Consider the following 144179-nt stretch of genomic DNA (forward strand, 5'->3'; position numbering starts at 1 on the left):
TGCCTCTCCTTAAACAGTTTCTTAAAATTTTTGATTAACATCTAATAAACATATTTATTTATGCAGTCACAGTGTGGCATTTCAGTACAGTTCAAACATGTACTGACCAAAGCAGAGTAACTGTTTCCATCTCCGTAATGTTACTTTGTGTTTGGGACCCTCCACTTCCTCTCTTCTAGTATCCATAATATTGATAATAGGTTGAGTTAGGGGGGTAACTCTGTCGTGGAATGCTTGCCTAGCAAACATGAGGCCCTGGGTTTGAACTGCAGCACAGAAAAATATGTGTATAATGGTAGTATTAGTGGTAGTGATAGGTTATTGTGAACTACAGTCATTGCTCATTCATTTCTGTACTTCTTTTGTTCTATTGATCTGCCTAGTCCTGCTTCAGTACTGTACTGTTTTAATTACGTTGACTTTATAATATGTTTTCTTTAAATTTTGTTTTAGATGTTGATGGACCTTTATTTTATTCATTTATTTATATGTGGTGCTGAGAATCGAACCCAGTGCCTCACACATGCTAGGTAAGCACTCTACTTCTGAGTCATAACCCCAGCCCCTGTAATATATTTTGATATCAGATAAGGCAAGACCTTTTTCTTTTCTTTTTTTAAAAATATATTTAGTTAAAAAAAAAATATATATATATATTTAGTTGTCAATGAATCTTTATTTAATTAATTAATTTATATGTGGTGCTGAGAATTGAACCCAGTGCCTCACACGTGTCAGGCAATTGCTCTACCACTGAGCCACAACCCCAGCCCAAAGCAAGACTTTTTTCTTTATTTTTTCTAGGTGTTTTTTGTTGTTGTTGCTTTTGTTTGATACTGGATATTAAACCAGGGTCTTGCACAAGGTAGACAAGTGGCTGTACCACTGAGCTATAAACTAAGCCCTTTTAAATTTTTATTTTGAGACTATGCTTTGCTAAGTTGCCCAAGCTACCTCTAACTTATGGTCTTCCTGACACACCTCCCAAGCAGCTGGGATTGCAGGTATGTGCCATCACACCCAGCTAAGATTTTTTTTTTTATTTCTGCATATTAATTTTTGCATGTACACTTAAGAATCAATCCCCTCTCCATCTAACCCTTCTGAAAGCCCATATGGAACTTTGGAGTCTCTGAAATTATATGAAAAATGTACATTTGAACTCTCTCTTTGGAGAGAAAATCTAAAATTTTCATCAGGTGTGCAAAGGAATCATGATTCTATAGAGAGCACCTGATTTGCATGTCTCTTTGACAGGGGCAAGGTAAAAGCACAAAGGAAGCCTGATTTTCTCTTCTCCCGGTCCTCACAAGCTCTGCTTTTCCTATCTTCACCTCTTCCCTGGCCCTCATCTTGCCTCCCCTAACCTAGTCCCCTTCCTTCCAGAGCAATTGTTCTGCCAGACCGGCACACTCACAAGCCTACATTGCGCTTCACTGCCAGAACCCCCACCCGCCTGGTCCCCCAGCCTGCAGCCCCCTCCCCACGTCCACTCCCAGGCGAGCAAGCCCTAGTTCTAGACTAGGATTGATGTGGATTAGATGATAACATTGAAATTAATAACTAGATAAAATCATGAGTCTCAGCTTCACCTCTGACCAGCTTGGGACCCAGCTTTAGGCTCTTCACTTTGCTGAACCTTGGTTGACCCTTCTCCCAAATCAGATAAGTCTGAGTTTCATCCCAGTCCCCAGGAGGTCCTTTAACTTCAATAATTTCCCTTGTACATCCCACCTCCCACTCCCCATTCACATTTAATTTGTATCCTCAGTAGGATGAATACTTGCTTTACCTGCTCCAACAAATTTTAATAATATTATATTTCTAGGGGAAAAAAGTAGTAGAATTTCATGAAAATAGAAGGGAAAGTAATGGAGTAGAGGAAGGGGATGGGCGAGAGAGGTGGGGAGAGAAGGGAGGTTCTAGGAAGAGATTGACCAAATTATGTTATGTGCATGTCCAAACATGTCACAGTGGATCCCACTGTGCACAATTATTACACATCAATAAAAAGGTTTTTTAAAAATACTGTCCTTCTAGCTGGGCATAGTGGCACACACCTGCAATCCCAGTGGCTTGAGAGCCTGGGGCAGGAGGATGGCAAGTCCAAAGCCAGCCTCAGCAATTTAGCAAGGCCCTAAGCAACTTAGTGAAACCCTGTCTCAAAAAAAAAAAAAAAAAAAAAAGGCAGGATGAGGCCTCTAGGGATGTGGCTCAATGGTTAAGTGCCCCTGGGTTCAATCCCCAGGACCAATAATGATAATAATAATACGGTCCTTCTTAGAATGAGTGAAATTAAAAACACCAAACTGAATTGTTCTAAGCAAGCTCAAACACATGCTCCTCAAGTCCCAAGCTGCTAAGGAACATGGATTCAGGGTATCCACTTTGGAGTTCATTTAGGCAGTTGCCACGCCCTAGAATAGGGTTTCTCAGCCCTGGTACTATTGACATTTTGGACCTGATAGTTCTTTGTTTGGTGGCTGGCCTGTACAGGATGTTTGACTGCATCCAGGGTCTCTTCTGAGAGATTCCCCTAGGTTGTGAAAAACAAAAATGTCTCCAGACAATGTCAAAAGTCCCCTGAGGGGGTGTGAAATGTCTAGTTGAAAATTACAGTCCTAGAAGGAATAGGGAGGGCGGGTGAAGGAGGTTAACTTAGGTCACGGGAAGGATACTCTGTCCTCCCTTACCCTCTGTCAGAAAGGCACATTGTATTCTTTTTCTTCACAGGCACTTGGGCAAGTCTTTCCTTCTCTCTGAGCTTCAGTTTTTTCATCTGTAAAATGGACTTGGTATTTATTTGTAAGTTGTTTCCCCTTCTTTCACCATCTGACATTCCTGGATCCAGTTCAGGGTAGAGCAGGAGCAACTCGGTGCCAGTGAGGTCCTGGGAGTTGCCTCAAAGAGCAAGAAGGATGGGAAAAAAATAGATGGCAGGGGTGGTGGAGGAGAGGAATGGCCGGCAGAAGGTAAGGAGCATCCTAGAGACAGGGAAAAGCCTGAGGCATTCCCAGACCCTGCTGCTTCCAGGTACACCCCTTCAAGGCCTCAACAACCCCCGTGGCCCCCAACCAGACAAATCCAGACCCTCCCTATTCCTTAGGCCCTGCCCACCACCAGCCCCAGCGCACTGGCCCCGCCCCGTCTCTGTGGCCCCTCCCACCAACCAGAGGCTCCGCCCTCAGCAAGCCCCGCCTCCCTCTTCGCCTCCCGCCAGCCCGGGCTCGGGCTTTGCACCCGGCGGCGTCTGAGAACGGTGGCGGGTGCTGAGCCGGCAGCGCAGGCGGGCGGAGCGGAGCTGCCTGGCCCGGTGGCGGGCGATGCCCCCGTGAACCTCTCTCGTCGCCCCTCCCCGCCCCGCGTCCCTACCCTCTCAAAGTCCGCGCCCGCCAGGGGCCGGGCCGCGCCTACCGCCGGGTCCGCGGGGCGGGGTCCCGGGGAACACCTGCCCCGCCTTGCGGAGCTGCCACGGCCTGCGGAGCCCCTTGCCTGTCTGGACTCCGGCCCCACCTCGGGGTAAGTCAGTAGGCCTTGCTCGCCTGGGAGTGGACGTGGGGAGGGGGCTGCAGGCTGGGGGACCACGCGGATGGGGGTTCTGGCGGTGAAGCGCAACGTAGGCTTGTGAGTGTGCCGGTTTGGGGGGCGGGGGCTCAGGGATGAGCACAGCGAGTGTGACGGCTCTGGGGCGGGGGCTGAGGTATAAGAGGGGGACGTGGGGTGATTGAGGAAGCGGGGAAAATGGGGTAGGGGGCCCCAGAGTCTTGAGTTCTTTGCTGATGCTCAGAGCACCTGGGGCCCTAGGTCTTCAACAGCATTGCCTCGCTTGACATTTTTGGAAAGTGCTTAAAATTCCTCTTGGAAAGGGAACTGGAAGGCAGCCTACCTTTCTCCCTCCTGCCTGTGCCCTGGTTGGGAAGCGGCCACTTTTTCTTCCCAACGTGACACCATTATGGTGCTCCTAGGACCCCCCCTCTCCTGCCATCCCATGAAAGAAAGGGTGGTACTCACTCCAGTCTCAAGTGGGAAGAGGGGCTTCTGGGAAGCTCGGAAAGACATTTGGCCAGTAGAACCGTGGGGAGCCAGGGTTCAAGGAGGCTTGACAAGACCCTTGGTGGGCAACTTGTGTACCTCTTGGTCCCAGGAAGGATATCTCCATGCTTGGCTTCCTGACTGCCTGGAACTCATGCCCCCATCACCTTCTCTAGACAACTGAGTCCTGAGGAGTGTTTCTTTCCAGGATTCTGGGCCTGGAAACTCAGGAAGGGCTCATAACTCTTGTGATCCTAGCCTGGGATTGGCAATGCCATACCTAAGGGCAGAGAGCAAGGGACACTGGCTGGCATTGCCACCTGAGGGCTGTTTGAATGTGGCCCTTTGGGGATTTGGAACCTGGTTGAATGTCAGTGTTCAACCCTAGCCCCAGATGCGTTGTCTGGGTGTGGAGAAGAAGGCTGCTACACCTTTGGTCCCATCCTACCCAGGATTTCTCAGGTCTGAGGTTCTTGGGTTTGGGTTCTGAACAATGGGGGGGAAGGTCTCTCTGGGTTGGGCTTGGTCACCAAGGGGTTAACAAGCCATTCCCATAGTTGCTGTCAGCCACCAATTAGTCTGTAATCATACAGCTGCCAACATCCCTAGGGCAAGTGGGCAGCCTAATGGGGCATTCTTTGGTTGGTCAGGGGCCTGCTGGGAAGGGGACCCATACAACCTGTGCTTAAACCAAGCACCAGGTCTTTTGGAATTTGCTTGGGGCCCACACATCCATTCCCTGTCCTCAGCGCGCAGCTACCTGGCTTAAGGGACTTCCTGGGGTTTTACACTTACCTGACCCTGTGCAGAGTATGAAGCCCAGAGTTGGTTAAACTTGGCTTCAAACATAGGCTCTGCCACTTTCTAGCTGTGTGGTATTAAATAAATCACTTCCCCTCTCTGAGCCTCTTTCAATAAAAAAGACCCACCTACTCAGAGGAGTAAATGAAATGGTAGATTTAGGTCTTAGCCCAGTGCCTGGCACTCAGGACAGCTCAGTAGATAACTGCTGAACTCATGAGTAAATCCTTTGCCAAGCACTTGCTGGGGCAGGTGTTCAAGAGCCAGGTGCTGACGACTCAGCAGGGGCCATGCTCCCTTCCCTGAGGACATGTGGTCTCTGTCACTGTCTTAACTGTTTTCACTCCCTCTTGCTCAACAACACTTCTGGTCTCTGGATGGACATTAATTGAATTTACTCTGCAGAGCCCAGGCCTGAGGCTGCTACTCTCTGGGCTCCTCCTCTCCTTGCCCAGGTGCTGGGCTCTTTGGGGTTCTGTCAGGGGTCTGGGTGATGTCTGCAGCAGTAACAGCAGCTGGCCCTTTAAGGAGACAAGAAAACAATTATCCGGTCTGGGCATTGCATCAGCTGGAGCCTGGAGGGTCCCTGGGGAAGGAGGGGCAGGCTGGTGGTTGATTTCATTAGTGCCATGTGAGAACTCTCACCTGAGTCTGCCCCACTCCCCAGCGCAGCCTTCTCCCCCAGGCAACAGTGGGCCCAGGGCCTTTCCCACCCCAGGAGCCCCACCTTAGGGACTCTCTGTGCACACCCACCCAAGTCATGGGCCCTGACAGAGGGGGTGTAGGGAAGTGTCTCTTGCACTGGCCTTTTGCTGACTAGCAGTCTCCCCTGCTCGCGTTCTGCTGACTTGGGGTACACAGTGTATCTTCTGTGCTGGCATTTTGCTGACAGTGGGGTGGGTGCCTCCCCCATTAGTATTTGGCTGACCTGGGGGTGTATTTGACCTCCCACACTGGCATTCTGTTGATGTTGGAGAGGGGCGACTTCAGTGCTGGCCCCTTCCACACTGGTAGACTGCTGTCCTGACAGAGGAGCTCTGTGGGCTGGGATGTGCAGACTGACGGTGTGGGTTAGAAACTGCTCTCTGGGTGGGGGTAAGGTGGCTGGCAGTGGTGAGTCACAGGGGTGTGTGGTCTGGGGCACAGAAGAGACAAAGTACTTGAGCATCAGACAGCCGGGTTCAGATCCTCTGTCCTCCATTTGGAACCTGTTACCACTTCACTCTGTGGCCTCAACTCTTGAGTCTCCATCCCCTCCAGCAAGTAGGAATATTTTGTACCTATACTGGCCCACCCCATCTGGAAAGTGGTGAGGATTCAGTGTAGGAAGTGGTCATACAGGACTGAGCCCAGGCCTGGCCCCTACTCTACGATAGTGATTCCCTTTCCTTTGCAAGTTTGGGCTCTTCACACATTGAGCACAAGATACCCAGACAAGGAAAGGAGGGTCATGGAGGAGGGGTGAGAAGAAACAGTGCAAGGCCCTCCTGCCTGTGTTGCAGGAAGATGCATTCAATTCACCGTGTTCTGAGGATATACCAAGCTCTAAGAGCCAAATAGCCCCTGCCCACCTGGAGCCAACATTCTAGTAGTATCATGACCCCCAGCAGGTAACTATACACATTTGACAAGTGTTGAAAGGAGGGACTCAAGGAGGCTCCAGAACCCATTACTGGAGGTGACAGGTTCTCTTACTTTCTGGGTTCTAGGAAGGGTTCCTGGAGAGGGTGGCATCTTAGTCAAGGCATGAAATATGCCAATGAGTTGAGGGCGTAAAGAAGCAAGAAGCGAGGGAACAGTATGTCTGGGGACCTGGTAATGGTGGCAACAGGCTTGGTGTGGTGGGCAGGGGGAGGTGTAGGCAGGCCCAGGGACAGCCAGGCCAGACCTCCTTGGTCTAGTAGGATACTGGGGACTTGGGGATTTGTCTTGAGGCCAGTGGCAGCCCCTACAGGGTTTTAAGCAGGGTGGGCGGGATCAGATCTCCAGGGTATGGACTGGGCTGTGTGGCCCCGGCTGTGTGGGCCCAGGCAGAGCCTCTCTCAAGAGACAGTTTGCCTTCTGCCTTGGCACCTAGGGAGTGGTTGTTTATGTGGCTTGCCTCAGCAGGGAGAGGGCCAGTCCTAGTCCCTCAAGCTCCCTCTCTCTGGGCTGAGCTGCATCTCAGCCTTGTTGACAAAGTTCAGCCCTTGGGGCCAGGTTTTCCCAACCTCCATGGGGAACTAGAAGGGCAAGAGGCAGGGCTTTGGCACCAGACGGGCCTGTGTTCACATCCTGGCTCTGTAGTCCATGAGGAAGGCACACCCTGTCTCTGTACCTCAGTGTTCTCAACTGTAAGGTGGGGTTGATATCAGTCTGTCTATGGGAAGGATAAAATGAAATTCTAGATGGAAATCACAAAGCCCTATCTCAGTGTCTGCTGGCATTTTTTACTCTATTGCATGGGGGCTGGCACCTACTGTAGACCATGCCCAGAGCTGGTTAGGATTTGGGAGCAGGGTGGGTTTTAAAAGTCCAATTTCTTAAAACAGAAGGGAGATTTTTGGAGTAGAAGAAGGGGATTAGGGAGAAGACATGGGAAAAGGGAGAACTTTGGATGAAACTGACCAAATTAGGCTATATACTTGGATGAATATACCACAGAAAATTCCACCTTTTTATATATCTGTGAACCACCAATTAAAACAACAATAAATAAGTAGAAGGAAGACCAGTAGAAGAGAGGAAGGGGGACAGTCAGAGGGAGGAGAAAGGGAAAGTGGAAGTACTGGGGACTATATTGGAGAAAAATGTATTTCATGCATGTATGAATATATCAAAATGAACACCACTATTATGTGTAACTATAATGCACTAATAAAAACATTAAAAAAGAGTCCATGGTCACACTGGGCTCTGAAGGACCCCATACTTGGTTTAATTTTCTGCTGTCACCATCTTGAATTTCTTAATTTTGAACAGAAGTTCTTGCACTTTGATTTAGCACTGGGCCCTGCATATTATATAGCCCACAAATCGAGGCGGGATAGGAATAGACAGGGAGAAACATAGACCTGCAAATAGTTCCCAAGTAGAGGACAGGAAAGGTGGAGGGCATGACTAACTGCCTGAAGGTGGGTGGGATGTTAATCATAGTAACATTTACTTAGTGCTTACTGTGTGCTGGTGCTTTGGTAGCACTTTGCATACTCATTTTCAAGCAGCCCTATGAGGTGGGTATTATTATCATTTCCATTGTATAGATGAGGAAACTGAAGTTATTTGGCTAAAGGTTGCCACATAGTTGTCAAGTGACAGAGCTGGAATTCAAAGTCAGGTTATTGAGCTGCTGAGGTAATGCCTGGACCAGGGATGTTTTCACCTAGGAGGAGGGACTACAGAGTGAAGCCTGAAGGAGAACTTGGCTTTGCTCAGTGGGAAGAAGGTGCAGAGGAGATGGAGGGTGTTCTCAGATGAGAAGTGTCTGTGCAGGGCAGGGGGTGGTTAGGGATGCTGCTTGGCCAAGAATGGGAGCTAAAGCCAAGACACCAGGTGCTGAGATAGGTAACTTTTGGATTTCATAGTTTTGATTTTCCAAGCTTAGAGCCCTAGTCCCACTGCTACTATGGGCTCTTTAGAGCTGCACCGCCCCCCGCCACTTTTTTTTTTTAACCACATTGTTTTCTCTGCCATCCCCCTCTTTGCCACCCCCCCCCCAGGTCATCTGACTGTAATGATATCTTCTGGTTCAGGACCTGCAGATCTAACTGCTTCCTGGGCACAGACAGTAAGGCTTCAGGTTCCAACCCAGGTCCCCAGCTCTACTGCTTGCACCTGCTTTGCTTCTAGGGTCCCCATCTCATATCTGGCACCATCATCCACCCACTTGCTCAAGCTGGAAGCTAGAAATTCTCCTGGACGCCTCTCTTTCTTCGCCCCCACACCCTACAGCCAAGCCTCAGCAAGTCCTGTTAGTTTTCCTCCGTACCTCCGTCTGGTCTGTGGACCTTCTTCCTACCCGCGGCCCCCTCCAGACCACCATTGTCTTTCATCTGGACATTGGTGACAGCTTCATATTTTGACTTCGTACCTTTCTGTTCCTGCCCCACTTAATTTTATTTTTCATACTGTAGCCAGAGCAATCTTCTAAAGATAAATGTTTGATTGTGTCATTTCCCTGCTTAAGACTTCTAGGACTTCTTAGAATAAAATCCAGACTCAGTGACGCAGTCTCCACATCCCTGTGTGATCTGGTCCTTGCCTGCCTTTTTGTAGCATCTTCTACCATTCTCCCTCTCCCTCAGCTGCTTGACTTGCCCACACGTTGTCCCTGATCCTGGAATGTAGGCCCACTCCCAGGGTCATTCTGACTCCCACTTATTCTTCACAGGGTCACCAGCTCTAGCACTGTTTCTTCAGGGAAGCCTAAAAATCGGGAACTAAACACTGCTCCATCCACAGAAGCTTGTACTTCTTCATGACACTCACCACACTTGAATTTCTCTTTCATCATGTTTCTCTCTCTTGCTAGCCTGTACATTCTATGGGTCAGGAATCCCATGTTGCGTGGCTCTGGCACGTAGTGGGTACTCAATAAGTGGGTTGGTGAATGAAAGCAAAGAGCATCCTAAGTGGCCTTTCTGCCCTCAGGCCTGCCTTTTCTAGTCCTTTCTCCATACAGCCCCAGAGAGTTCTTTCCAAAACAAAGAACTGACCCTGTCACCCTCTGCTACTTAAAATACTTCAATCGCTCCCCATTGCTGACAGGAAAAGGCCTCAGCTTCTTATCATGATATTCAAAGCTCTTTATGATCTGTGCCAGACTCCCTGTCCAGCCGCATCTCCCATGCTTCCGTAGCACACTTTGAACACCTGGCTGTTCCTTTAACATGGCAGTCTGTTTTGTACCTCTGTGCACCTGCACTTGCTGTTCCCTGTGCTCATAGTGCCTCCCCTCCCCTACTTTGTCACTGTGGAGAATGTCCTTCAGTCTTTAATCAGCTCAGCTAACATCTCTGCAGCAAAGCCTGTGTTGGAACCCTTTACCCCTCCTGGAAAGTTAGCCCACCCTCCCTCTGCCACATCTGTGCGGAACCTAAATCTCTTCCTCGCTCTCTCCTGCTAAACTGGACTCCTTCACTGCAGGCAGTTACAGGTTTTTTTTTTCCTCACAATTATTCATGTTTTCATCTATCTCTAGCTCCCAGCTTATCTCTGGTCTTTTTTTTTTTTTTTTTTTTGGTGGTGGTTCTGGGGATTGAACCCACTGGCACTCTACCCCTCTGAGGTATATCCCTCAAAAAATCCTTTTGATTTATCTATTTATATTTTGAGATGGGGTCTTGCTAAGTTGCCTAGGATGACTCCAGATTTGTGATCCTCCTGCCTCAGCCTCACAAGTAGCTGAAATTACATGGAATTGCATGTGCCATACATATCCCTTGTCTTAATTAATTCTCTGGTTATGTACAGTAATCCACTTGAGGGCTGGGGTTGTAGCTCAGTGGTAGAGAGCTTGCCTCTCATGTGTGAGTCACTGGGTTTGATCCTGAGCACCACATAAAAATAAATAAATAAAGTAAAGATTAAAGATGTTGTGTCCATCTACAACTAAAAAGAAAGAAAGAAAGGAAGAAAGAAAGAAAGAAGAAATCCACTTGAGCCAGCCTTGGAATTCCTGGGAATTCAAGGGAAAGAAAAGTTAGATTTGGGGGAAAGTGGAACCCAGAAGACCAGAGGAATGTGAATCTGTGAATCAACTGTTTTCTGTACTGTACACACTGATGGCTGCCTTTGCCTTTCTCTCTCCACACACTATATTTCTCTGCTTTTCCAGGCACCAAGCCACCCATAGTTCCTTTATTGTGGCACTCAGTTCCAGCCATATTCAGAGATAGAACTCAGGGCTCTTCTAGATTCCCAGGAGAGGATCTGATTGGCTTTGAGGGGGTCATGTACCTACCCTGGATCAATCATTTGCCGCCTGCTGGGAAGATCACAAAGTCAGACATGTGAACATGGCTCTTGATGCCCACTTCAGAGAAGGAGGGTTCTTAGCTGGATTAGTACTTTAAAAGACATCTGCTGGAATCCTTAGCATGCTAGGGGGTTCAGGCAGTCCGGCCTGAGCCCCGGGCTTCCTTGTGGGCAGCATTTGGAGAAAAGGGACCTGGAATTATGACTTAGATGGGACTCCTTTTCCTGGGATCAGTGGCCAGGCTCTAAAGAACCTGTGACCTATAAGTCAGAGGCCTGAGCAGAGAGAAAAGGAGATGAGACCATGAATTTCCTCACTTCTCTTTGGAGTAGGGAGAGAGGGAAGGGGATGGTGTGTCCTACCAACATCTTACTCATTCTCTAAGACTTAACTCATTTCCTTTCCTCATTGAATAATCATACCATGCCCAGGCTGGGATTGTGACTCAATGGTAGAGCGCTCACCTAGCACAGGTGGGATCCGGGTTCGAGTCTCAGCACCACATAAAAATAAAGGCATTGTGTTGTGTCCATCTACACCAGAAAGGAAGGAAGGAAGGAAGGGAAAGGAAGGAAAGAAGAATGAATGAATGAATTATACCATGCCCATTCTCCCTCCCCCAGTCAGTCATTCTTTGCCTATCTTGATTCTGTTCTTTGTACCGTCCTAGTAATAACCATTTTTTGAGTATTTACTCTGTGCCAGATACCATGCACATGCATTATTCATCTGATCCTCACTTCCTTTGAGATGGGTACTATTATTTTCCCCATTTTATGGAGAAGGAAACTGAGGTTCTGAAGGTAGAATTTATAGACTAGCAATACACAGCAGGCTAGTCTTGAACTCCTCCAAAGTAAAAGCTCTTAATCCCAACAACTTATTCACTTGCCTGTTTGCCTTTTGGAATTGTGGGGGCCTCACAGGTACCAGGTTACCATCTTCCCGCTTTCTCTACTGCCCAACATAGGACCAGCCCAGAGCCAAGGCCCCTGGCTATAGGCAGGTGGATGGAGGTAGAGTTGAAAGGCATCTGGCTTGGAGGCCAGTCTTCTACTTGCCGATCTACCCTGTTTGGCCATGTGACTGTGGACAAGTCTCTTAACCTTCCTGAGCTTTAGTATTCTCATTCATAAATGAGGATGATAGACTGGCTGTGGTGCAAATACCAGTAATCCAAGCTACTCTGGAGTCTGAGGCAGGAGGAGTTCAAGGCTATCCTGGGCAACTTAGCTAGACCCTGTCTCAAAATAAAAATAAAAAGGGTTGGGTTCAATTCCTAGTAAACACACACATGTACTCACACATGCACACACATGATAGTTCCTGCTGTGAGGCTCACATTAGAAGGGATTTGGTGACAACTTGTGAGCAATTTTTAAAGAGTTGTCATTACCAGAATGGGTGGCAGCAAATGGGGTGCTGGCTGGACACTGTGCCTAGCTCCTGCAAGAGGTGGGCAATGTGGATAAGCTTCCCAGCATGTACACTGCCAATGTGCCATTTGGGGCTCCAGATGACTTCTAGGGGCTCATGGACCTGTCATTACACATAATGTCAGTGCACATAGAAAATTGGTTCCCTCTCAACTGTAGCAAATCTGAAACTGTCTCAAGGAGAAAGTGTGTCATTGCCTATGTGCTTTTACAACTTCCCAACACTTGTGAGCTTCCCTTTTGAACAGAGAAATCTCAGACTAGGCTGAGAACTTTGGTTGGCAACTCGATGTAGCTAAAATTTTATAATATAACTTTTTTTTACTGTCTTTGTTTTGCTGTGTTTTATATTTATTAAAAGTGATATTGGCTTTTTACTTATAGTAGTAACACCAAGTTTCTATTTAAAATTGATGGATTTAGGTTAAAAGTGTAAATTTAAAAATAAATAACATGTAGTACAGTAGTATATGGGTCTGTTGGAAACTGTGAGGTGGTTGGTTTACAGTGGTATGTGAATAATGCAAAATTGAGAAATGACATGGAATTGTCAGATGTGGACCATTGGCCTAACCTTGAAAGATTTCCCTCCACCTACCTGATAAATTTGGTGGTCTGTCCCTGCTATGCTTGCCTGCTCCCCTTTGTTTCCTTTGTGCCCTGGCTTGCATTTCTTTTGCATACTCCTGCAGTGGTCATCCTGCCAAAGGAGAATTTGTGCCACCAACCCTACAACCTGCTTTGAGAGGGAGGCTCTTGTAGCTGGGGTGTCTGGATGGAGTTAGATGCCCTCTCATCTCTGAGGCCAGAACTTGAGACCTCTTGTGACAAGCAAGAGCTACATACCCACAGTTCTGGTCCAAGTACATAACACTGGCCTCTGGGCTTCCTAGAGGCTTGGAATCCCAGAGAATAGAGAGGCTCTGGGAGCTTCAGGTAAAGGTGAGGCAGTCCCTGGAGCTTCATGCCCCAGAGCTTAGGGCTGAAGGATAGCATACCTCAGAGGTCCCTGTTCCTCTGCTTCACCCACCTCTTTGTGCTGCTGACTGCCTGTCCCTGGGGACTAAGCAGCAGATCCCAGGAGGCCTCAGAGGACTCAGTGGATTTCTCCGCAGGGCCCAAGACCAGAGTCAGAGCAGAGAGGGCAGCTAGGAGGTAGGGAGTCCTGTCTACACCTTGTCCATTCCCATGTTCCCTGGGAGTGTGGCCTGGGCGCCCTGGGGGTGGTGGGCCTGAGCAGAGCGCATGTGGGTGCTTGCGCTTCCGTGGGGAATGAGGGTCTCGGTGAAGGTGCATTGAGCGCGTCTGTGGTGAATGGATCCTCGCGTAATATGTCTGAGGTTTTCTCTGAGGGAGTTTTCATGCAGCATGCGAGTTTGTGTGTGTGGCAGGGGATCTCATGTGTCTGTGTGTGATGCGGGTGAGTCTGTGGTCACTGCATCTCCGTGCAATTCATGTCTGTGACGCTTGTGTGTGTGTTTCTGTGTGTTCCGCGCGGGGCATCTGCACGCCCTGACGAGGCTCGCATGCTGGGTGTGGTGTGTGCTCGTCGTTTTGAGTATGTTGTCGTCTTTGTACAGCTGTGTGTCTGGGTGGCCCAGTGAAGATGTGTGGCATGCCTGGAAGGGGCCAGGGGTGGGGGCGGGGGCAGTGTCAGCCCAGCCAGGGCTGCGGCTGTGCTGGGTTCCAGAGGAGGGTCCCCAGGGCAGGCAGCCGGCGCAGCGGCGCCTTCCGGCTTGGCGCGGACCTGGTAACTGGAGCCCCTTCCCCCCATGAAATATTGATCAGCTCTTGAGCAGCCCGGCCAGGGGAGGGGCGGCACTGAGTGAGCACCGGCCGCTGTCCTTGGTGCTGCTGCGTCTGCCCCAGTTGGGGGCGTCAGTGCTCAGAAGAGGGCCGGCCAGGACGAGGGAGACATTGCCCCAGCCACCAGCACTCTCAGTGAAGGGCTCCTACTCTCAGGACGAACTGACTGTCCCTAAGGCTGTTGGTCAATTCCCCCACTCTATCCAGGAAGGGGAGCAGGGTATCTTATTGGGATCCAGTATCCTTCGGGGCTACGGTGACCATATAACTGGGTTTGCCTAGGGTAGCCCAAACACACACATGTACACATTGTCCTGGTGTGATTGTTAGTAGTGTCCCTGCTCACTTGGTCTCAGTTGGATGATAAATTATTGCTCACCAGCAATAGGGCTTTGATCCACAGACCTGTTCTCCAAGATCTCTGCTTGGCCCTGGAGGTTCTGTAGCCAGGAGCCAAATCACAGGATTTGCATGTGTGGGGAGAGTGGAGGAGGGTTGCCTTTCCCGTGCCAGGGCTGAGCTGGAATTAAGTGCTAGAGAGCCCCAGGGCCCTTGGGATCCTTCTGCAGCCTAGGCCTCTCTTAGGGATCCAGCCCCCTTCTCTTCCAGTCTCAATGCTGCTTGCTATTCAAACTGTGCTCTGTGCTTCTTCTCAGGTCTGGAATTCCCCTGCCCCTTAGAATGGGCTTTGGGGTGCATCTTCACATCCTTTCTGGATCTCATCCTTTCAGGCCTTTCTTTGGTCTCAGCATCATGGTTTTGTAGGGTGCCAGACTGGCCATCTATGTACTCATGGCATCTTCTCTGAGTACTACTTTGAACTCTCTCATTTTATTGTTCTATCTCTGACTGTGGGTATCACCTGTCACCCTTCTTCACCTGTATACTCTTCTGGGTATTACCCTTCTTTTCCATACCCCACATTTCCCTCTGGGAACACACCCCACTCCTGCCCACTCATGTAGCTCTCCTGAGCTCAGTGGATCTGCTTACCTGCCCAGCACCTCCACGCAGAAGCTGCAAGATTATCTCAGACTCATCATGACTAAAATGAGGATTTATCTTCTCCTTAACCCAGGTTTGTCCTAGGGGCTCAGCTGATGACTCCTCAAGCCCCAACCTTCCTACAAACCATCTGGGATTACATTTGTTTCCTCTCTCCAACTTCAGGCAGTTCCCTGACCCTACCCACAACTCCTGGTCATGCTTTCCTCTTCACACATGGGATTAGAAGCAGCACATCCCTGCCTGCCTGCCTTGGTGTAGCAGCCCTCCCTGCTGCCAGCTGCTTCTGATTCTGCACCTCAGTGTCAGATTGATCTCTATAAAACATTACATCTGAATTGTGTCATATTTCACTCCTACAGGATTAAGCCACACTTCTTAGAACTTTTAGGGCCCTTTCATTGGCTGCTCCCAGCCTCCTTTTCCAACCCCCTCTTCCACAGTTGTACTTACCTCCTGCTCTAACTGCCCAGCTCCACTCACCAGCCTCTGAGCATACTGTTTCCTCTTGGGATCTTCCTAGTAGTTGCCACTGCTTTCCTTAGAGTCACCTCTGCCTCGCCAAATCCCACCTGTCTTTTGAGGTGCTCTGCGGCGCGCATCTTAATGATGTCTTCCCTGCCTCTCCCAGCCTAAAGAGTTCATTCCTTCTGCAGGATAATCAGAATGTTTTATCTTTACCCCTCAATGCTTTGGGTGGTCCAGCAGCCTGAGCATTGCCTAGAGCTTGTGAGAAATGTAGAATGTTGGGCTCCACCTGTGGCCCATAGTCAGTATCTGTGTTTCAGCAAGATCCCCAGGTGATTCATGTGCACATTTCAGTTTGGAAAGCCCTGACCCGTGTTCTTGGAGTTCAGGATCTCCTTTCTGGGCATGGCCTTTGGTCAGGGTGGATAGTCTTCTCAGGTGCCAAGTTTAGCCCATCAGGAGACAGGTGCCATGTCTGGCCAGATCCCATAAGCCATGGAAGGTGTAAGTGGTAGAGATGGCTGAGAAGGATGTGTACTTTGCCAGGACCCTTCCCACATGGGATCTATAGCCTGAAAGAACTAGTGCCTGAAAGTCAGTTTTAAGTTTGTAAAACTGACTCCAGAAAGCACTCTAACAACATGAGGAGGAATCAAATAATCAATAAGAAGCCGTTATTAAGCATATTTCTCTGTTCTGAAAACACACATTTGTGGAAACGTCTGTTATTTTAGTGTATGTTTCGAAAAGAAAATATTTGTTGTTTTTTCTTTATTATAGCATTAATAGTTTCTAAAGTAGTAACTTTAAAAAACACAATATGTCACATGAAGAAAATAAAAATGACTCACAATTCTACTATGCCGTAAATAGTATTAATTTGATGTTTGTGATTTCCATTTGTTCATTTAACAGTGTTTGCAGTCCTGCTATGCTCCAGACCTCTGCCAGGTACCAGGGATTTGGGGTGAGGAAGGCAATATGGTTCCTATTTTTAAGCAACTCACAGCCAGGGGGTGGGGTGTGGGAGACAGGCACTGAGCAAGTTAGAAACAGCAGTGTCTTCATTTCCTAGGCTCCTGTAACAAAGCACCACAAGCTGGGTGGCTTAAAAGAACAGAAATTTATTCTCTCATAGTTCTGGAGGCAGCATGACTGAAAGCAAGGTGTCAGCAGGTTTGTTTCCACCTGAGGGCTGTGAGGGAGAATCTGTTCCAGGCTTTTCCCCTAATTTCTGGTGACAGCTGGTAATCCTTGGCATTCCTTGGCTTGTTGATGCATCACTCTAATCTCTGCCTCTTGTCACATGGCTTTCTCCCTGTGTCCCTGTCTCTTGGCACTGCTTCCTATAAGGACACTAGTTGGATTAGGGGTAACCTACTCCAATATGACCTCAGTTAATCACATCTGCAGTGACCCTATTTTTAAACAAGGATACATTATAGGTACTGGGGTTTAGGGCCTCAACATTTTGGGGAGTTTGGGACACAATTTAACCCATAAAGTGCAAGGGCAATACAGAATTCTGGAGGAGAATAACTGACCTTTCCTGGGAAAACTCTCCTAGGAAATGACCTTCAAACTGGGAACAAGTGAAGAACAGGGTTTAAGCTAGCAGGGGAAGAGGGCCAGACCAGTATGGGGTCCCCCAAGCACAAGGGTGGTGCCCGGCAGGGAAGAACATTCCAGGCAGACAGAAGACAAAGAGGGCACTTTTGAAGAATGAAAAGGAGCAAGTGTGGCTTGAATATGGGACAGGGGTCAGAGGCCCAGAGGAGGTGGGACCTGGGAGAGGAAATCAGGGTCTGTGTCACAGTGGGCCTTGATAAGGGCTGCCTTCTTTATCCTGAAGGAAATGAGGTGCCATGGCAGGGTGTCAGAGGCAGTGATTCATCCTGCTTTGTAGGCTGTCTCCTCCCAAGACGGAGCACTGGGAAGGCTGTGTTATTCCTCTAAGTTTGTAGTCATGAAGGAGGACATGTAGCCATATCCTTAAGAGCCTCCTGGCTGTGAAGGAGTATGGCCGCTCTGTCCAGGGACGGAGACATGGCCTGCCCCCAGCAGCCCCTGGCCAGGGTGTGGGAGATTCACTAGCCTGCAGGAACCTTGCCCTGAACAAGAGATGGGACTCTTCAGCCCTGGCTCTGCCTTACCATGGGTGTGCTATGTCCTCTGCGTCTGGGGATACAGGGTGAGGCCGGGTCATCCCACTCCAAGCATTGCTGGGAGGACTATGACTGAGATTGTATCCAGGGCCCATGTGCCTCCCTGAGGTCAGAGGCTTGATTGCTGGGAAAAGCCAGGTTCTTGCAAAGGCTGTGTCTTCAGCACCCTGCTCCCCTCAGGGGAAGTGTGGAGCCTGCGTTGCCACCGTACACAGGACTCAGCCTAGCTGGTGCTCAACCCATCCCTTATCACACCTGCAGAGGCCCATCCCTTTCCTGTGCATGATGGGAGAGGGCCCATCCTGCCCCAAGCTGCCATCTCTACCCAGCCTGGGCTGGGTGGGCCAGCCTGGGTAGAGGAGAAGTGGGTCAGCTGGTAGCCATGGTGACAGCAGCTGCTCCCTGCCAGCCTTCTCATCTCCTCACTGCAAACCTCACCGATGAGATCCTTTGTCCGGTCTGGCAGGGATGGGGGCCAGGAGGGTGGGATTGGGGGCTGGAGCATGTATGAGTGTGTTTATGTTCAAGCTCACATTAGCATCTGCTCAGGACCAGTGTGTGTGTCTCAGCCCAGGGAGCCCAAGGCTTGGTGTAAGACACCTCCTGCTTCCCTGCCCACTGAAGTGATAGAGCTCTTCTCACCCCTCTGCCTGGGCAGGGGCCAGGGAAAGGGTGTGTGTATGTGTGTGTGTTATGCATGAGTGTTTGCAGGTGTGTACCCACATGAGTCTGAATGTCTGAGGCTGTTGTGGTGTCTGCTTCTGTGTGACTTTGTGTGGGTGAGCATCTCGATGAGGTGTGTTGTGAATATCTGTGAACACATGTGATTGTATCTTTACATGTGTATCCTCTGTGTGGGTCTGTGTTGTGTGTGATCCCCCATATAAAATTCGGTGCCCTGTGTCTTTGTTTGGTGTGTGTTTGTGTGTGTGTGTGTGTTTTCAAGTGATCTGGGGAAACAGAGTTTGGCACAGCCAGGAGAGGAGTTGGCACAGAGTCTCCCCACTCTGGCAGAGTGTGCTTCCTTGGCTCAGATGCCTTCTCCACCACATACCAACCCCTGTCACCCATTCACTCCTCTCTAAGTGGGCAAGGTTAAGGTTAGAGGCAAGGTCCCCTCATCCCCTTCTGTGCAGGCAGGCACTGGCCTCTGACATGTGTGAAATGTCATGGGTGGTGTGATAGGCAATCCTCCTGCCAGGTCAGGTTGGGGCAGGGGTCTCAAATGCCAGACCCATCATCCAGCAAAGGCTCAGGAGCTGAGACTGGTGCTGCTTTCATGGGCCATCTCCCACTTCAACTGAGAGGTGCCAGGATCTGGCATCCACACTTATTCTGGTGTCCCCAGGGCTGCAGGAGGTAGTGATCCTATTAACCTCTAAGCCTTCCCCTGGAGCAGTTGCACCTGGTGAATTAGAACTAACACCTGGACAATCATTTACCAAGTATAAGGCACCTTATTAGTAATAACCAGGTAATTGCCCTCCTGGGCATTGAGCACGTACCAATCCTTGTTTTGCAAGATCTAACACTTGACACACATCGTCATCCCCATTTTAGTGATGCGTGGTAATGGGCTTGGGCTTGATAGAGAGGCCCTCCACCACTGGCTTGTAAATGGCAGATCAGGTTTTACACCCAAGTCTGCCTGCCTCCAGAGCACTGTGTTTTTATCACTCTGCTCTTCTCATTGGTTCATCTGATTCCCAGTCTAGTTGGAAGGATTGAGTGGGGTTCACGTGGTTATCAGACTCAAAGAAAAGGAAATAGAGGATCAGAGATGCTGAATGACTTGCTAGGTCACCTGGCTGGGGGTAGAGCTAGGAGTGCCTCATTATTCTGACTGTTAGGCATGCCCAGAGAGTCTAGGGAAGAACACAGACACCATCAGAGGGAAGGAAGAGGAAGAAAGAATAGGTCTAAAACTCCTCAGCAATTGGTCCTGGATGAGTCCCTCTGTGTTAAAGTTCTTGTGTTTTGGTTTTGTTTTGTGGGGATGGGGATAGAACTCAGGGCTTTATGCATGCTAGGCAATTGCTTTACCACAGCCCCAGATCTAAAAACCTTAAAGTTGCAGGGCCTCAGCAGTTTGACATTGAAGTGCCTAAAGGCGGATTAGGGAATGCAGGAGTTCAAACAGTTTTATAAAGGAGGAAGCCAAGAATCAGAAAGTTGAAGTAATTTGCTCTAGGCCCCACAGATGTCTCCAAAGTCTATCTTTTTATACCACAAGCTATTTGCTGGAAGCCCTTGAGGACAGATGTCTTCACTAGCCCTTACTCTGAGCTCAACTCTTCCCTTCCAGACCCTTTAATAACATCACCTCTTCTCTGGGAGCTGCCCTGACTGCCTTCATCTCCTTTCCTGAAAATTGGTGTCTCAGCAGAAGTTAAGTGAAGCCTTGTTCAAATGCCCTAGGGGTGTGCTGTTGGGAGGGGCACAGCCCACTGTGATGCAGAACTCCATGCTCACTCGTTCATTCACTCGTATTCATCAATTGGGTGAGTTTGGGTTTTCTTCCAGGTGAGGGGTGGGAAGTAGTACCTGCCAGGTGACATGGCACCTGGGAGTCAGGGGACTTGGATTGGAGTTCTGGTTTTGCCATCAGCTTTCTGTACGGCCCTGGTCTGATGTGTCTCTTCCCCAATCCTGGCCTTGATTTCCTGCTCTGCAAAATGAAAGGTTGGAATGAGAGAGGGCAAGTCAGTTTAGCTCATCAGCTGGTGCTGGCGGAGTGTGTTGAAAGGGAAGTTGAGGTTCAATCTGATGTCTACGGAAGAGATGGCTTAGTGATGGCTGCTGTGAAGAGGATGGGTAGGGGTCATAGGTTAGCCCCTTCCAGCCTAACAATCCAGCTTCCTAAAATGGATTCCTTTGCCTTTCCTGTTGAAAGGGTGGGTAGCTGGGTTCATCTTAAGCTTAGGTACCTCACTGAGTGTCAGAAAGGCTTATTAGCTGGTTAGATACATGATTAAAGGGAACCAAGTGGTCCCCAGGGTTGGGTGGATGCTGTCAGGGCCCTGAGACTTGCTGTTTTTAGGACTGAGGGAAGGTTGGAGAGCCCTCAGTGTGGGGAGATCCCAGGCAGAGGCCTGATGTTGAGAGCTGGAAGAAAACACCACGCTTATTCCTGGGGAGCTTGTGTGATGTCTCCTGAAATTTCAGGGGAAGGGCAGTAGTTCCTCCTCCCTGGAGGACAAATCAGAGCTGAGTTCCCTGGGCTGCAGGAGTGAATGGCAGTGACCAGGGAGAACTTCAGAAGGAGATCTGTGGCTCAGTGAGATCGTGGGAAGGATGTCTTGCCTGAGGTTTGATGAACTAAGCTGGGGCAGGGACAGGCCTGCTCAGAAGCAGAGGAATTGTTGCAGTGACTTTTGTGGAAAGGATGTAGTTCATTTAGTAATCAGTAGAACTGTCTGAATGTGAAATGCTGTATTGTGTCCTGCTGGCCCCTCATCACACTGCCCTCATCTCTGCCTCCTTCCCCTTTCCATCCCTTTGGTCTGATGGCTCTGGGTTTGCTATGGAGTGGATTTCCTTCCTTATAGGGGCCAGGTGTCCATCTCTGTCTTTCTCTGGCGTACCCTTCCTGAGCTAGAGTGACTGCCAGAGAAGCTAGAACTCCGGTTCTGAGCCCTCCACTGCAGCACACATTTATAAATTCAGTTCTCCTAGTCAAAAGGACTTTTCCAGAGCACTTAATCTGACCCTTTATTTAACACAGATGAGTAAGCTAAGGAACAGAGAAGTCCGTACAAGGAATCTCTCCACTTCTTAATCCATGTCATGATTTATAACGGTTGCTAAACAGAGGGTCAGGCCCTAGGACCTTGGTCTAGTGTTTGGATCTGGCTCCTCTGCCCACCTTGGGGAGTGGCCTGCAGGCTGCACACCCCCAGACATTCATCAGCTCTCCAGTTCTCCTGGGTGGTTAAGGATGAGAAAACGGTTCTGTATGGTGCAGAGTCCTGGATGTCAGGCCATCTGTTTGTAGGTTCCATTCATTATTCATAAGGAAACATGAACTCCCATAGTTGGCAGGGTCAGGATTTCTGTCCTTTACCTCTTCCTTTCTCACCCTGGGGTGTGGCTCACCAGGGAAGTGCTTGTTTCTCCAGATATGGTCTGAGGGGTGGGGATGCCCCTTAGCTGCTTATGCCAGCTGAGAGAATATGGGACAGAGAGGGGGTTTTCTTATCATAGGCACTTTTCTTGCAGTTTTCTCAAAGACCTTAGAGACCCAGGGCAGAGCCAGAGCTTGAGGAATGGATGCACATCTTTGGATGAGCTCTGAGTTGAAGGGACAGGGGCTGCTGAGCATGTCGTCTCTTTGTGGAAACAGGAAATGTGCATTTGAGCCCAAGCCTTGCCACTTCCTTTCTGAGTAGGATGGGCAACTCCTTTACTTCTCTGAGACTCAATTTTTTCATCTGTCATGTAGAGATAACTATGCACCTTGCAGAAATGTTAGAATGAGCAAATTAGACTTAGGCCCTGGCAGATTCACAATATCAGATAAGCCCTGTCCCACCTTCCACCAAAAGACCATGCCGATGCCCAAAAAAACACACAAACTGGCACTAGAGCTGGAAACTAGAGATCATCACAGGCCAAAGTCCAGGGGGACTTTCCATTAGCTACAAGGTTGATGGGGGATGGAGTAATACAATCCGGGTCTTTGCACACATCTCTGGGTGAGTGAGAACAGTCCAGACAGCCACAAAGAAGGCAAAACAAGGCGTTGACTCATCCCCTCTGTTGGTCCTAATTCACCAAGCTGGCAGGAGCCATGCTGACTGGGAGACCAGGTGACCGTTCTCCCCTGTCTGGGGACTATCTTTCTCATCAGCCAGAGTGGTGCGTTCATTCTCCCACCCCCATTTTCGTCCCCTTTCTATGTCCTTTTGGAAAGTCAAATTCCCTCAGGGTCACAGGTCTGAGGGCATAAGGGTCATGAAGAATGCCCTGAACCCTGGGATGTGCCTCTGCCCAGGAAGAGAACTGTGGGCTGGGACAGAGCCAGGAAAGTGCTGGGTGCAGAGCTTGGCTTCCCTGTATTCTGCTGGAGCAGAGGAGCAGACTGCAGCGCTAGGCTTTGCAACTGAGTTAGAGGCTGACAGCTGGAGACCCCCTGCTCTGTATGAAATGGGCCGCCAACACACGATGCCCCTCCCTCAGAGTGGCTCTCAGAGCCTTCTGTCCTCTTCTTCTAGCACTTATCGTAACCACCATTAAATATTTAATTGCATAATTAGTTATTTACTGTCTATTTCCCCTCCTGGACTGGAGGCCTTGGGAGGGTAGGACCAAGTTGGCTTGGCTTACTGCTGTACTCTTGGCACTCAGCATTGGCCTTGAAATTTTAGGAAATTAAATATTTGTTGAATACAGCTAATGAGAAGAGTAAATTTCTGTACTTTGGAAAGGAATTTGGCAATATGGTCCAAGAATCCAAAAACCATTTATGCCCTTAGTATCAGGCAGGATGCTTTTGGATGTAGCAGAGCGCTCTGATTCAAACTGGCTTAAGCAATGGAAAATGTATTATTACTTAGAACTGGAAGGCCAGAGAAAGGCAGGCTCCAGTGTGGCCTGTTGACCTTTAGGTCTGTGTGCTGTGTTACCCTCCAGAGTACTGGTTTCAGACTCTGACTGGGCCCACTGTGGGCGGGGGGCAGAGAGAGAGAAAAAGAGACACCAAACCCCCACCTCTCTTGTAAGCATGGAATCCAAATCTCCCTTTAAGTTGAATTGGGCCAACTTAGTCATATGCCCACCTTGGATGAGTGAGAGTCACCAAGGAGTACGCCATTCACTAAAGTCCCGAAACTAATCAGGATCTGCCTCTAAAACAAGGACAGGGTGGGACCTGGATAAAACCACTACTCTGCCAGGATGCAGGAAGTGGGGCAGCACATGGGGGGAAGCTACCAGCCATTCCCACACCCTCCCACCCAGCCCGTCCATTTCTAGGAGTCAATCCCCAGGACATCAGCAGACTAAACCAGTGCAGAAAGATGTTTATTTCAGTGTTTATTTAAAAGAGAGGCAAGAGAAACTTGGACCTGATTCAAGAGGTAGCTGTATTGAAATATTTAAGTCAATTATACTACCTCTATACAACAGACTATTATGGTGGCATTAAAACCTTTATACAAAGTGTTAATGACATTGGGAAATACTTAGGATATAATGTTAGATGAACAATACTAGGATATAAATTGTATTTACAGTATGAGTCCAATTATTTTGGTACGTGCACAGAAAGGACACTGGAAGGAACTGGGTTAAAACACTGGTGGTGGTTGCCTCTCGGAGTGATTTGGGCCTGCTGTTTCATGCTTTTCTGAACCATCCCCTTCACCCAGGAGGACCCCTTCCACTGGCTGTGTGGGCAGAGCCTGGTTTGTTTTCCCTGTGCTTATTATTTGCTATGGAAGTAATCAACCCTAAGCTCATGAGGATTCTCTCTCTGCTGTGACTGTTCCTGGCACTTTACCTGTGCTATCTCATTTAGTTCTTATGGCGGTCCTATAAGGTACAGGCTTCTATTTCTTATTTTGCTAAAGTGTCTTCTGAGATCCCAAGGTATTCGGTCACAGGGTCACACAGCTAGTGCCTGGAGGCCTTTGGAATTCAAGCCCAGGCCATCTGACTCTGTAGCCTTAGTCTTCACTGCAAAACCAGGCCACCTGCCATTTCTTCATAGCCACACACTAACAAGAATAGTCCTGTTTGTTGAGCCAGACCCTGTACACGTCCTTGATATTTATTTGTTAATTTAATACTTACAGCCTCAGAGAGGCTAAGTGACTTGCCCAGGGTCCACAGCTGGGAAGTAGTGGGACTGCTGTAGAGTTACTGGGGTCTGATGTGAAATTTCTTTGTCTCCCTCCCACTTCAGGGTTGCCTGAAGATCTCCTGTGCTTGGGATCATGTTTAACGGGGAGCCAGGTCCAGCCTCGGCTGGAGCCTCCAGGAATGTGGTGCGGAGCTCCAGTATTAGTGGTGAAATCTGTGGATCCCAGCAACCTGGGGGTGGGACCGGGACCACCACTGCCAAGAAGCGGCGGAGCAGCCTTGGTGCCAAGATGGTGGCCATCGTGGGCCTGACCCAGTGGAGCAAGAGCACACTCCAGCTCCCCCAGCCAGGTGAGGGGCCCAGGGCACTGAGGGGCAGGGGTGGGTCACTTTGCCCTGCGTACCCTGGTATTTAACTGTCGCATGTGCTTGACCACACCCCACACTTTGTATGGTACTTCCCACATACTAGGTACTTTTCTGGGCCGAGGAGGTATGCCGATTCCTGTCATCCTCAGCCTCACCAGGCATGCACAGAAGCACAGGAAAGGCTAGGCACCTGTCCCAGATTACACAGTGGGGAAACAGTGGAGCCTGGGTTCAAACATGCGTAGTTGGGCTTCCTACTTCATGCCCTGAATTTTTACAGTGTGCTGGCTCTGCACAGACTTATACATTAATCAGTAATTATTTATGAGATTCTCCTTTGTTCCTGGCACCATGGTCAGGACACCACGATTTTCCAGACATACGCATCCACAAGATTCAGTCTCATCTGTCATCTCTGAGTTTCCTAAGTATAACAGCCACATGAATATAGTTACAAAGAGAAACAAGTAGATGTTACAAAGAGATGTTACATCACACCTAGATATTACAAAGAGAAAGGAGAGAAACAGATTCATGGTTTGTACAATCACATAGAGTGCCCAGGTGTTCAGTTGAGCCAGTCCTATCACCAGGAAAGCATGTCACAATCATTCTCATTCAGACTCTGCATGGCAACGAATAAAACCAACCAGAACCACAGATACACATACTCAGATCACAGAAACATGTCATACTTGGGTACGCACTTGCCTGACAGAGCCACGTTCACACACCTTAACAGTCGCATCCTCATGAAAACGAACGCTTTCTCGGTCTGCACTTATACAATCCCAGATATACTCAGACTGGTAGGAGACCCACCTTGTTGCACACAGCCACACATGGACCCCATGTCACAAAGGAGCGAGCCCTCTCCACCAAGACCCCCTCACTTTGCGGCATCAGCCCAGACACCAGCTGGTTTTGTTTTAAAATCTCTTCCTGCTTATTTTGCTCAGAGTAACAACTTCCCCGAGAAACCTTCAAATAGGCAGCTGGATGGGGGTGGTGGGGGGTGGGGTTGCTGGAGGATCAGGGAGAATGCTCATCAAGACTCCCAGTTGGGGCTGGGGGTGGGGGACTTTTCCAGGCCTTAAAATAGATTCTTACAAGGCCCTTAACAGGAGCATGCGGGATGGTCTTTTCCAGCAATCACGCTGTGATGTGGTTTCTGGCACAGGGAGAGGCTGGATGGGGAAGGGGCTTGAGGTTATTAGTGCCTTAGGGTGAGCAGTGCCGGCCTGAGACTAGGTAGTAAGGGAGGTGGGGATTTGGGGATCCCGAACTTGGGATAGGACAAGGAGGACAGGGATAGTGCCAAGGGGTGGGATTAGGGCCAGGGTATTAAGATTAGGACGTCACAGAGGTGTTAGACCCCAGGGTCTGGCTTTGGCAGACCACGCCCAAGAATCTAGTCTCAGGCCCAAAGGTTTCTCTTGTCCAGAGTGATTGGGAGGGACAGTCTCCCAAGGCCAAGTCAGGGGCCTGAGTCCCTGGGAGATATTGCAGTGATCTGCATAGACTTTACAGACGGCAGGCAGGGATGGGGCAGATGCCAGGAAGACCTTTTGCCTTGGGAGGAGATGAATGGCCATGGGGGCTTCTGGATCCCTGTCTCCTTGGTATGTAAGGGCACTACTAAAGGCCGGGGGCTGGGACCAGGAGAATTGCCCAGATGCCCTTCTAACTGAAGTCCCTATGAGTCATCTAATTGCTGAATGTCAGAGCAGGAAGGGCCCCTCGAGGTCATCTAGTTCATTGTACTCATTTATGACAAACATTCACAGCCTGGGGAGAAGGCATTTTCCTGGAGAATGATCTCAGGTGGCTTCTGAAGCCACACCCTGTCATTTACTAGGTGATCCATCTGGGCAAGTTACTGTTTCTCTCTGAGCCTGCTTCTTGTTTGTAGAATGAGGACAATAATACATGCCTTGCAGAGGTGTCCAGAGTTAAATGAGATAATGAATGGGAAGGTGGCCAGCCTTGTGCTTGCCACATGGGAGACACTCAGTGAAATTGGTGCTGTTATTGTTACACTTGGGCACAGTAGAGTCAAAAGAGAAGTAAGGCCTCTAGCCTCCACACCTTTCCCATCTTTATTCCTTTTCCCAGTTAAAATGTTTCTTTCTTTTTCTCCAAGCCTCAAGGATCCCAGCTTGGGGCCTCCTCCTGGTTGGAAAAGTCTGGCATGAGAGGGCTGTATGGTGCCAGTTCACTGTGGGTGTTGGCCCTGGAATTGTTGTTCTGGGAAAACTTCCCATAGGGGTACCCCTTGCTGCCCCCCACTGCCCCAATATGGGATAGCTCAGTTCCTTGCAGAGCTGGGCTGTGTGAAGTTGGTAGGAATTCCTCGTCTGGACCCAACCTTCTGGGCTCTGGGTCTGCCCTTCCCAGTGGCCCCCTTTATCCTAGTTTATCTGTACCCTGCTTCAGCCAGAGCCCTGCCCATCCCTTTTTGTTTCAAAGCCTCTGCCCTAGTTCAGACCTCATAATATCTAGCTTGAGTGTTGTACCAACCTCCTTCCTGGTTCCCCTGCCACCCCCTACCAGTTTATTCATTATGTTGCCCTAGAGTGGACTTTCAAAAACTCACCCTGGTGCTTTAGAGGGCTAGTCCTGACTCTGTAACTCCCCATGGGACCTTTGGAAAGTCACTTTCCCACTGAGTTTCAGTTTTTTCTTCTGTAAAATGGAGCTAAAAAAATGCTCCCTCCCAATTTCCTTCTAGATCTATAATTCTGTAAGTTGTGGGAGCAATGAGAGAGGTGAGTTCATGGCTTTTGGGTCCCAGGGCACAGGTGGAATCTGGTCTGGTATTAGGCTAGCTCCACACAGGGTCATCCAGGGCTGTTTCAGCCCCTGTCCAAATGGAGCTTCTCTTTTCAGTACCAAGGACAGTGGCTTTTCTCTGCTGGGCTCTCTCTAGGCTCTGGGTCAGAAATCTCAGGATCATTCCAGAAGATGTCCCTAATGGTGTATTGCTGCAGGTTGTTACTGCCCCTCTCTTGTATGTGACAGGACAGATGGAATGGTTCCTGAAGTTTTTCAGTATCTGGGGACTACAGAATTATTGTAAGCAATTTGGCTTGGTGCTCTAGAGAGAAGCTACATGAAGTTATTCCCTGGATTGATGGGGTTGAAACTGCACAGGGATGAAGCCAGTAAAGGACTTTTCCCCTAAGGCTGCAAGACCTTTCTCCTCCCTCTGAAGACATGGAACCTTTCCTCTGATGAGTTACATTACACATAGATGGGACATTGGGAGGGGAGAGAGATGCAACATACCAGCTGACTGGGAGTCTGGGGACCTGGCATTTAGTCCCAGTTCTTTTGACACCTGGACCTCAAGTTCCCTATTTGAGAAATGGTCGAGGGGGCTAGCAAACTATTTCTTAACCTCTTCAGGGTCCTACAACTCCCCCATTCAAGGATTCACATTGGACTGGGCAAGTCTTAGAAGTGAAATTCACATCCAAATGGGTCAGAGCTTTCCCAAGCTCTAAAAGAGTGAATGTTGAGGAGGTGAGGATGTGAGGGGGAGGAAGGGTGACTTGCAGCCCTCAGAGCCCATCTGTCTCCTAACTGGGTTAGAGGGGATGTGGCAGTTAGGAGCCAAGGACAGGGAGAATCCTCCTACACTCCCCATTTTTGCCCAGCCTTCTGTGTGTGTGGCAGGTCACACACCGTGTGTGGATGGGCACTGTTGTGTGTGATATAGTGGACTGGTTCAACTCCAGGTATTTGAGAGTTCACATCAAAACATCATATGTATGTGATCTAACTACATTTGATAGAGCATGTCATGTGTACATATGGCCAAGACCTGGTGGGACCATTTGTGACCATGCGAATTTGTACTAACATAATTGACCTTGTATGTGAGATAACTGTATTCATATATGTAATCGTCAACTTTGTATATGTCTGCTTATGATCGTCTATGTGAAAGAAATAGTGTAAGCTGAGATGTGTATGTGTGTGCGTGAGACAGACACACTTATCAGTGATCTCACTGATCCTAGATGTGCTAGATATTCCCATGTCCTAGATGCTGGCCTGATTTTACAGGAGTCATTCCCCTTTACTTCCCAGCCCTGTTCCCATCACCTCCCCTCCACTACCATCCCATCCACTGGTGATACTAGCCCTCTCAACCTTCCCTCCCACAGTGGAGACTTCTTGAAAGATAAATAGAGCAAAGAAAGAGAAATAAAGTCCTCCTTCTCCCAGGCTGGGGTCGGGAACATTCCTTCCCCAATCCACAACTGGATGGGAGTAGGAGAAAAGACTGCTAGGGTAATCAGATCCCCCATCTCCACTGTTTTCAGGGGCTGTGTCTCCTACCCATGTCTCAGGTCTCCCCCATCTCTGTAGAGAAATCCACTCTTAATTTGCTTAGGCATCTAACCAGTGACAGCAGATATCTCCTTTGATATAGTTCCCATCCAAGCATCACTTCCTCCCTATAAAATTCCTCTGGCCAGCAAGCTTCTGCATGCGAAATTCCTACAAAACCCCAATCTGTCCCCACCTCACTTCCCAAGAGGAGAGTGAATCTGAAGGGACCACACTGAATGCTGAAGAGGTTGCTATGGAAACCCAGGTAGGATGGTACACTGCTAGAAGGAGGAGAGTGCCCCTTTGCCCCGGTCAGGTGGAGAACGGGTGCTGGGCAGGGCATGCCCTGTATAGAATACAGAGGCACAAGGCAGGCTTGCACTGCACAGCTTCATGGGCTCTTCTACAGACCTTTCCTTTAAAGTCAAAGTCAATTCAGGTCAAGTTAGCAGTCCCTCTCAAAGTCTTGCTTCCCCAAGGGCCTTACCAGCTTGCCACCCATGTCCCTCTCCACATTTGGACCTACCTTCAGAAGGGAAGTTTGTTTGAGAGTGGTCATGCTCCCTTTGTTTTTTGTTTTTTTAATAGGGCCTATGAGGGTATCAGAGAAATAGGTTGTGTGGGGTCTGGGTGTGATGGGGTCCCTGGGGGATCTGGAAGAAGGAAAGTAAATCTTGTAAGACATACTTTCCAGAAGAGTCGGGGGAGAAGGAGAGGGGAGAAGAACATGAGTTTGGGGGCAAGGGATGAAGTAGAGTGCGCACTTGGCATCAGGGGAGCCTGGTAGGAGGAGCTCTGCCTCAAGCCCCCTCTCCACCATCTTGACCCTCTAGCCATCTTTCTAGTCCACTTTGTCTGTGTCACTGCCCCTGGCAGGGCAGGTGTCAGGCTGTAGACCAGTTCTGGGGGTAGCTCAGTCATGTCCCCACTCCAGTCAGCTCTGCTTGCGTGCCCCTTCCCAGAGGGGAACTGGCCACACTGTCCAAGAAGCTTTAGGTTGTTTCAAACTGATTTCCTCTCTCTCCTTTGGGGTGGGGTTCTCAGAAGGGGCCACCAAGAAGCTGCGCAGCAACATCCGACGGAGCACAGAGACCGGCATTGCTGTGGAGATGCGAAGTCGCGTCACACGCCAGGGCAGCCGGGAGTCCACTGATGGGAGCACCAATAGCAACAGCTCCGATGGCACGTATGTGCACCCCTGCTCAGCCCATTCTGTCTCCTCCTCCTCAACTTGGGTCACACAACCAGCAGGCAGGGCAGGAAGACCTTCCTGTGTGGTTTCCAGCCAAGATGTCTGGGTTCCTCTATGCCTCCGACTCCCTTGTCCCTTTCTCAGGACATCCATTGTCTGGCCCCTAGGTATTACTATTGCTCCACTGGAGTGCCCTAGAGCCCAGGAGCAGTGAATTCCTTCTGTGTGTTTCAGAAAGGGACCTGTGCCTCCTGCCTCCTACTGCTTCCATGCCTCCCTACTCAGAAGGAGAGGGGTGGAAAGGAAAATGTGATCCTAAATTACCTTTAGCTCTAAAACGATTGTTATGGCTCAGATGAGTGGAGTCCTCTCAAGTACACTTTCTTGGAGCTTAGGAAAAGAGATTGGACTAGATCCGTGTTTTTTTAAATTGTCAGTAGTGACTCATAGGCAAGGCATAAAATCACCACCATGGGTCAGAACCAGCATTAGAAAAAGAAATCGAGAACTCAAGTATATCCTAGTAGTGAGGATGAATTACCTTGGGTCCTTTTGTTTCAGTTTTACACGTATAGATATACTTTGGTCTGTAGCAGATCATGATGGTAAATCCTTTTCTTACATTTGGGTTGCAGTAAAACATTTGAAAGTCACTGGGTTAGATATTCCCTTAGATCTCTTCTAAATCTGTGAAACTATAGTTTATGACTAACACTCTCTGCTTCTGCTTCATTAACGCTATGTAATCTCCAGTCTCAGGATTCTGGGCTCCATTATTAATATTCAGTGATCATATCTCACTACTATACAGTCAACTCTCAGCATTTCTAGGGGATTGGTCCCAGGACCTCCACCGACAAAAAAATCCACGGATGCATAAGGCCCTTACATAAAATGGTGTAGTAGTTGCATATAACCTGCATACATCCTCCTGTTACTTAAATAATCTCTAGATTACTTTTAATACCCATGTATTAAAATGTGAATGCAATGGAAACAGTTGTTAGGCTGTATTGTTTAGAAAATAATGACAAGGAAAAAAGCCTGCACATGTTCAATACAGGCACATTTTTTTTTCAATAACGTTTTCAATCTGTGGTTGGTTGAATCCGTGGATGTGGAACTCATGGACACAGAGGGCCTTCCCTACCTACTTCCATGAATGAGAATAGCTGCTACATTTAACTTCCCATGCGCAGATCACCACTGGGTACCTTAGATCAGTGAGTCCTGCCTTGGAATCTACCTACTGTAATCAGCCCAGGAATGGGGTGATCATTTAACCATCCCAAGGAACATGGGAACTATCATTATCTCTGTCTATGAGTAAGGAAACTGAGGCAAGGAGGAGGGGAGGAACCTTGCTCAAGGTCACGGCTGTTAAGTGGTCATGGCTGTTAAGTATTAAATGGTGTTAATTAGGGCTATTTGACTCTATAACCTTTATTCAAACCTCTACTCTAAGGTAGAGGATAACTTACTCTATAATAAGCTCCCAAAAGTTTGTGACCTTGAGAGGCTACATTTCTTTAATCCCTCAGATCCTGTTGTAATAAGAAGGTGATACTAGGTGATTGCTGATCATGATCAATAAAAAGTGGGTGCCATGAAGCCCCTTCCTGGGGGAGTAGAGGCTCCATGTAGTAGAGGAGACATAGCCTCTCTCTGATGAGCATATACCTCCCTGCCTGTCACTGGCCAGTTGGGACTCTAGGCCAACCTGTCCAGCAGGGATTCTTTGCTGCATAGCCTTTTCTCTCTCTAGCCAAGAGGTCTTATACTTTGGTCCATTGTAGCCCCTGAGCAGGCCTGGGCCAACCCTTCCTTATCTGTCCTTTCTCTGCTGGCCACAACCTGGACATCCAGCTTAAGGACATGAAAAAATAGCACTTTCCCCTTGACAACAGCAGTAGCAGCAGCAACTCTAACTACCATTTGTTGTTTCCTGTTTGTCCTGAACTCTTCCCATACCCTCTGCCCAGCCTGCACTGTAGTCTATGAGTTGAGCATCATCTCTGTTTTGCAGGCAAGGCTTTCTTCTTGGAGCCTCTGTTTTCTCATCTGCAAAATTGGATAGTAGTTCCTATCAACAGATTGTAAGGATTAAAATGACACAGTATGCTGGGTGTGGTGGCCCACACCTATAATCCCAGTGGCTTGGGAGACTGAGGCAGGAGGACAATAAATTCACAGCCAGCCTCAGCAACTTGGTGATACCCTAAGCAACTTAGCAAGACTCTGTCTCAAAGTAAAAAATAACAAGGGCTGGGGATGTGGCTCAGTGGTTAAGTGCTCCTGGGTTCAATCCCTAGTACCAAAAAAAAAAGGAAGACACAGTAGTGCACTTAGAACATTTAGCGCCCCATTGGCACCTGGTCAGCTTTTAATCACCGGCAGTTTTTCTTGTTACTATTTCCAGGCCCCCCACCACCCTGGACCACCCACCATCTCTTGCCATTCATCTCAACCCTGTAATTGTGTTATTTTGGTCTCAGTTGCTGTTCAGGGCACCACCTTGCAGTTATTGACTAGGATTTTAAATTTATGGTCAAATCAAACCTCAGTTCTTAGAACTTGCTCTAGGCATTGAGATTTCTGGCCTGACATCCTTTGGTGAGGAACACAGGTGTCCAGCAGATACTGCATTTTAAGGGTCACCTCAGAAATCCCTGGAACTTGAAGACTGAAAACCATCATTATAAGATTTTAAATGTTGTCTCTTTAGTGACATCAAAGAATTTTTCTTCAATGTGCAGAAATGAACAGTTGTCTGCCTTTCCTGCAGGTTCATCTTCCCCACCACCCGGCTGGGAGCTGAAAGCCAGTTCAGTGACTTCCTGGATGGGCTGGGACCAGCCCAAATTGTGGGGCGACAGACGCTGGCAACACCCCCCATGGGTGAGTCTTCCTGAGGGCTGGGTGAGTGGGGAGTAGGTAATGGCAGAAAAGGCAGGGAGGGTGAGCCAGCAGTGGGGGTGGGGTCATGACAAGGTACAGGCAGCAGAACGGAGCCCTTCCTCTGGCTTTTGTGCCAATGAAGAGTCGGTGGAGCATTCATCAATTCTTCCCTCGTCAAAGACGGGAGGAATGGCAGCCTTTCTCTGCCTGCTGTCCCGCAGCACCTTTTGCAGCACGTCCCCTCCCTCACTTCACTCGCCCGTCACCTGAATGTAGCATTGGCTGTCCTGGAGTTGATTCACCAGTTCTCTGTGTGAACTTGGATGAGTCACTTCCCTTCTTTAAGCCTCAGTTTCCTCATTTGTAAAATGGAGATAATACGACCCACTTGAGTTCTGCAATCTCACACCAGCTGATTGAGCTCCTTTCTATTAGATGCTTTGCAGTGAGATCTTTTAATGTGCTTGTAGGAACTGAGCTGATTTGACTGTTTTCTTAACAGTGCCTGGCACCTAGAAGCTGTCTATTATTTTTCTCATCCCTCTTCCTTGCAGCAAGGAAGGACATTCTGAAGCCTATGCTTGGTCCTCTTAGCTGCAGTCTGGGTCATTTCGTGCACTCTGGGACTACTTCTCCCTCCCTCAGGCTATGTTGCTTTAAGCAGCTTCTCTCCAAACTGGCTTCTACAGAGGTGCTTCCTGCCTTCCCTCGTGTCCCCATCAGTCTGGCCTGATTGAGCATTATCTGACCCAGAAGCCCACGGTCCCTATCCAGATAGTACTCGACCTTTGACCCTCCTAGCAAAAGAGGAAGGCAACTGTGCACAACGGGTCTGGGATTCCATTCCAGGCCCAGGACTCTTGCCACAGCACTACCCTGTCTTCCTTGAAAGGGTCCATACTGAGAGAGAGAGAGAGAGAGAGAGAGAGAGAGAGAGAGAGAGAGAGAGAGAGAGAGAGAGCACGCGCACGTTCATGTATAATGGCAAAAATAAATAATAAGGGGGGCCATAGAGCCCCTTGGAAGAGGGGTCCATGGGGATCCTTAGAGGCAGCTCTCATCTGGCTCTTGCGTTGGATTGAACTAATTCCCACCATTTTCTGGCAGCCTCTTAAGGGCCTGCTTTCCCTCTCTCCTAGACCATAAATTGAGAAGTGGCAAAATGAGCCAACCACTTTCACAAGGCCAGTGTGCCATCACAGCCTTGCACATTTGTGTGTGGTGCCCCCTTGTGTCCAAAACTGGGAAAGCAGGTTTGCATTTCCTCTCCTTCATTTGGGAGTGAGATATAGCTAGGTGTGGAGAAAATGAATTCCCAAGACCCTCCTTTCCCCCATGAAGAGGTCAGGAATCACTGGAGGAAGATGAATTCTAGGATGCCTCCTGAAAGTAGTAAATCCCTGTCCTCTTTCGTATGCAAATATGGATAATTGCATAATGGCTCAGAGAATCTGTAAAGGGTGGCTGAACCAGAAGTCTGGCCCATTTAATTTTTCAGGATCAGGCTTATGATTATCTACTGCTTTGAAGGCTGTTCCACTTGTCTACTGCATAATTCTAAATCCATGGTGAACAAAGCTAAGAGTTCCTAGAAATCACGTAATGCTATGATTCCACACATGGGATCTGATTCTGTTGGACACAGGACCTGACCTTGTGAGCACTCAGCTCTCTGTGCTCCTCTGGCAGAGGGTTGAGCGGCCCCATTTCCAGGTAGTGCCTTGTATCCTGGGCCATCTCAGCTTAGCATTGCTTCCCACTTAACGCTCTTTCAGTATTTGATAAATTAATGGGGAGTGGCTGAGGGCTGCTGCAGGGGAAGATGAAGAAGAGAGCATACAGGCTTCCTGACACAGGAAGCTCTCTGTCCCTAAACTTGCCTATTCTGCTTAGTGAAACAGAAGCCTCCCAGTCAGCTACACGATGGGAATTTGGCAGCCAGTTGTTGTGATCCAAGCATGCCCCTTGAGGATCATGCCCCATCCCATGCCACAGGATCTAGCAAAGTGTTTCTCAGTCACTTGGAAGTGACTCAATTTCAGTTTTTGGTACTGGGGATTGAACCCAGGGTACTTTACCACTGAACTACATCTTTAGTCTTTTTTATATTGAGACAGGGGCTCACTAAGTTGCTGAGGCTGAATTTGCAATCCTCCTGCTTCAGTCTCCTGAATCACTGGAATTACAGGCATGTACCATCTCACCCAGCATTTTAAAGTGATCTCTAACTGCATGCCTGTAATCCCAGTGACTTAGGGATGAGGGAAAGAATGATATAGGCTGAGGCAGGAGGATTGCAAATTCAAGGCCAACCTTGGCAACTTAGTGAGATATAGCTCAGTGGTATAGCACTGGGTTGGATCCTCAGTACCAAAAAATAAAATTTAAAAATATAAAGTGATCTCTGAGAACAAACACTTGCAGCTTGCTCCATCATGTTCCTTTCTGATGCTGCTACAGTATTCCCTGCAGACTGATATGCTCACCAGAAGCTGGCTGCCCCTCAATCCCTGGTCTGACTCTGCCTGGATTGTCCCTCTTTTCCCTTGCAGGAGATGTGCACATTGCCATCATGGACCGGGGTGGCCAGCTGGAGGTGGAAGTGATTGAGGCTCGAGGCCTGACCCCCAAACCAGGCTCCAAATCTCTCCCAGGTGAGGCTGAGCAGCTAGGAGAGGGATTTGGGTAATGGAGGCCCTAGAAGGGAGGGGTATGTAGCTGAACTGTATGTAGTCCATCCTTAGCTCCCACTGGCCTACATCAGTGTTCTTGACTGGAGTCACACCTTCCCTGGAAGGCCAGTGAGTGAGGTGGGGGCAGGAGAGGATGGAGGGGTCAGCCTCTTCCTTTTGCAGTGCACAATCTATTTACCTTGCTCACCTCCAGGGTCCCCTGGAGGTTGGGGATGGGGTGGGCCATAGTTGTCTCTCTTGGACTATATCATTCTTTCCCTCATCCCTCAGCTACCTATATCAAGGCTTATCTGCTTGAGAATGGGGCCTGCTTGGCCAAGAAGAAGACAAAAGTGGCTAAGAAGACCTGTGATCCCCTGTACCAGCAGGCTCTGCTTTTTGATGAGGGGCCCCAGGGCAAGGTGCTGCAGGTGAGTATTAAGGGTGAGTGGGCCAGGGTAAACTCAAAAACTGGAAATCATAACGAGGTTCTTCAGTGATGATTCATCCTATGTCAAGCATTGTACCAGGTGCATTGCTTATATTGTCCATTTATTTTCACAACCCCAGTGAGGTGTCCTTGCCCCCAGTTGAATCAGAAGGAAACCAAGACTTCAAGGTAGATAAGATGCTCCCTAGCTTGCACAGCTGGCAGGGAGAAGCAGGATTCATTTCCATACTGCCTCCTTCTGTTACCTGGTGCTGATGTTCATTGTGCATCAGCTGAGGGCGGGACTTTCCAGATATGATCTCATGTCATCCTCGGGACCACCCCATGAAGTAGATGTGATTTCCTCCATTTTACAAATGAGGAAACAGTCTTGGGTACATGAAGTGACTTGATTGAGGTTTCAGTGAGTGATTAGCAGAGCTGAGGTCAAGTTTAGGTGGCTCTTATCCCAACTCTTTGAGGGTGACAAAGCCCTTTCATGCTCTGTGTGTTATTGGCCTTCACAGCAGTACTGCAAGGGAAGGCTCATCAGGTCCCCTCCATAGACAAAGACACTGAGCTCATGTGGGCCTTCAGCACTGTGGTGGGTCTGTCTCTGAGTGTGGTTCTAGGTTCAAATTCCAGCTGACACTCACTAGCTATGGGTTGTATATCGTGGAGATTGAAAGAAGGCACCTACACAGCCTAACATTGCACCTGGCACCTAGACAGCTACTTGCTAAGTTTTAATGGTGATGGTGGCAGTTGGTCTTGCCTGAGCAAGAGAAGAGGTTAGAGTCAGGCCTGTCTGGGCTATGTGTCTTCTTGTTAGTCAGCTTTCTGTTTGTAGCAAAATACCTGAGATAATCAACTCAAAAAGAGGAAAGGTTTATTTTGGCTCAGTTTTTGATAGTTCAGTCTGTGCTTAGTTTCCCCCACTGCTTCTGGGCCTGTCAAGAGGTAGCATGTGGTGGCAGGAGTGAGCAATGAAAAAAACTGCTTTTCTCCTGCAGCTGGGAAATGACAAGAGAGGAGAAGAGACCTGCACCATACTATCCCCCTCCAGGGTACACCTTCAAAATCTGAAACCATTGTTGCCACCATCTCCCACTAGTGCCAAGCTAGGGGCTAAGCCGATAACACCTGGGCCTTTGGGAACATTTATCCACACCATAGAGGGCTGCTCCTCTGAGCTGGGGTGTTTCTATGACAAGGACCCTTGAGTTGCCAAACTTAAAAACCACAGAACTGTAGGGTTCTGGGGCAGGGGGCATAATATCATGTGTCTGTTTAAAAACACAAGTTTGAATATCACTCAGCTAATCTGTTCCCACTACCAAAGTTACAAATAGAAACACTGAGGTACACGAGGGCCCAGGACAGACACAAGACCCACAGGGAGCCAGCAGCAGAACTGGAGGCACAATGGGGAAATTGTCGATTAGGATGCTTGGAGGCCCTGGAGTCAAACACACCCAGCTTCTAACCCCAGGTCTGCTATAAATGACTATATCTTTAGATTAGTTAAATCAGCTCAGAGCGTGGTTTCCTCTAAGTATAAATACTAATACACGCAGCACTGCTACCCATGTGGGTTGTTATAACAATTAAATGACACATGTAAAGTCCATAGGATCAAGTCTGGCACATCTTAAGTGCTCAGAAAGTTGTTGCCCAAAATCAATCTGGGTTCGGGCGCTCTCTGTCCCATCTGTACCCTGGCAAAACTTAGTTTCCTAGGCCCACTTCCCAGTCCTGGAGCTGAAGAAGAGTGGCTCGGCTCCTGATTCTTTCTCCCCTGCTGGCAGGTGATCGTCTGGGGAGACTATGGCCGCATGGATCACAAGTGCTTCATGGGTATGGCCCAGATCATGCTGGATGAACTGGACCTGAGCGCTGCGGTTACCGGCTGGTACAAACTCTTCCCCACCTCCTCCGTGGCAGATTCCACACTCGGATCCCTCACCAGGCGCCTGTCCCAGTCCTCCTTGGAGAGTGCCACCAGCCCTTCCTGCTCCTAAGAACCTTGCTCAGGACCAGAGGCTGGGTGGTGGTGTGAGAAGGGGGCCTGCTGGCCTCTACCTCCCCTGTACATAGTCTCTGTGTCTTTCTGGACCCCTTGCCCTGCTGCATGCCTGTTGGCTACTGGGCTTGTCCCAGCTGGCAGTGGAGGTGTGTGTGTGTGTGTGTGTGTGTGTGTGTGTCTATTTGTGTGTATGTATGTGTGACTACTTTTTATGTATTCATTTGTCTCGGTACAGTCAGTCCTGGTGACACATGGGCTGGAATCCATGTCTCTTTGTATCTTGTTGAAAAGAAACCCAAAGGAGTATTGTGTGGATGTGACTTGCCCTGAGGAATCTCTAGGGGTGGCCTATCCTGCCTCTCCCTGTCCCTGCGGCAGAGCCTGTGCCCCCCGCCCCTTGGTGGTCTCTGCTTGGTTCTGTCTTGTCTTTTGTTTCACCCTTTGCCTCTCCCAGCATTGCTGCTCTTTTTTGAGGAATGTAGCATCCACTGCAGCGGGCCACACTGGGCTCCTCTGGGAACCCCCCCGCCTCTGTCCCTCTCCCCACCTGAGCTGCTCCAGCAGCTCTCTCCACCAAACGCATCCTGCAGCACGTAGCATGCTCACTTAGTGCCCTGGCCAGAGCCCCAGGGAGGCAGAGGGTGCCTGGGGAATAGAGGGCTTTGAGATTGCTTTCCCCTGAGGCTAGAACCACCTGCTTCCTACCAGCTAGCATGAGGAGGTCTTCGCTCCTGGGTGCTGGCCAGGTCCCCTAGAGGGCAGAGCCAGGTGCTTCCCTCAGCATTTGTTCAAGGCCTTTTCTCCCTCCCAGCCACCTCCAACATGCCAAAGGAGCTCTCCCAGGGGCCCAGGAGGTCAGCCTCAGTGGCATGTCATCTGCCAAAGCAGACAGTCTCCCCACCCCCAGGCCCAGAGATTGGTCCTGTCCCACTCTGGGCTTGTCCTAGTGGGACCTGGCTTGTTAAGAGGTGCTGAGGGCGTGGCTGTTTGCTGGAATCAGGAGGGCTGAGGCGACTTGTTCTGAGCCACTGTTGGGAATACTGTCTGACCTTTGGGGATGAACTACATGAAGCTGACTACCTGGAGCTCTAGTCCTTGCTTATTTCCAGACCAGGGTCCCTGTCACACACACTTGGACTCTAGCCTCCTGGCTCTATGAGTAGCCTGGCTCTGGACTCTAATCTGCACAGTCACCAGCTCTGTACAAGCAATACTTAACCCCTCTTGGCCTCCCTGCTGTCTTGCACAATCCTGCTGCCCTCCAGGAAGTGGCCTGCTCTGGGCACCCCAAATGCCTCTGCTTTATTTCTCATCCTTGTCTAGTTGGGGCTTCTCCCAGCCACTTAGACCCTGACTCGATTTGACGGCTGGAACCTATTTTGTGCGGGAACCACTGCCTGGTCAGCACCCTGTGAGAGGTCTGCTGGGAATCCTGAAGTCTGGCTCGGAAATGTCACACGTATCCCTCTTCCTCCTCAGTCTAGGGTGAAGGGTGTGAGGCTGCCCTGGAGAGGAACAAAGCAGCCCTGGGTTCATGTCTAGGAGGGAGGGAAGAGGTGGCAGGAGGGGTTAGGACATGGGGAAGGCTGTCTGCCTCTTCCCCAGTCCTCATCCTCAAGTGCTAACATCTAGCCCAAGTGCCTGGGGCAGGAAGAACTGCCTGGGGTTGCAGGGCTGAGGTCTCGGGAATGATTGCCTTCATACCAAAGCTGGAGGGGGTATAGGGACCATCTCAGTCCAGAGGACCTCCTTGTCTAGCAAGAATCTTCACTGAGCTGAAGTCAGAGTCCTGTAACCTCCCTCCCAAGAAAACAAGGGGAAACCAGGATCCCCTTCCCACAGACAAAAAGTAAGTAGGTAAGGGTGGGAGAAAAATGAACAAAACTGGCTTCTGTCTCCTCCTGAGTCTCTGTTATTGCATATTCAGAGAAGAGATCCCTGTGTGCAGAGGGTGAGAAGGTGGTTGGACTATTGCCTCTTTAGGCAGAAGCACTCTCCCCAGTCCTGCTTGAACTGGAAATACATGTATTTCCCATGTTCCTAAAAATGGGACAAAGGATTCTGTACTCTTTGACCCCAATGGGGACAGGGTAGGGAGGAAACTCTTGCAAAAGGATATTTTTGCCTCCTGTTTGGGGTGTATTCACCTCTAGAACAGTCACCCTCTGGATGGGGTGAAAATACACCATTGGAGTGGGGGGAAGTATTAGTGACCCATGGATGGCACAGACATTTGCTGATAAGGCACAAAGGCACCCCCCAGGAAATGTCAATATCCTCATGCTTCTAGGTATCCTGGGTGGCACTGGGAGAAGGAGACTGCTGCCAGCAGTGAGGCTGCCCTTGTAGCTCCAGGTCTTGGCTCCCCTTGCCTCTGAAGAGGGTCAGCATAGGGAGAGGAGCCTGATATGCTGGTAACTTAGGCTGACTGCCTACAATTCCTGGCTGTCAATACTGCCCAGGAGTGGGGCCACTCTGCTATTCCACCTCTCTAATGATAGGCTGTTCTCTACAAATTGACCTTGGGGAATTCTTAACACTTCCACAAATAAGTTACTAGCCTCCACCTGGAGTCCCCCCCCCCCCCAACAAGGATGAGGCTGACTTGCAAACATGGTGGAGAGTGGCTGCATTAGGGTCTGTTCCTCAGAGTTCTGGATGCACATTTTGCCTGAGAAACCACTGGAGCTAGCCTGTCCTACAAGAGGAGCATGCACAAGTGTGACTCCTGGCCTACACTGGGCTGGAAGAGACCTACCTTCTGAGGAGGAGATGGTGAGGAAAGAAGGAACATGATCCTTCTGAGGTCTCCCTACCATGGAGCCAACTCAGCTGCTCCCTCACTCCAAATGAAACCTGGCAGTGGTTACAAGAGAGGGCTGTCATTCCATGTCCTCTGGTTGGGTGGGTTCAATTGAGGATGTGGCAAAGACAGGAGTGGCCCTGCAGTGATGCTGGGCTGTGGTTGGGGACAGTGATGGATTATTCAGAGCATCTGTCTTCATATTTCTGCTCTGCTCAGTGTCCTACTTTCTTCATGGACTCCTTCCCTTCAGGAAGTCTGCAATGGGCCTTTGGTATGAAGCAGGCTCCAGTAAGAGGGCCAAGTCCTGGTTCGACAAGGAGGATTTGATCCTTCAGGGAAGAACATCTCCAAAAGTACTCTCCATCCGGTCTCCTCTTCTACCCAGTTCTGCTAGGAAAGGAGCACTTAGGTCTTGGGATTGCAGGTCCCAGTAAATGCCAGCATTCTGTGTGGCTGAGGCAGAACCTAGAAGAGCTTCAGGGAGAGCATCCGAATCACTCCTCTCATGGAATCACTGCTGGTTGGAGCACTGAGGTCAGCCAGCTCTCCCAGAGGCCTGACTCCCACACCAGGGAAGCATGCCTAAGCTCTTCTTCACTGCCAGCCTTGAGGAGAGCAGAAGCCTCCGTTTTTAAAGACAGTAGAGCCCACTAAGGGCACTTCTTTGGAAATGAAATGTAGCACAATCCTAGACTGCGATACCAGGAGCCCTGACATGCATCTTGGGGCTGTACTCCAGGCCCTGCTGCCCAGGAGATGTGGAGCTCCTCTTCCCCGGGACCCTAGGGCTCCTAATACCTCATGTTCCCCTTTGCCCTTGGCCCAGAAAGCAGCAGGGCTTTGGTAAGGCTGCTCTTCTGTGATTCCCTGATTGCTTCTAGCACTGTGCAAACTCTGCAAGAAATTGCTGCCTTTGCCTGAGGTAGATGAACTGCTTTTCTCACCAGGGTGGCAAGAGGTTTGGCCCTTTATTCAGGGCAGAAGGTTGTTGGGTAGTATTTCTTCAGTGGCTGCAGGGAGGTGGAAAAGAAGAGGCCTGCTTCCCTGCCTCCTTTTTCTTCCTCTCCTCAGAGGTGACTTCTCCAATGTCCTGACAGGTAGAGAGATTCTTTAAAATGCTGCTTCCTCTGCTGGACTGTCTTTCACAGGATGATCAGGGAGGAGATGGAAATGCAGACTCATCCCCTGCTTTCTCCCTCCAGTCTGCTTCTCACCCAGGTCAGAAGAGACTGGGACAAAACAAAATAATCATGCTGGAAGAGCAGGGGAGCCACCAATCAGGTGTGCCCTGATGGTAGCTGGATTGGCCTGGTACAGCTTGGAAAGGTTTATTTTGAAAGAGTGCCTGAGCATCTCAGAGCAATGTCAGTGATGCCAAAGAGAGCAACTTGGCCTCCTTGGGCACCAACTCTGTTGGTGGAGCTGCACAGATGCAGCTCAGATGTTGGCATGCCCAAGCATGGGACCTTGTTCTCTGACAAAGGGCTTAATCTTTCCATGTAGCAAAGCAACTCCCCCTCCCCCCAACCCCAAGCTTGGGCTTCTGCAGGCCCAGGATGGCTGTGCCTGTGAAGGAAGCCACATCAGCGAGAGGAACTTGCATTTTCCAGGGTCCTAGAATGGCTTGGGGCAGGTGCTTGTTGAAAAGCATGAATGTTATTGCTTCAGAGAAAACTTTCAGGGCTCTGGCTGGAAACCTAGCCAGCAAGGACAGGGCCTTGGGCCCGGCCCCCCCCCCCACCCCAAGGAGTTTGCATCATACCAGGAAGGGTCCCTGAGGTTGGGTTCCAGACCACTTGGCTAACAGAAACAGGGCCTTGGAATTCTAGAGACAACTGTACTTTTCCTCTATTAGCCAATGACCTGGACAGGGACAGCTGCTCTACACCATTTTGCCAGAAGCTGTGAACCTTGTTTGAGACTCCTCACTTCTCTGGACCTCAGCTTCCTCATCTGCAAAATCAGAGCCTCAGCTAGTTGGAGCTAGCTGTGGAGGGTTGCAAGCCTGGTGCACCTGGTTTCATCCAGCCCCTGGTGCCCAAGCTGGGCACAGTCCTGATCCTGTCCATGCCCAGATGCTGCTTCTGACAAGAACTCTGGGAACCCTAACACACTCTGCTTTCACCTCTTTGTGGTTTGCGCTCCCTCCTTTACTCTTGTATCATGATGAAATATATTTAAGGGTTGTCTACAACGGAGTTTTCAAGGGGCTGGTGTGATGTCACCACTTCAGTTGCATCCTGAATAAGTCAGTGTCCCCATGAGCAGGTGAGGCTGGGTCACCCTCACTTCTGCTTCTAAAAGATATCAGTGGGGAGAGCTGAAGACCTCAGAGTTTTAAAGAAATACTCTTGGATGGGAGGAGAGAAGGAACTTATTTCCCTTCTATTTTGCTTTTTAAAACCACTCCTCCCTCCAAGATGTCTTTTACCAGACATCATCTCAGAAAGCAGAGTGGCTATTTCCTTAGGGAAAGGGCCAAGAGTTCTCTCAACTCCTTTAGCATTTAAACTCACAGAAGGCAGGAACCCCTTTTTTAGAATCTCCAAATGCACCCTGCAAAGAGAGAGAGCTGTTAGGGACTGACAAGCACACTGTTTAGATAAGAAGCAATTTGCCTTTTATATCCGTGCTCTATACATTTTCTATGTGCAGCATCTTTCCAAACGTGTGGTTCCTGGGTGGCAGGTGGACAGCTGGGAGGGACTGCCGGCTGTTTTGTACGATTTTCTTGCCAATTCTCTCGAGGAAAAAAATTCTTCACATGGCTTCTGCATGTACAGTATTTGGGCAGCAAAAAAAAAAAAAAATTATTAAAGTCCATTTGAAATTGGCCTTGTGTTGCATTTTTGGAAGCAATTCTTAATTCTAGGAGGAAGAAAACAGGGTTCCAGGTGACTAAAAAGAGAAGAGGAGTAAGACATTGCTTGAGAGGCAGAAGAGTGCCTCAGTGCATCTCAGAAAAAAGCATGGAAGATATAACCTGGGCTCTGACCCCTGGCTGGGGGGGGGGTCTCTGTTGGGCTATGGAGTTAGACTGGTTCAGACAGCTTCCCAGCTGTCTTCTAGGGTCCCTACTTACTGACCTTCAAAACTTTCTGTTCCACATACTCCACAAGGGATGTCCAAATAGAGGGTAAGATAAAATGGGGCAAAAGATCTGCTCAGGCATGTGGCTGGGTCAGTCTCGCCAACTTCAGCCATACCTGGGACAAGCAGTTAGCCTCTAGTGCTGTGAACTACATCTACAACTGACCCCTGCAGCACCCCTTGCCTTCTTCTCAGAGGGACAGAAAGGTGTGTTAATATTTGGTCACTTCTAGGCAGATCCATTGTTGTCTTAGGGGTGGGACTGGTGAGTACAGAAGAAGGATGAAGGAAGTGTATCACTGTCATAGCTAGTGCTGGCCAGCATCCTTCATCCCCGAAGCCCTCCAGGGTGATCTCAACTGTGTTGTCTCTGGCCTTTGGCCTTGCGGTGTCCATGGGTATCATCTCTTGAGGGACAGCTCAGGAGACCAATATATGAACTCTGGCAATCCCTAGGATTATGGTTTTTACTTCTTACCTCTCAAAGGACAAAGGGGCAGACAATGAAAACTGAGATCCAAAGAATGAAATTCTAAAGGATGTTCTTCAGACAGAAGGAACATAGTACATGCCTTAGGGTTATTGGAGGATTAAGGTGAGGTAGTGTGTTTAACTCACTGTCCTATGCTCAGAGAACATAAGGAACATGGTAAATGTCATATGTCAGCATTAAGGAAGATGATCATGGATGGAAAAGCTAAGAGGCAAGACGGAAGTGAGCAAAGAAATAGATTAAAAACATTACTAGGGCCAGGCGCGGTAATTATACACACCTGTACTTCCAGCAGCTTGGGAGGCTGAGGCAGGAGGATCATGAGTTCAAAGCCAGCCTCAGCACTGGTGAGGCCCTAAGCAACTCAGTGAAACCCTGTCTCTAAATAAAATACAAAATAGGGATGGGGATGTTGCTCTGTGTTTGAGTGCTCCTGAGTTCAATCCCCAGTACCCAAAGAAAAAAAATTACTATGCATTAACATAGATTATAAAATTATAATGTTGAATCTGTAAAATTAAATATAATAGCACATAAACTGGTTCTTTTTAAAACTTTGTTTTAGTTGTAAATAGACACAATACCTTTATTATTTATATTTTATGTGGTGCTGAAGATCAAACCCAGTGCCTCACATGTACTAGGCAAGTGCTCTACCACTGAGCTACAACCTCAGCCCATAAATTGGTTCTTGGAATGTTCTTGAGGAGGGTGAAGATACTGAATAACTTCAATCTTAATTATACATTTTAAAAATCTCTGAAGTAAAAAAAATAGAGTCTAGAAGAATTCAGTCTAGAACTGAATTCTAACAGTGTATTGAAAATACCTCATAATTAAGTATTTGTTTATCTCAGTGATGCAAGGATGGTTATTATCAGATGAGTTTATCATCATAATTCACCACATTAATAGACTGAAGTAGAAAATTTGTTTATCCTAATGCAGAAAAGACGTTTTATAAGGTTTAATTCTTCTCATAATAAAAAATCCTAGTGAACAGGAGCTGAGCTGTGGCTCTGTGGTATAGCACTTGCCTAAGTGAGGCACTGGATTCGATTCTCAGCACCACATACAAATAAATGAACTAAATAAAGACCCATCAACATCCAAAATATATATATGAAAAAAAAAGTGAACAAAAGGTAAATTTCTTAATTTGATAAAAGTCATTCTAAAAAACCTACAGCAAATATTGTGGGAAAACACATTCTCTTTAAGATCAATACAAGGAGGCCCACTATCACTGCTATCATTTCAGATAGTTTTGAAAATCTTTATAATGCCATAAAGAAGAAATAAGAGACATAAGGATTAAAAGAGAAGAGAGAAAATTTACTTGTAGATAATTTATTTACCTATTTTTTTAAAAAAGCATCAATTATTAGAACTAATAAGATCATTCAGCAAGGTTGCTGGATAATAAGATCAACCTACAAAAACCAGCTGCATTTTTCTACAGAAGCTAAAACCAACAAATAATAACAAAATATTATTCACAATAGCAATAAGACTCATTAAATATTTCTGGGTATCATGGCACATGCCTGTAATCCCAGTAATTTGGGAGGCTGAGGTGGAAGGATCCCAAATTCCAGGCTAGACTCAGCAACTTAGTGAGATTCCATCTAAAATAAAAAGGGTTGGGGATGTAGCATAGTGAAAAAGGGCTCCTAGTTCAATCCCCATAACACCCCCCCCCCCCGCCACCAAAAAAAATCCCTAAGTATCTGGGGATTATTTGAGAGTATATAAGACCTTTTGGAGAAAACTTAGAAATGCTAGGAAAACAGCTAATCTGAATAAATTGAGCAACATTCCTATTCTTGGATGAGAAGGTTCAATATAAAGAGAGTAATTTCCCCCAATCTATAAATTCAATGTAATTTAATCAAAATTTCAGTTGGCATTTTAAACAAAACTTACTCTCCAATTTAGATGAAGCAATGCAAGTCCCTGAATTGTTCAATCAACTCTGTTTAAGAGAATGCCCAAATATTAACACATACATATCTGGGAAAACAATAGAAGACAAAGGAGCAACCTTAAAACAATGACAGATTATTTTAAATGTTAAAGAAGCTAGTTCACTATCAGGATTAAAAAAAAAAAGTATCCCTACCTAATCTGAGATACAAAGATAAGCCCTATGTGGTTTAATAGACCTACAATTGGAAGGTAAAATATAAAGTTGATAAAAGAAAATGTAAGAAAAATATTTTTGTGACTTAAGGACAAAGAAGAACTTGTAATGTTAATTATTAATGCGCAAATTAGCGCAATTATGAGACATCACTTTGTACCTATAATAGGCTGGCAAAAAATGAGAAAGTTGAATAATGTTAAATGATGATGGGTCATGATGATACAGAAACCTCAGAGAAGCTATTGAGAATGCAGCTCGAGGCAGTCATTGTGGACCACTCTGGTTCAATTATATGCAGATCTCCTGAGGGGCAGGCAAAGAGTAGCAGGGAAGAGTCAGAGAGGCAGGAACCTGATTGCAGGTGGAGAGGTGTAAGCCCGGAGGCATGGTGTCCATATCTGGAGGGCCACTGGAAACAACCCCACTATGGCAGGGGCAGCGGGGGAGACACTGGTGAATGGAATGGCACAGAGAAAAGTGTCAAGGCCTGCTCAACTGCAGGGTGAGTGCAAGACCTGAGGTGTACGAAGTCCTCACTGGGAGGACTAGGACTGTGTACTCAGGGGTACTGATGGGGACACCCAGCTGGGGCAGAATGATAATGGATGTCCATACACATGCATCTGGCAGCAGAGCAGTAGGAGGGGATAAAACAGGAGCACACTGGAACCAGGATGAGGAGTTCCTTCCACCTGCAATGTCCCCCTGCCACCATCTACTGACAAAGTTCAATGTTGTGCTCACTGAAAGGACAGCTTAAAAGGAGCAAGTTAGGAGTTAAGAGGCAACATATGGATAATCGTCATATCTACCTACGAGTGCAATGGAAAAACAGTTTGTGTCATATTAGTTTATGGGGTACTACTCAGCACTACTGATAATATGCATAGCACAGATGATAAGGGGGTGGTGGGGAGCAACCTGCCTAAGGAAAAGGAACTTGCTGAACATCCCACCAGCTTCTGAAAAGTGGGAGGCACTGTGGATGGATGTGTAATAGCAATACTATAGTAGTAATAAATATAAGAACAAGTTGTAAAGAGGCTGCAGAAGAAGTCTGCCAAGTGGCTCCATTAAAATAACCCTAACATGACCCTGGGCCATTAGCTAATGCTTGCTGTGTCAGTGGTAAAATGGGGAGTCTACAGTCTCAATTTGTGTGTGTGTGCGCTCGCACGTGCACGTGCACATATCAAAACTCCATAGACGGATAAAAGAACACCACAAGGACAGGAGAATCTGCAAAACATAAACTAGTTATAAAAATTTTTGCCTCAACAAAACCAAAATTCCTCTTGTGGGTTTGATAAAATCACTTCCCACACTTGGTCTCAGGCATGTCCATGGCCCAGAGGGATCTTACTGAACTGACCTTATGAATACATATGATGAATGATTTCAATCCCAGGGAGGACACGTATTTGTAAGTGTGGAAGTTTAGATTGGAGCAACCTATTTAACCCAATACTTCCCATACTGGGTACCAATTTGACAGAGCTCTCACATGGTATTAAAAGTGAACATGTGAAAGACAGTCCATGGAGGTGGAGAGTTTGAGGCAGTCTAGGTTCCCTCTGTCCCTGGGGAAATGGATGCATGTAACAGAGGTAAGTACAATATGGAGTACATACAGTGCAAAAGTTAGAAATGCAGATGATGTATACATGCAGAGATGGATCTTAAAAATAGAGAGTAGGGGAACTGGGGCTACAGCTCAATTGGTAGAGTGCTTGCCTTGAATGCACAAGGCCCTGGGTTCAATCCCCAGCACCACACACACACACACACACACAAAAAAAAAGTTGCTAGGGGAAAAGGCTAATAAAGTCTCGAGCATGATATGTACAAAATTTAAAAATATAATCCACAAAATAAGAGCCACATATTTTACAAGAATATCTATGTGCACATAGAAAAATGTGTTCAGAGGTCTTTTTATTTTTCCTTTTTTTTTTTTTTTTGTTAATGAGGATTGAACCCAGAGCTGCTTTACCACATCCTCAGTCCTTTTTATTATTTTTTATTTTGAGATGGGGTCTCATTAAATTGCTTAGCGCCTCAATCAGTTGCTGAGTCTGAACTTGAACTTGCAGTCCTCCTGTCTCTTCAGAGGTGAGGACAAGTGGGAAAAGGGCTAAAAGTGAATAAATAGGGCTGGGGTTGTGGCTCAGTGGTAGAGCACTTGCCTAGTGTGTGTGAAGCTGATTCAATTCTTACACTGCGTATAAATAAATAAAATAAAGGTCCATCGACAACTAAAAAAAATTTTTTTTAAAAAGTGAATAAGTAAATAAAACAAGAGTGAGACCCGGCACAGGCCAATGATAAAATCAGGATATGAACTAAGAATGGTTAGCTTGGACCTTTGTTCCTGAGCTTAATCTTGTTCCAAGATTAAGTGTATGCTATCACCAAATGGAGTTCAACTGATAAATATGAAATAGAACTAAACTGAGAGATCCAAATCAAGTTGTTGGTATTGTATCAAAAGGAAGGGAAAACAAAACATCTTAGGAGCATTGCACTCACACCATCAGGCTAAAGCTGCCTCATATGTCCATGCTGATCTCTCTGCAAGGTTATAGTAACCTGTATGTGCATACACTGTGTCCTATTGTGTCTGTATGTCAGAACATGTGACTTAACAATTGTGATTATTAGAGATAATCAGAATTCACTTGGCATTTTTCCTAAACTTTCCTCCCTAATGGAGTATCTTATGTAAAAATAATCCTGGGGAAGGAGGAAGGAATGCACTGGATTGAGCCAGCCGGAGAATTAACGTCTAGGTACTGGCTGAGAACGCAATCTTGGGAAAGAGACCCTTACCTGAGGGAGGTGCTCCTCCAGGTTGTATTACTGCTAGTCACCATTCAGTGTCCCCCATGTCCACCAGGTCACTAGGATGCTGGATACCACAATCCCAGAAGCTCTGGGAGAAGCCAGGTCCCCTCTTGGTAGGGATCTGGGGCCTCCACATGGAGTATGGGTATCATCAGGCCTGATGAGGGCAGGCTGGGGCAGATGTTCCAGCAGAAGCAAGGGGTATCTATCTGGGTCCAAGGCCCATACATCGGGGGAAGGAAGGGTGAAGAGGAGGGGCAGAGATAAAGGGAGAAGCATGGGAGAAGAGGGGAGCAAGTCAGAAGGGACGGCGAATAGAAGGGAGAGGGAGAGGAGGAAGGTAGGTGACAGGAGGAGGACAGGCCAGGGTAGAGGTGACCCATGCAGGGAGATGGGATGAGGAAAGATTGGTAAGAGGAGGGAGATGGTTTGGGAAGGAGATGGGAAGAGAACTAGTTTGATCTAAGTGACTGCTGATGGAGGAAGTCACAGGGCGATGAGACAGAGAAGTCATAGGGATAAGAGGCAAGAGAGGAGGAAGGGAGGGAGCTGAAGACCCAGCTAGTGCAGGGGTAGATGGGGGATAAAGAGGAGGCTGAGCAGGAACGAGGCAGGGCAGCTTCTTCTGCATGACTTTCAGTTGAGAAATGAAGGTCTATATGGTGGGTTCAGTGTTCTGCATTCTTTCTTTGCTTGATTCCATTGTGACTCAGATTCTGTTAAGAAAGTTTAAGATTCTAGGGCACTTTGGGAAGCAAGACACCTTTGACAACCCCAAATACAGCTTTCTTCATCTTACAAATTAAGAATTAAAAGCGTAACGAGGTGTCCAAAGTCACCTGACAGTTTGTTAGAGGTGCAGTTTGAATGGAACCCAATGTAGAGTACATAAAAACAATCCCAGGCTGACTGGCAGTGGGTCAATGGTACAGAGCTCTCCAGGGGGTGGAGGGGAACCCTCTGACCATCAGGGCCAGTCTAGACAGACAGAGGGGAAGTGGTTACTCTCCTTACATCCTTTAAGGAATCCTGGAAGGCACCTTACATCCCTGGTTAGTCACTAGTCACTGCCACAGCAACTAAACCTGCAGTGAGCCCCTTGTTTCCCCACTGTGAGAAACTCCACTGCACATTTCCTAGGAAAGAGACTGAACATGAAGAAAACCCTAAAAGGTGATTTCATAGGAGTATAGAGTAGAATAATAGTCACCAGAGATTAGAAAGGAGAAGAGAGGCAAAGGAGGGAGGTTGGATAGTGGCTACCAAAAACACAGGAGGAATAAGTTCTAGTATTTTCAGCACAGTGGGGTGACTATAGTTTACAATAATTTAGTATCTTTTATAAAGAACCACAGGAGAGGAGTTTGAAGTTTTCCAACATAAATAAACAATTAGTATTTAGAAAGATGGAAGTGTTAATTATGCTGATTTTATCAGTATACATTATATCAAATTTTCACATAATACGCCATAAACACAATTATTTTATGCCAAATAAAAATATGAAGAAAGAAATAAAGAAAAGAAAAAAAAAAAACTAAACACTAGCATGGAAACCTAGGGAAGGTTTTGGAGCAGGAGAATGGGTCAAGGAGAGTTTAGAATCTCCCTCTATTTGTTGTGTTAGGCTTCCACATTAGAAACTCACAGAGCAGAGGGGCTGGGGTTGTGGCTCAGTGGTAGACTGCTCGCCTCGCATGTGCGATCCTCAGCATCACATAAAAACATAAACAAGTGAAATAAAGGTGTTGTGTCCAATTACAACTAAAAAAATAAATATTAAAAAATACTTTTAAAAAGAAACTCACAGAGCAGAGATGTTTCCTCCATTTTAGGGAGCTCAGTGCTAATAGGGGAAGCCCAGGGTGCCATGGAAAACATGGGAGGGTGCCCATGCTAGACTTGGTGGTGCAGGGAAGAGAGAAAGAGACTTCTTGGGGGACTTCTAAAAGAAGAATGGGAGCTAAAGAGATGGAGTTGTTATGGCGGTGACATCCAGGGAAAAGAAACAACACTGAAGATGACTCAGTGGCAAGTGAGAGCAATGGAGGCTTAACTGAATTTCCAAATTCATTATGAGGGGTGTTTTAGGAAGTTTCTGGCAATAGATATAGCTATCTATAAACCAGTCCTTGGTTTATACCAAAAGGATTTAAAATCAGCATACTACAGTGACACAGCCACAGCTATGTTTTTAGCTGCCCAACTCACAGTAGCTAAAGTATGGAACCAACCTAAGTGTCCTTCAACAGATGAATGGATAAAGAAAATGTGGTATAGGGCTGGAGTTGTGGCTCAGCGATAGAGTACTTGCCTGGCATGTGTGACCCTGGGTTCAATCCTCAGTAACACATATAAATGAATAAATAAAATAAAAGATCCATTGACAATTTAAAAACATTTTATAAAAGAAAATGTGGTGTGTGTGTGTGTGTGTATAATGGAATATTACTTAGCCTTACTAAGAATGATATTATGGCATTTGCCAGTAAATGGATGAAGCTGGAGAATACCAAGCTAAGTGAAATAAGCCAATCCCAAAAAACCAAAGGCCAAATGTTTTCTCTGTTATGCAGATGCTAATTCACAATGGAGCGAAATGGGGTGGCACTAGGGAAGAACAGAGTTACTTTGGAATAGACAGGTAGAGGGGAGTGAAGGGAGGGGAAGTTTAGAGGGTAGGAAAGATAATAGAATGAACCTGACATTATTGCCCTATGTACTGACACGACACAGGACTAAACCAGTCAGGGTCACTCTAGGAGAACTGGGTTGATCCAAAATAATGACACACAGACAGAGAAATACCTTTTTCTTTGGGTTCTGTGATGGCCCCTCTGAGCCAGCTCCCACAACGGAGGCAAGGCAGGCAAGAAAAGAGAGAGAGCATGCCTAGAACCTGGTTTTATTGGAGAGAAGCCATCCAAATGAGGCCAGGAGTCAGGTTTCAGGGGGTTGAATCTAGCTTCAAGGTGTCTAGCAGGTCAGCAGGTTGACTGACATCTTGGAAGGCCATGCCCATCTCATGTGCTGTGTGGGGATCAAAGGCAGGGCAAGCCAAAGGGACACAACGCTCACAGCCCAGACAGAGCAGCACCATCAGTCCAGTCTGCTTTGTGCACTCAAAATGCTCACACACACAGCCCATAGCTGGTTCGCCACACACACAAGCTCCAGTCCAGAGTGGCTCCCGACAATGTACATATGTGACTACATGACTAGTGTGATTCTACATCATGTACAACCAGAAGAATGAGAAATTATATTCCATTTATGTATGATGTCAGAGTGCATTCCACTGTCGTGTATAACTAATTAAAACAAATTTTAAAAATTACAAAAAAAGAAGAAAAACAGGATTTGACTTTATATTTAAAAAAAATAAATTGGAATTCATGTAAAAATTTTTGTGCATCAAAAGGCACTACTATCAATAGGGGCTGGGATTGTGGCTCAGTGGTAGAGCGCTTGCCTAGCATGTGTGAGGGTTCGATTCTCAGCACCACATACAAATAAATAAAATAAAGATCCATGGACAACTAAACAATATTTAAAAAATACTTTTTTTAAAAAAAAAAAAGGCACTATCAATAAAAAGGCAACCCATGGGATAAAAGAATATATTTGCAAGTCATATATCTGATAAGGGATTAATATCCACATTATATAGGGAACTCCTAAAACCCCACAATAACAGTAATCTAATTTAAAAATGGGCAAAATATTTAAATAGGAGCTTCTCTGAAGAAGTTATATAAGTGACTAATAAGCAGATAAAAATGTGCTCAACATCAGTAATATTTAGGAATATGCAAATCAAAACTAGAATGTTCGGGGCATGGTGGTGCATGCCTATAATCCCAGCAGCTTGGAAGGCTGAGACAGGAGGATAGTTGAGTTTAGAGCCAGCCTCTGCAATTTAGCGAGGCTCTAAGCAACTCAGTGAGACCCTGTCTCTAAAATTCAAAAAAGGCCTAGGGATATGGTTCAGTGGTTTAGTGCCCTAGAGTTCAATCCCCGGTACCAAAAAAACAAACCTACAATGAGATAGTAACTCACTCCCATTAGAATGGGTACCATTAAAAATTGGAAAATAAAGCCAGATGCCAAGGTGCAGACCTATAGTGCCAGTTACTCTGGAGGATGAGGCAGGAAGATCACAAGTCTGAGGCCAGACTTGGCAACTTAGCAAGATCCTGTCTCAAAAAAAATTAAAAATGGCTGAGGATATAGTTGAGCAATAAAGCACCCCTGAGTTCAATCCTCAGTACCACAAAAAACAATAATAATAGTACAAGTAACATGCTAATGTATTCGTTTTTTACATTGCATCTGATTATTGCTTAACAGAGATTCTTAGCTAAGAAATTTCTGAGTCAATCAGCATAAATATTTTGAAGACTTTGGATACTTTTTCCAAGCTGTATTCTGGAAAGGATGCTGGCAGAGAATGCAGAGGAAATGTAACTCACTGAAACACATTTATAAGAAAACAAGAGAGACTAAAATAATAAGCTCTAAACACGCAACTCAAGGAGACAGGAAAGTATGACAAATATAAAAGAAGTAGTAAGTTATAATAAAGATCTAAAAATTAAAATAAAAATAACATCTAGAAAGAAGCACAATGTCCTAATTAGGAATAACATAAACAAATTCATAGATACATGGCAGGACACTTTTCTGCTTTTGAGGGTTTTGCAAAATAAAGATAAGAGAATAATCTTTTTTTTTTTTTTGCTTTGTTTTTGTAAGGGATAATCTTAAAACTGGTCATACAGAAAAGACAGACTATTAATAGGGCTAATAACAGACTCTTTTTCATTTTTTTGGTGCTGTACATTAAAACCAGGGCCCCCTCACTTGTTAAGCATGCTTTTTATCACTGAACTATACCCCAACCCCTAGATTTTTCAAAAGCAGCATTTAGAGGCTAAGGAATCACTGAGGAAAAATAAATCTGAATTTAGAATTCTATACCCAGTTATAACACAAGAGTAAAGGAGAGAGACAAGCCTCATGCAGTAGTGCATGCCTGTAACTGTAATCCCAGCGGCTCAGGAGACAGAGGCAGGAGGATTGTGAGTTCAAAGCCAGCCTCCGCAATAGTGAGATGCTAAACAACTCAGTGAGACCCTGTCTCTAAATAAAATACAAATTAGGCCTGGGGATGTGGCTCAGTGGTTCAGGGCCCCAAGTTCAATCCCCAGTACCAAAAAAAAAAAAAAAAAAAGAAGAAGAAAGAAAAGAAAAGAAATACAGAAATAAAGAATTTATTACTCTCAGACTTGTTGAAAAATTTTTAAGTATTTATAAAAAATTTTAAAAAATTTTTTGTTATACATGGACACGATATCTTTATTTTGTTTATTATTTATTTTTATGTGGTGCTGAGGCTCGAACCCAGTGCCTCACATGTACGAGACAAGTGCTCTGCGACTGAGCCACAACCCCAGTCGGGATAATTTATTTTATTTATACGCAAAATACTTTTATAAGGCTTACTGTGTACCAGGCCCTATTTTATATATATTTATTCATTTGATCCTTTTTGTTGCTGTTTGTTTGGGGTTTTGTTTTGTTTTTGTTTGTTTGTTTGATTTTTTTTGATCCATAATAACCTAATGAAGTAAATAATATGATTGTCCCTCTTTCACAAATGGAGAAACCAAGACACAAAGAAATGAATTAATCTGCTCAAGGGCACACATAGAGGGTGACAGAGCTAGATATCACACCAAGGCCATCTGGCTGCAGAATTGGTGCTTTTACCACTACATAAGCTGTCTCTGCTCCAGGAGGCCAAAGACATTAAACTCAGAAGGAAAAAGGAAATGTAAAAACCGGTAGTAAGAAACTGTCAAATGTGTAGATTAATCCAAACTTGCACTGGCTATTTACAACATTAATAATAATGACAAATTTGGGATCACATTAAAAATGTGACAAAATTAAACCCATAACATAGAACATGGGAGAAAGAAAACTAGAGTCTTTGTTAAATTATAGTCTTTTTTAAAAATTTTTTAGTTGTAGATAGACACAATTATCTTTAATTAATTAATTTATTTATTTTACATGGTGCTGAGGATTGAACCTAGTGCCTCACGCATTTGACGAAAGCATTCAACCACTGAACTACAACTCCAGCCCCTATGGTCTTTGTTAAATTATATATGCTAACATAAATCAAAGAGAGAAAATTGACTACTAATTCTGTAGAGGAAATGGAGAATAAATAAAACACAATCCAACAGAAGAAAAGAAAGGAGAGAAAAGGAATCCCCCCACCTAATTCAACATATTTCATTCAAGGAATTTGACAAGCTGATCCTATAGTTTGTCTGAAAGAATAAAAGGCTTTAAGTAGCCACAACAATTTCTACAGAGCTGTAATAGTCAAAAATGTGTCATTATCACAAGTTTATAAGAATCTGTTAAAAATCTCTATGACAGAAGTTAAAATCAATAAACTAATTCTAAAGCTTCAGCACTAAAAATCTAATAATGTGAGCTGAGGTTGTGGCTCAATAGTAGAGCGCTCACCTACCACATGCGAGGCCCTGGGTTCGATCATTAGCACCACATAAAAATAAATAAATAAAATAAACGTATTGTGTTCAACTACAACTATATATCTATATCTATCTATATATATATCTACACATACATATATATATTTTAAAAATCTAATAATGTGATGTTCAATGAAAAAAGGAAATGGTAATCATAATGCAATATAATTGATGTAAACATTTTTAATACTAGGACATCCACATAATCAAAATACAAAACCCACAGGACAATACACAGCAATTCAGGAAATGTGGCTGCCTCCCAGCAGAGCTAGCGGAAGAAACAGGCCATGAGGCTTTAGCAGCATCTGTTGTTTTATTCCTTGACAACAACAAAGATTTGAAATTCACATGGCAAAAAAAAATTGGGGAGAGTCACCAGGGATTGAACTCAGAGGCACTCGACCACTAAGCCACATCCCCAGCCCTGTTTTTAATTTTATTTAGAGACAGGGTCTCACTGAGTTGCTTAGTGCCTTGCTTGCGTTGAGGCTGCCTTTGAACTCTTTTTGAAAAATATATATTTTTAAATTTTTTAGTTATAGATGGACACAATATCTTTGTTTATTTTTATGTGGTGCTAAGGATCAAACCCAGTTCCTCACATGTGCAAGGCAAGTACTCTGCCACTAAGCCACAACCCCAGTCCTGGCTTTGAACTCTAGATCTGTCCTGTCTCAGCCTCCCAAGCCACTGGGATTACAGGCATGCACCACTGTGCCCAGCTTCATATGGCAAAATTTTTAACAATCTCAATAGCGAGGAAAGGGTTGTCTATTGTATTTCCTAATTTTTTCTGTATGTCTAAAATATTTTATGCTATCAAAATAATTTAAATTATTTTTTTAATCTAAAAATGGAGAGAATCAAAGACAAAGAAAGAGATGGAGAAAGAAGAGAGCAGAGTAGAAATCCTCAGAGTCGAGAGAACCTTACTAAGCCCATTCCACAGCATCTGAGTGCCATCCTGCAGACACCAACCCTCTTTCCCAACTTGGCCCAAACATTCCTGGACAGCTCAACTGGCACAGTCCTCCTAAAGAGCCCACTGCATTTTTTTAAAAACAGGTGTCCATTCCCCAGAAATGACAGCTCAGAGGAGATGCCTGTTTTTAGGTGAAAGATGTGGTGGAAATGTTGATGCTTTCTCTCTTCACAGACTTAGTGATGAGACTCCATCACTGATTCCTTCCGAATGTTACCCATTACTCCACTACCCAAGGTTTTCTCTCTTCAGCACTGGGTCCCCAGGCTCTGATCCCTGATTTTTATGCCACCTGAAGTGGGCCAGCCATATTACTGTCTTCATACCTTTATGTCCCACTCAAGGGACAACAGTTCCCCTTGATTAGGGCCACTTGGGAAACACTGGAGCATGAGCTGCCTTCCCAGGCCCTCACAGCAGCTCCTCTATTTCTGGTGCCACTTGGACCTGATGTCAGTGGAGTCCTTCTCTATCAATCTGTTTTAGTCAGCCTTTTTGCTGCTGTGATTAAAAGACCTGGCCAGCACAATTGTGGAGGAGGAAAAGTTTGAGGACTCACAGTTTCAGAGGTCACAATTCATAGAAAGCCAGTTCCATCCCTTGGTACTCCAGATGAGGCAGAACATCATAGAGGAAGGAGAATGTAGTAGAGGGAAGTAGCTCATATGATAATCAGGAAGCAGAGAGAGACTCCACTCACCAGATTCAAATATATACTCCAAAGCCATGCTCCCAATGTTCCACCTCCTCTAGCCACCTCCCAACTGCCTTCAATTACCACTCAATTAATCCCACCAGGTGATCAATTCACTGATTGCATTAAGGCTCTTATAACCCAATCATTTCTCCCCTAAACCTTCTTGCATTGTCTCATACGTGAGCTTTTGGGGGACACCTCACATCCAAACCATAACATCATCACAGACCTCCAAGGGCAGCCCTGTGGGGGGGGGTCTATACATTTGAAGAAGCCTGTAAGCTTTCTTCTCCCTGCCCTGCCACTCAGTTCTCAGAAGCTGATTCTTCTCCCTTTCCTTTTCCTTTCGATTTGCTTTCCTCTTGTCTAATCTCCTTCCTTAGACCCCGCCTTAGACTCTTTCTCTAACTAATTCTTCCGTAGACATTTATCCTAAAGATGCCTTATTTGGTGAAGTTGCCTGGTGACATGACGCACATAAAGACACCAGATTAGGGTCAGTAGGCTTTTAGCCTGAAAGCGCCCCTTTGCTAGGCCCTTTCCAGAAGGAAGACTTTGTTAGTCACTGGTCCTGGATAACCTGTTTGATGAGTCTGACTTGTCTTTTAGGATGCAATGTAAAACAAAATAGCCACACCTGGCTGACTCAAACTATGTCAACGTGGTCAGTACAGACACATAAATTCACTTAGGTTATTCACAGGATCTTTTCTTCTATGGTAATTAGTTATACTTTCTAACTTAGGAGTTTTGACTAACATTTTATAATTTACACAGTTTGAAGGATTGTGTTGAAGATGAGGTATTTTAAAGTTATAACACTGATCAATAATTTGAATATATATCTTTGATTAAGGTCATTGCTCAGTTCTTCAGGTTAACAGGACTTCTGACCTGCAGGGACAAACTCATAATGAAATCCGTGATCGGATGGAATCTTTACTACATAACAGATGTTTTGAGAAGATTTCATCGTGGACTCTGAAGCCCTTGCCACACATACCACATGAACAGGGGTTTTCTCACTCATGGGTTCTCATTGAGCAATGAGAAGTGTCTACTCTGTGCCAGTCACCGTTAGGAGCTGGGGATGCAGGTGAGAAAAGCACACATAGCTTCATTCTTGTGGAATGCACAGGTTTGTGGGAGACACAGACTTTCTGGTAGAGGGGACACTACATGCTCCATGTTCTTACCACAGTCTCCCTACTTGTGGGTTTTCCTCCTGTGTGGAAGTGGGTCGTTGTGAAGACTTGAACTTACTTCTCAGTCCTTCCACCTGTGTGGACTCTCATGGACAAGAAGACTCTTGTATAACTGAAGATTTCATCTCAAGCAGGGTTTGTAAGTGTTTTTCTTGGGTAAAGTCTTTGATAAACTCAGGGATCTGTGCTCTGGCTGAAAGCCTTTCCACACTGTCACGTGGCAGGCCCTCTTCAGTTTCTTCCATGAGACTGTTAGGGTGAGAGCTCTGCTGAAGTCCTTGCCACTCTCCTCCAACCAATGGCTTCACTCAAAGAGCATGAAGGTCTGTGTTTCAGGAGTTCCACTTCAAACAGCCTCCCTCGTGTAGGCTCTTAAACACACACAGAGTTCTGTGTTCTGACAGAAGCCCTGCCACACCCGGCACATTGTGGGTACAGCTTCTCTCCAGCATGGATTCGTTGATGACAGTGGAGAGCTGTGCTCCGGCAGAAGCCCTGACCATCACAGGCACAATCCTAGAGGTTCTTCCCTGTGAGGAGAGGGAAAGCTCAGAGCATGAGAAAGTGATGACTGAAGTGAGAAATACGACTGTCAAATTAAAAGTCTGCATGGAGGCTACAGGCAATAGCGTGTCAGACTGGAGAACACAGAAAATCACATCGGTCACTACAGATCAACCTGAAGAAGCCCACCAGGACTTCAGGGAAAGGGATTTGAAGATGAAATTATGAAAAAACATTAAATCATGAAGAACAAATCTAGAAGAACTTACATACATGTAAAGTATCCTGAAGAACAGAAGTAGTAAAGAAGAAATCATGAAAATGTACTTAATCTGGAAGAGAATTTGATTCTTTAGATTGAAAGTATTAGCCCAGGGTTGGGGTTGTGGCTCAGCGGTAGAGAGCTTTCCTACCATGCATGAGATACTGATTCAATCCTCAGCACCACATAAAAATAAAATAAAGATATTGTGTCCACATATAACTAAAAACAAATATTTTTTAAAAAGAAAAGAAAGTATTAGCCTAGCACCAGAATGTACAAAAAAAAAAAATGAAGTAACATCTCCATGTATCTGGATGAAATTTCTTAATTTTCAAGGATCAAGAAAACAGGTTACTTTCTGGGAAAGAGAATAAGAGTGGAATGATCTCTCTGCCACATCAAAGGAGAGAAGACAATGCTACACTGTCTCCAGAGTCCCAAGGAAAGACTGAATTAAGCATCTTAGTATCTTTGTTCCTTTTATTGTTAATTTTTCCTTTTATTGTTAACTTTCCTTTTATTGCTAATTTTAGGAACCCTAAGAAAATATAATTATGGCAGCTAATGGGTGCTGAGGCCTATGTTAGAGTCTTTCCATGTGTTAGTTACCTCATGCAGTGTGGGAGACCAATCTCGCAAGTGACTGAGTCCACTCCCCTGCTAAGCAGTGTGGCGTCCTGCAGTGGTCACGGTCACGGTCACGGTCACACTGCCAGACAGCCCTGGTCTTCTAGGGTTCCAGTGACTGTGTCTTCATGTAGGGGCGTGTTTCTCCACATCCCCTGGGATCCAATCACCTCACCTTCCTTGCAACCCTGCCCCCCTTGACCTTCATTGGACGAGATTTCCCAAGAATTCTGAGTCCCCTAATAAAAGTCCACTCCAAAGTGTAATTGCTCTCTCTTGCCAGCCTCTCGTGTAGTTCTCGTTCTCCCATTGGAGAGCTTGAGGCCGAGGGCCGAGGGCCGAGGAGCCGTCCCGGAGGTTGGTTTAAAGATAAATTGTGTGTCTGTGTTTTATTTCTAAAGCCTTGAGAATTTCCCCTGAGTGACCAAACAGTTAAGTCTTCTGTGCTGGACATGGATGATAATACAGTCTTTGCAACACCCTAAGGAGGTGATTATTCCCACCATACATTCGAAGAGCTAAAGGAACCAACCCAGATCATAAAACCACTTTTCACCTGAGTCTGAAGGCAGGCAGGTGTGTGTAAGGTCTGTGGCCTGGGACGAACCCCTGCCTGCCATTTTTTGGGGGTGGGACTTGAACCTGCACGCAGCCTTCCTTGTGTCCTAATGCCTGCTGTTAGCCCAGACTGAGTGCACTGAGGTTTTGGAGATCTGTCAGGTTTTTCCAGCTTCTTAAGCAAACTATTCTATACCCACCTGATGATCCTCCTCTTTGAGGGAGCACTATAAAAGCAGGGGTTTTTAAGCAAAAGTCAGACAATCATGCCATACTGAACTAGAGGAGTCATCAGATGAGGAGTTGGACTGGCCCCATTGAACGTAGAACACCGTAGCTGCACAGTAGAGTGCTCTCCTGATGTCTGTGGCCCACACAGCCCCAGCAGTCCAATTGCTCTCTTTGTTAGTACCCTACAGCACGTATTCCTTTCCTGTCTGACAGTTGCAACACATCAGGTGTTAATAGTGGCCTTGCATCTCCTCTGCCACAGTGAGAACCTTGAGGATAGGGATGTCATTTTTCATTTTTGTATTTTGACACATAATGTACTCTAATTTGGGTCAGTACAGAATCTCATTCTCCTATTCTGTTCTTGTCCTCAAGACTTTGGGGTCAGTTTCATGGAAACTGCTCTGCCTGCTTACCCTCTTGTAGGTAGCCAGTGGGCTAGCCCTGGCATTCTCATTGTGCTGCCTTTCAGGGCAGGAGCACAGGTACAGAGTGCTAGCTGGTGTCATTCTGCTTGGCTAGTTAATAAGTGCTCTGCTGGCTGTTAAGTAAGTTTAGAGTCGTGAATATCCACATTGACTGATGCCTCTTATCAGGACAATGAAGGAAGCAATCTAAAAACCTTTGCCAAGAAAGACTCAAGGGCATGACTTTCCACCATGTGCCACAGGCTCAGCAGATGTTTTCAGGAGGGATTTCTTCTAGGCCCCTATTCAGAGCTTGCCTCCTTGCTGGAAGACAGAGGATGGGATGAATTAAGAATCTTAAACCTAAACTAATGATTTCCCTCCAAGGGCAATCAGATTACAAAAAAGAAATAAGAATTTTAGCCAAACCCAAAATGTCAAAATATAAACTCATAAAAAGTACAACAGCTAAGCTATGGAACCAACCCAGGTGCCCTTCAACAGATAAATGGGTAAAGAAAATGTGACTTATATTTGCAATGGAATATTATTCAGCCATAAAGAAAAATGATTATGATATTTGCCAGCAAATGGATGGACCTGGAGACTATCATGCTAAGTGAAATAAGCCAGTCTGAAATAACCAAAGGGCAAATGTTCTCTCTGATATAAAGAAGCTAACACACAATAAGGAGGAGGGAGAGAAGAATAGAAGTTCATTGGATTGAACAAAGGGGAATAAAAAGAAGAGGATGGGAATAGGAAAGACAGTAGAGTGAATCAGACATAACTTTTCTGTGTTCATATGAATACATGACCAGTGTAACTCCACATCATGAACAACCACAAGAATGAGTAGTTATACTCCATGTATGTATAATATGTCAAAATACACTCTACTGTCATGTATACCTAAAAAGAACAAATTTTTTAAAAGAATGGGAGATTAGTTTAAATTTTGATACATCTATGTGCAGGATATGATGTATTTAACTGAACTTGTCTTTCAGCACAGGTTGGAAACTAGAATCAACAGCTGAGTTTCTCTAGTGCCTGCATTATAAGAAGAGCCAAAGATAACTTGGGGCCAGACAACCCCTCCATTTCCAGGATTTATTTGTCTGAACCAAACTGGCCTCCCTATCCTAAGCCATCATCCTAAGCCATCATCCTGCTCTGCCAACCAACTTTCTCATGGAAGTAGAAAATTGTTTGGATGGGAGGGAGGTTGAGGATGGGCATCACCAGAAGATCTTTTGATTCAGGCAGAGCGCTTGTTATCTACTTTGCAATGAAAGTTTGAAAATGCTTCTGGCAGATTTATTTTTTTTAAAAACCACAAGATCAAATGAGAAACATTATGATTATTCTTACGTTTATTGTAGCTAGTGATGTGTACATTGGCACGATCCTGCCACTTTATTTGTTTTCTATTTACCATGCCTTTTTGTGGCATTAGTTTTCCTTTTCTGTTTTCCATTGTATTTACATTTTCTTTATTCCCTTTCTTTCACTCTAGTGATTTGTGATGATCTATTTCTTTCAGTGATTAGCCAACAACTTTTAGCACATATTCTCAACACAGTATAAAATTAATGTCTCCATCCTTTCCCAGGATTAACCCTGATTTATCCCACTTTTTCAAGGTTACTATCTAGTATATTCATGTTATTTCCAGCCTTCTCCCAAATTAATTTATTATTTAAATCACTGGCATTCAATGTATGTTTACAATTCATACATCAATGTTCCTTGCATTCTGTTCTTTTCTCCTCCCCCGCTCCTCCTCTTCTTCCTTTTTTTCTTTTTTTGGTACCAGGGATTGGACCCAGGGGCACTCAACCACTGAGCCACATCCCCATCCTTTTTTCTTATATTTTATTTTGAGACAGGTTCTAAGTTGCTTGCCTCACTAACTTGCTGAGACTGGCTTTGAACTACAGATCCTCCTGCCTCAGCCTCCCAATTCGCTGGGATTATAGGCATGCCCACCTTGCCCACTGCTCTTTTCTTCCTAAACAAAGTTTTCCAATAAAGGTCTGGGAACGGTAAATTGAAGGGATTCAGCAGCTGCCTAAGGGCCACACATAGAGTTTAAGAAAACCAGCCTTGGGGGCTGGGGTGTAGGTCAGTAGAAGAAATTGCCTAGCATGTATGAGGTACTGGGTTCGATCCTCAGCACCAAATAAGCAGATTTTCTTTAAGTGGCTAAACAAAGTTTACAACTTGGAATGGATTTGAGGCAAATTGTGCCATAAGCAGATTTTCTTTAAATGGCTAAACAAACTTTACAACTTGGATCCAAATAAAAATAAATAAAATAAAGGTATTAAAAAAGGAAGAAGAAAGAAACCTAGCCCTAAGCCCAGAAGGAGATTTCTAACACAGCAGCTGCCCCAAGAGTAGGAGAGTGAGGCAGACAGCAACAGAGAGCCCCGGGAAACATTTGGTCCCTGAGGACATGTGTTGCAAGGACCTTCTGGGCATCCTGGCCCCCAACTTTTGGAGTCATCAAACACAAAGGTTTGTTCTTTCTGGGAGAAAGCCAGGCTTGTAGCAGAGAAGTATATCTAATAAAATTCTTTCCTAAAACATCATCCCAAACCCTCCCTACTTATGGAAGAGTATAGACAAAATGGCTGTGTATGGGATAATAAAAGGTGAGTAAAGAAAAATAAAGAGATTGTATTTTAGTGTGTTCCTGATAAATATAACTTGTGTTACATGCTTATGTAAAACCTTATTTTATATAGAGGTATGAAGAGATGAATGATAAAGGGAAACTGAAGTATTAGTAATGGTTTTCTCAGAAAAAATAAGATTTCAGATGATACTTTCTTCATTAAAAAAAAATTTATATACAGTTGCCCCTCAGTATCCATGGAGGATTGGTCCCAGGGACCCCGAAGATATCAAAATCAGCAATGCTCAAGTCACTTTTATAATAAAACGGCATAGTATTTGCATATAGCCCACACACTTCCTCCAGTATACTTTGAATCATTTCTAGGTTATTTATAATACCTAAGACAATATAAATGCTTTGGAAATAGTTGTGTTGTATTACTTAGGGAATAATAAGAAGAAAAACATCTTACACATTCAATACAAACACAACCCATTTTCTTGACTGTTTCTGACCTGGAATTTTGTTTGAATCCGTGGATGCAGAACCCTTTCATATGGAGGTCCAACTGTGCATATCTTTTAATAAGCAGTTCTTTTATAAATATAAAAAAGAAACTTTCATATTGGAAAAATCAATCTGTGAGTATAAATACTTTTTTTAAAAGGAAAGAGTGGCATCTAGAGTGTTTCAGTTAAAAGCGGGGAAAAAATAAAAGTAAAAATATCCCAAATAACATATCATAGAGGGAAGGGGGTATGAAGGAGGATACCCTGCTTAACATTACACATGACTATTTCAGATGTTTTTGACGACTAAACAAAGACACAGACTTCAAATAAAGAAAAATAAGCTTCTGGAGATCTAAGAACATGTTTGAACTGAATGTAAATAACATTTTGGTTTTATTCTTAAAAATCATGTTGTAGATTTGAGGATATGCAAGGAAAGAATGAAATCAATAGTGGAAAGTCCACCATGCGGCCTGCGCAATGGTTTCATTAATGAGGTTCTTGGCATAAAGTTAGCTAGAAGAGATCAAAATAAAACACACAGACTCAGTTACCTTATTTCTATTGCCAGGTCTGAGACGGCTCCCCTCTCTGGCTCCAACCTCTAACCGCCCAGCAGGGCAGCAAGGATTACTCAGGGCTAGCAGGAGAGAGAGAGAGTGAACACGACAGGGAGTAGCCTTTTATTGGGGAACAAGAAATTCAGGGGATAATTCCATCCAATGAAGGTTGAGGGGGGACTGCACTCCAAGGTCAGGGTCAGTGATTGGGCCCCCGGGGTCAGTGGTCAGTCACACCCCCACACTGACGGGTTCTCTCATCAGGAAAGGGCCGGGAAAATTCCGACACAGCCAGAAGCCTCAGACCCTTAACGGGAGCCACCCAGTCACGTGTCAGGATGGCTTCCCACAGGAAAGCTCTCTGCAGAACAATATACATATATGTCCAGTACTAGAATACTAAATGTCAAAGACATCTGGAAATGTGAGAAAACAATTTTATTAAGTAGGTGTGAAGTACATAGATGGGAATTCATTGTACGTTCCTCTTTACCTTTTTTGTATGTTTGAAATTTTCTATAATCTTAAGCAAAAAGAAAAAAAAAGAAAAGAAAGAAAACCAACCCCTAAAACTGAGTAACTGCCTGTTAAATCAGTAACAAATGTTCAAAGAAGCAATTCAAATAACAGTACAGAAAAGACAATTTTGGTCCTGTAGTTTCTTTCCTCACTGCTCCTACATCTCAGAAACTCCACACTGTACTTCAGACCAGAGGAAGAGGGTACCCTTCATAAAGTGACATACTCCATTGTTGCCTGTGTAGTGTCAGATATGTTTGTCAGATATGTTGTGTACCACAGGGTAGCAATGTGTCTGATGATCAACTCTAACCACTGGAAATAAGATGCTTTGAGTCTTATTTATATTATAATTATAAAAAGATTTAAGTGCCTATAAAAAAAGTGTTTATTCATCATAGGGAGTTTAACTCACTTGCAGTTAATAATATTAGTATTACCAATAATACTAACTGGTATACTTTTATTTTTTCTGCCTTTATTTTTACTATTTACCTTGCCTTTTTAAATGCAACTTTCACTTTTCCTGCTGTCAGATTTCATGCTTTGTTTCAAACTTGCAGTTGCACATTTTATTTTTATGTAAATTTTTACATTTTTATTTATAAAGCCTAAACTTTATCTCGATCCTTTTTTAAAAAAATATATTTTTGTTTTTAGTTTTAAGTGGATATAATACCTTTATTTTTATGTGGTGCTGAGGATCAAACCTAGTGCCTCACACACGCTAGGCAAGCACTCTACTGCTGAGCCACAACCCCAGCCTCTATCTCAATCCTATTCCAGAACATTAGGACTCATAAACTCAGATATCTGCTTTCCACTTTTTGTTTCTATTATAGTTTTTGTATTTGATTCTTAAAAATTTGTATGTAATCAGAAAAAATAAAGTTTTATTGGAAAAATGACAATCTATCATCCACATATAAATAAAAGAATATTTTTAGCAATCTTTCTATAGGGTAAAAGAAAAAAGTCTCAAGGTATAACATTTTCTTAGAGGTGGGAAAAACCTAGAACTTGATTAATATGGATGTTTCATCAACAAAGGCAAATAGAGAATTTTGGAAATCCAAGATGATTGGATGGAACTTAGCATAAAGTTTTGATTTTTTTCTGTCTTAAACTTATGCCTTAATGAGTTTTGACTTTATTTTTTCTTGACAAAATCTTGTAGAGATTAAGAGAATGAGATTAGTGACAGAAACTCTTTAGGTGGCAGTTTATATTTGTCTAGAACTGCAAATACATTTTAACTTATTGTACTGTATTTCTTTTTCCACCTGAGAAAGGAGACAAACTAATTTATGAAATGCAGATTACCCTATTACAAATTCCATGACTCTTAATTTGCAGTGAGCTGGAACAGACAGACCATTGCATGATCCTTGCCACCTTGACCTACACAGCTGTCCTTTCACAGGATTCTTACACCAGGCTGGGAACAATGGATTCTCTACCCCTCCTCCTGTTGTCTATGGAGTTTCTCAGATGAGGGACCTGAATAGAGAAGAATAGAATAGATTGGACAGGAATGGTAAGCACTAGGAAGGACGAAATGTGGGCTTCATATAGGACATAAGGGAAAACTGTTGAGCTGAGAAAAGGCAACTCCTTCCTATAACTATAAATATCCTGATTGAGAGGCTGGGGCTGTAGCTCAGCAGTAGCACACTTGCCTGGCATGTTGTGAGGCACTGGATTTGATTCTCAGCACCAAATATAAATAAATAAAATAAAGGTCTAACAACAACTGAAAAAGTACTTAAAAAAAAAAAACCTTGGTTGCCCTGAGTGGTTGACAAATTGATTCTGAAGACAATTCCAAAAAAAGAAGGTTCCAAAAACTTAGAATTATTTCCTAAGTGAAATTAGCACATATATTTCTAAAATAACTTAGAGACAAAATTTAATTTAGAGCTTTTAGTGTGCTTGATCAAAAAAGTACTATAATTCATTTATAGTCATTATATTACCTTTAAAAATGGTTAATGAAAGAAAACCAATGCAGTGAGGTGTAACTGAGCTTAAACTTAAAAGGAAAGGCCTGATTTCTGAATTTAGGTTGAAGTTGAGTTTTTATCATCATTCAATAAAAGGCATAAAAGTTTTCTTGACATTTTCAAGGAATATTGTGGAGAACAGAGTAAGAAGAACTTCAGTTTAAATGAGGGTTAATTTAATCCTTTGAAGGAAATATGTAGAATGTAAAAATGCCATAGTCCAACATGAAACTGAAGCAGAAAAACATATTCTATTCAAACACTTTGATTAATGATGCCTGTGCTGGCCATATGGAAAATTCCTGGCACCTCTAGGAGATAAACCTGTTATTGACTCCTTAAGAAAACAACAAAACCCCCAAAACTCTCACCCCTCAAATTGCAAAATATCATAACATCCTAATTTATTAAAATTAAATATAGGGGGGCTGGAGTTGTAGTTCAGTGGTAGAGCATTTGCCTGGCACGTGTGGGGGACTGGGTTCAATTCTCAGTACCACATTAAAAAAAATAAACAAAAAATAAAGATATTTTTAAAAATTAAATATAAATGAGTGGCTGGGGTTGTAGCTCAGTGGTACAGCACTTGCCTAGTATGTGTGAGGAACTGGGTTCAATCTTCAGTAACACATAAAAATAAATAAAATAAAGGAAGCAGTGTGAAGAAAAGACAAGAAATGACCCACCCCCCAGACCAACCAAAGCCAAGCGCCACTGTATCCACTGCCTGCATCCTGCAGCCTTCACCACTATGCCCAAGAGAAAGGCTGACAAGGATGCTAAAGGAGATAAAGTCAAGGTGGCGGAGGAACCACAGAGAAGATATGCAAGGTTGTCTGCTAAACTTACTCCTCCAAAGCCAAAGCCCAAGCCTAAAAAGGATCCTGCACAGAAGGGAGAGAAGGTACCAAAGGTAAAAAGAAAAAAACTGATGATGGCAAGGATAATAACCCTGCAGAAAATGGAGATGCCAAAACAGACCAAGCACAGAAGCTGAAGGTGCTGGAGGTGCCAAGGAAGTGTGTGCATTTTTTTATAACTGTAGGCTTCTGGTATAGTTTCAAATACTATTTTTTAATCAAATTTTTATAAAAATGCAGAAAATTTTTTTAAAGCTATGTTAGCACACAGAACACTTCATTGTTGTTTTGGTGGGAAGGAGCATACGTCACTAGCAGAATGTCTCCGAAGCTGGACTGCTGTTGGGGGGAACACCTTTCCCTGACAGTTTTGAGAGACTTCCTTTTGGCTCCCACGAGGAGGTGTTCCCTGACATTGGTACACATAGCCACCTTGGCACAAATGCCTTGTGGTGTGAAAAATCTCAAAGTCATCTTTTATGCCCTCCTCTTCCTCTCTGCCATCAGCATAGACTTAATTCCCTAAACTCAGACATGTTGGGACCTGACTCCCAACAATTGGTTTTACCAGTGTGTGGGGCAATCTGGACTTTCCAGTGACATCACTGAGATAGAGAGCAGCAGTTCCTTTTCTAAATTGTGGATCTTCAAATTTTTGCCATTTTCATTTCATTTTCTGAAAGTCAGGGCCAGCTCATGGAACAATTATTAAACAACATGCTAAATGTGAAATGTCAACCCTTTCTCTAAACTCTCCCTATTCAGAGCATCAAAAGAAGACTTCATTGGGTTTTATGCTAGCTTTCTGATTTGGGGAGTCCATCCAAGAAGGGAGTTTGAAAGTTGTTGTATACTGTTAACAATTGTCTGCCCATGTCCTACCTGAAATACCATGATTGTTTATGACAGGAATCTTTCATAAAGCTGGATACAGTTTGGCTTGGGAAAAAAATAGATATATAAAAGTATGTATCCATCTATAACTAAAAAATTTTTAAAATAATTAAATACAGATGATACTCCAAGTTAAAGCTCTTTGAGCTTACAAAATATACCAATGAAAAAGGAGAGAGATTTGAAGTACAAATGTTTTATTTACATACTGAAATATTTCTTTTTCTGAACTGAAAACTTATTATAATACAGACCACAAGTGCTGTTTCTCTCTTCAATTAGTACCATGTTAAATGTTATTTTTTGTTTTGATGTTCACATAAATAGGAAAACATCTTCATAAGAAGTCTTCACTTCTATAATTAACCAAAGGGAAATTCAGTAACACTGCCATGCTCATTAAAAGTGCCAGCAAATGCCAGGTGAAGTAGCACAATCCTGCGATCCCAGCTACTCCTTGAAGCTAAGGGAAGAGGATTGAAAGTTTGAAGCCAGGCTGGGCAACTGAGAAAGACATTGCTTCAAAATAAAAAATTTTTAAAATGACTCAGGATTTAGTTCAGTGGTAGAGTGCCTACTAGTGTTTACAAGGCCCTGGGTTCAGTTTCCAATAATGGAATAAAAAAAAAGTGCCAGTAAATGGATGGAAATATTGCTGAAATTCATACTACATATTATAATACTGTTTCCCAGTTAATTGATTATGCACATGTCATTAGGATTGGAAGAAAAAAAAAATCACGATTTTATTTAAACTTCTTTTTGCGATAGGGTCTCACTGTGTTGCCTTCTCTAGTCCTCCCACCTCAGCCTCCCAAGTGCTGGAATCACAGGTGCCACTGTGCCATTGTTATAGAAAAATTTTTAATGGAAACAAATTAATGTGAAAGTATATATCTTAAACTCCCACTTGCAAAATTATGTTATAAAAATTAAAAATCAGAAATGGTAAATGCAATTTTCATTGATTCCTGGATACTTTTTATTTTTCAAGCTCTGTGCTCTATTATGTGCAATTCAATCCTTTTTGTGATTTTTGTTCTGAAAAAAAAAGTATTATCACTGCCAAAGCATGTGTGGTACTGATTATTTTCTATGGGAACCTACTCTTTAGCATTCATTCAAACTGAGGACTTCTTACCATGAATTCTCTGCTGTTTACTAAGATTTATCTAATATTTAAGTACTCCTCACATTTATAAAGTGAATGTTATGTATGGATTTTCTGATGTACAATAAGATTTGACTTCTGGGAAAATGCTTTCCCACATTTGTTACATTCATAGGGCTTCTCTCCTGTGTGAGTTATTTGGTGTCTAAGGAGATGAGATTTCTTGTTGAAGGCTTTGCCACATTCAACACATCCATAAGGTTTCTCTCCTGTATGAATTCTTCGATGTGTAACAAGCACAGATGTGTTGCCAAAAGCTTTACCACACACAATACATCGGTATGGTTTCTCTCCTGTATGAAATCTAGAATGTTTATGAAGGGATGAGCTATACCTGATAGTTTTCCCACATTCCTTACATTCAAAAGAGTTCTTAAATGTATGTGATTTCACATGTTGATTGAAGGAGGAGCTCCACATAAACATTTTCTCGCACTGACTGCACTCATAAGGTTTCTCTCCGGTGTGAGGTCTCCGGTGGACCATAAGCTGGGCTTTACGTACAAAAGCATTCCCATAGTCACTGCACACAAAGGGTCTCTCTCCATTATGAATTTTCTGATGCGTTGCAAGGTGTGCCTTACTGCTATAGGCTTTCCCACAGGTGTTGCACTCAAAGGGGTTTTTTCTTCTAGGATTTTTTTCATGCCTAATGAAATGAAGTTTCTTTTTGAAGGTTTTTCTACATTCACTGAATTCATAAGAGTTTTCTCTAAGTCTAAATCAGGTTGCAAGCTCTTCTCATACATTTTACTTTTATATGATTTTATTCTTTTAAGATTAAGATTTGTGTTCATATCATAATGGTAGAGTCTCTCCATAGTCAGAATTTTACTGAACGTGAACAAAACTGACTTCAAAAAATTGTCCTTGCTGTCCTGATACTTCTCTGGTTCATCAAATGGGCAGTCAGCTTCTAAAAAGGAGGAGAGTAAAACATTCCTACTTATTTTCTCCCTCCAACATGTTATAGGGAGAGAAGCATCTATAGTTTCAAATCTAGTCTCTCATTCTGCCTTGCTCTTCCTGAGCTTTAAGAACAAAACTGATAATAAAGAAATTGGGAACAGATGGCTTACCTTGTGACCTGTGGAAAGACAGTAAAATGGGCATAAGGAACAAGCAGAGTACAAAGGAAATCAAAAGGCTGTTGGACAAGGGTTCAGGGTTAGGTCACAGAATGGGGAGACTCCACTGGGGAGCTCTGATTAATGGATAGGGTCACAAGGCCACTAGCAGACAAGAGTGTTAAGGGAAAATATCAGAGAACAGACTAGGTTTGGAAGAGGCAGATAAGACAGCAGAGTGCTCTCTACCTAATTCTTCGATTGCTCTGATAGGATAGTTCCCTATTTCTCTTTTACATCTCTTTTTTCTCTTAATCATCTGGCACAAGGTCAATTTCCTTTAGAGATATTCTTCTATCTCAGGCCTCTAGCTCCATCTAAGCCATAGCTGAAGCACTCCTGTAGACAGAGTTTCAAATCTACCTCTGACTGGGACTCATCTTACATGTACCTGTAAGCCTAGGAGTACAAATGTCTAGCAGGCCATCGATAAACAAGTCATCCTTAGCCCAGCCATAGATTCTATTTTCTGTCATTTTTATATATGACAAATATATATATTTGTACTGGACAAGGACTGTTTTCGATCCTCTTTCAATCTGCTTAACCAACTAGTCTTCTGAAAGCACTTTGCTCTCATGAGTCACATTTTCTCACTTCTACCCTTAAAAACCTATAAATCCCAAATCTGATGTTCCATTAAAAAAAAAAAAAAACTGAGAAGAGTGAACTAATTCCCACTCTGGAGTTTCCTTTCAGTGGACTGTTAGTGTAGTACAACACCTCTAACTTCTTGCTCTGTGCCTTAACCTCTGTGTTCATATCATAATGATATGTGGAGCTGGACTAGGTGAAGGGCTACGGCCACTGGTACACACTTCATTGTGGAGTAATGGGGATTTGGTTCCTTTTCTTTTCTTTCTACTTAAACCAATGGGAAACAGCATCCTAGGTTACCTCTATAAAAAATAACCAACTAAAATACTCAGTGTAATCAACCTGGTAAACAATCTTACTATGCAAGATAAGAATTCACTGGTGGGATCTAAGCATGCATTTTACTAGTCCTCAAGGATCTTCTATTCCATTGAGTCTGGACTCCTAAACACAGATACTCTTAAACTTACAATGAGGGGAAGGGGTTATATCCTAATAAAACCATAGTAAATTGAAAATATTATGAAGGTGAAAATGCATTTAACACACCTACCAAACATGCTAACTTAGCAACACAGTACACTGTAGAGTACTGGTCATTTACCCTCGTGATCATGTGGCTAGTTGGGAACTGTGGCTCACTATTGCTGTCCAGCACCTTGACAGAGTACCACACATAACTGGCCCAGGACAAAATTTTAAGTATAGTTTCTACTAAATGTGTATCACTTTGGCACCACTGTAAATTCAAAATTCATTAAGTTGAGTCTATGACTACAGCCTTTTGCTCATGTTCCTTCCTTACCTACTTGCCCTCTCTTCTCTCCTCTCATTATATCTAGAACTTAGATATTCTTCAGGGAGGAACTACTGTTCCATAATCACAAAAGGAGACTTCTCCAGTCTTTGTATATTTTAAACTTTAAGTTCCATTTTCTTTGGATGTCTAAGAGAGTCACTGCTGCACTAATGACCTTAATAATTAACAAGAATAAAACTGCAATGTTAATGTGTACTCCACAAATGTTTCACATTCACTTGTCAAATTTGAAAATGTTTTCATATAACTATGTTTTGCTGTTCCAATTACCATTTATATACTTAGAAAATGGTAATGGATTCTTTGCTTTCTTTGAGTCCTTCTCAAGAAACATTTTAAAAAGTTTGCTGAATGAAACACCAAGAAGAAACATGCCCCACAATGCCTGGCTCTACAACAGTGAATTAATGAAATGTTCATTAAAGGGAAAAAGGAATGTAATAGCTCTTTTTCTTTACAGAATTATCATGAAAAATCATGCCTTAAAAGCCACAAGGGGGGGCTGGCGTTGTGACTCAGAGGTAGAGCACTCACCTAGCAAGTGTGAAGCCCTGGGTTTGATGATCCTCAGCACTACAAAAATAAATAAATAAATAATAAAGGTATTGTGTCCAACTAAACAAACAAACAAAAAAAGCCACAAGGGGTGGCACACACCTGTAATCCCAGCAGCTTGGGAGGCTGAGGCAGGAGGATCATGAGTTCAAAGGCAGCCTCAGCAACTTAGCAAGGCCCTAGCAACTTAGTGAGACCTTGTCTCTAAATTAAATAAAATACAAAAAAAGGCTGGGGATGTGGCTCAGAGGGTAAGCATCCCTGAGTTCAATCCCTGGTACCAAAAAAAAAAAAAAAAAAAAAAAAAAGCCACAAGGATTTTCTTAAAAGTCCAAGATAGCATATGTCAAGTATTCATGACAGACTCATGGCAAAGTTGGACTGAGAGTTCAAAAAGGTAGAAATAGATCTAGGCTTGACTTATGAAAGGGGAGAAAACTGACCTCAAACTTTATACCATGCAGGTCTTAGATATGTAGAGCAAATCAGAATCAAAAGGACTGATACAAAAAGAAAATTGTATGAAGAAGATATAAAAGAGCCCAATTCTCATGAAATAGGGAAGAAAATTAATAATTCTGGATAAGCAAAATGGGACTACACTATAGAGGGCACTAAAAGCCACTTAAATATCACAATACAGGTTATAAAGGACTAAATATTATTGTCAGGAAAGTTATAAGTAAAATGGAGCCAGGTGTGGTGGTTCATGCCTGTAATTCCAGCAGCTCAGGAAGCTGAGGCAGGAGGATTGTGAGTTCAAAGACAGCCTCAGCAAAAGTGAAGCACTAAGCAACTCAGTGAGACCCTGTTTCAAAATAAAATACAAAATAGGGCTGGGGATGTGGCTCAGTGGTCAAGTGCCGCAGAGTTCAATCCCCAGTACCCGAAAAAAATGAAAGAAAAAGAAAAATGAAATAATTTGGATAAATTGTGGAAGAACAACTAAGACACACCAGGAAAGAGAATGGAATTGGCAAAACAGGAATATAAACAGTCCAGACACAATAACAGTAATTAAAATTCACTCGGTTTATGTCAGTAGAAGTTGAGATCCCAGGGAATTTAAAATATAGTTAATTGGTGTCCTAACCATTTGAAACACTTCCCTAATGTTCTCTGTGGAAAGGGGAAACTTTATTTTGAATCAATCTTTGACAAACTAATAGCTGAAACATAAGCCATAAATCTACATAGGCTTTAAGGTTGCCATTGAGAGGAAAAAGCCAAATCACTTGCCACATGATTTCGAGACTGCAAAGCAAGTGGGCCAGTCATGATTCTTTATTGCAATATAAAGGTGAAGGCTGAAGAATTTTAAAAATTAGTTACTATGAAAAGACAAAAAAAGGCAGGTGAGGTACAATCACAGGAATGGGGAGTTGCTGAGGCAAAGATGCTGGAGGTGATGTGGCTTCTGAGGGAGTTAATTGTGGAGAGAGGTGGAGAAGAAGGGCAAGAAGCAAGAGATGAATAAATACTAAAATGGGTGAGGCAGGTCAGCTAGGAAATAAGTAAACTTGAGTGGAAAGTGAATTTCAAAAAGATATTAGTATTACCAAGTGAAGCAAAAAGATGCACTAGAAAATAGATATCCCCACATTATCAGAGAGACCAAAGATGGGTAAGGTGAATGAAATAAATTCTTATAATTTTATGTTGTCTCAGCTTCCATTCTGCATAAAGTTTAACTTTCTTATACCAGAAATAGTGTGGTCAACTGGATTTCCACCTTATACAACTGCTTCCTGGTGACCACTTCTCTGGGGGACAGATAGATACAGTATACCTGATTGGCTGTGCTGACCTTCACACCCTGCGTGGACTGTGCAGCTATGTCATAATAACCACCTCTCAGCAACAATGTGGTCTCTTGGAAATTGTGTCTGCTTGCTTTAAACCTAACAACCAAAACTTCCCCTGGAAAACTTATTTGAATAACATCCTGGCCCCAATGAAAGCACTGGCCCATAGGTCCCTGTCTCTCTCCCTGCCTTCATGCCTGACCAATATGTGTGTGGCCTCTGGTCATGCTGAGCACCTCCCCCCGCCACACACACCAGGACCCATAAGCAATAGAAGATTGCCATCTTATATGTCCTAATTGTTGAAGGGGTACTCTCCATCTCAAGGACCCTGAATTAAAACAGTGGCGTATATGATGGGAGAAAAGAAACTTTTTAAAAAAGGAAAATAATTGAGAGCATAATGTTACCAAAAAAAAAATTTTTTTTTAAACTAACATGTACTGAAGACTTATTATCTGCCAGCCAACCATTTAAAGTGTTTTACAGGTATTAGTTCATACAATCTTTACAGGAATCTGAGCTAAGAATTAATATCATTATTTTATAAATTAAAAAATTATGCTACAAAGTAATTTTCCCAAGATTATACAATGACTGGTCCAGTAAGGTTTCAAACCCATACAAACTGACAACATTCTAAGGACTAACTACACAGAAAGATCTGCAATAATGTTGAGAAGGGAAGAAAAATGAGGGTTTCAGGAATTAAAAGAAAAGAAGCAAGCAAGGATCTGTAAGAACAGGCAGTGTGAGGAACCACAGGAAGGAGAGGGCACCTCCACATGGCGGCAGAGCAAGAGCAGAGACACATGGGCACCCTTTGGAAAGCTGATGATTACAGGAGTACCCACTCACTTCCAACAGTGTGTGACTTTTAAGAGGTGCTTTCTAAAAAGCATTCAAAGGTGCCTGTCCTTCACTGACCAAATGGGATCTCAGTTCCCATCTGATTTTCTCTCACTCACCTGGACGGCTCCAATGTAGGTTCTTTCCTTCTACAAACCATGGCTTTTGTCCTCACTTCACCATGAGGATCACTTTTGTTTGGTACTTATACACGCTCTTCATGGGAAAACAACACACAAGAGGGGACAAAGTACTGGGGACAAACAGCTATCTCAGAACTTAGAACTGCCTCGAGTCTTAGGCATTTAAAGGATGACAAGTAGGTTTTAGAACAAACTGAACTCGGAAGTTCAGGGCCAATTTTATTAATGCTTCAGAATGTTCCCAGCTCTCACATGTCTTAAAGGGAGTGCACTATATTGGTACATTCCAAGTTACACAGTTACCACCCTCTGTCCTTACCCACTGACATGAGGTTTTTATAGTTCTCCAACATCACATCCCAATACAGGGAGGGATCTCTGATCACAATCAAGCAGCTGCCATTCCTCTGAAGTGAAGTCCACAGCCACATCCTGGAATGTCACTGATTCCTGTAATAGCACATTCTTCTTCAAACTAGTGTGTGCATTATTAGGGACTTGCAAGAGAATCATGATAATCTCTTAATATCACCTTGACTCTTGAGTGTGTAGAAAATTATGTACAGTAACTACTATACACTTGATTCAGAAATAAACTTTGCAATAGCAACAAAAATCGTATTAAAAAGTCCAACTAGTGCCAGAAAAATTCAACAAGGGAAAGAAAATGGTGCTGAGACAATTAGATTCCCCCACACAGAAGAATAAAGTTGATCTCCCACCCACCTCATAAAACAAACAAAATATGAACTAAAATGGACTAGGGACCTACATGTCAGGACTAAAACTGTTAAACTCTTAGGAAAAAGACACAGGAGAAAATCTTTGGCAGTGGCTTCTTCTTCTTCTTTTTTTTTTTTTAAGTTGTAGATGGACACAATACCTTTATTTTATTTAATTTTACGTGGTACTGATGATAAAACCCAGTGTCTCAGATGTGCTAGGCAAGTACTCTACCACTGAGTTACAACCCAGCCCCCAGGCAATGGCTTCTTAAATATGACAGAAAAGTATAAGGGACAAATGATAAAATCAATTTGAATTCATCAAAACTAAAAAACTGAGGATATAGCTCAGTTGGTAGAGTGCTTGTCTTGCATGCACAAGGCCCTGGGTTCCATTCCCAGCACCACACACACACACAAACAACCTTAAAAACTTTGTGCTTCATAGAACACAATAAAATAAGTAAACCTGGGTGTGGTGATGCATGCCTGTAATCCCAGCTACTCAGGAGGCTAAGGCAGAAGGATAGAAGGATCACAAGTTCAAGGTTAGCCTCAGCAATTTATTGAGGTCCTAAGCAACTTAGTGAGAGCCTGTCTCAAAGTAAAAAATAAAAAGGTCTGGAATGTACCTTTACTGGTAAAGCACCCTTTGGGTTCAATCCCCAGTACCAAAAAGGAAAAGAAAAGAAAAACTCGCAGACTAAGAGAAAATATTTACAGATCATATATCTGACAAGAGATCTATATCAGAAAAAAGCACTCTTAAAATTCAAGAAAAGACAACTTAAATTAAAAATCAGCAAAGGATTTAAACAGACATTTCTCCAGATTTATTTTTATATATATTAGACTTTACAAAGTAAACAACTGCAATGCCTGAAGTGATATGTGCATGTGTGTATAGATCTTGTACTACAGTACAATATTTTCAAGGTTGATTTCTGTTGTAAATATATCAGTACTTCATTCCTTTTTTTAGTACTGAATAATATTTCATCTTGTGACTATATTACACTTTGTTTATCCATTTGTCAGTTCATGGACACCAGATTGTTATATATATATGAGAAAGGTCAATAAGCACATGAAATAATGATAAATATCATTATTCATTAGTGAAATGCAAATCAAAACCACAATAAGGTACCACAGCACACCCATGATGGTGGCTAAAATAAAAGGCAGACAATTACAAGTGTTAGCAAGCACATTGAGAAAGAGGAACTCATACATTTCTGGTGGGATTGCAAAATAGTGTAGCAACTATGGAAGACAGTTTGGCGGTTTCTCAAAATGTTAAACATATGACTAGGAATTCCACTCCTAAGTATATACCTAATAGAATCAAAACCCTTGTATATGTAAAAATTTATACACAAATGTTTGTGGCAGAATTATTCACAGCAGCCAAAATGTGGAAACAATCTGATGTCCATGACCTGACAAATGGATAAACAAAATGTGATATATCCACAGGATGAAATATTATTCAGTATTAAAAAGGAATGAGGTACTGATATATCTACAATGGGGATGAACCTTGAAAATACTGTACTGGGTAAAAGAAACTAGTTACAAAAAATCACATATTGTATGACTTCATTTATATGAAAAGTTCAGAATAGAAAAGCCATATAAACAGAAAGCAGATTAGGGAGGAATAGGGAGTAATTGCTAATGGGTATCTGGAATTCCTTTTTTCCTGGCATGATGAAATGTTATAAAATTACAGTGGCAATGGCTGTACAATGCTGTGACTATAATAAAAACCACTCAACTGACACCTTAAATTAAGTCACTGTTGTGATATGTGAATTGCATTTCAATAAAACTATTTTAGAATAGCACTTATATATTTCTTAGTAATTCATTCATAGAATATTTTATGAGGATCTACAAGACCCTGTACTAATAATGATTTCAAAAGGAAAAATATGATTGCTCCCCTGAGGGACCTTACAACATATCAGACTCTACAAAGTAAATTCTGGGAGGCCAACCTTACACATGACTGGGTCACACTCCCTGGCTGGGTGCTGAGGCGCTCAGTCACAGAAATGTGGTCGGTGTCTCGTGTATCTTGCTACAGCCCCACGGCTGAAGCTACCCTCACCTGTTCCTTTGTAATATAATCCCTTGCCCTGTTTAGGATAAAATCTTCCATGGAAATGCCCTGTGTGTGTCCCCTTCTCTTACTGTGCCCTTGGATATGGCCTACCCAGGTGTCAGTCAACCTGCTGAAAGTGGACATCATGAAGATACTCAGCCCCCTGAAACCTGACCCCTTGCCTCATTTGAATAGCTTCTCCTCAATAAAAGGGGTCAGAGCCTGCTCTCGCTCTCTCTCTTTCTGCAGACCCTTAAGGTCAGAGGAGCCATCACAGCAATCCCAAAGAAAAAGGTATTTGTGTCTCTTGTGTGGTTATTTCGTGCAGCCCAGTTAGCCCAGTTTATCTGGAGCGACCCCTGAGCCTTTTAGTTTCGAGAACTGAAATCCGGCAGTAAATATCTGCAATGTTACTGAAGTGATAAGGTTTACACACCTGGCTTACATAAGCATTTTAAAAAAATATTTATTTTTTATTTTATTTATTTATATGTGGTGCTGAGGATCAAACCCAGGGCCTCGCTCATGCTAGGCAGGTACTCTACTGCTGAGCTAAAACCCTAACTCCTTACATAAGCATTTTAAAACAGGATCACAAGGTGTTTTTTTTTTTTTTTTCACATGATATAATATATCCTCTTAACTATAAAGCCAAAATAATGTGTGATCCATACTTTTCTATATACGAGAATAGCCAATTTACAGTTAAAGAAGATCTAGCTCAAGGGGGAAAAAACTTATCTGGGGAATTATTTTGTTTTATCTTCACAAACAATGCTAACACTTTAACTAGTTGATAATCCATTTAATATGATTTCCAAGAAGACTGAGTATATACTTTGCAACTCAAATTTATTCCAACTATATGCAGACCCCATGACATGGACATCAACTTACTAATTTTCTAAATTTCCATTTGGACCTGATCTTCTATTCAATCTACATTTTTTGACCATTTTTTTAATCATATGGATTTTGGACTTGAATGATTCAGTGAATATATGGATGTCTTACCTGTAAATTGATCATTTTTCTGCAGCTTTTAGATAGAGGAGACCTATGAAAGTAGAAATGAGAATAGGAAGACATTAGACACAAAGACTGTAATATAGAATCCTCCTTTACCAGATAATAAGTACCTACACTGAAGCCTCAGAAAATGCCACCTATTCAGAAAATGACATTTCTAACAAGTCAACATTTCATAAGCCGTGATTCTATTATGAATATATGGGGCTTAGATAAGGATGTTGTACATCTTTATCCTGATGGTCTAACACCAACGTGTGAAACTTCCAATCAGTGTCTTTTTTTGTTTGCTCCCAGAAATTTATCCCAAGGAAATATAAGTTAAAAAACCAAACAAAGGCCTTGGTTTCTGAAGCTCAGTAGGTCTAGAAATGATTCCTTCCTGTGATTCTCTGATCTCTGCTTTGAAGCTGGGATAAAATAATTTCGGGCTGGGATATAGCTCAGTCTAGTTGGGGATATAGCTCACCTGGTAGAGTGTTTGCCTTGCATACTCAAGGCCCTGGCTTCAATCGCCATCCCCAGCACCCTATACACACACACACACAAAAAAAAAAAAAAAACTCAAATTAGGTTTTCATTCCTTTTTTTTTTTTTTTTTTAAGAGTTGGGGAGTTGTCTATGTTGCCCAGGTTAGTCTCAAATTCCTGGGCTCAAGCTCAGCCTCCCAAATAGCTGGAACAACTAGGATGGGAAAGGTTGAGCTTTCTTGAGAAGGTTTTCTGTCTGCCCACCTATCTATTTTAAAGCTGGTGATTCAGTTTAGAGTTCAAAGCTGTTTCCCTGTGTATGTGCGTTATCTATGGGCAAGGAGAACTCAACTTCATTTACACTGTTTTCATGGGAAGATTTGCAGATACAAGAGACCCAAAAAGATGACCATAAAGTGAAATTCATTCAATATTCATTACTCAAGTATTTCAAAAATAGAATACACTCAATTCTTTGGGTAATGCAGGAGAGCTATGTTGTTAAACAAAAAATGAAATCTGAAGAAAACTTATCCAGGTTTGAATCTCGCTCTTCTACTTGCTAAGCTGTGCGAATAAAGGCAAGGAATTTCACCTCTTTCGTCTTAGGTTACTTCATATGCATACTAGTGACAGCACTTATTCCAGATGACAGCAGTGAGAATATCCTAAGAAAGCATAGCAGTTTCTCTAGAAATTCTTCCTTCTTGGATCTCTTAAAGTGGCTTAAAATTTCCTGTTGGGCTGGGGATGTGGCTCAAGCGGTAGCGCGCTCGCCTGGCATGCGTGCGGCCGGGGTTCGATCCTTAGCACCACATACAAACAAAGATGTTGTGTCCGCTGAAAACTAAAAAATACACATTAAAAAATTCTCTCTCTCTCCTCTCTCTCTCTCTCTCTCAAAAAAAAAAAAAAAATCCTGTCGCTGGCTCTGGTGCACTGAGATGCATAGCCTCCTTTACTATCACCTTATCAATAAGGGCAGGAATGCAAAGAGAGCCTGTCCCAGCCACAACGCGGGTTCTAAGAACTTACCCATGGCCAGTCGGATCCCTATAACAGTGTAAATGAAGTTGAGTTCCCCTTGCCCATAGATAACGCACGTACTCCAGAGTTGGACAGGACGCACACATGCACCCAAACACCAAGTCAAACATCTTCGATACGGTAAACCCACAAGCTGGCTCTCGCCATTCGACCCGTGTCTCCCCCAGAGTCGGGCATAGCCTTACCTGCCACCTTTTCGTCGCCTGTCTCCCATTTCCGTCACTACTACCAGAATGGGGCTACAGCATCCTCCCGCAGAAACGAGGGAGGAAACCCACGCCGCACTGAGTACTGCACAGGTCTGAAAAGGCGAACACCGGGTCCAGCCCCACCGCGCGTGTGCGGAAGTGTGCATCGCTCAGAGACCACATTGCCCACAAGGCCTCCGGGCGCGTTTCCGGAGAAACCTGGAAGGCTTCTTCCGCCTTGGAGGAAAATCAGGGGGTTGGTATCTCTGGGGCTGGCCTGGAAAGCCACGCTCATATTTAAAAGTGTAGATATTATCTTCATTATAAAAAAAAGAAAACAGGCATCAGAAATTTCATATCCTGCAAGGTCGAAATCTGCAGTGTCCTTAAAGAATAATTTCCTTTTGGTGTGGTTTCTTCTAGCGCTGCTCTAGTTTGGGTCATGGAGATGAAGACGATATCACAAAGAAGCCAGGGAATAATACGTGAGATAGATGGGAAAGTAGGAGAGTTTGGATCTGCAAAACCAAGACAAGAAAATATTTCAAGAAAGAGGGAACAGTCCACTGTGATCGATGCTGCTGATAGGTCAAGTAAGATGGAAACTAATGAAGCCAGATTTAAAATTAGGTAGTCAGTGTAGTTAGGTAAATCGGGTCTAATATTGAGTGAAATCTAAAATGGAGGCCGTGCGGAGAATGACTCAGGGAAAACACAGGACAACTCATGGAATGTTAATGAAGTCCCAAAAGGCCCTAGGCCAAAGTCCACCTCAAAGAAATGTTAATGAACAGCCCCCAGCAAAAAGGTGCTGACTCAGAAGTCCTTCCTGACCAGATTACTTCTTTGGCCCACCTGTGTCCCACCCCTCGGTCCTTCCCACCTACATTCCATCACTGAAAGAACTATAAAAAGGGGAGACAACATCCCTTCCACGGATTCCACCTCTTGGGTCCCCTTCTTCCTCTGGGAAAAGTCTTTTCTGCTGTCCTTTAATAAACTTCTAATTTCTACTCTGACTTTGCCTCGGCGTGCTCTCTGGTGTTATTCTTCAACATCAGGGAAGCAAGGACTCGTCACCGGTCAACAGCTGTAACACTAAGAATTGACCACCGAGCAATGTTCGGGTCACTAGTGATGTTGAAACATTCTATTTGGGCAGAGTGGTGGAAATTTAATAAACTCTGATGAAAGTTTGATCAAAGTGGAAGGAAAAAACGGAAGGAAAGAACATAGAGAAAGCAAATACAGCTGGGCTGTGTGGCGCACGCCTGCAATCCCAGCAAATGGGAAGGCTGAGGCAAAAGGATCGCGGGTTCAAAGCCAGCCTCAGCAATTTAGCAAGGCCCTCAGTTCAATCCCTGAACAAACAAACAAACAAACAAGCAAATACACTAGAGACAATATTTAAAGTTTTGCCTGGCACTATTAAGATCCTATGTAATTCAGTAGCCAATCAACTTTACCGGCATTTTCAATGTTATGAGCACATTTTTATATTTCATCTTCTTTTAGTCTTTCTTGACCTATACCCCTCTTGAGCAATAGCTTCATTTTCCACTTTTGAATAGCTGATGCCTGTATTTTCTCACGCCCAGTTCTCTCCTCTAATTGGCTTCTTGACCCCGTCTACTCCCCTGAAACTGCTCTTGTTGAGTTACCAATGAAATTCTATTTGACAAATTAAGTAGATTCTCTCTCTGACCCTGACATTCAACAAAATTGAAATACTTCCTCTTAAGGTTTCTAGAGCATGTCATACAGTGTCATACAGCTAGTTTCACCCATCTCACCGAAAATGCTTCTGTATTTCCTTTTTTGAATACTCTGCCTGTTCCAACTGCAAATGTTGAAATACTCAAGGGTTTGGCCTTGAGCCTTTTTTTTTTTTTTGCTGGGTAGGGGGATACCAAGGATTGAATTCAGGGGCTCTCAACGACTGAGCCACATCCCCAGCTCTATTTTGTATTTTATTTAAAGATGGGATCTTACTGAGTTACTTAGCACCTTGATGTTGCTGAAGCTGGCTTTGAAATCCTTATTCTCCTGCCTCAGGCTCCTAAGCCGCTGGGATTACAGGCGTGGGCCACTGTGCCCAGCAAGCCTTTTCTTTTTGAAGTTGTTCTTTCTCTTTCTCTAAATGATTTCATCAGGGCATATGGTTTTAAATATCATTTATATGATAATGACAAATCTCCTTTATCTCTCCTCTCAATTCAGACTCTACTTCCTTATATCTGATCTGAAATCTCTTCTTGTATATCTAAAATTCATCTTCAACTTGACATGTCCAAAACAAACTCATAATTCCTGCACTTCTCCTAGTTTAATCACCACACCATCATCATACACCTGGTTACACAAGCAGAAACTTAGGAACCATTCTTGATTTCTCCTTTATTTTCCCCTCTCTCATAGTACATGTGACATGTTTTATGAGAGTAAACATTTTTATCTTGTTCATAACTATATTTTGACAACCTGCTATATAAGTACTCAGTAAATATTTGTGAATACAGAATAAAGGTGAATGTGTCTATAGTTTTATCTCCATAAATATATCATGGAGTTTTCTATATCCAAGGTCTTGAATGTATATATCAATTTGAAGAGAACTGACATTTTAATAATATTAATGTTTCAATTCAGGAGCATAGTAGATCTTTCCACTTATTTAGGTTTTTAAATTTATCTCATGAATGTTTTATAGATTCAGTGAAATTCTGTCAGATTTATCCCTAAATATTTCATATTTTATGCTATTATAAATTGTATAAGAGATTTGTATTTGTTGCTAGTATATACAGATACAATTTATATTTGAATATTGGCCTAGTAGCATTTTAAGTGTTTCCACAGTTTGTACACAGATGATTATGTCATCTTCAGATAAAATTACTTCTTCCTTTGCAGTCTGGATGCCTTTACTTGATCCTCCACTACAGCAATGAACAGAAATAATAAGAGAACAGTTTTGCTTTCTTTATTAGATATAGGACTGTTTGGGATATAAACTTCTTGAGAATATTGGTGGTTTGCATTTTTCAAGGAATTTGCCTACTTCACACAAACTCTCAAATTTATTGGCATAAAGTTGAGGTTGTATATCCTTTATATTTCTATGGAATTGGTAGTAATGTCCCTAATTTCTGATTTAAGTAATTTGTGTCTTTTTTTTTCCTTAGTCCACCTACCTAAAAGTTAGTCAAAGAACCAACTGAGTTTCATTCATTCCCAGCTTTTTGGTATTTTTATTATGAACGAATGTTGAATTTTGTCAGATACTTTCTCTGAATCATCTGAAACTATCAGGTGGGTTTCCCCTTCATTTGTTAATATAACATATTATATTGACTGATTTTCAAATGTTGAACCATTCTTGCATTCCAGAAATAAATACCACTTGGTCATCATTATATTTCTAAAATGTGCTGCTGAATTTGGTCAGTTACTTTGAGGATTTTTGCATCAATGTTCACAAGTGATTTTGGCCTCTAGTTTTCTTTCTTGTAGTCTTTATCTGTCTTTGATGCTAGGATAATGCTGGACTCATACAATAAGCTACAAGAAGCTTCCTAATCATCAAATTATTAGAACAGATTGAGAATGATTGGCATTAGCTCTTCTGTAAATGTTCAGTACAATTGTGCAGTGAAGTCATCAGGCTCAGGTTTTTTTTCTCAGAGATTTTTAATTTTCTGATTCAGTCTCATTACTAGTTATATTCAAGGACAGTTCCCTGGGTAACGTTGGAGTGACACTGTTCTCCTTGATTCTTGCTTGAAGTTATCAAGAAAGAGGTGGAAATGCAATATGCTGAGAGAAGGAGAAGCTGGCTGGAACAGCCCAACTCTATTCCTGTCTCCAACCCCCAGATATAGGATGGCCTTTAACACTAGTTGTATCATGTACTGCTTTCCAGAGTCCCTCAGCTGCAATGCAAGTGGATTACACACAGACAAGCCACCATCACTCTGGGAAGCTGACCTGCACTTTAAGGCTGAATTGCCCAAAAGTCTAGGATTTTGTTGTTCCTTTGTGGCCTATCTGTATAAGTAATAAATACATTTTATGTACAACTTGCCTTATGTGTGAGTGTTCTGTCGCGTACATGCAAATAGCCAGTGCACAATAAAGCTGGTTCATATGTAGATCTACTCAGATTTTCTATTCCTCCATGATTTAGTCTTGGTAGGTCTGTGTTCTTAGCAACTTGTCCATTTCATCTGGGTTTATCCAATTTTTGGCATAAACTTGTTCATATCACTCACAATCCTTTATATTTCTGTGGAATTGGTAGTCTTGTCTCCAATTTCTGATTTAAGTAATTTGAGTCTTCTCTTTTTCCCTTAGTCCACTTAGCTAGAAGTTGGTCAAAGAACCATCTCAGAGCGTCATTGACTTTGTTGTGTTTCTATTCATTATTTTGCTTATCCTTTCTCTAATCTTTGTTTCTTTCCTTCTGCAAGCTTTTTTTTTCCAGTTTCTAAGGTTTTAAAGTTAGGTTGTTGATTTGAGATCTTTCTTGGGGGTTTTCTGTGTGTTTTGTTTTTGATATCAGTGATTAAACCTAGGGGTGCTTTACCAGTGAACATCCCCAGCCATATATATTATATATTTTTTTAAAGAGAGAGAGAGGAGAGAGAGAGAATTTTTTAATATTTATTGTTTAGTTTTCGGTGGACACAACATCTTTATTTTATTTTTATGTGTTGTTGAGGATCGAACCCAGTGCCCCACGCACGCCAGGCTAGCGCGTTACAGCTTAAGCCACATCCCCAGCCCTCTTTCTATTTTTTGAGACAGGTTCTAAATTCCTCAGAGCCTTGCAAAGTTGCTGATGCTGCCTTTGAACTTGCAATGCTCCTGCCTCAGCCTCCTGAGTTGCTAGGATTACAAGAGTATACCATTGTGCCTAGCTCTTGTTTTTTAATGTAAGAATTTATAGCTATAGTTTTCCATTACGTTGCTTTCACTATCTTCTGTAAGTTTTGCAATATTATGTTTTGTTCATCCATCTATAAATATTTCCTAATGTGAGATTTTTTTCTTTGATCCATAAATTCATGAATTTTTCCAGTTTATTTTGCTTCTAATTTCTAATTGCTTCCAGTTGTAGTTGGAGAAAATACTCTGTATGGACATATAACAATTTGTGACCTAACATGGTCTATCCTGAAAAATGTTACATATGTACATGGTAAGAGTAGCATTCCATTTTTGGATCATGCTCTAATGTCTATTAGATCTAATTGATATATTGCATGTTTTCGAGTCCTCTATTTCTTTAGTAATGGATTTTATCCATTATTGAGAATGGGATACTGATATCTGCAGTTTTAATTATTTAACTATTTCTCCATTCAATTCTGTCATTTTTGCTTCTCAGATTTGATGCTGTGCAATTGGGTGAGTAAATATTTATATTTTCTTGCTGTATTGGACCTTTTTAAATATATAATGTCCTCTATTTCTTATAAACTTTCTGGATTTAAAAGTTTGTTTGTTCGCCTCCCCTGCTGCATTTTGGTTATTATTTCCATGAAATGCCCTTTTCTATTCTTTTAGTCTATTTGTGTCTTTGGATCTAAAGTGAGTCCCATATAGACAACATATAGTTGGATCATGTGTTTTTATACTTTCTACCAATCTGATTGGATAGTTGAATTAATTGGCACTTACTGACAAGGAAGGACCTATTTCTATTATTTTGCAATTTGTATTCTATATGCCTTGTAGATTTTTGTCCTTAATTTCACAAATTACTATCATGTTTAGTTTGTTTCTTGCAATTTTTTAGTTTATTTCTTTTTGTTTATAGTCTATAGATATCTCTGTGATTACTATAAGAATTACATTTAACATTCTAATGTTACACTTTAATTTGAATTTATACCATTTTAATTTCTATAATATACAAAAACTACTCTTTCATAGCTTTGTCCCCATTTCTTTCAGTTCTTGGTAACAAAAAATTACTTCTTTCTACATGGTGTGCTCTCAAACATAAATAATTCTCTTAAATGCAAGTCTCCTAAATTATGTAGAAATCAAAATATGAAGTTATAAGTCAAAATTACTAGCTTTTAGACTATGACTATTTTTTTAAAGATAGAGGGAGAGAGAGAGAGAAAGAGAGAGAGAGAGAGAGAGAGAGAGAGAATTTTAATATTTATTTTTTAGTTTTCGGTGGACACAGCATCTTTGTTTGTATGTGGTGCTGAGGATCGAACCCGGGCCGCACACGTGCCAGGCCAGCACGCTACCGCTTGAGCCACATCCCCAGCCCCTAGACTATGACTATTTTTTAAAAAAATATTTGTCTCTTAAATCTCAGAGCAAATAAAAATGTAATTAAAACCATTATTATAACAGTGCTAGCTTTTGTGATTGCTTGTCTGTTTGCCTTATTTTCATTGGTTTTTGTATTTTGCTTTTCACCTTAGGACTTCTTGAAACATTATCTTGCAGGGCAGGTATAGCACTAACAATAAACTCTTAAGTTTTTTTTTTTCAAGTTTTGCAAAAAAATATTTTATTTCCAGCTCTCCTGAAAATTCTGGGTTTTAATGAAAAGACATACCTACAAAGACTAGGTTTCAATAGATCTCTAACATCACATCTCCATATAAAGTCTGCTGAGCAGGGTCCAGGCATTTCCATTCCTCTTCAGAGAAATCAATGGCCACATCCCTGAATGTCAATGGTTCCTGGGATGCTGCTAGGGAAAAAAGCCAGTCTGAGAAGGCTACATGCTGTATGGTCCACTTTATATGACATTCTGACAGGTCCTCCTCAATATTGTTAAGGACATCAGAACAAAGAAAGTCAGAGAAACTGTAACCCCGAGAGGATTGTGTGGGGTCCTGGATGGGGTTAATGAGTGATGCCTTATAAGCAGAGGGTTTAAAAGACACCACATTCCTCTCCTCAATGATGCTCTGCAGGAAGTGGTGAAACTTATCCAGCAGTCACGGTTCCTCTGCTAAGCTCTTGTAAGTTGTTTTTTTTTTTTAATTCTTAGAATGTCTTAATTCTCTCTCAGTTTTAAAGTTTTGCTGAATATAGGATTAATAAAATCATTCATTGACAGGGGTCTTTTTTCCTTCTTCTTTTAGTACCTTCAATATTGGTCCACTTCTTTCTGGCCTCCATTTTCTGATGAATAATCTGCTAATAATCTTATTGAGGATTTGTCATGAGCCAGCCATGGGCTGTGTGAGCCAGCTGTGAGCATTTGAGCACTTGAGGGGACTGGACTGACATTACTTCTCTGACTGGGCTGTGCGATGTATATGTCCTTTTCACTTGCTCTGCCTTTGATCCTACACAGCACCTGAGATGAGTGTGGCCTTCCAAGATGTCAGTCAATCTGCTAACCACAAGACATCATGAAGTTAGACTCAACCCCCTGAAACCTGACCCCTGGCCTTATTTGGAAAGAACATTCCATTGAACCTACCTTTGTGTGCCCCCCTATAAAAATAAAGAATCCAGGTACAAGCTCTGTATTTCCAACAGACCTTTAAGGTTGAGAGCCATCACTGATTCCTGCAAGCAAAAGGTATTTCTGTGTGTTACATGTTTCTTTCGCCATTTTCTTAGTTATTGAGGTAGCCAGATTTTGTGAACCCAGCTCAGGTTGTGAGCCTGGCTAGTTGGCGACAAAGGATCCCTTTTATGTGATGATCATTTTATTTGGACAATCATTTTCTTGACTTTCTCCCTTTCTTTAGTTCTTTGAGCATTTTTTATACCTTTATTTATTTATTTTTCTTCTGAGGTGCTGAGGATCAAACCCACGACTTTGCTCATGCTGGGTGAGCGCTCTACTGCTGAGCCACAACCCCAGCCCAGTTCTTTAAGCATTTTTAAGACAATTGTTTTAAAGTCTTTGTCTAATAGTGCTATCAGGCCTTTTTACAGAGACAGTTTCTGTTGGCTTATTTTTTCCCTTCGAATGGGCAAAACTTTCCTATTTCTTTGTGTGCTTGTGGTTTTTATTGAAAACTGCATATCTGAATCTAACAATGTGTTAAGTCTGCAAATTAGATTCTCCCAATTTCTCAGAGTTTGTTGTTGTTTTTGTGCTTAGATTGCTTTAGGTTATGTCTATGCCAATAGTCAACCTATGTTGCAAACTTAACTTTTAAGGCCTTTTGTGATTTCTAGTTTTCCTAATATACTCAGTTACTGTTGAATGCCCATAGTCTTCAATGTCTGGCGTCCAAAAGAGGGAAAATGAAGCCAGCTCTTTAAATTCTCTGTAAGTTACTTCAACCAGAGGGGGAGAAGCTGTAACAAAGAGAGGAGGGGCAGCAACTGTGGCCACCTCCTCTTTCTCTGCAATGCTGTGATAGGAAGCAGCAATCAGGGGATAGATTCTATTTGAACGACAGGTTCTTTTTCCCCACTCTGGCCCCCTGAGTTGTGTGCAAACTGCTCTGTGTATACATACATAGCAGCCTGCCTCAGGAGTGAGGTGTGGAGCATGTTAGCTCTACTGAACTAAAAGTTGAAATTGACCAAATTTAACCACAATTTAGCATCTAAGTCTTCCCCTGGAAGTTGCAAGCCTTCAATGGACTCGAGTTCCAAAATAGTTTCATCAGACATATTCTGCCAATGCAATTGCTTTCTAGGTGAAGAGAAAGATTTCCTTCTGGTGCTTTGGATTCCACTATATTCCTGGAATCCTCTCTCTGTTCTCCCTATTTTTTGCAATCATAGAATCTCTAGGTTTTGGCTGGGTATATGCTTACCCATAATCAATACTCTATATCCCAGCCGTCTTTGCAACTAAGACCAAGTGACCAAATTTTGGCCAGTGGGATGTAAGTGTAAGAAGGGGTACAAATTTAAAGTGTGTTTTTATAGAGATGCCCTTCTCCTATTCCAACTTCATGCTGAATGTATAATGGGTGTATGGAATTTGAGCAGTCATTTTAGACTGAAGACTCATGTTGATGCCAGAGAAACAAGAGAAGAAAACTGGGTTCCTGATACCATGGGTGCACACCAGACATAGAATAACTATATTTAGTATTCTTTTGAACGAGAGAAAAATAAATTTCTGTTTTGTTTAGCCACTATTGTTCTGGTGATTTCTATCATATTATAAACAGTTACATCTAGCCCAAATTAAGGGGTTTAACTAATTTCCTAGTGCAAAGAGCACATTTTTTAAAAAAACATTAATAGACTTGTTGTAATGTCTTTTTTCATTTATCCACTTACTGAACAAACATCCAAGAGGGACTCAATTTGGAGTCTAGAAACCTTAGGCAGAATTCACCAGAAAGAAATTATTAGATTATATAAAGTCTACAACATTTACATACTGTGTGTAGAGAACAGCATCAGTGATTGTCTTAGCTATCAAGGATACTATAACAAAATATCACAAGGTGGGGGACTTATAAAGAAAATTATTTCTGACAGTGCTGGAGGCTGAGAAGTCCAAGATCAAGGTTCTGGAAGAATCATGGTCTTGTGAGAGCCTGTTCTGTTTCACAGGTTGTGACTTGCTATGTCCTCACATAGTCGTAAAGGCAAAAGTGTTCCCTTGGTCCTCTTTTATGAGAGCACCAATTCCATTTAAGAGGGCTCTTCTGCACTGCCTAATAACTTCTCAAAGGTCCACCTCCTACCACCACCTTGGGAGGTTTGAAGTTCAACATATTAATTTTGGGATGGTACAAGCATGCGCACCATAGTACTGATCCTGGGGTAGTCCCAACTACAGATGCCTCAACTTATCCTTATAATACAAAAAGATAACTAAAATGTTAATCTAAAATAAAGATTAGGGATCTCAGAAAATTACTGGATTCTGAGTGTCACTATCTGAAACCGTTTTTTTTTTTTCTGTTCTTGAAATTTCTTATATAACTTAAGATGATGCTGTAGAACCCTGAGCAAGTTTTTTTCTTGAAGACAATTAGCTTAATACTGTTTACTTTAGAAAGTCCAGTTTACTACATCCCTGGTTTAATTCTAAATTTACTAAGTCCCAGAATAATACAAGTCCCATAGTAATACAACATTTCACATTTCTAACCCAAATTTTGAAATGTTCCAAAATCTGAGACTTTGAATGCCAACATGATACAAGCAGAAAATTCCACTCCAAACTCATTATGATGAGTAAAAATGCAGGTGTATAAGCAATTTTGTATAAAATTACCTTCAGTCTATGTGTATAAAGTATATATAAAACGTAAGTGAAGTCCTTGCTTAGACATTGGCCCCACTCCCAAAATATCTCATTGTGTATGTGCAAATATTCCAAAATCTGCGGGGAAAAATCAGAAATCCAAAACACTGTGATCTCAGCAGTTCAGAAAAGGGATGCTCATAGTCCAGGAGACTTAATAACAGCAAGAAAAACTTTACAAATTAATGATTAAGAGCATAAGAACTGCAATCAGACCTATCTCAATTGGAATTTACCACTTCCATACAATGGGAGGTTGGGAGAGTAATTTTTAACATTTTTTAAGCCTCAGTCCCTTCACTGGGGATAACTGATACACAGATTTCACCATATAAAATATTTAGCACAATGCCTGGCACACAACTTGTCAATGAAAAGAAATATATAAGAGTATGTGTAGCTCATAAAAGGTTACCCATTGAATCTTCTATTGATGCCCAGATGTTAACAGCTCATGTATAACACGAAGTCACAATAAGAATATTCACCATGTTCTTCTAACTCTTCACCATCCATTAGTACAGAAACTCCACCCATACCAACTGCCCTCCCCCAATCCAACTATTCCTGCAAATTCTCCAGTAGTATCTTCATGAACAAGTTCTTATACTTCAAATGACATCTATATCATTCCTTCCTCTGATCTCTTTGGTGATGTTTGTAACTAGGGCTCCATTGCCTTTTAAGGTGCATTGAAATTTCTCCCCACTACCTATACATTTTCCTTAAAATGTTTTTATTAGGGGTCAGGGCTGTGGCTCAGCAGTAGCGTACTTGCCTGACTTATGTGAGGCACTGGGTTCAATTCTCAGCACCACATATAAATAAATAAATACCAATGATTTAAAAAAATTTTTTAAAGTTTCTGTTGTTATTTTTCACTTATAAAAAGGGTATGCTGTATGTAATTTTCTGGAACCTACTTTTTTAACCTAATAGGTTGCTAAGATTCTTACATACCGGGGCTGGAGTTGTAGCTCAGTGGTAGAGCACTTGCCTAAAGTGTGGGCACTGGGTTCCATCCTGAGCACCACACACACAAAAATAAACAAAATAAAGATATTGTGTCCATCTACAACTAAAAAAGAAATCTTTTAAAAAAAAAAGATTCAAAGTATTGTTACATGTCATTGTGGTTCATTTGTTTTGACTGCTATACAATATCATTCACTCTTCTGTTGGTTGGTATCTGGGTGGGTTCTAGGCTTGTTGTGGAAGTACTACAAAGTACATTCTTGTTCATATTTACTGCGTGTTTTGGTTTGTTTGTTTCTTTGTTCTGTAGTGCTGGGGATTGAATCCCTGGCCTTGTGTATGTTAGACAAGTGCTCTACCACTAAGCCATATCCTCAGCCCTCTCATACTTACTGTTGTACTCATATAAATTGTAGCATATACCCAGGTGTGTGTGTGTGAATGTTACATATACTTCATATGTATTTCTCGTATCTAGTATTTTCACTTTTTCAATTTCCCTTATCTATTTGAGAATATTTATTATAATTGTTTTAAATTCTTGATCTACTCTAATTCTGCTTCCAAAATATTTATATGTAAATTTACAGACTTATTATAACATATACACAACTATGTACATTGGTCATTTCTGAAGAATCGAGATTGACACCCCCACATACAAAAAAAACCAGTCCAACTGGACAACATTTCATTTATTTTATAATGTAAAATATAGAAACTTTGAGAAAAAAATAAGATTTATTAGAACCTAAAGAGTCTTCTTAGGAAAACAATGCTTGCTGAAGGTATTGCCTTTGCTCCAGCCATGATGAGCATCTTTACTCTTGGCAATCCATGTCAAAGCTCAGAGACAATGTAATTCCAGATCTCTCCTACTCAGCTGTGAACCCTGGTCCTGGACTGATTGTGATTAGAGGTTGTAGAAATATTAAAAAATAAGAACAATATCCATGGAAGCCATGCTCAGAAGTGAGTACTCTTTTCTTTAGGTACATTAGGAGCAGGAAAGACCAACATTTCTTCTATTCATTTGGCTTTTTTGGTTTGAGGTTCCATTGTGGAGCTGAGCACTCCACTGCCCTTCCTCCACTCACAAATGTCTGCATAGTTGCATGTACGGCACTTCCAAGCCTCTTCCACATCAACCCCTTGAGGCTCTCGGTGGCCCATCCAGTAAGCCATATAATGCTGTACCTTGTCTCTCATCTCCTTCTCTTCAAAGGCTACAATCTCTGTACCTAATGCAGTGGCAGTCTCTTGATGGATATATTCAATCTTTAGAATATCAATAACTGGGAGGTCAGATAGTGTTAGAGACAAGAAGACTAGTTCCATGAGGTCACCCAAAGACTTCACAGAAAAGCCTCCCTGCCGGGCATGCCGTAGCACTGAAGGCCCCAGTGGCTTGTCTGGACACAATTTTGTGTGGTGGATTAGGATCTCAGGGGTTACTTTCCCTTGCACCATGGCATCAAAGATAAATTTGTATAGCCTAACTTGAAAACAGTCTTTCTTTTTCTGAGCTTCCAGAGGGAGCATGGGGCGCCTACGTGTCTTGAGTTCAGCCAGTTCCAGTTCCCCTTTGGCTGTATAGTGCAACTCATCAATCACTCCAACAAGAAACACACCCTCCACCTCCCCAAACACTGGAAACTCTCTGATGCACCCCTCTGATTGCAGGGTAGGAATCATTGATAGCATATTCAGAAACTTAACTGCCCAATTATCTTCTTTAGTGGTGATGGGAACAGTCACAAGATCATGAAGTTCTAATTCTCTAGCTAGGTGGATGCTGGCACCAGTGTCCAAAACAGCTGCTTTCTCAGGTGTCAAAAAATCAGGAAGCTCCTTTTCAAATGCCATTTGTAATTCACACCAGTTCTGAGTAGATAGGTCCGTGACATACAGATATTTTAAGTGGAATCTTTCCATGGGTGAAGAGACATCCAATCCTCGTTTCCAGTTTTGTAAGCTTACAGACTTGCCATCCTTTTCAGGGAGTTCAGAAGGGCCAGGCTTGCTAACTGAAGCACTTGACTCATCATCCAGATCCAGAAACTCTAGGAACTCTGAATCACTCAAGTCTGAGAACCCTGAGGCTTCTGGAGATGCTGTCTCCTCCTCCCCAGTCTCTGCCATGGCACAGATCTGGACTGAGCAAAGAGGTCCCTGCATAACATGTTAAAAGACATGCATTATCCAAATAAAAAACTTTTCAAAATCACTTTCAAAATCCTATGAGATAAAAAAGACTCATGACAAATTATTCATTGACATTTTAGAAAAATTTCTTAATGACCAAGTAGTGATGCCAAACAGTTGCGTACAGGTACACTTAAAAAAAAAAAAATCACTCCTTGTATCATTTATATATGTCTGTTTGGCAGATTTTTTTTTTTTTCTTTTGAGCTGCTTGGAATTGAACCCAGGGCCTCATTCATGGTGGGTAAGCACCCTACCACTAAGCTACATCCTCACTTTGGCAGAAAAGTTTAAGTGGAAAAATAGTTTTATTCTTGGATCTGCAACTTATATACTGTGTATGGCTTTAAGCAAATCACTTTTCTTGGCCACAGTTTCTTCAGATTTAAAAGGAGATTTGAGGTTTGCCTTTTGGGCTTCAAATTTATATTGACTTGAAACTTTTTTTTTTTTTTTTTTTTTTTTGCAGTACTAGGGATTGGACCCAGGGGTGTTCCACCACTGAGCTACACCCCCAGCCCTTTATATTTTATATTTTGAGACAGGGTCTCACTCTTGCCCAGGCTGGCCTCAAACTTGAAATCCTCCCGTCTTAGCCTCCCAAGTCACCACCATTCCCAGCTCAGATGTAAATTCTTTAGCATACATTTCTAAACAGCATTCTCCTACAATACTGTTATTACATCCAACAAAATTAATAATTCCCTAACACTCCAGACCAGGTTCAAATTTTCCCCAACCGTCTTAAAAATGTTCTACATAATTTTTCTTTATATCAGGAAACAACAACCACATATTGTGTTTGATCGTTTTGTCTCTGAAGTATTTTTAAGAAACTAGGCAAATTATTTTGTGAAGATTTAATTTTTTTTTTTAGTTTTTGAAGGACCTTTATTTTATTCATTTATTTATATGCGATGCTGAGAACTGAACCCAGTGCCTCACACATTTGAGGCAAGCACTCTACCACTGAGCCACAATCCCAGCCCTTTTTCAAAGATATTTTTTAACTCAGACTCCTAACCTCATTTATCTAACTTTGCATAGAGAAGAAAACCACAACAGGGTGTGACCAGTACACTAGTGTCAGACAAGAAATTTAAGCTGCTAGGGGTAACTATGAAACAAACCCTTTGCTATTCTAATAAGCAATGAACATGGTAAATGCACCAAGTCCTATGTCAAAGCTTAAGATCTAACACTCTGAGAGTGTCATTATTATTAATTATGGCTGTTCTTAACTAATTTTTAAATAGCCTACATGTTATTAGTCAAAGAAAACATAAAAAGCCATAAGAAAGGTTATTTGCAATGAGCAAAAGTAATGCAATGATAAGACTTTTGCTTACACTCTGTAAAGTTATTGCTTTATAGGAAACTTCAATAGTAATAAAATACTGAAACACATTTGCATAAATATCTTAAAACTTTAAATGTATTTTAAATGATGATAGTTTCAAAATGAATAATTTTATTTGGACTATGAAGTTCCTGAAATTTGGCAATGACTTTTACACTCCAGCAAACTAAAGTCAAATAGCAATTAACATGTACACTGAGTTTTGCATTGTTTTTGAGGCGTCTAAGGAGCACTAAATCCAAATCAATTAACTTTGAAATACTGTTTCAAATATCTAGACCTGGCTGCCAGATATGGTAACCTCCAGCCATAATTGGCTACTTAATTTAAATTAACAAAATAAAATTTTAAATTAATTTTCTCAGTTGCACTAGCCACATTTCAGTGGTCAGGAACTACATACTGCAAGTAGACACCGTAAAAGTCACAAAAATAGCACATTTCCCTCATCACAGAAAATCGCATTGGACAGCACTGACTTATATATATTTCATTAGTATGTATTAACTTCTAAAGAGAGTAAGCTCCTGAAAGATACAGACTCCCCACTTGTTTTATATACAACATTGAGTGCAGAGTAGTCCTAAACAGCTAAGTGAATTAATGTCTTATGGAGAAAACAAAGATCAGGAGCATTCTCTGGGCATTATTTGTCTAAAAGAAGAAAACAATACAGTAGAGATGGACCATTTGGACTCAGGTGCCTGAACTTTCCTATGCTTAAAAAAAAAAAAACAACAAACACCTCACACACACAAAAACTGGAGAACACAATGCAGTACACCACTGACACATGAGATGAATAATACAGATAGTATCACTTAGATAGTAGATGCTTGTAAACACCAGCACAGTGTCAAGAATCTAGGGATCCTACAGATTTGGATTCTGAACCTGATCTTGAGTAGTTCAGCAGAGTTTAGTCATATGCTACCGACTTTTTGAGTAATCTTGACAAGTTTTTAGCTGACACATCTTTAAAATGACCCAGGGTGAGTAGGGCACTCATCTAACCCTATTCAGCTACCCAATCATGGAGTGATAAAACACAGTACCCATATTAGTACTCAAAAAATATGGCTCTCCTTTCCCTTACCAAGGAAGGGATGAGGTAGTGTATCTATTCTTTCTGACAAATGAGACTGAAGAGGAAATGTCAGCCAACTCACCTGAAACTCAGCTGGTCTTCCTCCTCACAGGAAAGGGCAGAATACTACAAAGATAAAGGGGAGGAGAAAAGTTCTGAAGACCACACGTGCAAGAAAAAACCAGATTAGCCACTTGGGACTCTGCTATGCTTAAATGGAATCTTTTGGTCCTTTGTCACCGAACCACTCCCTCACATTACTCTTTTTCCTCCTTTCCAGTTCACACTTCATAGACTGTTGCCCAGCACCCCAGATCCTAGATAACACTTGCCTCTCTATTGGGGCTGACTTCTTCATTTTCTCCATGCCCTGGATGCAGTTACTTGACCAAGTCTCTGCTCCCAGAAAGTAAAGGGTTAAAAATAACCAATGTCCCCAAGAGCTCTGAGGTCGGTATCTCTTCTAGCTCCAGTCTTAGTCCAGGAGCTCTGGTAAGAGACTTCACGTCAGAGGTTTTGCTTCTCTGATAGTTCCTACTGCCTGCATGTCATCGGGCTTTCGCTTTCCTCGGATCCCAAACCACTGTCTCTCCGGGAGTGTCATCTATGCCGAAAAGTATTCTAAACACTTCCTACAAGTCTGGAAGAGCGGGCCATGACAGTAAGCGGCCGCCGGCCCTGAGAAACTCTCAGCCGAACGCACATTCTTCGGAGCGAGAAGGTTCAGAACTCACGAGAATCTGGCTGCGACGGGAGAGGAGCGGAGACGGTGGCCGCGGGCGATTCCCACCCCGGGGCAGGGAAGGAGGGAGGAGGACGCAGCGATCCGGGAACTCAGGCCCTTGGACTCCGAAAAGCAGTCTGTACAATCCCCCAGCTCCTTCGCCCCCCGGACTCCACTTGGCTTCAACGTAGCCTCGGAACTGCTTCAGGACTGTTCCTTAAAAGCACCAATAACCCGCAGAGGGAGCCTAGAGACAGAGGACTACCCCGTGCCGGGAGCCCCGCCCCAGATTGCCCTGGGGAGCCCGAACACCACCTCTTCCCAGAGTCCTTCGCGGCGCTGCCCAGTCCTCGCGAGGATGTAGCTCCGACTCGAATCCCGCTCCCAGCGGGCCAAGGAGGCTTCTCCTATCACTGGCTTGGGCTTAGGGAAACTCTGGGAGCTTGGGGCTCCGTGTGTGCTTGTCGTTTAGTTCTAGACCGAACTCTCCCCTGATTGTAGGCGCTGTGTCTGCTCCTTGACAACCTTTGGCTCTACATCTGCATCTTAGAGCCTCGCACCAGCTTTCCCACTGAAGGACAAGCCACGAGCTCACTTCTAAGATTCTGGTGCTCCCCTCCTTGGGGGTAGTGTTCCCCCCCCCTTTATTGGGAAACATACAATCACGTTCTGAAATATAAGTCAGTAATTTTTTTTAACGCACTTTTCACCATTCGTACAAAAATAGAACAACCAGACCCTTCCCAAAGACACTTCTGAGGCAACCACTACCTTTCTATGACTGCTGCCTTCCTTTTCTTTACAGCAAACTTGATTTATGACAAAGGTGGCATCGCACAGCTATTTGAAAAAGATGGTCTATTTAGTGAAGGTTCTGTGACAATATAGTTATTCTTTCGGAAAGCAGTATAAAATGGGAACTTCTCACATGATCACAAAAGTCAATTTCAGGTGGATTGAAGATTAAATATGAAATGCTAAACAGTAAGGCTTTTAAACTAATATAGGTGCTAAAAACTACAAAGTACATTTTCTGTCAGTTGGGAAAAATTTGAAGTGATTTTTATCAGATATTATCAATCAATTGTAAATATCCTGAGTGCAGTAATGTTGTTGTGGTTATGTAGGAAAACGTCCTTTTTCACAGGAACATGGAAGTTGAACAAAAGCATTTTAATCAAGTGAGATAAGAGAAGGTTAAGTGGCACCCCCTTTCTCCACAGAAAAGTCTTAACTGGGCTTCTCCAGAAATCTTCACCATGGCTGATTTTAGGACTGTCTGCAGAAGAGTTCAATGTAGATAAACTTCCTATTTTCATGTTGCCCTATCTTACTTGGCCACTGGCCGGGAAGAAATCAGCACTCCAGGTGCTGGACATCCCTTACTAGTTTTTCACAAACATATCCAGTATAGTAGTTTGTATACCAATTGGGCTCCATGGTAACAGCTGGCAGGGGGAGGACAGAAAGGGGAGAAGCTTTCCCCTTCTCAAGTGTTGTCCTTGAAGGGTTAACTTTCCCAAAACAGTGAAAGGAGAAGCTGCTTTTATGTGAACTTCTGTAGACTGTGAACTTCTGAGCCCCTCCCCTTACATACTGGGTATAAAACTCTGAAACTATCTGAACTTGGGGTTCAGGGGATTGATTGATTACAGCAAAAGCTGCGCCCTCTGAACCTGACTGCAGCCAAATAAAACTGTTTCCTGCTATCTTCGGTGCCTTGCCTCATTTGTCCCTACAACAAAGGCATTGATGAATTGAGGTTGAGGTTTTCTACCTCCTCCCCAGTATAACCATCTTTAGCCAGGATGAAACTTCTAATGCCAGAAAACCTCCACCTGGACCCCTTCACACATGGACCATTCCTCAAATGGTGTTGGGGGACAATGTGACTGGTGGAATGAAGCAGAAGATAATGAAAAACAAACATGAAATATTGGGGGGAAAGAGTGGTTCATGTGTAACAGGGGAATATTATACTGGGGAGGAGGCAGAAATCTCCAAAACTAACTTCAGGTGAGGCTTGATTTAGTCATCAAGCACTATGTCCAGGATTGAGCTTCCTCTTTCCATCTCTTGGATCTATTTCTAACTGTGGTTGATTGTCCCATATCCAGTCAGTATTTATCTTTCTCTCTCAGTTTTCCAGGGCTACAGCCTTTCAGATTTGTGTCCAGTGAGGGGTGTTGGGGGAGGTGGGGTTCATTTCCCTATTACTTAAACAGAAGTCCAGAAAATTGGCCATTAGTTGAGCTGGGGTTACCTTCCTGCTTGAGCCAAAGTATGCTAGAAAAAAGAGCCTGAGGTAAGAAATACTGTTTTGTTTTCTTAACTTGGAAGGTGCAAACCCATAGCAGAAAAGAAGAGAGTGAAACAAGCAACAACATAAAGCAAATTGAAGTGGCCATTACTTCAGTTGAACTGTAATTTTATAAAATTTATATCTTTTCTTTTACTTTCTGATCTAAAATCCTATAAGATAAGGTCTACCTTTTTGGTTTATTTTATAAATTCACCCAGGAAGGCACAAATTTTATGCAGCGTATAACATACCATTCCCTGATGATACATGGGAGGCCAAACAGAAGATAACTAAACAAAGGAGCTGGGCAGAAAGAAGAGGAACTTACAGGGTTGAAGACTAAAACCCATGAAATAGTGTAGAATATTTGGGGGACCATAAGATCTTTATGGCCAAGCAAAGTTTGGTTGGGTGGAAATTTGGAAGCTTCTTCCAGAAAAAATAGGCAGTGCTGTATATCAAGTGTTCTATAGTTTAAAATTTGACCTTTATTTTTAAGTTATGACAAACCATTGAGGGATTTTAAGGAATAAAGTGGTTTAATATGTGTTCTAGAATGATCATGCTAGCAGCAGTGCAGAGAATAAAGAGAGGAGTACAGATTAGCTATGGGAGAAACTAGTTGGTAGTCTACTTATGTCATTAGGAGGGGCTAAGAACTTGATTAAAACTTTGGATATGGAAATGGAGAGAAGAGAGGCTGAGGAGATTCTAACAGAATATACTGTACTTGGTGACTGATTGGGAGAGGTAGTGGATGACAGGAAGAAGTTTCAGCTATCTTAGAATTGGATTGATGGCAGTACCCCTTCTGGGTTAAGGGATACAGATTTTATTGAAACAATTTTGATTTGAGTTTTCAACATGTTTACTACAGGATATCCAAGTGGCAATATCCATTGTTCTGGAACTCAGGATGAGATTTCTAAGATAGAGATACAGATGTTAGAAGTCTAAGGATATTAATGAGATAAACTAAATAATGTGTAGAGATGAGAAAGTGCTTAATAACATGGTCCTGGAGGAGGGTGTATTGGTGACTGGCAGAGGGACAAGTGCCTGTGAGATAGAGAATGAACAAGCAGATGCAACAGGTAAGCCAATAGGTAGGTTCTGAAGCATAACATAGGACCTCCTAAGGCAGTCATAGATGTAAGAAGTAAACTCTTGCATCAGCAAACAGTGGCTACGTTCAGCCAGTTAAAGGCACGTATTTGGAAAGCTAGAGTAACAAACTTTAAGGAAAGATGGTCAAAAATGTAACTGAGGGCTAGGGTTGTAGCACAGTGATAGAGAACGTGCCTAACATGTATGAGGCACTGGGTTTGATCCTCAGTACTGCACATAAATAAAAAACAAAGGTCCATTGACAAATTTTATACACACAAACTTTTTTTTTTTTAAATGTGACTGAGGGGCTGGGGTTACAGCTCAGTGGCAAAGCATTTGCCTAGGACTTGTGAGGCATTGAGTCCTATCTTCAGCACCAATAAAAACAAAACAAAGGTATTGTGTCCTTCTACAACTAAAAACATTTCTTAAAAATGTAACTGAGGACCTGGGTAATTAAAAAAGAGGATTCCCATCTCTTCTTCATCTATAAAGTCAGTGTTCTAGATTAGGTGAGCTGCTAGACTATTTCCAGTTCTAAAATCCTGATTCTCTGGGCAGGCACTGAAGAATGGGTAGGATTTGGAACTCTATGAACATGAACCTTTTCTTCTAGGAATTTCTTTCCCTTCCAGACACTACTCCATCCACATTGTTCCAACGGTAGCTGAGATCTCTGCCAGCAGTTTAGGGGTGGGCACCTGACCTAGCTGGGCAAATAACGCTTCCCCCCCGGGAAGGGAAGAAAAAGAAGGCAGCTTTTCTCTATCTATACAAAACATGGAGCTAATGGTAACTGGGATTTGTAATCAGCTGTTATATGTGGTGTGTGTTGGGGCAGGGGAGGGGAGTAGTACAGAATGAAGATACAGAAGCAGAGATGAGAGATGGAGAGAGAAAATGACCTGGATTTTCCAAAGTGCTCCTGGTCTCAGTTCACTGTTAGCAAGTAGTACAGCTCCTGAATTTCATGATACACTAAGATCTAATATCTAATATCCTCCTTTGAGACTTATACTAACCCTTCTTGATTTGTTATTTGCAACTCAATCGAGTCTTACTATACTGATATTAGAGCCCATATGGGAAGCAGAAAAGTAAATGGGAAATGAAACTAAAAGGTAGGACTATATATAATAGAGGATCCTGACAAGGTCTAGATTATAAATGGAGTAGTGGTTGGGTGGTGAGAGCTAAAAGAAAATTCATTGACACAGAATCACTAAAACACTGAAAACTAAGCACAGAATTACAGGTCTTGGCCTTGGTGTTCATCTTTCATAATCTAAAAAGCAATGTTAAGTAATTCTCATTCGTTAATGCTTTTTAACTAGAAAGTCACGTCCCTCCTGTCTCCCTCCATGTGTTAAATTTGCTAACAGAATCGTCCTGTAAAATGCTACACAATGTACAGTCAGTCAGTCATCCATGGTAGACCCTGCCATTAAGTACCCTTCCTTGACTGTCAGTTCGTCCCCCTTCCAGGTGGAGGGGTTGCAGCCAATATTATATTCATCAAGGTAAGTAGTCCAATCTCTTTAAAGGGAGGTACCAGGCTCAAAAGTCAAAGAGTGAAGCAATTGTTGGAAAGATGCCTTCTCCTTTAGCTGAAATAAAGATAAGGTTTCCTTACTGGAGCTGGAGATGGCAAGTGTTGCTGTTTCTGAGAGATATAGCTCAGCTAGTAATTATAGGCCATGTGTCAAAATATAGAATGATGCTTCTTTGATGGCTGACAAAGCAACTGGTCCAGGAGATGCTTCAGCCTCAAAGAAGGCTCTTTTAGTTTTGCATTTTGCTAGAAATCAAATAAATTGGTCCAAGCTCTGTGAAGGACTGTTTGCTAATACATACCCCCCAGGTGTAGAAATCCCAGTTCTAGGAATTTGCCCTACCTATAAAATTTACATGTGTAATGAACATATGTAGAGCTATTCATTGCAATTGTATAAACAATTAGAAATAACCCAAGTCAATCCATAGTGAACTGGCTAAAATATATTCATACATGAAATATTAAGCAGCTCTAAAAAAGAATGATTCAGTGCCTTATATAGTGGAGTGACCCCCATGATATATTAAGTAATAAAAGTAATGCGCAGGTGTTTTTGTACAGGAGGCTGCTGTTTATGTTTAAAAAGGAAAAGTATATTTGCATTATTTTGATTGTAGATAAAAATCTGCAAGGGTGCACAAAAAAGTTATAAAAAATGGTTGCCTCTAGGTAACAGAATTATGTGGTGGGAAATGGGTGGAGGAGGCTTTTCATTGTATATAACTGTACTTTCTGAACTTCATATCATGTGAACACTTTCCCCATGGGAAAAAAAATTTTTAATCTAAAAAATAAGAGTGGTGGTATTTTAGACAGTATTTCCCAAATGCTGGACTGTAAATCAGTGAATTCCCATGAGGAAATAATTTATTAATCCACCATGAAATCAGGAAAAATTATGTTGTAAATATTTCATGATACTTAATTTATTTAATTTGAAGAACCATATTTTAAGTATTTTGTATAGAAGTGTCAGTAGGTATTAATGTAATGTTTATTTACACAACAGGCAAAATTTAAAGTTACCATCATTAAATCAACTTCTCAAATTTATTTGAGTCCTGAAATTTTAAAGCTAAGAATCACTGATTCAGATGTGGCTTTTGTTCTCATCAAATAAATATTTTTTTACACATTACTTTGGAAGGCATTCCGCCTGTGTATTTCATGGTGTCGACTAAGTGATGAATTATAGCTGAAGGATTTTCCACATTCATTACATTCGTAAGGTTTTTCTCCAGTGTGATGTCTCTGATGTTTCTTAAAGGATGAATCATGCCTGTAGGCTTTCCCACAGCGGTTGCATTCATATGCTTTCACTCCCGTATGGACAGTTTTATGGTTGTTAAGATGTATCCTCTGTCTAAATGCTTTTCCACATTCCTTACATTTGTAGGGTCTTTCACCAGTATGTATTCTCTGGTGATGTGTTAGATATGCTCTATGACTAAAGGTCTTACAACATGCAGTACATGCATAGGGCTTCTCCCCAGTATGAATTCTTACGTGTTCACTAAGGTGTCTAACCTGTCGAAAGGTTTTCCCACATTCGTTGCAAGTAAAAGGTTTCTCTCCAGAATGAGTCTTTAGATGTTGGGTCAAGCTAATGTTCTGGCTGAAAGCTTTCTGACATTTGTCACATACATAAGGCTTCTCCCCAGTGTGAGTTCTATGATGCTGATTAAGAGATGAGCGATGTCTGAAGGCTTTGCCACACTCCTCACATTCGAAGGGTTTCTCACCAGTATGGATCCTCTGGTGTGTATTAAGAGATGCACTTTGACTAAAGGCCCTTCCACATTCCTTACATCTGAAAGGCTTCTCGCCAGTATGAATTCTCATGTGTTCAGTAAGATGATTGGGTTGTTTGAACATTTTTTCACATATATTACATTCATAGATTTTTGCTCTTATGCAACTTATTGGATGATTAATCAAATCTAATTTGTATTTTTTCCTCTTTCTAGGTGTGTCACATTTATGATGCTTCTGTTCCAAAATATTTGAACTCACAATAGTTTCCCCGTATTTGTGAACATCTTGGACTCTCTTCTTGTGGGTCAAAATGGCTTGTCTCACATTTCTTCCACAGGTTTCCTTGTGCTTTTCTAACACATCATCATATCTGGAAACTTTTTTCAATGTGGAATAAATGATATCATCCCTTATGAACCTTTCCATCATAATGTCATGATACAAATGTTCCTGGGAAATGTCATTATTTGCAGTTGACTCATTGGTTTCTGTTTTACTCTTTGAGTCTGAAATAAATGAAAAGATGCAAATAACTCATCTTCACCGTGTTTTTTTTAATTAATTACAGTAATGGGAATACGATGGAGATTTAGGCAACAATACATAAAGCACATGAGCTTTTGACTATATTTATATATGGTTATGCAACCGGAGAGGTAATGGGAAATAAAATTTAAGAAACAGTGAACAGATTAAATGTGTCATTCATTTGTAGTAAAACTAGAGTTTTTTAGTACTGTTATTTCTGATAATTCTAATGAACTATTAGTACTATTTAGTACCAATAAATACCAATTCCATTACTAATAAGTAATAAAATTTCAAAGCTGTGTCTTTATGAATATATTTTTTTTCATTGACACTATTTTTGGAAAACAATCTCAGAAAGATAAAATGTTCCTCTCCCCATTTCAGCAGAATCAGAAGAGACACTGGTTCAAAGACTAGGGTTTAAACTAAGAATATGCACAAGAACATTACACTGTCCTTTATTAAAACTTGTATTTGTATGTATTTAGTTCTGCTTCCTGAGATATTAATACATCCATGGAAATGTTATTTATGCAAAAAAAATGTTATTTATGTAAGAAACCCAGACAGTTGTATTGCTACTGCTGCTAGGTTCCAGGAAAATATCCTTTAACCTGGTCAACACAGAATAATCATTAGTGCTTTTACATTCCAAATTATAAATGAATAGAAGCATAACAAAGTCTATGTTCTTCAGGTCCCTGATTCTGGTCGGGAATAGGGGAGGAAGAAGAGAAGACAATAGGGAAAGAGAAAAGAAGCCATCTGTGTACCCCTCCCCAATTTAGTATTCAGGCCTGAAGCAGGCCCACAGAAAAGGAAAAACCAAAATTTAACTCTGAATGATATTGGGAGTTTTACTATTTCACTGAATTCAATAAATATTTTACTAAAATCAAGATTGTTCATGTTAGAGACTGGACCATCTATTAGACCTCTTTGAGATTTCATCCAGAATCAGGGCAAGGACATTCAGGGTACCTTTTATTATTATTTTCTTCTTTTGGTATTTTGTTTTGTTTTGTGGTGGTGGTGGGGAGAGAACCCAGGGTCTTGCACATGCTAATGAAGTGTTGTACCACCTAGTGATTCCCTTATCTCCTATTGTTTTCATTATTACAAGTTGCAGAAGAGAAACCACAGGACAATATACAATTATTAGAATTTATAACAGAGTGAAACAAGGTGGGCTGCCTATAAAAAGTCAATATTAAAAATAAATTGTGTTATTACACACAAGCAACAAGCAGAAAACAATTTTTAAAAATATATCATCTATGGGCTGGGGATGTGGCTCAAGCAGTAGCACGCTCGCCTGGCATGTGTGGGGCGCTGGGCTTGATCCTCAATACCACGTAAAAATAAAATAAAGATATTGTGTCCACCTAAAACTAAAAACTAAATATTAAATTTTATATATATATATATATATATATATATATATATATATCCTATAATAGCAATAAAATGCACAACTTCCAGAATGAATTTTAACAATAATATGAAATATGTACAAGACCTTTATGGAGAAAATCCTAAAACTTTAATGAACAAAAATTTATAATAAATACCAATAAATGGAAAAATATGTCATGTTCCTGGATAGTAGGATTCAATATCATAATAATGTTAATCTTCTCAAGATTGATCTAGATATTTGATTCTGTTTCAATAAAAATGGCAACACAGCATTTGTGTCTGTCATTTAATGCAATGATTATATAATTCATATGCAAAAGCAAGGGGTTCAGTAATAGCCAGGGCAATTTTAAGAAACGAAGTGGGTACTCTACTTCTACTAGATAATAGGTCTCATTATGGAATACAGTAAAGGAAGACAGCCTGGAATTAGAGTAGGGATAGAAAATTTTTAAAATGAAATGGAACAGAACGAGCCCAGAAATAGCCAGACGCAGTGGTGCACTCCCATAATCTCAGCAGTTTGGGAGGCTGAGGCAGAAGGTTTGTGAGTTCAAAGCCAGCCTTAGCAAAAGCGAGGTGCGAAGCAATTCAGTGAGACCCTGTCTCTAAATAAAATACAAAATAGGGCTGGGGATGTGGTTCAGTGGTCGAGTGCCCTCAAGTTCAATACCCAGTACCCCCAGCAAAAGAGCCTAGAAATAGACCTAAGCATAGAAACTTGACATGTGACAGAGCTGCACCAATTATCCAACAAATGGTTCCTGGACTAAATGTCCATGTAGAAAAAGTTAAATTAGACTTTTTTTTAAATCTCATATATAAAATAAATTCCAGATGAATTTCAAACAAATATGAAAAGCAAAACTTTAAAAATACAGACAGGTGCTGTGGTTGTGCTCAGTGGTAGAGTGCTTGGCTAGTGTGTGTGTGTGGCACTGGGTTCAATCCTCAGCACCACATAAAAATTAATAAAACAAAGGTATTCTGCCCATTTACAACTAAAAAACTTTTCTAAAAATATAGGAGTATAAAGGAATATATCATCTACATATAGTATAATGGAGGATAACGGGGCAGAAAAGGGTATCTTACATAATAAAAAGCACACAGAAAAAAACTAATAAATTAAGTAAAATTAAATTTAATAATACATATCCTTTAAAAGACATTTTATTTATTTATTGATTGATTGATTGGTATCGGGGATTGAACCAGGGGCACTTAACCACTGAGCTACACTGAGCCATATCCCCAGTCCCCCCACCTTTTTAATTATTTTTAGTTGTAGGTGGACACAATACCTTTATTTTATTTATTTATTTTTATGTGGAGCTGAGGATCAAACCCAGTGCCTCATGTACACTAGGCAAGCACTCTACCACTGAGCTACAACCCCAGCCTTATCCAGCCCTTTTTTATTTTGAGATAGTCTCACTAAGTTGCTTAGGGCTTGGCTAAGTTGCTAAGACTGGCTTTGAACTTGTGATCCTCTTGCCTCAACCTCCAAAACGTTGGGAATATGGATATGCAATACCGTGCTTAGCCAAAGACATTATTTTTTCAAAATGAAAGATGGGTCACTGGCTGAGATAAAACATTTATAAAACAAAGCTATGAACGATTAGTATCCAGAATACACACACACATTTTTCTAAAAACTAATTTTAATAAATATAAATAATAGAAAAATTGGCAAAGGATATAATAGGTAATTTACAGAGAAGGAATCTTGGATGGATGTTCAACAAACATGAGAATATGCTTCCTCTCATAACTAATTAGGAAAATGAAAGAAATAATATCATATTCACCCAACTGAATTTACAAAAATTTTCAAGTTTGACAGTGCCAAGTATTGATAGAAATGCTAAGTTCTGGGAACTTTCAAAACCTGATGACAGGAATACAAATTGGTGACACTGCTTTGAAGAGGAACTTGGTAATAACTTGTAAAATGAAGGCATATATATCCCATTACCCAGAAATTTTGCTCTACCAACTACCTTGAAAAAATATTTGAATACATATATGAGCAGTTATGTGCACAAAAGTAGACTGCAGCATCTCTGTAATCTCCAAATTGGAAACAACATAGTATACCAACAGAAAAATGAATAAATTGTGGTTTATTAATTCAATGGAAATGAATAAACTAGAACAACATAGAGTAACATCAACAGTGTTGAACAAGAAAAGCAAGGAAAGGGAACTGGGGTTATGGCTCAGTGGCAGAGCACTTGCCTGGCATGTGTGAGGCACTGAGTTCGATCCTCAGCACTGCATATAAATAAATAAAAAATAAAGATACATTAACAACTAAAAAATATTTTTTAAAAAATGCAAGGAAAGGGCTGGGGTTGTGGCTCAAGAGGTAGAGCGCTCGCCTCGCACGTGCGAGACCCTGGGTTCGATCCTCAGCATCTCATAAAAATAAACAAGTGAAATAAAGGTATTGTGTCCAACTACAACTAAAAAATAAATATTTTTAAAAGATGCAAGGAAAGTACATAAATCATTTATTTGAAGAATGTGTAAAACAATGCTGTTGTTTTAGGGATATATGTATGTAATGAAAGTAAGAAGACAAATGGCAACAGTAATATTTAAACAGAAGAGTGGTTATTTTGAAAGGTGGGAGAGGAACAGCAGGGCTTCAACTTTTACTTCTTTTTTTTTTTTTTAAATATTTATTGTTTAGTTTTCGGCAGACACAACATCTTTGTTTGTATGTGGTGCTGAGGATCGAACCCGGGCCGCACGCATGCTAGGTGAGCGCGCTACCGCTTGAGCCACATCCCCAGCCCCAACTTTTATTTCTTAATCTGGATGGAGGTTACATAGAAATGTGTTATAATGTTCTCTATGGCTTTCAAAATGTCTAAAATTTTTCATAATAAAAGTGAAGTTCAGGAAAATTGCTACTGGATTGGGCGAGAAGGAATCCTGTGCTAATTTCTCTTACAGGATTATTCATGAAGTAGCTATTACCAAAAATTAAGACAGGTAAATTAAAAAGAGATGAAAACTGGAACTGGAAAATAAAATGTGGGGAAAAGTGGAAATAGAGTGGAAGAGAGAAAATTAAAGATTTGTACAGACCTGAAAAGAGATCTGTTTTCTGTGGAGAGACCACATACATCTGACTACTTAGAGGAAAGAGCTTTAGGTGGGCAGGACTTAGGATACTGGAGAAAGAAGGAAAATCAACTTTAACCTTACTGAGGACAATTGGAAACAATATAGTATAACAACAGAAAAATGAATAAATTGTGGTTTATGTGTAAACAGTGGGAAAATATGACCAATAATCATATTATTGAGAGACTTTTGCAAGGGCTCAGTGAAGAGAGAGGGGTAAAATTAGGTTTAGTGCATCCCTTGTCCAGTAGCCGGAGCGTTCCTGGCCGCCTGGGAGGGCCTGAGGACTAACCCACATACTAAAAGCTATCATCTCCCTTGGTCTTACCTGAAACATCATTTCTGGGGCCTTCTTTCTGTATCATCCATGGCTCTTCTCCTTTCTCCAACTGGGAAATCACACTAGGCTTGGAAAACTGATATCCTGCATATGAAGTAAAAGAGAAAGAATATGAATATTTATATTTATGTCTAAGTACCATCCTTAGAATTTAGTTCTAGTGTTCTGGTATTCAGGGGCTCTGAGAATGGGAAGGGGCATGTCTTTCTATTCTAGCTCTATAAAGTAAAGCTGATCCCCAAGGAATCATATCTGCCCTGGCTTGGTTTTCAAAGGAATAATACATCTTTAATGCAGAACCCAAGGCCAAGTCTCCAAAGAATTTACAATATTGATAATTTAGAAATAATGACTATTCTATAATGGGCAGGTTTCTGGATATATGAATGACCCATCCTTACCCACTGACACCAGATTCCTGTAGTTCTCCAGCATCACATCCCGGTACAAATTCCGGTGAGTAGGGGCCAAATGCCCCCACTCCTCCTGGGTAAAGTCCACAAATATGTCCTTGAAGGTCAACAGTTCCTAGAACATCAAACATTCCTTTTCAGTAGAGTCCAAGGATTTCTGACATTTTCAAAGTTTTGGGAGATTCCAAACTAATTTTACCAGGGGCCTCCCTGGATCTGTTTTGAAATTACTGTAAATACTTAAATATGTAGGACATATGATCATACATGCCTTAGAAAAAATTAAGCAGATCAGAGGAAATAGGGAGACCCAAAGTGAGTGTAAAAATGATCTTTTGTGTAGGGTACTTATAGAAAGTTGCTTTTAAAGGATGATATTTGGCCAGAGAGATGAATTCAGTGAGGAAGAACCATGAGGAAATCTGTGGGGAGAGCATTCCAGGGAGGTGTAAAGAACCTCAGATGAGAACATTCTTTTTTTGGTGGGCAGGAGAGCGGGTACTGGGGATTGAACTCAGGGGCACTTGACCACTGAGCCACATTTCCACTCCTATTTTATTTAGAGACAGGGTCTCACTGAGTTGCTTAACACCTTGCTTTTGCTGAGGCTGTCTTTGAACTCGAGATCCTCCTGGGATTACAGGCCACTGGCGCCTGGTGAGAACATTCTTAGCTTATTTGAGGAACAGAAGGTAAAGAGCATGGATGGAGGTAGGTTAGGGAAGGGGACTGTAGAAGAAGATGAGATCAGAAGGGGTAGGGAATGGGGGTAGGACAGGCACTTCTGCTCCCAATACTTTCATCAAATACCTATGCGTTCTTGCTGAGCTTGAATTCTGGGGCCCAGATGGAGTTTAGTCCAAGATGGACAAATGTCTGGAACTGTAGTCTAACCCCTTCCTAGCTTAAATACTGAAAGATAAAAAAAAAAAAAAGACTGCCCCTTAGTGGTGGTGAGAAGCATTGGCAATGAGGCAAAATTCAATCAAATTAAAGATGTATCACTGCCAGAGCTCAGTCACAGCTCCAGAAAGAATAAGAATAATCAGCCCCTCATCTTAACCAACTGACAGAGGAAAGAACTTAGAATATCTTAGAAATACAATAAAACAAAACAAAACAAAAACCTATCTATCTATACACACACACTCCCCTCATATTCCACTGTTTTTATATATATAGTTTTTTTTTTTTTTTAATTATTAGACACTGGATGTGGTGGCACATGCCTATAATTCCAGAAACTTGGGAAGCTGGGGCAGGGGGATCCCAATTTCAAGGACAGCTTCATTAATTGAGCAAGGTCCTAAGCAACTTAGTGAGACTCTGTCTCAAAATTAAAAGGGTTGGGAATGTAGCTCAGTGGTTAAGTGACCCTGGGATCAATTCCCAGTACCAAAAAATTAAACAAACAAGTAAATAAATAGATGTGTAAACAAGGGGGGAAATATGACCAATAATCAAGAAAATAAAAATCAAAACAAACAGACACACAGATAATCCAGTCACTGAAATTATCAGATAAGAACTTCAAAGCAATTATTTAAATATATGCTAAAGAATTTACAATAAAATACAGATAGAATGGATAAAGAGATGGAAATAACTTTAGAGCGATACGGAAATGCTAGAAAAGAAATAAAAATTCTACAAATGAAAAATACAATGTATGAAAAATTCATTTAATGGCCTTAAAGTAGACAAGGTAAATGAAGACAAGCTCAGTGAAACTTAAAAATGAGTCAATAGATATTGTCAAACTAGAGCAGTAAGAGAAAAAAAAAATTGTGGGTTAATATCAAATGATATAATTGAAACCTCAGAAGAAGAAAGCAAAATATTTAAAGAAAAAGTAGCTGAAAAACTTCTAAACTGATGGTACTTACAAATTCAAGAAGCTTAGCAAACCCCGAAAGGGATAAATAAACACCTACCCACCCCCCAAAAAAACCCCACACCTATGTATATCACAGCAAAACTGCTGAATAACCAAAATAAAGGTGAAGATTGTAAAAGCAGGCGAAAGATCTGGAACCCAAGTGGAGTTTAGTCCAAGATGAATGCCTATCAGGAGAAAAGATGGTAAGAAAAGGGAAACAAAAAAAAGCAATAAAAAAAATTGGTATGAAACAAAGACACATCACACAATGATAAGAATAACAGGAAACTCCTCATCAGAAACAATACAAGCTAAAAAATAATGGAACCTTTTTAAAATACTTAAAGAAAAAATAACCTAGAATTCTAAATCCAATAGAGGATTCTCAAATAAGAGAAAATATTAAGGCCTGTTTAGATTAACAAAAACTGTACAAATTGGTCACCAGAACACTTACACTACAAGACATGATAACGTTTTTCAGATTGAAGGGAAATAAACTCCAGAAATTTGGAACAAAAGGTTTAAAAAATGAAGAGTACCTGAATTAGTAAGTAGGCAAATACAAAAGACTCAGGTTATTTTTTTGCTTTTGTGGTTTTCAACTAAGAATTGAACCTAGGAGTGCTCTACCACTTAACTACATCTCCAGTCCTTTCTATTTTTTATTTTGAGATAAGGTCTTGCTAAATTGCTGAGGCTGGCCTTGAATTTATGATCCTCCTCCTGCCTGAGCCTCTGGAGTCACTGGGATTACTGGGATTACAGGCATGTGTCACTGTGCCTAGCCCCCAGCTCTTCTTTTTATTTTTTATTTTGAGACTTTCTAAATTGCTGAAGCTGGCCTAGAACTTGTGATCCTCCTGCCTCAGCCTCCTGAGTTCATGGGATTACAGGTGTGTGCCACCATACCTGGTTTCTTAATTTTTAAATAAGACAATTTACCATCTTTTTGCTTTTGCAAAAATGCAAACAATGTATTGTGGGGTTTGTAACACATAAGGTAGAATACGTGATGATGACAGAACAAAGAATAGGAAGCAGTAAATGGAAATATGTTTTCATAGTAACACGTGATGCCGTATGTTAATTCAACGCAACTGAAATAAATTTAAAAATGCATACCATGATAGAATGACCATTAAAACAAAAACAAAAAAAAATGTAGCTTAAAAGTCACTGGAGTGGCCAAGTGTGGTGGTAAATGCCTGAATCCCAGTGGCTTGAGAGGCTGAGGCAAGGAGGATCACAAGTTCAAAGCCAGCCTCAGCAATTTAGTGAGGCCCTAAGCAACTTAGCAAGACCCTGTCTCAAAATAAAAACATAAAATAAAAAGGGCAGGGGATGTGGTTCAGTGGTTAGGCACACCTGGGTTCAATCCCTAATACAAAAAAAAAAAAAAAGTCACTGGAGGACATAAAATGGGATACTCAGAAATAATTTAATCCAAAAGAAGGCAGGAGAGAAGGAACAACGAAAAAAAGAACAGAAAGGACAATAGCAAAGAACAACCTACACTTAGACCCATCCATAATAATGATTACTTTAACTATAAATAGACTAAACTAGCAAGACCCACCCACATTTAAGAAGGTCACACTTTAACTATAAAGACACCAATAGTTTTAAAAAGGAGGACATTTTAAGGCTGCGGTTGCAGCTTAGAGGTAGAGTGCTTGCCTTGCATGCGTGAGGCCCTGGGTTTGATCCTCAGCACCATATAAAAATAAACCAAATAAAAATAAAGATATTTTTTAAAAGTTATGTATTTATAATTTAAAATTTTTAAAAAGGAGGACATTTTAAACAAGATCAGGTGCATTCAGGATGGTATGGCCATAAATCAGAGGGATATTTCATAATAATAAGTGCATCAATACAAGAAGACAACAATCGTGTTTATGCATCTGATGACAGACTTCAAATAAATAAAAGTTGATAGAACTAAAGAGATACAGATAAATCATGATTACAGATTTTTTTAAAAAAATTATTTAGTTGTTAACGGACCTTTATTTTATTCATTTATTTACATGCAGCATTGAGAATCGAATCCAGTGCCTCACACATGCAAGGCAAGTGCTCTACCACTAAGCCACAACCCCAGCCTCATGATTATAGATTTTAATATCCTCTCAGTAATTGATAAAAACTGACAAAAATTCATCAAGGATATAGAAGATTTGAACATTACCATCAAATAGTTAACTGATATTTATCGAATACCATAAACAATTACAGAATATATATTCTTTTTTTTTAACAATACCTTTATTTCACTTATTTATTTTTATGTGGTGCTGAGGATCGAACCCAGGGTCTTGCACTCTACCACTAAGCCACAACCCCAGCCCCTATATTCTTTTTTTAAATTAAACTCTTTTAAGACATTTGTGGGACTGGGGTTGTGGCTCAGTGGCAGAGTGCTCACCTAGCACATGTGAGGCATTTGGTTCGATCCTCAGCACCACATAAAAATAAAGGTATTGTGTCAACTAAAAAATATTTTTTAAAAAAGACATTTGTGGATTTATATGCAGTTATAATAAGTAATACAAATTTCATGTATTCCTTATGAGGGCTGGAGCAGAGTACTAATTGGAAAGCACAAGAAGGAATTTTCTGAGATGGAGGCAATGTTCTCTTTATTAATTTGATTACATGGGTACATGCACATGTCAAAATAGAATATATTTCCTAAATGTATTTTCCTGTATGTCATTTATACTTCAGTTTAAAAAAAATTTAATCCTTTCCCATCGCTAAGGAATCTACTTTTTGATAAATATAGGAAGTGAGGGATTCCAGATATGTGGAATGTAGAGAAAAGATGATTCTTTAAATAATTAATCTATTATTTAACTAACTATGATTTCTTCCATATTACCATAAATAACTGGAATGAATTTTAACCCTAGAAGGCAGACATTAGCATCTAAATTTCTTAGCTAAGGAAATGGATTGTAAAGAGCCAAAAGAAAAAAAATTGCCCTAGACACCAAGCAAGGAAGATGAGAGAAAATCAAACTGTGCACCATCTAATATCAGATAAAATCAAATCCAATATCATCTAAATTCAGATTTAAAGTTCTTTTTACTTAAAACTCTTCTGTTGGGCTGGAGTTGTGGCTCAGTGGTAGAGTGCTTGCCTAGCATGCATGAGGCACTGGGTTGGATGTAAAATAAAGATATTGTGTCCACCTAAAACTAAAAAATACATGTTAAAAAAAAAAAAACTCTTCTGTCTCCAATAATACCTCTGTAAAAGTCTTTTAATTTCCTTCTGTTTTACCCATGTTTCCACCAGATGGTGAAGACCCCATTTCTGACATGCTATCCTAACTGCTCTTAAAGCTGCTCCTGCGCTTTGCCCCACTTCAAAGATGTGGCCATTTCTTCTCACTATGCCAAGGGTCATCTCTTACAGAGTTCACAGTGATGTGGATATATCACTAAGAATGTCAGAATTTCATCTCACTTATGGATTTTGAATATTATATTGACATTTATCTTAGATCCCAAGTAACATCCATTGGTTTCTAGGAGCTGGAAATATCACTCATTATGCTTTCTCTACAAAAAATAGCACAATATCAGATCAAGATGCTGGTGAGAAACAAGAGTTGCAGGAAGGCCCCTATGAGCAGAGATACTGTCACCACAGAAGCTCAGTTTCTGAATGAGAGCAATTTGCATAGTTGAACTTGTTTGTCTCAACCCACTCACTTCTCCCAAAACAGACAGGTTAAAAAACAAGAAGCATTATTAAGAAAATGAGGAAGCTCCAACCCACCTGGGGTTCTGCTGTCAGGAGGTCAGGGGTCAATTCATCCTCTAAACTTTCTTCCTGGGTCTCAGCAGCATCCTGAGACAGCAGAGCTAGGGAACAAAAAGAACTATGAATTTTGCATCTACTCAAATCTCTCAAATGCAAGAACGCTCTGTAGACCCACTGACTCTTCCCAAAAAAATATTCACAAAAGGGGACATCTAGGGCTAGGATTGTGGCTCAGTGGTAGAGTGCACACCTAGCATGCTTGAGGCACTGGGTTCAATCCTCAGCACCACATAAAAATAAAATGAAGATTGTGTTGTGTCCATCTAAAACTAAAAAATAAAAAAAAAAGGTGGGGGGACATCTAGAATGACTCAAAGGAGCCCAAAACTCTTTAGTGAGGAGGACCTGCAGTGTGTTGCTTTGGGTATTGATACTTCCCAATGGTCAAAAGCACAAATCTTTCAGGCCACTTCTTTGTTCTAAAATCCTCAAAGGGTCTCCCACAGATAAGAAAGAAAAAATTCAAACATTTCACCATGGACTTCAAGGCAGTCTATGATCTGCCCAAAGCTTATTTTCTCAGCAGTGGTTACCTCCAAACTACCAACCTTTATACCTGGGACACCACCCACTTCACATTCTTAACCCTCATTTAGACTAAATAGTCCCCATTCTCTAAACCTCTCTTCAAAGTACCCACTTTTCTATACTTCCTCCAAATCTTCTATAAAAAGCTTCAGATATTTTTCCAGACTCAACTCAATGCTATCTGATTTATATTTCCTCAGGATTCTAAAAGAGCTTTTCTTAGCCTATCTTCTATTATTTTGATCTGGTCGTATATCTATCTACTCTTTCAACTAATAATCAGCTTTAGAGATAATTCTTCTTCTTCTTCTCCCTGCCCCCCAATCTCTCAAGATGCTTAGCCAAAGTCCCTGTCTGACATAGATGGAATACAATAAAAATACTGGCTGGATATGAAGTATTAGAGGTATGAGGACATCACATGAGACACATGAATTCCTCTCTCCATATATCTTCTCCTGACCAGACCACTAAATAAGGTGGGTATGTCTTAGACATGTTTCCTGCCTAATTCACATAGTTCAAGGTAATATGAGAGGAATCAGGCATGTTATTCCTGCCTCTCGGAGGGGGAGGGGTGGAAATCTGATGCTTGTCAAAAATATTGGTTAAATATTTTTAACCAATAAGTGGCTAAAATGACTAGAACTTGAGCTGGAAAACCCTTCGGAGGACTTAAGAGTCAGAACCCTTTGATCCCTCTACATGTGAATCACATTCCCACACTTAAGAGCCAGAGGTGGGGAACAACTCTATTCTAGCTTCCCCTCATGTATTTTATCTGATGCCAGGAGATGGGAGCAGCATGGAGCACATATTGAAAAAGAGCCTGAGATGGGAGCCCAATATTTTCTCTCCCAGCTAGACTACTCCCAAAAGCCACGAGCTCAGCACGAGTGAACCCCCTGAAAGACCTTCCTTCCTCCAATTTTCTCCCCAAGAAACAACCTCAACGAAGTACATCTGTTCACATAAATGAGACCTCCTTCTTCCCCCTCCTTCAGTCTATTCTCACCTTCTTCTTCAAACATTTTAGTCACATCCTCCCATGAGGGCGCCTCCCCCTTGGCCTTCCTTGGATGGTGTAACTTCACCCAGGTACTGGCCTTGGGCAGGGTGATCAGGAGCTGCTGAGGCATGATGATGCACGACCAACTGGCGTTGTCCACTTCTGGTGAGGAAATTGCCAGAATCTCCAATGAGAGGCTTGGCAATTGCGTGGTCTTTCTCAGACTGCAATCTTCTGCCCTCGGGGCTTTGGCATGTCCCTGCAGGACTAGGACCTGGAGGACCCTAGAGGTTGGAGTGACTTTAACAACTCTGAAAACTGGACACCATTTTTTGGGAGGCAGTCAGGTGAGTTGGTTTGAGTACATGGCTTTGTAATCATTCTAGAGGAACAAAAGACAAGAAAAAAGAAATCCAGAAACACTTTCATATGGACAGAACTCCAGAACCTGCAGAAATATATTTTAAAATGCAAAAGATCTAATACAATGGTGCGGCATCAATGCAAGAGTAAGTATAATCAGATTTCTTGAATGTAGCTTCCACCTCCCGATTCCACAAAAACACAAAGACAGGCAAACACCCAAAGATGCACAAACATCTGCCTTGATTTCCCACCTTGTAAGCTACATGCATATTCTGCTTGGATCCAGATTTGGGAGTCAACACAGGCTTTGAAACCAGACAGCCTGGCTAGAACCCAGACACTAGCCAACAAAAGCTCTGAGGCACTTCAATTCTGTGAAGTGAAAACTGAGGTGCTTCAGTTTGCTCACCTATAAAATAGGAATAGTAATTGCATTTTGTAGCAAGCCCTTATAAACCTTTTATTTTATGCTGTGTCATACCATTATTTTTAAAGTTATTTTTAAAAAACAATTTGAAATATGCATGTAAAGTTCATTTTTAGTATCTCAACTGATGGAATAATCACATAGCTGTTTTAGCCGAGGCAAACAGTGACAGACACATCATCACCCATGAAGCCTAACAACTGATAAAATGCATCCTGGGTTCAGAAATGTTAAATTGGGAGAGGGGTTAATACTTAAATGGAAGAAATATAGTACTTTAAGTTTAACGAGGGCTCCTGCAGAATTATTGGTAGCAAGCAGATTTGAAAACAACCCAAATCAACTCATCCAACCACTGGCATCTAGGCAGGTACCTCCACCATGACCAGGTCCAGTGTATCTGGAGTCCTCAAAACAGCTGGGTGGAAAAGGGGGTGGCCCAGGCTAGGGTTGTAGCTCAATGGTAGAGCGCTTGCCTTGCATGTGTGAGGCACTGGGTTGATCCTCAGCCTCACATAAAAATAAAGAGGGCCCGGGTTGGGGCTCAGCGGTAGCGCACTTGGCCTTGCATGTGTGAGGCACTGGGTTCGATCCTCAGCCCTACATAAAAATAAATAAAATAAAGGTCTATCAACAACTAAAAAATATTTTTTAAATAATAATATATAAATAAAGATACTGTGTCCATCTACAACTAAAATATTTTAAAAAGGCGGGGGCGGGTGGCCCGACTTTCTGAAGTTGGTGGAGAAGAGACTTATTAACTACGTGCGTCCTTAGAGACTGGAGATTATAGGAAATATCCTACCCCTGAATATTAAAAAAGGACCTCTATGGGCTGGGGATGTGGCTCAAGCAGTAAAGCAATCGCCTGGCATGCGCAGGGCGCTGGGTTCGATCCTTAGCACCATATAAAAATAAAGATATTGTGTCCACCTAAAACTAAAAAATAAAAATTAAAAAAAAAAGGACTCCTTATGGAAGTACAGAAACTTTGGACTCGTCCCTAAGAAGCGGTTAATGACGCGCACCCTCACAGGTCTCCCATATAGGCCAGCCAGGAAAAGAGAGGTAGACCAGCAGAGGAGTACTCACCAGGTGGGCCTTGGACGCCGGGAGGGCCAGGGTTGGGACGTGGGGACGCTCACTCCAGAGCCTTTCTGCTGCAGAGGTCTCTAGAGAAGGACTGGGTGGTAATAGATTCTGTTCTTTCCCACCCTTTTACGGACCGTCCACAACGTCCAGCGTTCGCCTAGACGTCCTTCCGAAGCCCGGAGGGCCCTCGGCCTCCGGACTGGACCAGGCTTTCTTCCAAATTTCCATCCAGGGCCCTCTAGGATGGGTGGCTTTGCCAGCCGCACCCCTGGCGGCTTTGGGGCTGGAATGGGAGGGCGCCCTGAACCGGCGCCGACTGTGGCTTTAGTGCCCGAGACAGCGGCCACAGCCAAGTGCACCCGGCCTCTGAGGCCGAGCGCCCCGTCTTGCAGCGCGGGCGCCCCGGGACGCGCCCTCCAGGTGGCCAGCGATGCCCGCAGCCTGCTGCCCTGCCCCAGCCGGCCCGCCCACCCAACGGGATCCGCTCAGTCCAGGACCTACGCCCGCGCGTCTCGCCCCGGCTCCGCAACCCACTGCCCGCCCTCTCCGGAGCCAGCGCGCGCCCGAGCACCCGGAAGCCGGAAGCCGCCGAGCGCCTGGGCTCGCGTCCGCGGCCACCCAGACCCTGGGGGCGGCGACCTACGAGGCCACCCCCTTGTTGCCCCGGCCCGGCCGCTGGGCCCCCAAAGCCGGCAGGTTGATGGGGAATCCTGGCGTCCTGCGTTCATTCACTGGCCCAGCAGCTCTCGTCCTGGTGCTTGTGACCCGCCACGCGTCCTTACAAGATCTTAGGACGCAGCACAGAATGCACGCTTTCCTGCTCTTTTGAGACTTCATTCTGGTGAAATTAGTAATAAGTAGGAAAATAAATCAATGATGCCCTCAGGTGATAGCAGGAGCCTCAGAAAACAATTACATTATTTTCTGGAATACATGTTTTAAGTTTAAAGAGATATGTATTAGTTTGCTAAGGCTGCCATTAAATATATATATATATATATATATATATATATATATATATATATACACACACCACACATCAGGTGGCTTAACCCACAGAAATATATTTTCTCAAACTTCTGGGAGTTAGTTTGATTTCTCCTGCGGCCTATCTCCCTTGGGTTGCAGATGGCTGCTTTCTTTCTGTGTCCTCACAAGGTTTGTGTGTGTGTGTGTGTGTGTGTGTAGCATGTGCATACATGTGTGTATGTGTACTGTGTACTATGTGCACGTCCCTGTGCCCTTGGTGTGTCTGTGTATTCATATTATCCTTAAAGAAAAGAGGAACATTAAAACATTATGTTCCTGAGTGCTGTCTTCATATTCCCCAAAATCTAGCCACGTTAGGGAACAATGAGAGCAAGCCTGGGCCAATTGAATGTCCAGATACATATTACATTGAAGGACATTGACTTATGCACACCAGGAACTAGGGCAAGTTAATGTTAACTGTAAGAGCTTCTTTTCTTGCATGTACATCATGACAGTTGCTCCTTGGGAGCTGGCCATACAAGCAAACTAAGCAAGATAATGCTGATAATGTCACAGCTTCTGCAGCTTAACATGTAAAATCCCTCTTTCAGTGGTAACTGGGAAAGAACTGAGGGCACTGTGGGGATGGACACCTGTCACTCATGCAGCTGGCCACGACCAGACAAAACACCATGAGGAAGAGGTGGCACTGTTTGGCAGAAGTACAGTGGGGGTTGGAGTGCTATCTGTTCAGCCAATGGCTACTGGAACTTTCCTGTAAACATTTCTCAATAAAGTCTTATGCCTTGGCTCTTGGCAACCTATCTCACTGCTCTGGCAAAACTGGGCCATAGATGTGATAGTATCTAAATTTCCTCTACTTATAAGGTCACCATTCAGATTGGATTAGAGCACATGCAAGTGCTAAATTTTAACTTAATTACCTCTTTAAAAGCCAAGTCTCTGAATACAGATGGATTATGAGGTAATGGGGATTAGGGTTTCAACATATAGATTTGGCAGGGGAGAATAAAATAGAGCCATAACAAGGCATCTAAGAGATGGCAAGGCAGTAGGGAATTACCAGACCAAACCTGGAAAGCTAGCATCCGGGAAGGTAAAGAAAGGCAGAAGCTGTTTGGCCCTGTCAGCTGGAAAATTATAACCTTCCTTTTGCACTTCAAAGAAAAAAACTTAAACACAACAAAATGGGGAGAGAAATAGGAGGAGGTCCTTCTAAAAACTGGACCACAAAAATTTATATCCTTAGAATAAGGATGAATAAGAAGTGAAACAGCTTTAGAGATATTTGCAGGCTGGAATCAACTTTCCTTTGTTTTTTTGGCTTCAACAACAGGTATTTTATTTTTCACAGTTTTGATACTTGGGAAGTGCAAGATATGTGTCTGGTGAGAGTTCTCTCCTTTTTTAAAAAAATCTTAAGTCATGATCTTTGTTTTAGTCAGCTTTTTTGCATTGTGACTAAAAGATCTGACAAACATTTTGGAGGAGGAAAATTTATTTGGAGGCTCAAGGTTTCAGAGGTCTCAGTCCATAGACAGCAGGCTCTATTCCTCAGGGTTTCACAGGGGAAGAGTGTGGTGGTGGGAGGAAGCAGCTCACATGATGATCAGGAAGGAGAGAGAGAAAGAGAAAGAAAGAGAGAGGGGCTCCACTTGCCAGACACAAAATGTGTACCCCAAAGGCATGCCCCCAATCACCCACCTCCTCCAGCCATACCCTACCCACCTTCAGTTACCACTCATTTAATTCCCATCAGTGAATTAACTTACTGCTTAGGTGAGGGATCTCATAACCCAATTGTTTCTCCTCCAAATCCCCTTGCATTGTCTCACACACAAACTTTTGGGGGACACCTAACATCCAAACCACAACTAGAATGTCAATAGGACTGCAGACAGTAAAGACAGCACTCAAGAGGGTTCAGAGAAGGAGGACTCTATTAAAATTTGAAGTAGAGGCCATTCACGTTATGTTCTGGCTGAGAAGTTGTCTACATTTGGTCCATGTCCTGAGACTTTCTGTGAAGTTGATTTTAAAAGCAATGGACTTCTTAATCTGGTGGAAGAAATTTCTAAGAAGCATAGCATTCAGGCAGTGGCATGGATAGTGCTGGAGGCTTTTAGCCAAAGTTTATTTTGATATTCAGGAGAAGGCAGAAAAGAAAGATTTGAAAAACTTGGACTTCGAAGGCAGGAGTAAAACTGGGGCTAAGGAAGTTGCAAATGATAAAGACATTACAGCCACTAAGGAATGCTAAAGACTTTGCCCCCAAATAATAAAACAGATGGCTTGAGGGTGTCTCAGGAGCTGGTAAGACCACACCCATCTCAGGCTCAGGGAGTAAAAGTAAAAAAGAGATCAAAGGGGCATCCTTGCACTAGGAGGCCTAGGAAGTTTTTTCAACATGCTCAGCCACCCAGACACTCAGAGGCTGCTGCAGTCAGGGTCCCTGGAAGTTTTACCACTGCTCCAGATGGTGGCAATCTTGGTGGCAACCATGTGGTGATGGTTCTGCAGGAATGCAGGATGCTGGAGTTAGGGAATCATGGGGGCTTCCAAGATTCCAAAGGAAGGTCTGGGAGGCCAGGCACAGTGCAACAGGGTTGGAGTCCCCATGGACACCCTCTGAGAGGACAAAGTGTGGAGATGTGAGGAGGAAGCCAAAGCTGTCCCAGAGACCCCTGAGATTAAGAAATGCCAGTAACATGGGACTTCATCCTAGGAAAGCTACAGGAATTAAACAGAGACAAGCCAACAGAAAGGACACTTGGGCTGCAACCAACAAGGCCATGAGGCAGAGCTACACAAGTCCTTTGGACATAATATCACCGTGTCATGTGCCCCAGATGCCAGACATGGAGCTATAGGACTTGTTCGCCAGTAATGCCTTGGTCCTATCCCTTCATTCTCTACCCATATTTTTCTTTCTTTTTTTAATATTTATTTTTTTAGTTTTTTTAGGTGGACACAATATCTTTATTTTACATTTATGTGTTGCTGAGAATGGAACCCAGTGCCTCACGCATGCTAGGCGAGTGTGCTACCACTTGAGCCACATCCCCAGCCCCCCATATTTTTCTTAATGAAAATATTTACTCTATACCTTTACATATTGCATATTTGTAAATCATTTTTTATTTCTTCAGGAGCTCATGATGCAAGTTTGCCTTGAATCCCAGAGACTTTGGACTTGAACTTTTGGGCAGTTCTGGAACTGTTGAGACATTGGGTGAAGGGAAAGTGAGGAACAAGAGATGGGTAAGCAGAAATGAAAGACAGAGACAAGGCAGAGTTACAAACAAGAGTTTATTTGTCAGAGCTAACAAATAAAGGCTATTTCTCTATAGGATAGAGAGGCAAAACAGGCTTGAGGTTTGGGACTTTTATGGGGGAGGCTCAGAAATCAGAGCTGAAACAGGTCCTAATGTGGGCAGTCAGGGGTTGGTTGGTATGAGGAGTTTCTTTCTCAGAAACTCCCAAGGGTGGGAAAGTGAAACTTTTTCCTTAAAATGGCGGCTATCACTAAAGATGGCCATCCAGATGCTAAGCAAGGACCTTATATTTGGGACTTTTGTTAATGGGCTAAATGTATTTTGCATTGTGAGATAGTCATGAACTTTTGGGTGCAAGGGGCAGAATATTATGGTTTGGATGTGAGGTGTTCCCCAAAAGCTTGTGTGTGAGACAATGCAAGAAGGTTTGGAGGAGAAATGATTGGGTTATGAGATCCCTCACCTAAGCAGTGAATTAATTCACTGATGGGAATTAAATGAGTGGTAACTGAAGGTGGGTAGGGTGTGGGCTGGAGGAGGTTGGTGATTGAGGGCATGCCTTTGGGGTACACATTTTGTGTCTGGCAAGTGGAGTCTCTCTCTCTCTCTCTCTCTCTCTCTCTCTCTCTCTCTCTCTCTCCTTCCTGATCATCATGTGAGCTGTTTCTCCCTACCACCACACTCTTCCCCTGTGATGTTCTGCCTCACCTCAAGCCCTGAGGAATAGAGCCTGCTGTCTATGGACTGAGACCTCGGAAACCTTGAGCCCCCAAATAAACTTTTCCTCCTCCAAATCGTTCTTGTCAGGTCTTTCAGCCACAGCTGTGAAAAAGTGACTAAAACAATCTCAGTTTACAAGTTCATCTCTGTGGTTTTACCAGGTGCCTGATAAAATATAAACCACCTGTAGAGAAAAGCATTGAAGGGCTGGGGATGTGGCTCAAGCGGTAGCGCACTCACCTGGCATGCATGTGGCCCCGGGTTCGATCCTCAGCACCATATACAAAACAAAGATGTTGTGTCCGCCGATAACTAAAAAATAAATATTAAAAAAATTTTTTGAAAAAAAAAAAGAGAAAAGCATTGTTATTTGTGTTAGGTAGTAACTTGCAATGAGCAGTGAAATGCATAGCAAATTCATAAGTGTTCTTTAAATTACATTAGGGTCTTCTTTAAAAGCAAAGGGTGGTAGTTAATTTGTAGAAAATAAACAAAAGCAAAGGAACTAATGAGGAAAATAGTCAAAAGAAAGGAATTAATGGGACTAACTCTTGACAGAGTCCATTGATGTTGATGTGAAGCTAGGAATTATGACTACAGGTATCTCCGTCTGGCTGGGAAGGAAAATTTCCTTAGTAGCACAGGTGCACTGACTTCTGACCAGTTATTGATCCAGTGCCCACATTTATGTGGGATTGACTTATACATAAAAGGCCTCTAAGTAGGGTGGCCATCAAGACAGTTCCAGAGAGGACCAACTAAGGTAAAAAACTCTGGTGCCTGATGTGAAGGAGGAGTTGAACACCTTATTGGCAAAGAGTACACAAAGTGGTCCCCAGTTCTGTAAATAATCAATTTGGACACAGTGTTGTCTCCTTTGTCATTCTCTGCTCAGAGATGGCGCTCTCTCTCTCTCTCTCTCTCTCTCTCTCTCTCTCTCTCTCTCTCTTTCTCGTTCTCCACTGTGTCATTTTGCTTTTACTTTACTTTCACCTTTCACTTATAATAAAGTTCTCTTATGTGGCTTTTTGTGTATGACTTTAAATTTTCTTTCATCAGAACACAAGAACTGAGATTTGGAGTTTCAGCTCCCCACTTTCCTGTGACAATTGCAGGCTCCCAACTTTTTCTACACATAAGCAATGCCAAATACAGAATTAAAAATAACCAGGGCTCTGTGTTACTTGCTTCTGGGGTTGATACCCAGCACACACACAAACCTGATATATGTACACACACACACACACACACACACACACACACAGTCTTTGAGTGAAATCCAGCAGAAACAACCACCATAAATAGTCCTGCAAAGAAATTGCTCTTGGAATTATCAGAAGCAAACAATAAAATAATTTTTCCCCTTAAATAAAATAAAAAAACAACTGACAATTTTGGTAGGTACATGGAAGCTCTAAAAGTTGATAGAGCAGATGCAAAAAGGAAATATAGATATTATGATAGATAAATACAGTAACAAAATTGAGAACTTGATGGACAAGGATAATAGATTAGACATAGCTAAGAAGACTAAATGAAAAGCTAGGCCAAAAGAAATCTAGAATGAAACATTAAGAAACAAACAAACAGAAAAAGAACTTTGGATGTAATTCAATGGTAAGAGCACTTATATAGCATGTATCAAGCCCTGAGTTCAATCTCCAGTACAAAAAAAAATTATATATATATATACACACACATACAGAGAGAGAGAGAGAGAAGAAAGGATAGATATGGAGGATACAGTGAGCAGTGAGCAGCAGCTCTAACATAAGTTTGAAAGAAGCTAGGGCAGACACTGCATTTAAAGACATAAAAAATGAATATTTTTAGTACCTATAAAAGCAACCAGATCACAAATAAAAGACAACAAGTTTCTAGTAAGATAAATTAAAAGAAACCCACACTTAGATACATAATAGTAAAACTTTAAAATGCTAAAGATCAAAGAGAAACTCTTAAAAACGTCTATGGTCATTTTATAAAATGCCCATTCCTCCTCCGATGGGTGGAGATTCCCCTCGAATGTGAGAAAGACTTGCTTATAAAGAATATAATGTAGTAGATGGGCTGGGGTTGTGGCTCAGTGGTGGAGCACTTGCCTAGCAGGGGTGAGGCACTTGGTTCAATTCTCAGCACCACATATAAATAAATAAAATAAAGGTCCATCAACAACAACAAAAAAGAAAATAATGTAGTAGAAATGATAGTGTTCAAAGTTAAGTCATGAAAGATATTGCCATTTCTGCTCTGCACACTCTTTGTGTTGATTCATATCTGGAATGTCCCTCAAAGTCTCGTGTTGAAAGCATGATCTCCTAGCAAGGTTCAGAGGTGGGGCTTTCCAAAGTGATTGCATGAGGGCTCTGACCTCATCAATGGATTAATCGCTTGATGCCTAAATGGACTCTGAGGGGAGGGACCAGTACTACCGGGGCATGCCCTAGAAGGGTTTAGCTTCTCCATGGCCCCTTTCTTCCCCTCTCCTCCCCACTTCCCTCTGTCTCCTCCTCCTCTCCTTCCTGGATGCCACGAGCTGAGCAAGTTTCCTCTGCCCCACCCCTCCACCATGATGTTGGAGCCATTTAACCATGAAACGAATCCCCTGAAATCATGAGTCAAAACAAATCTTTTCTCCTTTAAGTTGTTCTTGTCAGGCATTTTTTTTTTTACAGCAATGAAAAGCTAACACAGATTGATTCATCTGGGGAAACCAGCTGAGTTACCAGAATCAACCGTCAGCCATGCAAGTGAGCCAGTGCTATCCAGGAGTCAGTGCAAAGAGGACAATGAATTGTTCCCTGTTCTGTTACCTCTGTACCCAGTCAAGCCTTCAGATGCCTTCAACTTCAGCTGACATCTTGACTATATTCTGAGCCAGTACTTCCCATATAAGGAGCTTCTTTAATGTTTGACTCATGAATACTTCGAAGTTTATTTTTTAAATCATTAAGTGTTGGGGTTATTTGTTATGCAGCAATCAATAACTAACAACATTGTAAAGCAACTGATAACTAACACAGGAGACATTGTGACAGCCAATATCATCAGCAGTAATGAAAAACAGAAGATAGTGGAATGAAATTTCCAAAGTGTTGTGAGGAAATAATTGACAACCCAGAATTCAATACACGGTTAAAAACAAAGACATTTTCAGACAAACAAAACCTGAGAGTTTGCCCCTGGCAGACTACATTAAAAGAAATTCTCAAAGTTGAACTTCAGGCAGAAAGAAACTGATTCCAGACAAAAGGATGAAGATGTAAAAAGAACAAATAAAGTAGAAGTTATATGAGCAAATCTAAATCAGCATTAATGATATATACTAAAATAATTTGTGGTTTTACAAAACAGAATTAAAGCCAAGCACAGTAGCACACACATGTAAATCCCAGCAACTGGGGAGGCTGAGGAAGGACTGAAAATTCAAAGCCAACCTCAACAACTTAGTGAGGCCCTAAGCAACTTAGTAAGACCCTGTTGCAAAACACAAAATAAAAAGGGCTGGGGATGTAAAGCACCCCTGAGTTCAATCCCCAATATGAAAAAAAAAAAAAAAAACAGAATATATCCAAGATCAATAGCATACAGATCAGGAAAGAGATGAACACTGTTAAAGTGTTCTACATATTGTATGACTACATGGAGTAAGGTAGAGATATTTATTGTTACTTTTTCCTTTCTTTCTTTCTTTCTTTTTTTTTTTGGTGCTGGAGATCCAACCCAAGCCCTTCCCCAAATTAAGTATGTATTCTGTCACTGAGCTTTGCTCCAGCCCAATATAATTTAAATTTTGTAAAAAAAAAAAAAGTCCTTTTTCTGGAAGACATCTTACTGAATATAAAAACCTATTAAAAAGTTAATAGTAACTAAGAAAATGAGGTAGGGAAGGGAATAAGTTCAGAAGTGGACACAAACATATTTATGACAAGATTGGGGGAAAGTGTGTCTTTTTAAGAAAGTGAATCTGGGGAAAGTGGATATTCACATTGACTCATTCACAAAAATCAATCCAGATGGATTGCAGATTTAAATGACAAGTTATTTTAGTCAGGTGTTTCACTGCTATGACCAAAAGACCTGACCAGAACAATTTTCTTTTTATAAACTTTCTTTTTTTTAATATTTATTTTTTAGTTTTAGGTGGACAGAGTATCTTTATTTTATTTTTATGTGGTGCTGAGGATGAACCCAGTGCCTCATGCATGCTAGGCGAGGGCTCTACCATTAAGCCACAACCACAGCCCTAGAACAATTTTTTAAAAATTTCTTTTAGTTGTAAATAGACTTTTATTTTATTTATTTATATATGTTGCCAAGAATCAAACCCAGTGCCTCACATATGCCAGGCAAGTGCACTACCACTCAGCCATAGCCCCAGCCCTGACCAGAACAATTTTAGAGGAGGAAAAGTTTATTTGGTGTTCATGGTTTCAGATATCTCAGTCCACAAATGGCCGACTCCATTGTTTTGGAGTGGAGGTGAGCAGAACATCATGGTGGAAGAAAGCAGTTCAAGACATGATACCAAGAAGCACAGAGAAAGAGCTCAGCTCTCCAACCACACCCCCTGTGACCCATATCCTTCATTCCCACCCTACCTGCCTATAGTTACCACACAGTTAATTCCTATCATGGATTAATGCACTGATTAGTTTAAGGCTTTCATAACCCAACCATTTCACCTCAAAACTTTCTTGTATTATCTAATGAATGAGTTTTGGAGGGACACCTCATATCTAAACCAAAATAATGGGTAAAACAAAAAAAAAACTTTTAGAAGAAAGTAGGAGAATGTTTTCATGACCTTAAAGTAGGCATAGACTTACTAAATGGGAAAAACTGATAAATTAACTCAGATTAAAATTAAAAAACAGATTTTCAGACACTTCTAGAAAATTTTTGGGGAAATATATTTGGCAGTATCTACCAAAGCTAAATTTTGACTTAGCAATTCCAGCCCTAGATATATATCTAACAGAAATACACAGGTTCAGGGATGAGGCTATAGCTCAGTGGAAGAGCACTTGCCTAGTATGTGTGAGGTAAAGGGTTCGATCCCTAGCAACACATAAAAAATAAATAAATAAAATAAAGGCATTCTGTCCATCTACAACTACAAAAAAATTAAAATAAAAAGAAATATAAAGGTTCAGATGTTCCAGTTTATATAATCTCAGGCTGTTTTTGTGCAAAATGGCAGAGTGTAATAGTTCTTTCAGAAGCCATATAGCCACACCTAAACACATCTACCATGTAGCCTTTTACAGAAAAAAAAATTGCCAATTCTTGGTCTACAGGAAAAAAAAAACAACAATATGCATAAGTATCTCATGATAGTGGTTTTACATCAATTCTAGAAAGCTCCCTTTATTTCTATGACCAACACTTTCAGTATACATCTTATAGCTATATAAAAGAATAGAATAAAAGTTTGTGCTATATTTTATTCTGATTTGTTAAAGGGATATTTAAAACAGTGATTCTCAATGATCAATCCCCAGATCACTGACCTGCCATGAAATTTTCATTTGTCCATAGTGAAAGGTAAAAAGTAAAGACAACTTTGGCAGATTTTCATAGTGTTAATTCAGTACAATGGGCTATTTATCATAATTACATCTTTTCTACATTTTTAAATATTAAAATTCCCTTTTCTGAAACAATGCTGATAATAAGTTGTTAATTTTAAGACAGTAAAATTAGCAGTTGGTAACATTTATCCAATCATTCAGTTCTGAAGTATTGTGAGGAAATAATAAAACATAATCGTTCTTAAAATCTAAAGGTTAGGAAACCATTGATTTAGAGACTTTTGCTCCAATATGGTTTCTCTAATGCTGCATATACTTCATGTATCATTGCCGAAGGAATTTCTTAAATGTGTTTTGCAGTGTCTAATAAGTGAAGAACTACAACTGAAGGCTTTCCCACACTCATTACAGTCATAAGGTTTTTCTCCAGTATGAATTCTCTGATGTTTAGCAAAGGATGAGTCATGCCTAAAGGCTTTCCCACAGTGACTGCACTCATAAGGTTTCACTCCAGTATGAACTCTCTGATGAATGGAAAGATGTATTCTCTGACTAAAGGCTTTCCCACATTCCTTGCACTTATACGGTCTTTCTCCAGTATGAGTTCTCTGATGCTGAGTTAGGTATGTGCTATGGCTGAAGTTTTTATTGCATACATTACAAATATAGGGTTTCACCCCAGTATGAATAATCTCATGTTGCCTCAAGTGTCTAATCTGGAAAAATGCTTTTCCACAGTCTTTGCAGGTAAATAGTTTCTCTCTAACATGAGTTCTCAGATGCTGGATCAGTCCAATGCTCTGGCTGAAGGCTTTCTCACATATCTCACATTCATAGGGCTTCTCTCCAGTATGAATTCTAACATGTTGAGTAAGGGATGAAGGATGTCTAAAGGTTTTCCCACATTCCTTACATTCATAGGGTTTCTCACCAGTATGGATTCTTTGATGGGGAATAAGGGATGAACTTTGGCTAAAGGCTTTTCCACATTCCTTACATCTGAAAGGTTTCTCTCCAGTATGAATTCTCATATGTTCAGTAAGATGAATGAGTTGTTTGAAATTTTTTTCACAAATGTTACATTCAAAGGTTTTCATTTTTGTATAACTCCTTGAATGATTAATCAAATCTAAATTGCATTTGTTTCTCTTTCCAGGTGTGTCATTTTTATGGTCTTTTGTTCTTGAAGAATCTGCTAGTCCTGGGGTAATTTTTGAGCTAAAATTAACTTTTTTGTCAAATTGCTTAGATTCTTGGCTTTTCTCTTGAGTGAGAATTTTCTTATGGATTGAGGGGATTGGCCCCTCAGGTGATCTACCTTGGTTTTCCAGGTAACTTTCTAATTTATCACATTTTGAGACTCTTCCCAATGTAGAATACAAGGTGCTTCTCCTTGTGGACCTTTCCTTTATCAGCCCAGAATGTAATTCTTCCCATGAAATTTCATTCTTTAAGGTTGATTCTTTGGTTTCTGTTTTACTCTCCAAGTCTGAAAGAAAGCCAAACATAAAAATGATCCATACTTACTGTTAAATTGCCACAATGAGAACAGATGGGAAAATATACATACTAGCTACAGAAAGCTTGGACTGTCTTCAAAGTGATCCTGCCACCTAAAGAGCTGATATGAAAGCAAGTGAAGAAACGGTAAGAGGAAAGAAGCTTTGAAAACCAACGAGGAGCTCATCCATGTGAATTGCTAAAGGGAATAAACCAAGAAAATAAGGGCAAATATTTTAAAATATGATTAAGAAATACAGAATTCTAGGGTTGGGTTGTAGCTCAGCAGTGGAGTACTCACCTAGTATGTGTAAGGCACTGTGTTTGCTCCTCAGCACCACATATAAACAAAATAAAGGTATTTTGTCCATTTACTATATGTGTATGTGAGGGTGTGTGTATGAATATATGTGTGTGTGTATACACACACATATATTCTCATATATATATGAGAAACAAGATTTTTAAAAAATATTTTTTGTAGGTCACAACACTTTTATTTTATTTATTTATATGTAGTGCTGAGGAGCAAACCCAGGGCCTCACATGTGCTAGGCAAGAGCTCTACCACTGAGCCACAACCCCAGCCACAGAAAAGCAGGATTCTAACACCATATTTCTAAGAAAAAAAATCCTTTAAGAGAAAAGTACTTTTAAAAAAATTCTAGTTGGAGATATAGCTCAGTGGTAGTGTGTTTGCCTAGCATGTACAATACCCTGGGTTCATTCCCCACAACCACAAAACAAGTCTCTCTCTCACACTTTTTAAACATGACAATCACACTTTTTAAACATTACAATATATGTGAAATGTATGTTTCATATAATTAATTGTTATCATATATATTATGTATTAGATAATTACATAAAATATTATATTAGTAACAAATAAGTGGCTTATTATTTAGTCAATGTATTGATTAAAAATGGGGTTGGCCTCCTCCTGAGATGAGATTCCCCATGTCTTAGGATTTGAGAATGTATACACACATTTCCCAGCTATGTCTGTGTAAATGTATACATTTCTGTATACATGGTTTCACATACATATTTGTACAGAAAAAGGATCTTGGTATATATACACAGGTCTGCATTTATTTTGTTGTGGTGCTGGGGATTGAACACAGAACTTCATACAAGCTAGCCAACTGCTCTACCACTGAGATAAACTCCAATTTCTTGTTTTGCTTTATTAATTCAACTATATCTATGAGCCTCCATTTATGTCTTCATGTTTAGACTTTTCTCATTCTAACAACTGCACTGCCTTCTACAGTAAGGACAAATGATAATTTAACTTTTCCCACTAAAAATATTTAGATTATCTCCAATTTTTCACTATTACAAGTCACACCACAATCTACATTACTGTGCATTTATTCTTATAAACTCTTGCCATATTCAACTGGATTTTCTGCAGAGAAACTCTTGTTGTGAGTACATTCAGTAAACAAAGGCCCCTTAACCTCCTCACTCCCTGAATTTGATCAGTCTTTATAATTTTGCTACCTCTTATGAAGTAGAAAATGGTTTCTCAATGTGTGAGAAAATTCTATATAAGGATAAAACTATCTATTCTATCCACAGTATATCTGGAACATTTTTGGGAGAGGTACTTTCTATGATATTTACTCTTTCATCTCTATGCCCATTTTAGTTCCTTCCATTCTAAAGTATCAATATTTCCTGCCCAGAGATAAATATTATTCCCTAGGACTAATCTCACTTTAGCAATCACACATAAAAAGGGCTCAGGTATAGCTGAATAAATTCTGGAATGGGATTAAAAGGCAAGCAAGGATTTTGAGATTCCTTATTTCAGGGAATAGGGAGTAACATAGGTGCATGCCTGTAATCCCAGCAATTTGGGATGCTGAGGGGGAGGATCCCAAGTTCAACATTAGCTTCAGAAACACAGTGAGATTCTAAGCAACTTAGTGAGATCCTGTCTCAAAATAAAAAGGGCTGTGGATGTGGCTCAGTGGTTAAGTGCCCTGCATTCAATTGGGGGAAAATAATAGAAAAAAAGTGATAAGTTACATGGCCAAATCTGGTAGTAACATTCAAGATGATTCAAAAGAAGAAAATAAGACATCAACAAATCCAACTAGAAATTATAATACAGGTATAAAATGATGAAACTCACCACTACATCAAAAATAGAAGTAGAGGGATGGGATTGTGGCTTAGTGGCAGAGCACTTGTCTTGCATGTATGAGGCACTAGGTTTGATCCTTAGCACCACATAAGAATAAATAAATAAAATAAAGGCATTGTGTCCATCTAAAACTAAATAAATAAATAAAAGTAGAAGCAAAACTAACAAGTAATATCAAGGAAGAAGGATGGGGAATGAAGGCAAAACTAAGTAGAAATGTGATATATTCTTTTTTAATTTTTTTAATTTGTAGATGGATATAATATCTTTATTTTATTTATTTTTATGTGGTGCTGAGGATTGAACCCAGTGCTTCACATTTGCTAGGCAAGAGCTCTACCCCTGTGCTGCAACCTCAGCCCGATACATTCTTGCTAATACCATGATTTTCAGAGACTGAAAGAACAGGGTAAGTCAGCATGAGAAACCTGTTTAGGAGAGAAGACAATTTCTGTTTTTTAATTTTCTGGGTTTGAAGTGACATCAGTGCTTCTGTATAGAGATGCTATAAATGTCAGACTATGTGGCTATGGAGTTCATATGGATGAGAAAAGCAGTGGTGAAAATTCAAGCATGGAACTGAGAGCTGAAAAAATCACAATGTATTTGTGGGAGTTTCCACAGAAATACAACAGTAGTATAAAAGACAAGAGGCTCCTTGGAGATTGTGGCACAGACTATGGATAGTCACTGAAATCTGTTCTCCCCATTTTTGGACATACAACTAAATTATATCTCCCAATCTCCCTAGAATTAAACTGAGTGAGATAACAAAGGTCTCCTTTGCTAAGTGAATGAGAGGAAAGGGATGTGAACCACCCTAGGCTGGCCCATTTAAACTTCCTAAATGAACTCCTTTGTGCTCCTATTCTACGCTAGCTACATGCAGATACTGAGGAAACCCCAGGGATGGTGGCGCCACAGAGTAGAAGTAACCCTGGTCTCCAAGTTGCAAGATAAAACTGTCAACTGACCTAACCAATTCCTTCAGAACAGTACATGATTAAAAAAAAATTTTGATGTGAGGTAATGGCTCAAAATGTGCTGTGGAATTTTAAAGTCTATTTGTTATAGTAGGTTAGCCTATCTTAACAAAGCAGGAAATTACATATCTGTCTTTCAAAACACACTGATGAGAGCCACTGAAAAAGCAACAGGAGGGAGAGTAGAAAACAATTATTAATCTACCTGGTGGAGGAAAGGATACCAAGTGGTGAAATCTATATAACCTAATGCTGCCATCTAGAATAATGGTATGAGAACTGTAGAGTCAGGATGATTAGAATTAAAATATTGATTCCTGACAGACATGGTGGTGCATACCTCCAGCTACTCAGAAGGTAAGAAGATAACCAAATCTGAGGCAAGTCCAGTCAACACAGATATAATCTGTGCCACAATCTTGTCTTTTATACTGCTGTTGTATTTCTGTGGAAACTCCCACAAATACATTGTGATATTTTCAGCTCTCAGTTCCATGCCTGTATTTGCCTGTATTTGAGAGACTTATTTTCACCACTGTTTTGTTCATCCATATGAACTCCATAGCCACATAGCTTGACATTTACAGCATCTCTATACAAATGCACTGTTATCACATCAAACTTTGTCTCAAAAAAAGAAAAGACTGGGAACTGTAAGTCGGTAGTGAAGCACCTGCCTAGAATGTGGGAGATCCTGGGATCAAATACTAACTAATTGGTACAAATTTCTCTTTTTTTCCCTCCAGGAACTGGGGATTAAATTCTGGGGGTACACTACCACTGAGCTATATCTCCATTCCTTTTTATTTTCTATTTTGAGACAGGATCTCACTAAATACCTTGCCTCTGTCTCCCAAGCTGCTGGGATTAAAGCATGCACCACTGCTCCTGGATGTATAAATTTCTTAACCAGCCTTCTTTCCCTCATTTGTAAGATGGAGGTAGTATGGGATTTCTGAGGCAAGTGTGGTAAAAACCTGTCGTCATTACTTTTCTTAGATGTTGAAGAAGACTGTTAAAAGCTATTAGAATTGCCAGGTGCAATGGCCCACACCTGTAATTCCAGGGGCTGGGGAGGCTGAGACAGAAGGATCTCGAGTTCAAATCCAGCCTCAGCGATGGTGAGGCGCTAAGCAACTCAGTGAGACCCTGTCTCTAAATAAAATACAAAATAGGGCTGGGGATGTGGCTCAGTGGTTGAGTGCCCCTGAGTTCAATTCCTAGTACCAAAAAAAAAAAAAAAAAAGCTGTTAGAATTGGTAAGAAGGAATTCTCTGGTGATTTCTCAAAGAGTCATAAGTTAAAAAGAGAATTAGAATTGAAGCTCTGATCACAGGATAAGAATTAGAAAAATAAAATAAAATGAAATCTTTGAGAGAGTGAAACCAATGATAAAATGACAGAACTGAGTGAGCTGTGTTTAATGAGAAGAGACCTGTGAACTTCAGATATACAAAGGAAAGAAGCTATGATCAGAGCAAGGCTTGGAACACTGGATCAAGGGAAGATTACAAAATCAGGTCAAGAGAAAGATCAAGAAGGCATCTCTTTTTCTCTGACTCCAGAGAGACTAGCAAAAAGATGTATATGTGGGAAGCGGGTGAAAGGTGGAAGATTAAGCTTTCTTGTGTGCACCATCTCCCCATGGCCTGGAGAAGGCTTTCGGGGAATTTTCTGGCCAACAACATCACAAGGCCCTACCTGCCTCACCCTTACCTGAACATGAACCTCCCGAAACCTTTTTCTCCATCAGCCATGGTTCTTCTCCTTTCTCCAACTGGGAAATCACAACAGGTTTGCAAAGTTGATATCCTGCTAACGGAGATAAAAGACTGTACATGTTGAGGTCAAAGAACCATCCCAAGAATTTAAAAAATAGCCCTCTGGTATTCGGTCTTATGAAGGATAGAATAGAAACAGTGAGGCAAAAGACCACAGCAATTCAGACATGGTGTTCAGAAGGTACTAGAAATCTCTAGTACAGAATCAAAAACCCAAGCAAAGTCCTTAGTTTGGAAATAAGAATTTTCTTCCAATAGGGGAACAAATTTTACAAGGGGAATCAATCCTTACCCACTGAGACCAGGTTCCCATAGTTCTCCAGCATCACTTCCCGGTAGAGATTCTGGTGATCAAGGGCCAGTTGCCCCCACTCCTCCTGAGTGAAGTCCACAGATACATCCTTGAAGGTTAACAGTTCCTAGAACATCAAACACATTCCTTTCAAGCCAGAGTTCAGGAAGTTGTTCTGACCTTGTCTAGATGCAAAAAGATTCCAGTCAAGTTTTCCTGGATACCTGCTTGATAATTGTTTGCCTGATTCCCTGTTGGAGATTTTAAATCAAAGCACAAAGCATGTAAGTTGCAATTTGGTTGAAAGGAAAACACTCATGAAATATTAAGAAGGCCACAAAATGGTATGTAAAGTAATTTAGATTAAGGACAAAACCATTCAGGAATATTTGGGGAAAAGGAGAGTTCAAAGGGGGCTAAGGCCACAAGACAGGGACCTTTGTTGGGCTGAAAGAACTGACTAAAGTAAGAATACTTTAGAATGAGCAAAATATCCTTAGTTAGATTTCTCTATTAAATAAGGAAAGTATGAGAGAACAGAAGATTTTAGGAGGGAGCATGAATTCTGCCTTCTAAGGAAAGATGGATTGTAAAGTACCAGTATCTTCTCTGATATTCAGTCTTACGAAGGATAGAGTAGAAACACATTCCTTCTCTCGCTATACTTGTGCCCCAGGGGCTTGATCAAAAATTTCTCTTAAAGGTCAACTAAAGAGTGACTTCCAAGGATACTGGTACCTGATTCTTTTAAAATGTTACTTAATGGACCTGGTGTGTAGCTCAGTGGTAAAGTATTTGCCTAATAAGTCCTAGGTTCAATCCCAGGACTGCAAGTAAGTAAAATAAAATTAAAATAAATATATTTTTTTAAAATTAAAGGCTGTTTAAAAGTAAAATAAGGGGGCTGGGGATATAGCCCAGTTGGTAGAGTGCTTGCCTGGCATGCACAAGGCCCTGGGTTCAATCCCCAGCACCACAAAAAAAAAAGAAAGAAAGAAAAAGTAAAATAAAATGAGCCAGGCACAGTGATGCATGCCTGTAATCCTAGTGATTTGGGAGGCTGAGGCAGGTAGCTCACAAGTTAGAGGCCAGCCTCGACAACTTAGCCAGATACTCAGCAACTTAGAAAGACTCTGTCTCAAAATAAAAAACAAAAAGAAGTGGGAATGTATTTCAGTGGTAAAGCACCCCTGAGTTCAATCATAGTACATAAAAAAACAAAATGTTGTTCAAAATATCCAATGTTTTATTTATTTAATGTTTGTCTTTCTCCCAGATAGTTTCTGAGTTTTGAAGGCAATACTTCCACTCTCACATGCACCTCAACACAACTTTTAAATTTGTTGGATAAATGACTGGAGGTCTGCTTAAAACAAGAGGTTTAATGAGGAGGGTTATACCAGAGAGGAATCAACTGATGCCACCAAGTTTCCTGAGGAAGAAGAGGCTACAAAAAAAAATCCAAGAGATGGAGTCAAAGAAAATCAAAGTTTGGAGATCAGCAGGGGATGTAGCTCAGTGAGAGAGTTCTTGCCTAGCACACATGAAGCCCTGAGTTCATCCTCAGCAGGAATCTCCAGCTCACCTGGGATCCTGCCGTCAGGAGCCCAGGAGTCATTTCATCCTTGCAACTTTCTCCCTGGGACTCATCAACTTGCTGAGATGGCAGAGCTGGGGAAAGAAAAGAACCATGAAGGTGGCATCTTCCCAAATCCCCCAAGGAGAAAAACTACACGCACAGATTCATTGAATGGGGCTCCTCCCCTAATATACTCACAAAGAGGGACATTAAGAGCAACTCAAAAGTAGCCCAAGCTTCCTTAATGAGGAGGACCTGCAGTGTGTTGCTTAGATATTAAGGGTCAGTGCTGGTTCCAAAACAGATATATCAGGTCACTCCTTTGTTCAAAAATCCTCAGAGATTCCCCACAACAAGAAAGAAAAATATAGATACTTCACCGTGAACTTCAAAACCCTTCACAACCAGTCCATAACTACTTCTCCAAGTGTTAGCCTTTTCTAATTGCCATCTTTCAGCCACTAGACACACCTGCCCACACAATCCTGTTCATTCCTTGAACGTACTTGGACAGGACTCAGCTCAGTACTTTTCTCCAAATCCTATACTTTGTGAAAACTTAGAATATCTTTCAGGCCCAGTTCAAGTGAAATTATCTCAGACACCCTTAATGAGAATAAAGCTTCTTTCCGTCAATTAAGTATGAGCATATGGGGAGAAACTGGACCTTCTTCATTTTTTTTCTCTGCTAAAATGCTAAGAATAAACCATGCCAAGATGCTAGAATTTGAGAATTAAAGGCTGAAACTGAGGTATTAAAAATATGAACTAAATAAAATAAAAAATAGGGCTGGGGGTATGGCTCAGTGGTCAAGTATCCCTGAGTTCAATCTCCAGCACCCTCCCCCCAAAAAATATGAACTATAGGGGCTGGGGTTATAGCTCAGTGGTAGAGCACTTTCCTGGAATGTGTACAGCAGTTCAATCCTCAGTACCACGTAAAAATAAATAAATAAAACAAGAAATTATGTCCATCTTCAACTAAAAAAAATTTGTTTAAAATACGAACTATTTGGGCTGGGGGTGCAGCCCAGTGGCAGAGCACTTGCTTGGCATGCATGAGTCACTGGGTTTGCTTCTCAGCGCTACATAAAAATAAACAAATAAGGGGCTGCGAGTGCGGCTCAAATGGTAGAGTGCTGGCCTAGCACATGCGAGGCACTGGGTTTGATCCTGAGCAGCACATAAAAATATTGTATCCACTTTAAAACTAAAAAATAAATAAATAAAATAAATGCATGCTGTCAGTCTACAACTACAAAAAAAAAAATTTTTTTAAAGTACAAACTATAAATTAAGGTCCATGAATTACTGTCTTGCATTTTACTACACCTTTACATCCTGAATAGTGGGCACCCATATAATTAAGATTTGTCATTTAGCTATCCGTATTTTTCTGAACCATTTCAAAGTTGCAGACGTCATAATGTCGCCATCTATCTTTGCTGGCAACCTAATCCTGGTTTCACAAAATCTGACTATTCCAATAACTCAAGAAAATGACAAAGAAAGCACACAACCACACAGACTTACCTTTTCAATAATCTGGAGCTGGCTCTGTGACATTAAGGGTCCTTGGAAAGAGAGAGCGCCACTGGAATTCTTTATTCTTATATAGGGAACACACAAGGGGAGGTTCCATAGAACATTCTATCCCCAAAAGGGCAAAGGGGCAGGATTACAAAGGAACAGATGAGTGTAGATCAACCCCGCAGGTGATGCCTACACCTGGAGCCATGCTTGCTATCCAAGTTGGGACAATGCCCAAGTCAATGAAATTAGTAATTGGTCAGGGCCCCAGGGCATCAGGACTTGAAGGTGTCTGCATCCATGGCAGCTCCCAACAATAATACGTCAACTCTAAATATTTCAAATAAGAATATTCTTTGTATAACCATAATATCATGTATCATAATTAAGAAAATCATTGTTGTGGAATTACTGTTAATTCCATAGTATCATCCATATTCATATTCAGTCCATACTCACATTCCCTCAACTGTTCCCAAAGTTTCTTTTATTCTGGATTTTTTCCAATCCAGGAGTTAATTGAGTTCAAACATTCAGAGTGGTAGTTACCTCTAATCTATCACTCTAGAATGGTACTTCTATTTTCATGACACCGACTTTTATTGAAGAGCCCAGAACATTCTGACTGCATTCTCAAGGTTTACTTTACTTCTTCTTCCCCTAAATTTTCTGTAAACAAGAAGTTCAATCTGTAAGCTTAATTTAGGATCAAGCAAAATATTTTTGTGGATACTATGTGTATATATAGCATTTTCCATAAACTACAAAATGCCAAGTTATTCCATTATTGGGATATTTGATTGAGATGGTGTCCACCAGACCTCACCATTGGAAAAACCATGATCTTTCCTTGACATTTAGCAAGTAATCTGTAGGGTGTAATATTCTAAAACCATTTGAGTATCTGTTTCCTATCAACCTTTCAATTATTTCATTTGCCATAAAATATTAGTTATTACTGGCAGTAATTTTATAGAAAATTCTATAAATAGCTTCCCCTTACCAACTAAAGATGTAAAAGGCAAGATAAATGCATCATTCAATCACATAGTAATTTATTTTCTTTCTCTTTGTTTTTTGTGGCACTGGAAATTAAACTCAGGAGCACTTTATCACTAAACTACATCCCCCAACCCTTTTTTAAAAAATATATATATATTTTTTGAGACAGGATCTTGTTAAATTGGCAAGGTTAGCCTTGCACTTGTGATTCTCCTCTCAAGTAGCTGGGATTACAGGTGTGCATCACCATGCCTGGCCATAATAATCTATTTTCAAAGTAAGAAATCAGTGTATTAACCACCTACAATATTTGCAAATGAGCCCTTCTCTCTTCTCTACTTAAAAATAAAAAATGTCGTTGTAGATGGACAACATGCCTTTATTTTATTTATTTATTTTTATGTGGTGCTAAGGATCAAACCCAGTGCCTCACATGTGCTAGGCAAGTGCTTTGCCACTGAGCTGCAGCAACAGCCATCTTTATTCTAAGATAGAGAAAGAACATGTGGAACTTTTATTTATTCGAGGTATTACAATCAATAAAGAACACAAACTGTCCAGAATTTGTCCATTGGGATTCTCTTGAACCTGGGTCCCACAACCTTTGGACATATGTCCACCAGTCTTTAAGCTCTTCCTTGTTTTCTAGCACAAGATACTCCAGGTATGTTCTCTGCTGCCTTCTGCTTCTGACCTAACTACCAACTCCATTCTGCTCTTCAAGTGGGTGGTGAAGATTAAAAAAAAAAAAAAAGTAACATACACAGCCATGACACTGAAATATTGGTTTGGGGCTGAAGTGACCTCTACTACTTCAGAAAACCCTAGACCACCCCACACCCATTATCAAGAACTCCCAAGACTTTTCACCCAGCTGTCTCCCCAGAGATGCTTCTACTCCCTGGTTCTACCTTCTTTCCCACACTGGAAGAGAATGCTTCCCTCCCTCCCCACCCCCCCACCCCATTCTCACCTTCTGCTTCAAATATTTTAGTCACATCCTCCCACAGGGGCGCCCCCTCCTTGGCCTTCCTTGGATGGTGCAACTTCACCCAGGTGCTGGCCTTGGTGGGCAGGGTGATCAGGAACTGCTGTGGCATGATGACTTCTGCACTCCTTTTCCAGGGACTCTGCCTCATCCACAGTCCTGACTGGGCTTGTCCACTTTCTGATGAGGAAACTGCTGGGACCCCAGACCGGGGGTTTCACAGCTGTACCAGCCTCCTCTAATAACCAACTCCTGCTCCTCCGTGTCCTCAGTCTCAGGAACCAGCGGGGAAATATAGTACCAGAATCTGGGGTGTGGCTTTTTTTGTCAATGGCTCTCAAGACACATCCCCCACCTTGGATTAACCTGTCTCAGCAGGCAGCTAGACGCTCCAGGTATTTATTGAGCCACCCCACCCGCTACAGTCTCCTGGAGATGCTGAGCAAAAACATTAGTGTCAACAAAGTATCAAGAAGCCTCAGTTATACCATAAGCTTCTAAAACTTCAAAATCACCCTAAAATATTCAGAAAAGATGGAAGGAACTGGTGGATTAAAAAAAAAAAATGGTCCAAAACAACTGAAGGTGTCACTAAGCACAAAGAGATGAAGATCTCAATTCCTTGTTACAGGCACGATTATGCTTAAAACAGTCCGCGATTTGGAACCGCAAAGGATCTGGGTGTGAATCCCAGCTACTTCTCTTCACTGAGGCAAATGACGTCAACGCTCCATCCGGGTTCTCCCTCCCTAACCAAGAGGCTATACTGAGACAAATGACGTCAACGATCCATCCGGGTTCTCCCTCCCTAACCGAAAGGCTACACCGCGCTCGTGGGTAACGGCGCAGGGACCTTTTCGCAGCTTGGGTTTGAGTCAACCACGCGGCATCAGGGCGCACCGCGCGCGACAGGGTGACGGCGAGCAGTTGCTGGGGCTTCACGGCTTGTTGCCCTCCCCAATCCCTGGAGCGTCCCCGTGCCCCCGCTCACCGGCGGGACAGCACACCCGCTTCTCGGTCGCAGCCAGCAGGACTCCGCGCAGTGCGCCCACGGTGCCGCGTAGCTCCGGGGAGGCCAACGCATTACGCCTGCGCGGTGGCCTCGCGTGTCCTTCCCGGCGTCCTCCG

The 144179-nt window shown here is 42.1% G+C and overlaps 4 protein-coding genes across 16 annotated transcripts; 1 reads left to right on the forward strand and 3 right to left on the reverse strand.

Annotated features, from left to right (window-relative positions):
* The first annotated feature begins 3257 nt into the window (after nucleotides 1-3257).
* Rims3 (regulating synaptic membrane exocytosis 3) lies at nucleotides 3258-38701 on the forward strand. The gene is made up of 7 exons (XM_046468627.2): nucleotides 3258-3519; nucleotides 24574-24821; nucleotides 30225-30366; nucleotides 33158-33270; nucleotides 35823-35924; nucleotides 36234-36373; nucleotides 38181-38701. Exons 2-7 carry the CDS (start codon nucleotides 24605-24607, stop codon nucleotides 38391-38393), a joined length of 927 nt encoding a protein of 308 aa, XP_046324583.1. The 5' UTR covers nucleotides 3258-3519; nucleotides 24574-24604; the 3' UTR covers nucleotides 38394-38701.
* Nucleotides 38702-46121: 7420 nt separating this feature from the next.
* Exo5 (exonuclease 5) lies at nucleotides 46122-111192 on the reverse strand. 10 transcript variants are annotated; one of them, XR_009224304.1, is made up of 7 exons: nucleotides 99019-100297; nucleotides 98367-98410; nucleotides 82439-82959; nucleotides 81206-81265; nucleotides 80722-80764; nucleotides 65524-65609; nucleotides 56518-59769 (listed from the first exon to the last, which is right to left on the reverse strand). XR_009224304.1 is itself a non-coding variant. In XM_046468634.2 (3 exons), the coding sequence occupies exon 3, from the start codon at nucleotides 95772-95774 to the stop codon at nucleotides 94662-94664; it is 1113 nt and encodes a 370-aa protein (XP_046324590.1). In that variant the 5' UTR covers nucleotides 95775-95804; nucleotides 98367-98410; nucleotides 111150-111192; the 3' UTR covers nucleotides 94313-94661. The 10 variants fall into 10 exon arrangements, 2 of the variants coding, with proteins under 2 accessions (XP_046324590.1, XP_046324588.1); XR_009224305.1 differs by lacking the exons at nucleotides 56518-59769; nucleotides 65524-65609 and adding an exon at nucleotides 46122-50493 and having other exon boundaries at nucleotides 99019-100298; XR_009224307.1 differs by lacking the exon at nucleotides 81206-81265 and having other exon boundaries at nucleotides 99019-100582.
* Zfp69 (ZFP69 zinc finger protein) lies at nucleotides 104886-121183 on the reverse strand. 3 transcript variants are annotated; one of them, XM_058570856.1, is made up of 7 exons: nucleotides 120717-121183; nucleotides 119996-120221; nucleotides 118835-119210; nucleotides 117247-117332; nucleotides 111563-111689; nucleotides 111150-111245; nucleotides 104886-106236 (listed from the first exon to the last, which is right to left on the reverse strand). In XM_058570856.1, exons 3-7 carry the CDS (start codon nucleotides 118956-118958, stop codon nucleotides 105104-105106), a joined length of 1566 nt encoding a protein of 521 aa, XP_058426839.1. In that variant the 5' UTR covers nucleotides 118959-119210; nucleotides 119996-120221; nucleotides 120717-121183; the 3' UTR covers nucleotides 104886-105103. The 3 variants fall into 3 exon arrangements, with proteins under 3 accessions (XP_058426839.1, XP_046324585.1, XP_046324587.1); XM_046468629.2 differs by lacking the exon at nucleotides 119996-120221; XM_046468631.2 differs by lacking the exons at nucleotides 119996-120221; nucleotides 120717-121183 and adding an exon at nucleotides 119446-119608.
* Nucleotides 121184-130711: 9528 nt separating this feature from the next.
* Zfp69b (ZFP69 zinc finger protein B) lies at nucleotides 130712-144088 on the reverse strand. 2 transcript variants are annotated; one of them, XM_046469252.2, is made up of 5 exons: nucleotides 143037-144088; nucleotides 139538-139623; nucleotides 137953-138079; nucleotides 137596-137691; nucleotides 130712-132727 (listed from the first exon to the last, which is right to left on the reverse strand). In XM_046469252.2, exons 1-5 carry the CDS (start codon nucleotides 143200-143202, stop codon nucleotides 131556-131558), a joined length of 1647 nt encoding a protein of 548 aa, XP_046325208.1. In that variant the 5' UTR covers nucleotides 143203-144088; the 3' UTR covers nucleotides 130712-131555. The 2 variants fall into 2 exon arrangements, with proteins under 2 accessions (XP_046325208.1, XP_046325207.1); XM_046469251.2 differs by having other exon boundaries at nucleotides 130713-132727; nucleotides 137596-137694.
* Nucleotides 144089-144179: the final 91 nt, after the last annotated feature.

The sequence above is a fragment of the Marmota monax genome, unplaced genomic scaffold (genome assembly GCF_021218885.2).
Source record: "Marmota monax isolate L192 unplaced genomic scaffold, Marmota_monax_Labrador192_F-V1.1 WCK01_AAM20220418_F8-fsc00008, whole genome shotgun sequence".
In the NCBI taxonomy this organism is placed as follows: Eukaryota; Metazoa; Chordata; class Mammalia; order Rodentia; family Sciuridae; genus Marmota; species Marmota monax.

Excerpts from the sequence above, each read along its gene's own strand:
- Rims3 (XM_046468627.2), top strand. The coding sequence starts at position 24,605 with ATGTTTAACGGGGAGCCAGGTCCAGCCTCGGCTGGAGCCTCCAGGAAT. Across the intron at positions 35,925-36,233 it reads AGGCTCCAAATCTCTCCCAG|CTACCTATATCAAGGCTTAT; the intron begins GTGAGGCTGAGC and ends CTCATCCCTCAG. Across the intron at positions 36,374-38,180 it reads CCCAGGGCAAGGTGCTGCAG|GTGATCGTCTGGGGAGACTA; the intron begins GTGAGTATTAAG and ends CCCTGCTGGCAG.
- Exo5 (XM_046468634.2), bottom strand. The coding sequence starts at position 95,774 with ATGGCAGAGACTGGGGAGGAGGAGACAGCATCTCCAGAAGCCTCAGGG.
- Zfp69 (XM_046468629.2), bottom strand. The coding sequence starts at position 118,958 with ATGCCTCAGCAGCTCCTGATCACCCTGCCCAAGGCCAGTACCTGGGTG. Across the intron at positions 117,333-118,834 it reads TAAAATGTTTGAAGAAGAAG|CTCTGCTGTCTCAGGATGCT; the intron begins GTGAGAATAGAC and ends TTTGTTCCCTAG. Across the intron at positions 111,246-111,562 it reads CAGGAATCTGGTGTCAGTGG|GATATCAGTTTTCCAAGCCT; the intron begins GTAAGGATGGGT and ends CTTCATATGCAG.
- Zfp69b (XM_046469251.2), bottom strand. The coding sequence starts at position 143,202 with ATGAGGCAGAGTCCCTGGAAAAGGAGTGCAGAAGTCATCATGCCACAG. Across the intron at positions 139,624-143,036 it reads TAAAATATTTGAAGCAGAAG|CTCTGCCATCTCAGCAAGTT; the intron begins GTGAGAATGGGG and ends TTCTTTCCCCAG. Across the intron at positions 138,080-139,537 it reads TCCTGACGGCAGGATCCCAG|GAACTGTTAACCTTCAAGGA; the intron begins GTGAGCTGGAGA and ends TTGATGTTCTAG.